General features: G+C 41.8%; 4 protein-coding genes and 1 long non-coding RNA gene across 6 annotated transcripts; 4 read left to right on the top strand and 1 right to left on the bottom strand.

Moving 5' to 3' along the window:
* The first annotated feature begins 10,154 nt into the window (after positions 1-10,154).
* On the top strand, positions 10,155-33,212 carry INF2 (inverted formin 2). Its single transcript, XM_085225728.1, has 23 exons — positions 10,155-10,551; positions 12,104-12,219; positions 12,686-12,845; positions 13,553-13,586; positions 14,581-14,722; positions 14,838-14,979; positions 15,475-15,858; positions 15,909-16,454; positions 17,318-17,463; positions 17,550-17,611; positions 18,220-18,322; positions 18,408-18,493; positions 19,081-19,181; positions 20,409-20,479; positions 20,597-20,704; positions 21,328-21,398; positions 21,965-22,085; positions 22,592-22,756; positions 23,498-23,600; positions 24,135-24,293; positions 25,328-26,044; positions 27,050-27,109; positions 30,773-33,212. The coding sequence occupies exons 1-22, from the start codon at positions 10,155-10,157 to the stop codon at positions 27,106-27,108; spliced, it is 3,993 nt and encodes a 1,330-aa protein (XP_085081854.1). The 3' UTR covers position 27,109; positions 30,773-33,212.
* Positions 14,917-59,310, bottom strand: LOC116216697 (uncharacterized). Its single transcript, XR_014883769.1, has 4 exons — positions 58,892-59,310; positions 53,231-53,370; positions 45,768-47,548; positions 14,917-15,057 (listed from the first exon to the last, which is right to left on the bottom strand). It is a non-coding gene; the product is annotated as an uncharacterized LOC116216697 (long non-coding RNA).
* Positions 38,663-52,713, top strand: LOC104911253 (inverted formin-2-like). The gene is made up of 12 exons (XM_085225729.1): positions 38,663-39,478; positions 40,992-41,128; positions 41,598-41,659; positions 42,644-42,746; positions 42,882-42,967; positions 43,990-44,090; positions 45,014-45,084; positions 45,181-45,288; positions 45,891-45,961; positions 47,497-47,617; positions 48,351-48,515; positions 51,647-52,713. The coding sequence occupies exons 1-12, from the start codon at positions 38,980-38,982 to the stop codon at positions 51,767-51,769; spliced, it is 1,647 nt and encodes a 548-aa protein (XP_085081855.1). The 5' UTR covers positions 38,663-38,979; the 3' UTR covers positions 51,770-52,713.
* Positions 58,262-83,562, top strand: ADSS1 (adenylosuccinate synthase 1). 2 transcript variants are annotated; one of them, XM_085225726.1, is made up of 13 exons: positions 58,262-58,581; positions 69,772-69,874; positions 70,992-71,054; positions 71,415-71,465; positions 71,773-71,839; positions 72,976-73,083; positions 73,433-73,514; positions 74,295-74,421; positions 75,509-75,663; positions 76,640-76,764; positions 78,724-78,821; positions 79,295-79,444; positions 80,568-83,562. In XM_085225726.1, exons 1-13 carry the CDS (start codon positions 58,393-58,395, stop codon positions 80,618-80,620), a joined length of 1,371 nt encoding a protein of 456 aa, XP_085081852.1. In that variant the 5' UTR covers positions 58,262-58,392; the 3' UTR covers positions 80,621-83,562. The 2 variants fall into 2 exon arrangements, with proteins under 2 accessions (XP_085081852.1, XP_085081853.1); XM_085225727.1 differs by lacking the exon at positions 58,262-58,581 and adding an exon at positions 60,508-60,546.
* An 8,414-nt stretch (positions 83,563-91,976) lies between these two features.
* Positions 91,977-93,860, top strand: SIVA1 (SIVA1 apoptosis inducing factor). The gene is made up of 4 exons (XM_085225732.1): positions 91,977-92,174; positions 92,261-92,464; positions 92,978-93,134; positions 93,628-93,860. The coding sequence occupies exons 1-4, from the start codon at positions 92,057-92,059 to the stop codon at positions 93,683-93,685; spliced, it is 537 nt and encodes a 178-aa protein (XP_085081858.1). The 5' UTR covers positions 91,977-92,056; the 3' UTR covers positions 93,686-93,860.
* Positions 93,861-101,906: the final 8,046 nt, after the last annotated feature.

The raw sequence follows: 101,906 nt of genomic DNA on the forward strand, positions 1-101,906 counted from the left end.
TGGGGTTGGACTGGGTGATCTTATTGATCTTTTTCAACTATAATGATTCTGTAATTTCTTTTTGAAGGAAAAAAAAAAAAGCAACGGTATCAACACCTTGTTGCTAAAGTGTTTTAAATGATTTCATAAGAAACACAGAAAGAGATCATAGAATATCCCAACTTGGAAGGGACCCATAAAGACCATTGATGAAAGTGTTAATAGAAGATACCCTACATTTATGTTACACCTGGTCATGTTATTGTGTTAAAATATATAACGGGACCATTTTGTCCCCAGCAAGAGAATATTTCACCATAAACCTCGAGGTGGTTGGAGCATGTTAAAATCCCTTCACATTAATTACAGGAATGTGGCTTAGAACTGGAATAAGAGCTTTTAGAAGGGATACCTTTAATTCCTCTTAAAACAGCGCAATAAGGGGTTAAGCCACTCAGTACACTGGGATTACTGCTTATAAAAGAGACGTCAAACTTTTTCACGTAGCAGTGGAGAAAATAGTCTGAAGGGATGTTTGGAGTGATTAGCTTTGAAATAATGCTAAGCCAGTCTTCTGTTCTATTCACAAATTTGTTTCAAATGCTTAAGTTTTGGAATTAGCACCAGGGCATGTTTTCTGGTTGCTCTTAGTAACATCCATAGCCATATGGCTCCCAGGCAGGTACCTGGGGCCAACCTCCCTCCTTAATGTGTGTGGTGTGTGCCTCACTGTGCCGTTAGAAATCCTGGCTGAGATCAGCCTTATCGAAACAAAAGCACTCAGGATGTTTGCTCTTGGGCTGATGGCTCACTGCAATGCCAGCCACATGGACCGTGAGCTGTTCAAATGGAAAAGCCAGTCTCCATAGGAAGGAGTCACGTTTGCAATCTGTTGGGAACAGCTGGAAAAACGCAGCCTCCTTAAGGACCCTTCTGGTGTCCCCATAGCTTTTTTTTTTTAGTGGATGTCCTCAGACCTTGACATGGATCCAAGCAGCTCTTTGGCTCAGAAGTGCATGCAACCTCCTGCAGAGCTCTTCCCTTCCTTCTCATGCACTGCAATGCATGTATGCAAGATAAAGTAGCTGAAGATGTAGCCAGTGTGAGCACATGCATCCTTTAGAGATCCATGCATGGGTCTGTGCCATTTGCTCTGGGTAAAACTGCTGATGCGGGGTTCATTTTCGTTTGTTTGTTTGTTTGTTTGTTTGCAGAAAATGTGGTCATCTCCTGCTCAGTGAAGCTGAGTGGAGTTCATGGTGCTTCCCCAGCTGAAAGCACCATCCCCAAAACAGGATGTGTGTTGTTACAGGAACTTCCTAGAAGAACTGTGGACTGAATGTTTTTGACATTTAAAATAGATCTACCCTATTAGATACCATGTTCCAGGAAATATGCACGTGCTGGCAGCAGAATGGTCCTTTATTTTCATTATCTGAAGTATCCATCAGATAGATACTTACTTCAAAAGGCCTTTTTTTTTTTTTTTTTCCCTCTTTACCATCAACTTCAGCAAATGTATTTCGCAGAAAGGCAGCCAGAGGTCAGTGTCTCGATGGCTGGAGGTAAAATCTGTTCAATCTCTGAGGAGAGAATTCAGCCAGCAGAAGAGAGAGCAGCTCCCTGTGAGAGTGCTGAGATGTCCTCCCCAACATCTGCCCCCACAGCTCCTCTGGACCTGCCTGTCCCTGGCAGAGGATCACCTGGATAGGTGCTGATATCAAATTATCTGCATTTCTTACTGGCACCTTCATTTTCCCCCAGAGACCTCACAAGCACATGCCCATTCACCTGCCTTTGCTGTGGCACCCAACAAGTGGTCGCAGAGAGCTGCTCCCCATTGTCAGATCAGGGGATCAGTGCTGGGGGCTTGCAGAAGGCCTGCAGTTCTGGGGCTGCTTTTCTGTTTTTGTAGTCTGATTTCATTGCTTCTGCTCTTTGTTATTATTATTGTTCTTTTTTTTTTTTTTTTTTTTTTTTTTTTTTTTTTTTTTTAACATGGGAGTGAGTGCAGACTTTCAGAGAACAAATATTTCTGGCATATCTTGCAGGTCCAGAGTTCAGATGAAACCTGATGGCAGCTGATAACCCTTTAAATTCCTTTCCTTGGCTGCCAGAACAGGACTTTGTAACACCAGTGAGCCTTTCCTGAAGGATTTTTTGTCTTTTGATTCTTCTCTGCAGCCCTGCTATGCATCCATCTCCCCCCAGCAACCGGGGCAGTGACTGATCAAAGGGCTGGGAACTCCATCTCAGGAGTGCACAGTAAAGTGAAACTCATGTGCTGATGTAAAATCCACCACAGAGGAATGTTTATCTTGGACTGTAATGCTTCCTACAGCAGGACAGAGAACTGTGCTAAGTCATTTCCTCAGCATTGAATTGTTACGGCGAAACTGCCTTAGTTAGAGCAAAGGCTTCCCTTAAAGCAAGGATGTGAGCCTAGGGACAGGCAGATCGGTGTATTCCAGGGATAGGTTGGATGGGGCCTTGGGCAGCTTGATCTGGTGCCTGACTTAGTGGATGGCAGCCTGCCTACGGCAAGGGGCTGGAACTAGTGGTCTTTGAGGTCCTGTCCAACCCAAACCACCCTGAGATTCATTTCTGATGCAGCCAGAACTGGTGCAGCAGTGCTCCTGGACACAAGCACTGAGTTTCTTCATTAGAGCAAGGAATTTCATCCTGTGGGTGATTTATTCTGGTTGGAGGCCCCGTGGAGGGAGAGAAAACAGCATTTGAAGTGTAATGGCTGCCACGAGCCAGGCATCAGGCTGCTGCCTACATGGGCCATGCTGAAATATTCACAACTCAATAACAGCCAGCTCTCAGTGAGCACCTCCCAAGAGGGTGAATGCAGCCATTTTATAGCTCAGTGAAAACCCGACCAGAAGCACAGCAGAAAGAGTTTTCTATTAAAATGAGTTATTAAAATCCTCAGAGCTCTGGCCAAGCTGAGGCATAGAGATGTAGGAGAGCTCAGAACAAACAGCATTCCTAAAGCCACAACCCTGACATGGAATGATGTCTGCTGGGTGGGCAGCTCCAGAGGAGGCATCACCCCTGAGTTATGCACCTCCAACACCTTGCTGACTTTGCAGTGCTATGGGACCCAATGCCACAAAGCCATGCAGCCAACAAGGGTGGAGACAAAGATGGCTCTCTGTCTATCCCCACCCTGGCCAACTCCATCCCACCTTGGCCAATTTTCTTCTTCTTTTCTGGTTTTATATATATATACATATTCTCTTTTGTTTCACCCTTTGCCACATCATTTTCCTGCTGAGTCACCCCATGTCTTTTGTTTAGAGCCCAGAGACTGTGCACAGATCCCCTTCCCCAGCACAGAGTGAATGAAGGGGGTGACAAACGACATGCAAATGCCTTTCCTGAAGGCTACAGGAAAATTATTTGCTTGCACCATTTGGCAGACTGATATTTACATATTATTAAACGCCAACATCCTGTTGAACTTTTTTGCAGTGTGTGATTTGCAGACAGTCGCTAGTTTGGGGATTTAGACCTTAATGACTGAGGGCTGCTTGGCAGAGGAGAACACGAGCTGGATTGGGAAGTGCAGGCTCACAGGGCTGTTTGGAGAGGATCCTTTTAGGTGAGAGAAACTGGAGAATAATTTGGCTTGAACTCCAAGGTAGGAATTCATTTTTCTGTCCTCTTGGCTTCCTGTGGAGGTGTTTAAAAGGAGAGGAAAAAAAAAAAAAAAAAGCAATTGCAGAAGGTTTTTGGCTCTTGTAGTATCTGTTTGGTTGACAGCTTCCTGCTGTGAGCAAACCGTGAGAATCTTAGAAAGTTATGACTGCGCTTTGCATGTTGCTGGGTAACAGTTTCTGCCTCTCATGTGGCCACCAAATCATCCTCATAAATTGCATCCTAAAATGCCAAACGGCGCTGGCACTGCTGGGACAGGAGCTGTGGTGGCTCCAGACATGCCATAGAGCCCAGCAGGGTTTCCTTGGGACCTGGAAAGGAGTCAGGATGCCGTGAGGAAGCCCTGGTGATGGGATACAGCATTATGCTGTGGGTTGTGATCAGCACAGGTGGGAGTGCGTCCCCTGTGTGCATGGGATGGGTGCTGGCTGCCATGTGGCATCACTGACCCAAAACCTGCGGTAGCAGGTGAGGATTCTGCAGGGCTCTCATCTGCCAGGGAAAGCTTTTAAAATTGGTTTGGTTGACAGGGGAGGATCAGGTGTTGATTCTGGCTGTGTTTCCTCAGTAGCAGCGGCCATTTCTGACTGTTGCACTGATTTCTTTTAAACCTGGCTTGCCAGGATAAGGGATATAGGTTACTGAGCATCTTCAGACCGTGTTACTGTTGTAACTCTTTCTAAGCCCATTTAAATCTAAGCTAGAGCAAGCTTTAAATATAAATATATATAAACATAAATAAGACTTTCAATGTCTCTGAAGATACTATCACAAACATCCTTGAGCATCTTACTCCAGTGTGATTTGTGCATGGTTCCTGCAGCAGATTAATGATTTATTTACTTGTTTGTTTGCTGGGGAGGAAGCAGGCATGGGCGATTATTTTTTACTAGTGTTGTTAATCCTGGCTTAACTCCATCACTGCCAATCCATTCTGAGTGGACACAGTAACCACTTGTTTCTGCAAGCTGTCATGTGATACTGTAGCTTATATCAGGCCAGGAGAAAGAATGATAGAATCGTTTGAGTTGGAAGGAACCCTTAACGGTCATCTAGTCCAACTCCCCTGCAATCAACAGGGACACCTACATCTCAGTCAGGTGCTCAGAGCCCCCTCCAGCCTGACCTAGAGTGCCTCCAAGGACAGGGCATCCACCACCTCTGTTGTGCAGATCTTGCTTCTGGCTGGCACGACTCACTTTCCCACCAGATTCTTAACATGAGCTCCCCTTGTTCCTACTGACAGCAGTGGGACCTCTCCAGGGGTCAAACTGTGCCTAAAATAGAGCTGCCCCCCTCTTTCAGCATGTGGGAGGATGATTTCATTAGTTGGTGGGCACCGAGCTGCTCAGACACCGCCCAGGAAAACACAATAATGCAAATGAAAGCAGGAGGAAGAACAAACCCATCAGGCTTTCTGAAGTGTTTTTGGAAAGTGCAGAGCTGGTATGTTGTTTCTTTTACTGACTGAGTAGACTGACATGTTGCAAAATACAAAGGCTCTGCATATTCCCAGCAGTGGAGTGAAAACTGGAACTACCCAGAAGCAAAACCTATCATTAGCAGGCAGCCAAGCACAGCAGCTTCTCCAGCACCAGGAACAGGCACAGAAGGGAAGGAAGGCAGCCCCGAAAGAGCTTTTCTTATGGCCAAGGGTGTGCAGCAGTCTCACTGAGAGAAGTAAAGAGCTGTGATTTAATGAAGGCAGTGCATGAAGTCTGCCCTCCTCAAAGGGCATTCTCATCCCAATAGCATCTGTTTGTCGAGCAGTATGGGCATTGGGTCTGCCCCCAAAAAATGAATGATTCTGAACCTGTTACTTTTCTCACTTTCCTTCCCACCCAGTCCTATCAAGCTGTCCTGAAAAATCGTCCTTTTCTTGTCCTCCCGGGTCCTTGCTGTGATCCATGGCATCCTGGAGGCGTGTAATAATCACAACTGAAATCTGTGCTGTGCACTCTGTTCTCTCCAGCAACCCAGGGTGGAGAAAGTATCGACGCCCTGATTTATCCCCTACAGATGTCATCTCCCTAGGCTGGCTTTTACTTGGAGGAAAGAGGGGCACACAGTACTGCAGAAAAGCATGAGATTCAGAAGGAAAGGAAGAAGAATGTTTAAAGGACCAGGCTGAATGGGTGTGGGGAGCATCATGGCTTTGCAAACCCAATGATCCAAGCAGTTAGCATCATGAACCAATGTTTCTGTTGCCAATGTTTTCCGTTTCTTGTTGAGCGTTTCATTTATGATGACTCTCCTCAAATTTGACTGCTCAGGAGTACTTTTGCATTCAGACTTCTGCAGATGTCATTCCCCACCACCAGGTCTAGCCCAGCTCCAAAGATGAGAAGCAAGATCAGCAGGGTGCTGTGTTTATCCCAGTGTGAGCTGTGGGTGTCCCAGTGCAGGGAGCAGGGATGGCACCAGGACATGTCTGAGGGAGCAGCACCCATGCTGTGCTGAGAGTGCAGATGTGGGCACTGTGCTGCCAGCCAGAACTTGGGGACATCGCTTCCACCACTGCACTGCAATCCATTTTAATCTCATATCTGTCTCCACTACACAGCCATCATTTACCTGCTGGTAAGTTCCTGTGGTCAGAGATGAAAGGTGAAGCCAGCAGCCCTCTGAAGATGGAGCTGTGTGCAGCTTCACAATACTGTGCTTCATGGAAAAGAGGGGAAAATGCTGCATTCATAATATATCACTCATATTCTTGTTTGTAAACAGATTTATCACACCATCTGCAGAATGGTGCTGCAGACTCCATATTTATTTCCATTTATATAGCACAGCTCCTACTTAATTTCATTTTTACAGTTGTATACATTAGCAGTCTCTTTTTTTTTTTTTTTTTTTTTTTTTTGTCTTCCTCACAAAAAAAAGGGAATACACTCTCTGTGGAAGAGAATATTTAATCAATCAAATTTGTTCAGCTCAGTGCAAAGCAGCTCAGGCCTTTACTGCTCCAAGATTTACCTGCCTGGGTTTGCTTCTCATCTCTTCACATCTGTGTGGAGCAGCTGGGGGGAAAGGATGGTTTAGGACAACTCTGCTGGCAAACAGGATGCGCTGTTGGTATTTCCTGTCTCCTGTTGCACTGGGTTAGCTTAATTTTCAGAAATCAGCAAAGCTTAAGGTCAGTGATCCTATTATAATCCCTCTGACCTCCTGTAACTGATACTGTATATAAAGATGTATTTGTCCAACTGGGAGAAAAAAAATAGCCTGTTATGTTACCTGGTTTGATAAGAAAGGTTTAGTGATATGCAAATAAAAAGGTGATTTATTGAGTATAAAAAGAAGTCAGTGAAAGAGAGAAGAAGCTTGCAGTCAGCAGCCGTGCAACCAGATTCTCTGCTTGGTTTTGATGCACATTTTCACTCTGGGGAGAGCAAAGAGGAAAGGGCATTGGGGAGGTGATGAGGCCAGCACATGGTTTAATGCTGATTGCTTTTACAGGAACAAAATGCCAGGAGTCACAGTTACCTGAGTCAAAGGGAAGGCAAGGGACCTTGAGTTGTGGGAGCCCATGAAAGGAGGGTCTGGAGTGGATAGTCTATGCTGTACCTCATGCAGATGCAGCCTTGGGCTGTTGATTTGGTCTTGACCAATAGAAACTGGAAGAGGACCCCTGGGGGCAGGAGGTTTTGTCTCCCTCCCTCTGGATAGGGAGGATTTCTATTCTTCTTTGCATTGTGCCTAGCCCAAATTCCTGAGCTGGAGTAGAGAAGGAGCTGGAGGTGACTAAATCCAGTGAGACTTTTGCCAAGAATGAAGAGTGAGTAGGCTCTGGTCTGCAGACACTGATGACAAATCTTAGAAACTCAAGCCAATACTTTGGCAGGAGAGTTGTTATTTTTTTTGTTTTCTTTTCTTTTTTTCCTTTAGTGGCTCTTTTTATTCCTTTTTAGGTGTACAGTATGTTCTCAGATGGTATATTCGCAACCTCACATTTTCCAGTCATGGCCATTGCCAACTGGGTGCTTGGACAAGAACTTTCCCTTCTGCAAAAATTGTTGCAGTCGTTGGTGGTGGTGCAGAGTCTGGCTGGAGACCTGTAACCACTGGTGTCCCCCAGGGGTCTGTGCTGGGTCCGGTCTTGTTCAACATCTTCATCAATGACCTTGATGAGGGGATAGTGGCCATCCTCAGCAAGTTTGCTGATGATATGAAGTTGGGAGGATTGGCTGACACGCCTGAAGGCTGTGCTGCCATTCAGCGAGACCTGGACAGGCTGGAGAGCTGGGCAGTAAGAAACCGGATGAGGTTCAACAAAAGCAAGTGTAGGGTCTTACACCTAGGGAGGAATAATTGCATGCACCAATACAGGCTGGGGGATGAGCTGCTGGAGAGGAGCTCTGCAGAGAGGGACCTGGGCGTCCTGGTGGACGACAGGTTGGCCATGAGCCAGCAGTGTGCCCTCGTGGCCAAAAAGGCCAATGGCATTCTGGGGGGCATTAAGAAGAGCATGTCCAGCAGGTCGAGGGAGGTGATCCTCCCCCTCTACTCTGCCCTGGTAAGGCCTCATCTGGAGTACTGTGTCCAGTTCTGGGCTCCCCAGTACAAAAAAGACAGGGATCTCTTGGAAAGAGTCCAGCGGAGGGCCACAAAGATGGTGAAGGGCCTGGAGCATCTCCCTTATGAAGAAAGGCTAAGTGAACTGGGTCTGTTTAGCCTTGAGAAAAGACGACTGAGAGGGGACCTGATCCAGGTTTATAAATATCTGAGGTGTGGTGGCCATAGTGGTGAGGCCAGTCTCTTTTCAGTGGTACGTGGAGACAGGACGAGGAGAAATGGACGTAAGCTGCAGCACAGGAAGTTTCGCACGAATGTGCGTAAGAACTTCTTCACGGTGAGGGTGACGGAGCACTGGAACAGGCTGCCCAGGGGGGTTGTGGAGTCTCCTTCTCTGGAGATATTCAAGTCTCGCCTGGACGCCTACCTGTGCGACCTGGTGTAGGGAACCTGCTTTGGCAGGGGGGTTGGTCTCAATGATCTCTAGAGGTCCCTTCCAACCCCTACAATTCTGTGATTCTGTAAAAAAAAATGTTTCTCCACAGCTCCAGAAGCGTGTTAGAATTTTCTGTGACCATATCGAGTCAACACTAAAACCCTCCAACCCTACCTCTACACAGCCTTTAATGCTGTGAGCTGTGTTTTGAGGTGTCCTGCCAAGAAGTCCTTCCCAACACTTTGCCCTGAGGGAACTGCTTGAACTATCTCAGATATCCCATCCCATCACACTTTGCATCCATCCATGTTTAAGTCCATAACCTCATGGACTCTTGAGTCTCTTGAGGATGAGTAGGCATACATTTTGGCTGCAGAGCTAGAAGCCCTTGTGCTGCATTTGATAACAAAGGGCAAGATTCTCCTGGAATCCTTCATTCTACCAGGTGCTGGGTTTGGGGGATAAATGGCACCTAGGTTATTTTGGTCTCCATGTAGGCTCACCAACCCAGAGAAGCAAAGCTGCTGGTGGCATAGCAGGGAAGGCGGAAGCATTAATGGCTGGCTTTGGGGCACACAGGCCAGTCCCAGGTTTGTCCTCCTTCTGTGGAAGAACTGTTCCCTCTGAGAGTAGTTCATTTTTAAAACTATTGCATTTAGTTTTGAAAATTATTTGCATTGGATAACTAGCCTAAATCATTGAGGATCTGAAAAATGAGCATCCTGGTTCAAACATAAAATCCAGCATAAAGGGTTAATTTGGCTTGGCTTTGATCCTTCTCTGTGATGAATCAACTCCATGCTCTCCTTGCTGCTGAGACAGACCATAGGAGATGGACCTTGAAAGGATGTGCTTCATCTCCAAAAAGCTGTACTGCTGCTTTAATAGCCTTTCTCTGCAGTCCCTCTGCTTGCAACTTGTTGGGGTCTCACATTAGCACACACAAGCACCACATTTAGCAAACGTATTTGCTGCTATAGCAGATGGGAAGAGATTAAGTGAGTGTTATAAAATTAACCTCTGCATCATTCAAAAGAAACAAAAGCAAGAAAGAAATGACAGGGTAATTGGATGCTTATATGAACAGGATATGCTCAAATGACTTCTACCTCCCATTACAAATACTTAGAAACTGCACAGCATTTCCACTGCAGTGAGATTTCAAAGTGGTTTAATGGGCATAAGGAGTTCAGAGCAGATAATGCTGCTTCCAACATTATCCTTTCACAGCATGAAAATAGGTAGTAGCTATTGACTGGTGGAAATTGACTACTTTTAAGGCTGTATTTACTGACTTAGAGGTGCTAAGAGTCTCTTTGCAGGGTTTTTAGGGCCTGAATATAATGTGTGTTGTAAGGAGGGGATGTATTTAGTTTCTTCAACAGAGGACTGGTTCCAGTGTGTGCCGGGTGTGCAGGAGAGCTGGTATAGGAGCAGGAGCCTTCTGCAGTTGTGCTTTAAGTCCTGACACTAGGAGAAGAACCATTGCTGGTGTGGGGTTGGTACTCAGCCTAACTAGACTTCTCATGTTGTCTTTTTCTTTCAGGACAAGCAGTTCATGATGTCAATCAAAAAGGAAGGTGCCCACAAGAAATGGGCTGCCTTGAAGGAGAAACTCGGGCCCCAGGATACCGACCAGTCAGAGGCCAACCTGGAAAATGCAGAGCCGGAGCTGTGCATCCGCCTCCTGCAAATGCCATCAGTGGTGAACTACTCTGGGCTGAAGAAGCGTCTGGAGAGCAGTGATGATGCTTGGATGGTCCAGTTCCTGGAGCTGTGCGGATTGGACCTCCTCCTGGAGGCTCTGGACAGGCTGTCTGGCAGAGGGGTGGCCAGGATTTCTGACGCCTTGCTACAGCTCACCTGCATTAACTGTGTGAGAGCAGTCATGAACTCCCACAGAGGCATCGAATACATTGTGAGCAATGAAGGCTACGTCAGAAAACTCTTCCAAGGTGAGGAGACATCTTAATGCCACATAGTGTGGGCTTTTTCTGCTGCTTATCCTCTTGCCCTGCTTCTTGGGAGTTGTTGATTGCAACTGATCTTGCACTAGGCTTCTTGGAAGTTGTTGATTGCAACTGATTAATTGAATTAATTTCTCTTAAAAATAAGTCTGTTCTAAAATGACATTTGCTTTTGCTACTTAATACCATTTAGATGGACTCATTTTTGCACAGATGTCTTCATAATTCATGAGAAGCTGGGAATAAGCACTGCATTGGCCATACATGGTCATGTGGAGTCTAGTACTCAGCTTCTCAGTAGGTATTTGCTATCAGTCTTTGTGAGGCCCAAGAGCAGAAGAGAGGCGTTAAAAGAGCTTGGAGACCTGTAGCCCATAAGGAGGGGCTCCTCCTAAGGAGGAGGAAGAGGGGAAGAGTGGAATTGTTTAGACTCCGGAGGTTTTTTAGACTCAAGATTGCCCGTAGAGGTGGTGGATGTCCCATCCTTGCTGACATTCAAGGTCAGGCTAGATGGGGCTCTGAGCATCTGACTGATCTGTGTCTTTGTTCATTGCAGGGAGGCTGGGCTAGATGGCCTACAAATGTCTGTTCCAACTCAGACTATTCTTTGTTAAGACAGTCCATTTTCCATGTTGCCCTGTCTTTTCCTTCTAGGAAATGAGATATAACATCATGTGACATTTCCTGCTATTCATTTGGTAGGAAACTTCCAGGGCATCTCATAGGGCTTGCTTGTATAGCACTTCTTGGCAGTGGGCTGGGATGATAACTTCTGTGTTGCTCCACAGAGCTGAGATCACAGCTGTACCTGGATACTCTTATTACAAGCTCATTAAAATGCATCTAATCTGAAAGATGGCTTGTTCCTCTCTATCGTTTTCAAGTCCTCTTTTCTTCCACGCTGTATTTTCTTAACCAGTGTGAAATACAGAACTGGCATTACTGTACTGTGAGAGACAGTGGGATATCCTGGGCTTCTCAGCAGTCTGGCTTCTTTGTGCACCAATAAACATAAAAATAAGATAACCTAATCCATTCCCTCTCACCTCCAAGGGCTTGTAGAGAGAGAGTAATGAAAGAAAAGGGAATGTATGAGAACTGGAGAGAACAAATGGCCTATTTGATATGCACGTTGAGTGATTCTGCACTAAAAATAAGATTCATTAATTGGGGAAAATGGTTCATCTGATGTTCTAGAAAACATTTGCATGTGAAAATTGGAAATAAAATGCGTAACTGCAAGTGCTGAGATCTTGGCTGCTGTTACAGCATTTCCACTGGTACTTGGAAGAGGTGAACAGCTACATGCAGAACCAAAAAGCCAGTGGGATAACTGAGCTAGTTACTACTACGTACTGATATTGGAGTGGGACATCTATAAATTAAGATATTTTTCTTCCTGTCTTCCATGTATTGGCTGCATTCTTTCAGGTTTTCTTCTGCCACTATCCACAAGCCTTACAGCAGAAAACACTGAGATTCAGAATCTTGTGATCTTAAAAATCTTTTCTTCACTTTGTTTTGTTTCATTCTCCTCCAGCACTTGACACAACTAATGTCATGGTGAAAAAGCAAGTATTTGAACTCCTGGCTGCGCTGTGCATTTACTCATCAGATGGCCATGGTTTGGCTTTGGATGCCCTGGACCATTACAAGGCAAGTTTTGAGCTGCAGGAGGAGAAAAGGGTTTGGAGTGAAGGTCACTTTGCATCATTTTGGTAAGAGAAGCAGGGATTTACAAAGGAATTTGTAGGAATTTTGGCCTGGTCTGCAGAAGCCCAGAGGCATTGCTCTGTGATTTGTTTCTGGGCAAAGGACTACCAATACGAATGTTCTTTCTGTCAGGAAAAGTATCAAGGTAGATGGTGCCACATCCATGGGTTTCACTGGTCACAAGACCAAGTATGTAAGTTAGCAGAAAGCAGGAGGAGTTTCACAGATGTTCCATGCTGACCAGACATTTTTCCATGATAAGAGTGCTGCTTTTATCTGTATCTTCCTGTACTGTGCTCTGAGGCATAAATTGAGAGTGGCTTTAAGATGGTGACCCTAGTTGAGAGCTTGCACTAAAGAAGTTGTTACTGAACTGTCTAAACAGAAATGTCACTTGTGTCACTAACAGAATGTGAAGAACCAGCAGTATCGATTCAGTGTCATAATGAATGAGCTGTCGAACACAGATAATGTGCCATACATGGTGACGCTGCTGAGTGCTATCAATGCCATCATACTGGGGAAAGAAGACCTAAGAACAAGAACACAGATCCGAAATGAGTTCATAGGTAAGGATATTTGTGGGACCTAAGTTTCTCATGGCCAAGCACAGGGCAGTTTTATGGCTTTATCTTCAGATGTACCTGTAAGGTAATTAAAGAGGGCTGGGGACGAAAACTGCAAATAATACAGCTGGCCTCCTGTTTTTGTGTGTGTCTGTGTGTTCTTTATTCTCTTCATCAACGTTTCTTTAGCCAGATATATTTGATGCTCTCCCATACCTTTCGTCTTTTTTATCATCCCACCACCCCCTGATATTCTCAAATGCATTTTTATAACCAGCCATCTTTTGTGGGCACTTTTCATTATATTACAATTCATCATAAAAGGAGATGAAGTTTGGATTCACCTCATATAATGTGCACTATGCTGGTGAGCCTAGGCTCCGTTTCCTTCTGTGGAGAAAAAGGGACATTTGATCACACAGTTCATCTGACTTGCTTTAGATATCTACTTTAGAATGAGAAGTGCCCTAGAAGTGCCAGTGTCCCTCTGTAACCCCAGGGGGATGCTCAGTAGCTCACTGAGCTGCAGATGTGAACTGCAGGTCTCTTCAGTTGTTGAATGAACCTATCTACTTTGACAGATTTGGGATAGCTTCACTTTTTATTTCTGCAAAAAGTGTTTATGAGAGTAACATTATATAAAGATCACAGTAGATCAATGCCAAGTAGATCATAATGCCAATATATATATATATATTTTGTTCTCCCAGGTCTTCAGTTGTTGGATATTTTAGACAAGCTAAGGTAAGGATCACTGTTTAAATTTTCTTATACAAATGAGATTCACGGTAACATAGCTGTGGAAGTTTAATACTTGGCAGTCTTCAGTTGTGAGGTATACATGGGTGGAGTGGACCACACAGGTATGCACCCATATGCACCCATTACATGGAACTGGAGACGTTAGGCCAATGTTAAGGTGCTCTCATCGACCACAGTGTCATGAGAATAGCTGTTGTTGCAGATGGCAATGTCAGAGGCTTTGGCACAGATGGAGCACAGATCAGCAATGCCCTTGTTGAGGCTGCATTTCAGACTTAACCTGAAGTGATGCTGTGGGCTCACTGAGCAATTGATCAATGCTATGACACCTTTCTAGTGCATATCTGCATGCATCTGACTTCAGGGTTTCATAATTTTAAAATGATGTTCTATCAGAAAAACCCATGATAAATTTTAGAACATTTTATGTAATTGGATTGCTCTATCAAAACCCTTAAAAGTTAGGGAAGAGAAGGTCTGTCATTACTGACAGCGAGCACAAGCAGAGTTCTCCTGCACTGAGTCTCTCAAGAGTGCTAGAAAACTTGGCTTTAGAACGTTTTTGGTTTTTTAATTGAATTTTGAACAGCACAGAAGGAAGTTTTTTAAAAAGCAATGTTTATGTTGACTATAAGAAAAAAAAAAAAAGGTGCCAGCCCAATTTCAGAAAAGGTAGAAATGCCACTCTGTTGTTACTGCTCCAAGGAGAAGTACATACAAAGCATACTCTGGGCCAGATTATTCCATGAATAGTCCCATTGATTTCTATGTGCTGGCTACACACAAAGAGGTATAATCAGTTCGAGAAAAGATACACTGATGGCAACTGATCCTCTACAAATAAGGTAGAGTTGGGCACTTCCAGCATGAACAAGTTGAGTCTGAGAGGAAAGAACTAAAAGCCATTTAAAGAAAAATAATTATCTGAAAATCAGTGAAGGGCTCTCCAGTGAAAATGAGTTCTGTAATATTTTAGAGACATAGAGGAGGAGGATCTGCTTATCCAGTGTGATACATTTGAAGAGTTCAAGATTGAAGATGATGAGGAATTACTAAAGATATGTGATGGGATAAACATGAATGATCACCATGAGGTCTTTTCATCTCTCTTCAATAAAGTAAGTAGGCCCTCATGTGGGTTGCAAAGACCTGTAATGGCAAAGTTTACAGAGTTTGCTTGCAACCAGTCTGGTACACAGACTTGGTGCGATGGAAAGCTGCCCTGTTTTCCAGGTGAGCCGCTCCCCAGTCTCCATCCAGCTGCTGTCCATCCTGCAGAGCTTGCTCCACTTGGAACCGTCTCACCAATCCAGCCTTCTGCTGTGGGAGTCATTGGATGCGGTAGTGAATAGAGCCCTTTTGCTCGCCAATGACAGTAAGAATGACATACATCTAGCCTTGTAGTCAGCTCTCTTTCTTCCTCATCCAATCCAGTGCCCACAAAAGTTGTTCCCTGGGAAGGAAGCAGAGACAAAACTATACCTGCTGCACAGGGTCATGTGTTGATGAGAAGCTCCAGCTATACAGATGCCAGTGGGAACTGGCCAAGTTTTGTGTTGGGCTCAAGATCACCATCTTGCTTTGATGGCTAATCCCTGGCATTGTAGTGAGCCCTGGGTCACAGGAGTCAACAAGAATCTGTTTTCATTGGCATCCTGCCACTGGGGCTGTCTGGCTTTGCTGGTGGGCATGCTCAAAACAGTGTGTATGAGCCAGTACCATGAGAGAGAATTTCCCTATTAGATGAAAGTACCGCTGGGTAAAATTACTCCAGGCAGTGGGCTTTATAGCTCCAGGTCTGTGGGAGCTGGATAGCATGAACAACTGATTGAGCGTCATCCTCTTCTCTGACCTCGACATGTTTTTCTAGTCCAAGGAAACACAGTTGAAGAAGTAATTGAGAGGCTGTTATCTATCAAGAAGCATCCAAACAAGCAAAAACAAGCTGAAAAACATCTTTCTGGGAATGCAAATGGAGGCATCCAGACTCAACTAGAACCATGCACGAGTGCAGTTCAGAGCCTGTTGGGATCACCAAACCCCTGCACGACACCAGAAGCTTCCTCAGGGCCGCAAGCCTGTGAAAAGAAGACCTCATCCTCACCACTCTCAGCCTGCTTCACCTCACCACAGACCTCTAACCCTCCACCCAACGCTGTTCCAGCCCCTCCACCCCCACCACCTCCACCCTTGCCATCTGGCCCAGCATCCATGCCCCCCACAGCCTCCATGAATTCACCACCAGCCCCACCACTCCTGCCCTGCCACTCACCCTCCTATCCCACCCACCCCCACTGCCTGGCGTGGGGGGTATCCCACCTCCACCCCCACTGCCTGGCGTGGGGGGTATCCCACCTCCACCCCCACTGCCTGGCGTGGGGGGTATCCCACCTCCACCCCCACTGCCTGGCGTGGGGGGTATCCCACCTCCACCCCCACTGCCTGGCGTGGGGGGAATCCCACCTCCACCCCCACTGCCTGGCGTGGGGGGAATCCCACCTCCACCCCCACTGCCTGGCTTGGGGGGAATCCCACCTCCACCCCCACTGCCTGGCTTGGGGGGAATCCCACCTCCACCCCCACTGCCTGGCTTGGGGGGAATCCCACCTCCACCTCCACTGCCTGGCATGGGGGGCATTCCATCACCACCCCCATTGTCTGGTACAGGGGGCATCCCACCACCTCCACCACCATTGCCTGGCATAGCAGGAGATCACATAGAAGCTGTTGTAGCCTCCCAGATCAGCTGCCCTCTCGGCTCCATCAGGCCTCCATACAAGGCAGTGAAGACACCAACGCTGAGAATGAAGAAGCTAAACTGGCAGAAGCTGCCCTCCAACGTGGTGAGAGGTGGGTGCTTCTAGCATGAAGTCACAACTACTTTATAGGAGGGGAGGGGAAAAACTGCTATTTGTCAGGTTTAGCTGACTCCATATAGACACAGAACTTTCCTGATTTCTACTACATGCTGAGCTTAAATAAATAGAAGCAGGATGGAACCACTGATATAATAATCATCCCAACTAAATAGCTTGGAATAGCTCATTTATAAATGAAATTGTTTGAAATTGAAGAAGTGAGAAGAATGGGAAGATTGCCCTAATCCACCTTGACATGCCTTAAGCTTGAGTTCTCAACAGACTCTAAGTACATAAAAGTCATATGTAACAGAAAGGATCAGAATCAGCCCATAGTTCAGGAAGGACATTGAAATAATTGGTGAGACATGAGAAGCATTGAATTGTTTCTTGATTTTTGGGTTACATTTCCCTCTCCTAGCGGATCCAAAAATGGAACATGAAATATGAGAGGAAGCAAGGACAAACAAGGTCAGTTTTGCCCCAAACATGCAAGGCATAGTTGAAGTCTAAATAAGGCATGTTTTTAATCATGGGATTAAATTAATTGTTGGGATTATTTCAGTAGAGCTTTCTGCATCATGTTTAGGTGATGTTTTTTGTTTTTTAAAGAAAAAAAGAGGTTTAAGAAAGTGCAGTGGAGACTAATTCAATGCGTAAGAGAATGCAATAGGGATTTATTTAAGCAGTCCTATTGCCAGCATAACACAAGGAGACTTGATTACAAAATCAAAAATATGTCTCTCCTTATTTAATTCACTTTCTGAGGAATTTCCCTTCTAGCAACTGAGACTACCCAAAAAGCTGGGAGCTTTCAGCTCTGCAGCCACTCTTAATCCCTTGTCTTTTTTTCAGAAAGTCATTCGATGTGGGCTTCAGTGAGCAGCAGCAGCGAGGAAACCATAGAGCCCAATTACACAAGCATTGAGCAGCTGTTTTGCTTTCCACAACCAACCCCTAAGGAGAAAACAGCCGCACCAGTGAAGGCAGAGCCGAAGGAGGTGAGGGGGCCACTCTCATTCTTTCAAGTAAAGATTGCTGCAGACAGCTCATCTAATAAGTGATATCTTCTTTTTCTTTAATGAAGATCACATTTTTGGACTCCAAGAAAAGTCTCAATTTGAACATATTTTTGAAGCAATTTAAATGGTAAGATATAGCTGATTTTCATGACAGTTGACAAAACTTTGAGTAGGTTGTGCATAGTGCCTGTAAGGTCCTCGAGAAATCTATTCTTGCCAATGTTCTTTTTGTAGTCTGTGTTGCTGTAATATCTGATTACTTCACAGCTTGTCAAATACTCTCTCTAAAATATTGGGCTTGGGTATTTAACTGTTTTTTTTATGAAATGTTACAACTCCATGTTACAGATAGTTATAGCATAGACTCTTAGGGTGGCTTTGGCTGTGAAATGCCTCTGGAAGTGAAACTCTTCCTCAAAGCAGGACCAAGAAGGACGATAAGAATTCACTTATTTTAAGGTAGTCACATATGCAGAGACAGACATCTGAGTTGGAACACTGATCCCTAGTCTTAAGTCATTTGACCGGGGCCAGAAGCAAATTTTGTGCATAGCAAGTTCTTGAATCTGGATCTTTCAGGTGCCAATTCTGAGTTAATCACTGGAATGTATCTTTCCTATCTCTGTGGCTCTCGCTAGGGAACGCACAGAACGCTTGTGCAAGTACATCTCTCAGTAGCATGTGGTTGTGGAAGGGGGACTTTTGGGTGACTGCTACCTGTGCTTCTCTCTGCAGCTCCAATGAAGAGGTGGTTGCCATGGTCCAGAATGGAGATCGGACCAAGTTTGATGTTGAGGTTCTAAAGCAGCTGCTGAAGCTGCTGCCCGAAAAACATGAGGTCAGGAGAGAAAAATTGCACCCTTGATTCACAATGCTGAATGTGCAGTGAAGTCCTGCAATCTTGATTCTTTATTTTTCATTAGATAGAAAACCTGAAGGCCTTCAAAGAAGAGAAGTCGAAGCTAGCAAACGCAGATCAGTTTTATCTTCTCCTCCTTCAAATTCCCAGGTAAGGATGCTCATCATGAATGTCAGCCCCATCTTTTTCTGGGTTTATCTATGGGAATTTCAAGTTTCTATATTAGTCTCACAGGTAAATACCAACAGATACAGTTGGTCAGTGTCCAATTCCACCTTACCCATCCCTTCCCCTTTTTCTTGCATGAAAGGGTGTCACTTCTGCAGCACCTCTTCTCCCTCTGAAGTATATAATCAAAGAAACATTAAAGTTGAAAAAGACCACTAGGACTACCTAGTCCAACCCCAACCCATCCCCTCCGTGCCCCTCAGTGCCACATATGCATGCTTCTTGTGGACTTCCAGGGACGGTGACTGGGCAGCCTGTTCTAATGTGCAACCACTCTTACTCAGAAGAATTTTTCCTAATATTCATGCTGAAAGTAGGAGAAGCTGGACCGTGTGGCTAAGGACTGGTCCCTGTCTAAAGTGGCAGCCCTCCACAAGCACTTGTCTGACGTGGATGTGGAAGGCAGCAATGCTGTGGGGTTGCCAGCCTTAGAGGTGATATGGGAAGAGAGCTGATCTGTTGGCCAAGACTGTGATGCCTTTAAGCTTTTAATCAATCTCCATTCTTAGCTATCAGCTACGGATTGAATGTATGCTGATCTGTGAAGAGACTACTGTTGTTCTGGATATGATTCAGCCAAAAGCTGAAGCCATCCGGAAAGCCTGCGAAGGTAAACGTCTGACCTTAATTCTGGATCTTGTTTAAGACAGTCAGCTGTAAAGCCTCAATAAACCTTTAGAGCTCTGCAGTGAGTCTCCCCAGCACCACAGCTCTCCTGCAGCCTCTTCACTGGTTTGCTGCAGAGTACAGGATGCAGCTCTGGGTATCTCCACTGATTATCAAAGCCTTTAATATGACTGGAGACCATTTTCCCTCAGCCTCAGACCTCTTGCTCTGCAGCAGCTATGTTCTTCTGAACCACTTTCAACAATGAAGTGTTGGAAACTTGTCAGAATTTCCAAAAGAGCTGAATCTAGAGCTAATTCATTACGTTAAGATCTTCACAAAGCAATTTTCTCTGCTTGCAGAAAAGGATACCCAAACTTCCCCAGAAAGCAGTGATACTTTAGTTTTTTCCCTGCCTACAAAAGTAATCAGAAGAGAAAGTTTGTTATTTTGGGCTTTGAATTGCTGATGCTCAAGTTTGTGAATACATGGAGAAATTATGCAATAAGTCTTTTTTTTTTTTTTTTCTGTGGCAGAAATCTCAGGTCCTACTGCTGAAAGCACTTCTTGTCAGTGCTGCTTGTCTTAAAGAGCTCCTGCTCTAGGCTTCTCCAGATGAAATTACAGCTGCCTGCTGGGATAAAGCTCCCCCAAAAAATTCCCTGCAGTCCACTTTTCCTTTTAAATCTGTTCCTGCTCAAAACTGAGTGCCTCAGAAAGCACATCTCTGCAGCACCTTGTTTTAAGGGCAAGGACAGGGACTGTACCTTTCATGCCTGATAAGCACCTTCACCATGCAAGACCAGGAAAAGATGGAGTGTGTCTGGTTTTAGCAGCTGGCAGGTAGCTGGAGCACTGTCAGAACTGGCTTTGCTGCACAGCTGAATGGAGTCTGCAGGATTAAAGCTGGAGCCCTCGTACTCTTCCCCATGGCAGGTTAAATCTGGGTACTTCCAATTGATCAGAGTCCAGCTCCACATCACTTTCCATTAGGAATGAGAGACCAGATGTGAATAAAGAAAGAAATACAAGTGAGCAGAAACTTTAATTAAGGCCAGCTACTGGGATTGGATCTACTTAGAATCAGTTTCTCTGCAGGTTGGGCCATTGGGCTGCAAACCCGAAAAATCAGATTTGGTTTGCTGGAATTCAGAATCCCACTTTTTATCCAGTTTAGAAAATGTTCTGGTTTATCAGAGGCTTTTTCTTAAAAGCCCTTTATGTTTTTCAGATCTTCTGACCAGTCACCGTCTGCCTCTCTTTTGTAAACTGATTCTCAAAGTTGGAAACTTTCTGAACTACGTAAGGACTTTGTTTGGCTTGTCCTCCACCCATCAGTAGAACGTGTGTATGATCTTCACATCTAAGGCTGTAATTTGGACACAAGAGTTACATCTGTCTTTTTTTTTTATCTTGTAGGGAAGTCACACAGGTGATGCCGATGGGTTTAAAATCAGCACTTTACTCAAACTAACAGAAACCAAAGCAAACCAAACCCGCATTACGCTGCTTCACCATATCCTGGAGGTACTACAGTTCTGGGCAGAAAGGAAAGGGAGGCTTTTTACCTTAGTGAACCATTCCTCCTACTCTAGATTCAGTTAATGTAATGCACTCTTATTCATTATCCTCCCCATCTAGCCGCAAGTTAAAAACATTGGCTCTCTTAGGCTGGTGGTTAATGCTTGCAGGCACTACTCAGCTCTCAGGGAGCTCCTTTTAGTTTTGTCCTGCTTTCTTCCAGCATCTTTCCCTGCAGTTACTGGAACTTCCTTTGTTCATATTTGCACAATCTCTGCTCATCATCAGCCGCAAACCACAGAGTTTGTGGCCACCAAAGCCATCCTGGCAGCTCTGTACCCATTCATCCATTCTGCCTTTTCATGGCCACTCTCTTCTCCACCAGGTTGTGTTTAAGCTTTTCAAACTCCCCACAAGTCCCCATGACCTTCTTATTCCATGCATTACTGTTTGTTGTTTCTTTTTCTCCATATTCTGCTCTGCCACTCTCATTCATCAGTTACACATGGTTAAACTCTGCAGAAAGGAGGCCAGATGAGGGGTATAGTGCAGTTGTCCTTCTGAGTGCTGCCTCCTCTCCCAGCTTGCATCACTCAGTAAATAGTGCTTATTTCTCTTTTCTGCTTCAGGAAGTAGAAAACAGCCACACAGACCTACTGGAACTGCCAGAGGACCTTGAATATGTTTCAAAAGCAGCAGGGTAAGATTGCGTGTCACTTCCTTCAAATGAAAAACAAAAATAAATCCCATGCATGTCAACAGTGTATCAGAAATTAGGATACCCACAGCTGGGGTACAGCATGTTAATAAGATGCCATTGTACTTATCTTTAACCAAAAGATTTGGTTGATGAGTGCTTACACCTATTTAATATATTATAGTTCTTCTACAGCTGGTACTACTGAGGTCTGACATTTGCAGTGCATTTATTTAATACTGCCTTACAGGCCCTTCCACAATCTGCACTGCATTTGCAGTAGCAGGAGCTTCTAAAGTGCCTTTGCCCAGGGAAACTGAGCAATGAGGGTGGAGATAACCCTGGGTGGACTTTCTGGGTGCTCATCTACTCAATGCATGATGCTGCAGTGGGAGTGAGCATCCTTCCATAAGTGCTGAACTTTTTCATGAGTTCAGACTGTGCAGGGTTGAGGGCTCAAGCTCACATGGGAAGCAGAGGGACAACCAAATCAGCTAGGCCTTGCCCTCTCTTTTGTAAGTGCATGATACTGTAATGAGAACTAACACAGGGCATCTGTGTGATTTCAGAATTAATCTTGATATTATACGCTCAGAGTCCAGTGCCAATTTAAAAAAGCTGCTGGAGCTCCAGCGAAAGGTCTCATCAGCAAATGACGATGTGAAACAGCAGTATGAGAAACCTATCCAGGTCAGTCTTGGAGTTCCCTTATAGCTTCCACCTTACACACACAAAGCCAGCGTGCTGCATGTAGCTGAGGATGCTCACAAGAGGGTGAAAAATATTGCCACAAGATGCACTCTCAGGTTTGGAAACTGGCTGTAATGCCACAGAACTCAGTGGTGTCTGCTTGCCCCAAACCTACCTACCTTTGGTGAGGCTTTCTTAAAGGCTTGCTTCAATGGCTCTCCCTATTCTGCCTCTCCTCGCTATGTCTGAGTCAATGTGTTCACCCTCTGTGCAGGTTGCCAAAGTAAACCCCTTCTCTTGGGATGAAACTTTGCACTGAGCTTTCTGTGTGTTGCTAAAGCCACTCCTGCATAGTGGCACAACACAGTCACCAGGAGCCATGTGCTGTTTCTTCCCACCCCAAAAGCTCTGCTCCAAGTTGTTATGTTGACATCCTTTTTCTTTATGTACACTTCACTTGTTATCCTCTCGATGGTGTCTCACTATCTATATTAAATGCATTTCAGGATAGCATTGATGCTTCCAGAAAACTGGAAGAAGATTTTGAAACCATTGACAGGAAGAGAGAAGAACTTGCAAACTATCTCTGTGAGGACCCCAGCAAGTTGTCCTTAGAGGATGTATTTAGCACCATGAAGACTTTCAGAGATCTCTTCATCCGAGCCCTAAAGGTTAGTGACTACACACAAAAATGAACACATCATAGTGCTTCGTATTTCTACTCCACCAGATTTGGGTGGGACAGACACAGAGTCTGGAGGGAAGGCTGCTGGTTATGGACCCCTTCTCATAGTACTTGGCTTGGTCACCTGGTGAATGGGTATCTGGTCCCTGCTCCACTTCATCCTCATGTACTGCCAGTGCTCCTGACCTGACCCAGACTCTGGTGACTTGGGATTTCAGTGCAACTTCAGCTGCATATTCACAGAAATGCTTTCACAGACTCATGGAATATCCCAAGTTGGAAGGAACCCATAAGGATCATCGAGTCCAATTCCTTCAGAGCTGAGTGCATAAATTTTAGAAGAACAGAATTATGAAACTTAATTCTTCACTTCAACTTGAGCAAACAGGATCAGGAGGGGGATGTATAATCAAAAGACCACCAGTTTGAAAGAAATTACAGCTTCCCACGTTTGCCTCAGATGACTGTCAGTGACAGAAGCTGCACATGGATAGCTGTGTTTAGCAAATGATCGCTGCCACTTCCTACTGGGACTGGGCAAAGTCCTGCACAAACCAGTAGTGTCCCTTTTACTCTTTTGGCAAAACAGTCCTTCCTATGCTCCTTTTATTTATTCTGAGGATTTCTCTTCTGCCTTTGCAACCATTTGCATATTGTCTTTCTCTTCATTGGTTCTCCTAGCAGACATTTAGCCAACCTTTTCATGCCGCTGTTTACTTAATTGCAGGAAAACAAAGACAGAAAGGAACAAGCTGCAAAAGCAGAGAAGAGGAAGAAACAGCTGGAAGAAGAAGAGGGGAAGAGACTGAAGGGAGAAAATGGAAAAGTCGGTGAGTATCTGAAAGAGCATAAAAAAAAAAAATGGGGGACTTGCAATCCCAAATGGACTGGAAGAGCTGATGAAAGCTCTTTGCTGGTCCCGCTTCAATGAGCAGTAGAGATAATTTATTCTCTGAATTTCCAAGTGCTGGCTGACTAAAGGCTTTTAGATATCTTATTGGCCATAGATAGAAATTGACTTTTCACAGTGGCAGCTGGGCAGAGAAGTTAGTTTTACTTTTGCTGACTGAGCAGGAGAGATACAAAAATAAAACTGAAACATGTCAGTTTTTTTCAGATATTTTAATTTTTAAACAAACTTTTTGAACCCGAAATCTAACAACAGACGTTTGACTTTCCCCTAAAAATTCTCTTCCTACTCTTGAATAGTCTTGCTCCAGTTCACCACAGGCTACAGACATCTCAAAAGTCTTGCAGATGCCCTGTTTGGGATGCAATACCAACCCCAAGTGATAGCACTGCTGTGCAGTTTGCATCCTTCCTCTCTCGGGAGCACATTTACCACCTGTCTCTCTCTATCCCAGTTAAGAAGGGGTTGGTGAAGCAGGAGGATGTTTGCGTCATTGATGCACTGCTGGCTGACATAAGGAAAGGGTTCACACTGAGAAAGACGAAGAACAGACACGAGTCAGATGCACTTCCTAAAGCCTCGCCTGCGGAGATCCCAGAGGAGAGCCGGTCTGGTAAGGACACATACCCAACTGTACCTGCAGCTATTTCTTCCCATCTGTCTCTGAGTCTGAGCCAAGCACGCAAGCAAGTAGCCTTCCAGCATTTGGGGCATCCTATTTAAGGAGGATCTGCAGCAGAGCTGTGGACAGGAGCAAATAGCCCTTAGCTGCTGACAGCCAGGTGTGCCTCGGACCATCAGCATGGCCTTGTGCCCAAACTGATGAACTGTCTGAGAGTCACAGCCCATGGCTCAGCCACAGGACTCTTCTGGTGGGGCATTAATGTCATCCCCACCTGTCCCCCCCACGCAATCAAGTCTCACTAGCATAGCTTATCTTCATCTTGTAGTCTGCTGTACTCTCTGTCTACATTTGGGAGTCTAAAGCAGCACTTAAAATAGGACTAGAAAGCCCTATCTGCAGAAGAACCCAGGTGTTTTTTTAGGAGACAGCCTATGGTTTTAGTCTTTTTTTTTTTTTGGCTTGTGACCTGAGCATACCAATGCATAATTACAGTCCAAAGGCACTGGTGTGTGGTAAAGCCTGACTTTGTGGCTTTGGAAGGGCCAGCAAGAAATTTTTAAGTGCTTGTGCCAACTGAGTCAGTGTTCCCAGCTGGTTCAGAACTTCTTCTTGATATAGGTTTTCAGATACCTTTGCAAGTCCAAAGACTTTAATGGGCATCAACCATGGGACACCAGAGCACCTGCTGAAAACATGCCTTTTGCTGATCTAGAGCATTGGAGTCCCACTGGAGTGACCACACGGGGCACTGGGAAGGGAGGTGGGAATGCTACTGAAGATGCTCTTCCTTAGCTGTAGGATGAAAGGGTGCTGCCTACATAGAATCACAGGATCACTAAGGTTGGAAAAGACCACTCAAATAATCTAGTTCAACCATCAACCCACCACCATGGCTGCTTTAGGGGCAGTGCAACCACTGTAGGCAGCAACAAGCTTGTAGCCTCTCCCAATACCAGAAACACCATAGTTGATCTTGGATGCAACTCTGCATATATGGCTGATCTCATGATTTTTGTTTGAAGGAAAGAGCACTAAGGATCTGCAAGCAGGAGGACAGCAGATGGATGATAAAGCCAAGCAAAACAACGGTCATCCCTCAGAAAGTACTCTGTCCTTGGCCGCTGTCCTACCAGAGATGGGTAGAGATGTTGGAGATGTCTCAGCTCCAAACCAGGCATTACCTGAAAATAATGCTGAAGGAAATTTGCTGCCAGGGTCTAGGACAGAAGGCCCTTTGGTAAACTTAGTAGAAGCTAAAGGAGATGGGCAGGGTGCTGGGATGGCAAGCCTCCAGCCAGGCCTGAGTAGTGGTGCCATTTCCTTCTCTGCTGCTAACATAGGTGCCAATATAACATTTGTCAGCAGCAGCTCTGGTGCTGCTCTAAGAGAGCAGCTCAATGGGTCCACCTCTGAAGAGCAGGACAACAAATGCAGCTTGGAGAGCTGCAGGCCAGCTCAGGACATCCAGCTGAGCCAGAATGGAGGCAATCCCAGCACTCCATCCACTCCCTGTGATGGTGCACATCAGGCTGAGTTGAAAGAGATGGCAAAGGAAAATGAAGACCCTGGTACAGACTCACTGTTGGACACTTCCCAAGAGAAATCCTTTTCGGAGGAGCCAGCCACCGACTCTTCTTGTTCGGCAACGCTGCCTCCAGGGGAAACGCACACTGACAGGGAAAAGCAGAGGACATCTGGGAAACGGAGAAAGAAGAAGAGGCACAGCAAAAGCTACTCAGGTAGCCTATATAGCCCTTGGGCGCTGAGTTAAATGGGGGGGGGGGGGGGGAGACGGACCTCCTAGTACATTTGTAGGCGTTGTTTCCTCCCAGGTCCAAGGTCTGATGCTATCCCTAGAAAGCCCTTTGTCCCTGTGTTTAATGGAGCTATTATTTTTCTAACCTGAAAAAGATGTAAAAAGAAAAACATAAGCATCATTCATTCTTTTGACATTTATAAGTAGTTTATAAATGGGTAAAGATGAATAAATAATTAAAAGCCCATTATGCATAGTAAAGATAGCAATAAGCACATCTGTCAAGCATGCTAAAGACAGCTATGAGGCACAATTATGTGCAAACAAGAGCTCCATTAGACTCCAAAGCTGTGATTAAGAGCAGTTAATAGTGGATACTTAATCAGCAATCAGCCCTTTCAGCTACTTATAAATGCATAAAGCCAGCAAACAGCAACACTTAAAGATACAGTATGCTGTCCAAGGCTTGTTTTTTGTGGTCAAGCAGATGGGCAGGAAAGTAGTGGAGAGATCTCCTTATTAGTGTTGAATGTTTTTACTGCCAAGGAAGGCAGAGCAGAAAGTAAAGGAGCATTTGAATACTCACTACAGAGAGAGATAGCATGGGCTGACCATCTACCACGGAGAAACTTACTTTCGTAGTCCCAGCACATCTTGGGGCTTTAAGTATTTATGTTTCAAATGTGCACCTTCCCCTAGCTAAAACCAAGGCACAAAACAGAGGTGTTTTCCCAGAACAGTGGTTCCCAAACTTGCCTTCCTGAAGGCAGCAGGTAGAGCTGCAACAAAGACAGCTCCCAGCCATCACCGTGCTTCCCTTGTATCTGTAATGAACCCCACAATAGCCATAGAGTTCCCTGATCATCCAGTAGTAGCATCCTAGGAACCTCTCTACTGCTGGACAGTGTTTTCATTGTAAGAAGTTCCCTGTTGTTACATTTCCCTTGCCATGATCAGATATATTTAGTGTGTCTCTTTTGTTTAAAAGCAGAGATTGAGACTGATTCTGGAGATTATAAAACAAAAAAAGGTTGTGTGGTACAATGAGGTATGTAAACTTGCAAAGGCATTTGTATGTGAACTAACCCCAGTTCCTTCGGGACTTTTCAGACCTAATCAATATTTAGCATATCAGCTAAGCTTTTTGTCCTTGTGTCTAATCACAAATACATTTAAAACAAATTTGCTACTCTGATTTTCACTGACTAGGGTGTTGATCTTGTGCTGAGTGGAGTCAGTGCTGATCTCCCCACAACACTGGGTCACATCCCACATGTCCGTCCTCTGTGTCAGCAGCAGCCAATCACCTTTCCCTGCAGATAATTAAAAGACAATATTCTAACCACGTGAATCCAGCTTCATGTGATAAACAAAGTCCTTGCTTTGATCCCATTATTTTTCTCAAAAATTGTAAAAATGCACTTTCAGTACCTACCTCCTGCAAATAATGATGTTTGGTTTGCTTGTGGGTAGCCACTTACTATAGCACAATATACATACAGGCAACTGGATAAGGAAATAAAATACTGGGCCCAGGGAGAAATACATGCTGGGAAAAGATACCAGCTCCAACTCAAGCCAAATTCAATTTCTCAAGATACTGCATGCACGGTAGTGCATTGGAGCAAACAGACAACGCACACTTCTCCTTTGCATTCGTGCATTTTTATGGGACAAGGTAAAGGAGGGGATTCGGCTTTTGTCACTGAAAAAAATAACGTGCAGGGATCTTGGTACATACAAGTTTCCTCCAATGGGCAGTTTTCTTGCCCATTGTGAGAAAACGTTAGGAGTTTCAGGCCAAAACTTTCATAAATAAAAGTTTGTATGCTTATTGCAAATGCAAAGAAAAGCAGGAAAAATAAACAGTCAAAACATCCACTGTACTGAAATTGCATTGTTACTTGTCCTTTCCATCCCGATGAGCACCTCTTGTGAATTGAATCAATGATGCCAAATCTCTCACTCTCTCATTTCCCGAAAGGAATGTGTTTATTCTTCAGCATCCCCCATGCATGGGGGACAGGAACCCCTAGCCCTGAGGGCACGGAGCAGAGGAAGCTCTGCAGGATTCCCATGTAGGGTTGCTTTTGTTTCTGCACCTGAAGCATCACTGCAAGCAAGAGAAAAAGAGATATTCAGTAGTTATGCTTCTGACTACTGCTGTCCTCTCCTCTTGGCCCTTCTGTACCATGTTTCATGATTATGCTGAGAGAAAAAGGAGAGTAGTAATGTCAGTTTAAAAATCCTAATGAAGATTTACAGCAAGAGCAGAAAATAGTAGAAAAGAGTAGAAAATAGTAACAGTGAGGACTCGTGATTATGCTGCAGAGGGAGGGCAGCTGGAACCAAGAGTTGTGTAACTCAAATTATACGTTTTCAGCACAGAGATTCTTGCACGCGGGTTTGAAAAAAAGGTTACTTTTAACAAACGGAGATGCAGACAGCTTCAAATTCTCCTCTGAAGACATAGGAAAGCAATACAGAGGAATGCATGGAAAACCAGCACCACTAGGAAGTGACTGAGTCAGGCGCATCCTTGAGATGCCACCAGCGCCCACAAGTGCTCACAGCTGCAAAGGGCAGTGGAAAAGCAGCGCTTGAAATCTTCAACTCCCCTTCTCCCCTCATTCCTGTGTCATTTAGAAAAGTCATAGGAAACAAAACCTGTTTGCTTTTCTTAGTCTGTAGCCATGGTGTTTCCTCCCCGAAATGCAACTCAAGCCTACTCCTCTTGACAGCCTTAGCAAACCAGAAGTGCTCCCCGTCACAAAGATGGGAGACCCCAGGAAAAGAAGTTCAGTACTTTTTTCCAGGGTGATTCACCTGATTTATAACCCTTTTTTTTTTTTTTTTTTTTTTTTTTTCCCCAGAGACCACCTTTAAGTTCTTGTCACACTACTGGTACTCTCTGGCTGGAGCTAGAATTTACCAGGTTGAAGTGAAGCTGTAGGACTTTTCCTTCTTATACAAATGCACTTGCAGTGATAAAGGCTGCACCTCCTTATTCCCCACACCTCAAATCCTTTAGAGTCTCTATAAAAGCAACAGAGAAAGGACAGGATCTTACCCACAAGGAACAGCCTGTGACTCTGTGAAATAATATTTCAGAGCTGTATAAGGACTTAGGCGATCAGCTATTCAGTTCTTTCCTCTTGACCATAACTTGTTATGCAGCCGTTTCTGTATTAACATCATTATTCTTTTATATCCAAAGAGTCTCTCATGTTATCTCCAATATACTGGGGGTCACCTTGTGTTTGTGTGTGTCCTGGCAACAGCTAAACAAATTTTCAACCAAATTTGAAAAAGCTTGAAAAAGGGATGTTTTACAAAAACTGACAGTCAGAGGGCACTGTACGAAGGCTTGGACACAGGAGGAATTGCTTGAGTTCCCTTGTATTAGGCGCTACAGAATCTCTCCAAACAAATGTTCACGTCTATAGCACAATACAGGAGGTCTCCAGTCCAACCAGTCCCCCAGTAAGGATGGCAACAGCACAACATCTGCGAGCAGCCAGATTCCCTCCTTGGCTGTCCTTGTAGTGAGAAAGTTTTCCCTCATACAAACTCCCTGTAAGAAGAGGTTCAGTCAGAGGTCAAACAGAAACACAATTCAACTTGAAAACACAAAAGTTCATAAGCAACCAGACTCTGGCAGTTCTTCTCACAAACCTACTTGATTTATTTGGTAGTAAATAAAGGATAAACCAAACAGCAAGCATAGGCCAAGCGTTCAAATACTGCAGCCTGGTGAGGCTCAGAGGGAAAAGGCACAAGTCCACAGTGCTGTTTGCCAGCAGCTATGACACACGTGGGCACAATGGGAGTTCAGCCTATCTCACAAAGAACAAAGTTTTGGAATCAAGGTTTTCCTTTGTTTTCTTTTAACTTAATTAATGTTTTAATTTTAGACAACTAGATGCTTCACCTCACCCCCTGCAGTCTCAGCGGTGTGTGTGGGCTGATTTCTAATGAACCAAAGCAATGCGATCAAGCTAATGGCTGTCTTCCTGTGCAGCCTTTGCCATCATGTCGGTCATTAGAAATGGTATTTCCTTCAGCTGTTGAGTGGGACTGGTGTTTAAAATCAGCAACACACAGTTCTTTCCTTCTGACAGCCCTAACTCCCTCAAGAAACACTCCCCGAAGGGAGCCTACCCATGGGTCAGACAGCGAAGGCACAATACACACATTTTCCTCTATCATGCTGTGACAGAAAGTTTGTTTGTGCCCTCTGAAGTCCCATGCTCATGGCTGTGACCCAGCTCTGTTCCCCAGAAATTGAAGAACTTCTCACACAAGGTGGGAGATGTTCTTCAATTTCATGAAGTGCCACACACAGGCTTCATTTGACATCGGCAGATAGTGACACTCAGGCCTAAGGCACTAGTTAATGTCCCCTGGACAAAACAAAATGGGTGTCCAGACTTATTAATTCAGCAATTTAACATGTAGAGCCATATACCAACATTCTGCTTGGAAAACACAGGACTCACGTTGTTGCCTAGCTCAAGAACAGAGCTGCCCAAACTCTTCAACATCAGTATCAGTCATAGAAACATGAGCAAGGTTTTTAGCAAATATATAAAAACTGGCAACGCTAGAAACTTAAGTTACCTGACTTGGTACCACAACCAATCCACACAACAAACCAGACCACTCTCACTTTAGGGGTGCGAACAGTTTGTATTTTCCCCTTCTCCTGCAGGCATCACAGCAAGGCAGAAGAAATAACGGAGGCCCGGAGACATGCTAACTCATCCCCAGAGCACTGCCAGCCTCTCGGAAGCCAGGCTCTGCATCACCAGAAGGCCTCCTGCCCTGACTGGACATCGCACTCCTCCTGATGCAGCCTTCCACCCTTTGCCCAAAGGCCCAATGAGCCGCCATGGAGGCTTCAGCACCCTCAGCCCGTGCCTTACGTGACCTGCGTTGTGCCCCAGGGGCGTCTGTGAGGTCATGGTCCAGATTGATGCAGCAGCAGGGAAGGCACAGGCCTCTCAGCCTCCATCCTAATGCCCAACATCCCTACCTGCTCTTAAGCCAAACTTCTCTTAACACAATGGCAGAATGCAGCCCAGCATTCAACCCTCGGGAAATTTTAAAAGTAGCAGTGCCTCAAGTAAATTGAGGGTATGAATCCAGCAGTGGCCATACCCTCACAGGGGGAAGCGTTATCCCTCATTTTATTGCCCACATTCAGTTTATATTCGGCGAGGACCAAGATCCAAAATGCATTTGCGTTCTCAACCATTTAAAGCAAGCAAAATCAATTACAAAAACAACAACAAAAGTATGCATTTTGGTCAACATATGGCTGTGTAAACAGCATCTGGCTCCCACATAACACTTATGTGCAATTAAGTTGAAGCATGGCTGTGGTCCTGCAGTAATCTCACATGCACAGCTACATACATAAAATTTGGAGAAGTAGGGCCCCAGTTCCTGTCAAAAGAAAAAAGTTTTCCAGGGTACTGTGTTAAACACATTTTCAGCTCCTCCTTTAGTAAGTCTCCAGGTTTAAATCCCATTCTCAGCTGCCTGCACTCTTAAGTCTTTGCATTCAAGCTGCAGAACGTGTATTTTCTCATTACTTTTGCTTTGAAACTGGGAATGTGCAGTATTGTGTTTTTAAAGAGTCAGAGCTTTATGTCTCAAGTTTTGTAATAACGTTGTACCATAGTTTTGTACATAGCTGTCAATTTAAAATGACCTATGCTTGTTGAATCTATGGTGTGATACTGTGCTGAAACAGGAATCAAGCAGAAGAGATTGTTAAATTTAAGAACTATGCCTTTATATGGTAACTAGACTAAATGTTCAGGATAAACGTTATTTTGCTTTGCTCAATAGGAATAGCAACATCCTTGCAACATCGAAGACTTTACTGGACCAAGGTAAAGGTTATGCCAAGAATTAAATCAGTGGTTTATTTTAACCAAAGCATTGTTACTGAGAATTGATAACAAAAGCAAAGATGTGTTTGGAGTAGGTGCATGAGCAGACTCAGCTCAGGAAGCCTTGCAGGGCAGGACAACTGCTTTGCAGCTGAATTCACGTTCCTGGCTGGCAGAAGCAAGCTGCAAAACCACATAACCCACCCCAGGTTCGACATGTGAGACCACTGTGTCACATTTAAAAAGTTTTCTCCTTTTTTTCTCCTCTATTCCAGTCTCTGAGTGCATCACCCAAGAATCAGTTCTTCTTGCTGTCATTAATCAAGTTTCTCTTTCTCATATTAGACTCCAGTCTACAAAACTCCAACTAGCAAACATTCTCCCAGCAGCTTTGCCTCCTCTGTGTTACCAGCAGGAGCCTGCAGCCCAGATTCGCAGTGAGCAGCCAGCCTCCTCCAGCCCACCCTGCTGATTTATCGATAGGAACAAAACTGCCGTCAATATTTGGGAACAAGCAAGGCTTTTTAGTGTTACCTGCCGAGGGCCTTCAAAGAGAGGGCATTTAGCATTATACTCCCACTGCCTTCAAGCATTTATGGAGAAACTGGTATTTTGAGCCACTGCTGGTTCTTTGTTCCGCAGCCATTTTTGAAAACTATAATAAATTGTCTGTTAAAATCAAATCCCAATCAACAGATCAAAGCACAGTATTTATAATGTATTACTCCAAAGCAGCTCTGCTTCCATTACTGTGATTATTTAGCAAGAACTGGGGGATGGAGTCAGAGCAACTCAAAGAAAGACGCTCAACTGGGATGTGCAGTTTTGCTCTATTTGTCACTTTAAAAAGTTCATTTTTCAGTGTTTGTAAGACCAAATCAGTTGCTGGTAAAAGCCATGAAATTTGCAGCTATTTTAACAGGTATGTGTTCGTTTAAGCTAACAGTGAGTTTGGACCTCAGAAGAGAATTCCTGTGGTTATATTACAGCAAATGCACATGGAGTCCATTACGTAAACCAGCCTGTGAGCACCTTAAGTTTCTAGCTGTCAAATAACTGCATATTCCTCAAATAAGCATTGTTTGTATGATAAAAATGAAGTTGTGGATGAAATCTGCAGAATTTTTTTCCAAGTACTTCGCATCAAAATGTGGATATGTTTTAAAGGCTGGAATTGGAATTTCAGGGCTTTTTTGTTTTAATTTCATTACTGAAAATATTTCAAAATTTAGAATAAAAGAAGTCAAAGTACTTGATACGTCTCTTTATTTCATGGAAATTATTATTCACCAGAACTTTTCATGCCTGTAAGTTTTGATATACAAGCTTACCATGTATACAAACTTACTAGTTTTTAATATAATGAGCACTATACCAATCCTAGCTCACCCGATCTACAAATATGGCAGCTGCAACAATAACAAAATATGAGGTAGCAAGATAGTCACAGAACTCTATTCGCTTAATTCTACTGAAAGCAAATACAGTCATGAACCAACTCCATCATGAACCACCATTTTGTTCAGTCATCTCACAATCACACTGTAGGCAGGATACGAAAAACAGCTTTGCCACATTTAGAAACTTGACTACAGAGTATTTTAAATTAGGCAGCAGTAGTGACAGGACCTCCCTGAGTCTCTTATTAGTGGTTATTCTATGTAGGGACAACCTTGCATTGCAGGATTTGCAATGGCAGTGTGGGTCTCTTGTAAAGAAAAAGGGTTCCACCTATTTAGCGTAGAGCACATCTCATACCAAATTCTCCAGAGATCACTGCAAGTTCATCAGCATTTTCAGCATTAAGTTTAACTCACTCTTTCATCCATGCTGATCTAGCACTTAATTCCTATTAGAGACTCTTTGCTGTGGGATTCTCCAAGAACTCAGTGTGACAATTCACACAGAGCCAGGTGGCAGCAGGAATTAACAGGAGATCTGCTCTTCTCTAATGGAGACTTCAAGCAGACTCAGCCTACATTACTCAAAGTTGGCAAAATTACTTGTGACAGTCAGCTCCTATCAAGTCAGTTTTGATAGACTCCCAGACTGTCAAAGCAGGATTTCTTCTAGCATCAACACACTTTGCTTTTGACACCTACACAATACGGTTGCCTAGCTCTCGGCATGCAGAACCTGATGTGCTTGTTTAGTACTTAAGTAGCTTCATAATCTACAATGACTTTAGCCATGATTTGGTGACAAGTAATTACCAAATCCAGCAGTCAGAATAGATGGAGAGTAGAAGGGGAAAAAAAAAAAAAAAAGAGGCTGCACAGGCAAAAGGGAGAAAAATCTGCATATGCTGCTGTAATTCTTTGAAATCCAGAAGTCTACTTTGTAATCAAAATAAAACCCAATATAGCATTCAATATTCCAATATTCAAGAGCTATCCTTTGTGGCCAACAGACCTTTCCTATATAGACTGCCACATCTCATAATCTTCATTCTTCAAGGTTTCCATGGCTCAGCCAGACAAAACTAGAGCTGAGCTGATCTCTAGTGGTGGTGGTGACAGTCATTCTCTGAATGAGAGCTTGGGCAAATGATGTCCAGTGTACTTCCCAACAAATAATTTTCTTGATTTAGCAAGAAATTGAGATGAGTAGTTCTGAATTAAAATAAATAAATAAATAAATAAATAAATAAATAATAATAATAATAATAATAAAAGAGGAGTCATAGGATTCTAGAAACCCTTTCAGGTTTATACTTTGAGTCTCTCTGGTGAAACAGTATGATAATGCTCAAAAAGATATGCCCCTAAAATAAGTGTGTTCATTGCATTGGTAGTCCACAAATCCATCCTGGATCTCAGATTCTACAGCTATACATGCTTTGTTTCTCTAAAATATCATCTTAATAGGAAGGATCCTAGGAAGAAAAGAACTGAAGGACTTTTTTTTTGCCTCCAGGTAATTTCAGCTGCTCTATTTTCTTCCAGAGGTTTGGAGGATAAAAAAGATATCCTGAGTTCCACAAGACACATCTACCTGCCCAAGTCTGCATAACCTCACCTAGATCAAATGACAGCTAATACAGTAATCTTTTCCAAACCATGACCTATCCCAAATCTAGCAAACAACTGAAGACTAAAGCTATTAATATCCTGCCAGCAATCCCTTCATGTGTATAAGCCCCAATTAAAGTAACTGTTGAAATTCCCTTTCATTTTGAAAAGTTCATCTCTACTTACCACCGAGTCCTCAGTCCTACAATACATCTTCTCCTATCTTCACACTTTACTGCATGGCTCATTGGTTGAAATGCCTCACTGCTCCGTCCCAGCACACAATGACCAGCTCAGAGGTCTTAGCACAGTTTCACTCAGTGTTAGCCATCCACAGCTGCTGCTAGCCCAGACTCCACCTACAGCAGATCCCAAGGTTCCTATCGTTCTGCCAGCTGCCAAGAAGTGCAGCCAGTTCCCATAAAGAAGTTTTTGTTAACTCCATCACTAGGATTGAGCCTACAAGCATCAAGAGCATAGACTTGGCAGCCATGGCAGGCAAATCATTTCTCTATGCCACAATTTCCCCATTTGTAAAACAGAAGCAATAGTATCCCCTGAAACCATTTTGACAATGTTGATTAACAATATAACAAAAGAAATAATTGTAATAATACACAAAATCAGTTACATCAAAAGACATTTGTCATTATAACAAATTTGAAAGGAACAATATAATTGTAAGACCTGAAATCAGATTGGAGCAAACCCTTGTGAACTGTAGGAATGTAGATGAAAGGAAGCCTTGTGACAACAAGATATTCAATAAACATTGTTTGTACAAGAAAGGATTTAGATCTCTAATTTCTTTAACTTCTTTATCATTGTAATAATCTTAAATATCAAGAAAAAAATCACATCTGTTAAAAAGTCAACAGTGGAGGATATGACATAAGTCTCTTACTGCATCAAGAACACAAATCTAAACCACAGCAAGCGTGGCCTATCAGGAGGCAGTGAACAACAGCTCTGTACTAGTGAAGGACCTCAGTTTTGCATGACTGATTAACGCTACTCCTGGCTGAGTTATAGCTCACTTTTAGCTATTCAGCAAACGGCACATCTAAAATATCTGAGGTTACACAAATTGACTCATTGTATATACTTTTGATTGTTACCTTGAAAGTTTGTTGACATAGTGTTTTTAATCAACTTCAAATTATATTCTAATTGGGAATGAGTTACAAGGGCAAATACCAGATTTTGTGAAGTGCTTCTTGGAATCTCCACTTCTAGCATAATAGCAATTAATAGATCTTCTAGCTAGAAAGAAAACTAGCTCTTACTTGATAACATAGCCCCATATCAGCTCCTCAGTAATGCTAAAAAATGGAGAGAAAAAAAAAAAAAAAAAAAAAAAAGAGAGCACTCATGTGGCCCAAAACATAGAGGTTAAGCAGATTTTTTGATCAAACTTAAAAGCTTATATCCTAACCTATCAAAACACAACTCATCTTTCCAGGATAAATAAGCAGCACGCACATTTTCAGTGCACTAGTAAGCAAATAGAAATGAGAGTCTATATTGTAGTAGTCCTCAAACAAAGTACTGTAAACAACTTCAAAATTAATTGGAAATCAATTGATTTCAACTGGATCATCGGAATTGGAATGGTAAATTGAATTGGTCTCCATTCCATGCCTTGCCTAAGTGGTCTCAAGCAATTACCTTGCTTTCATAGCTTTCAGGAGCAAGCCAGTCCTTACTTGGTTGCACTGACACATGTGCATACATTTACACAAGATGGTAAAATTTCTTTATACTCATGAGCTCATTTGAGCAGTATCAGCAATGTAAGTTATTTCTGCTTTGAAGCTATACTGAAGCTTTAATCTTTCAAACAGTAGGGATTTCTCTAGTCTCAGAAGTATAATCCTTTATTACATTATTATAAACCTATTCATCATTCAAAGCATATTTGTTGTTTCTTGTGTAATATTTCTATTTTATAAAACAAAACCTTCCTTTATACAATGCCTATCATGATTTAGAGGAAGAGTCTAATTAGAAGGAAGATAAACCTTCCGAATTAGTGGTGTTGTATTGATTCTTCTAATGGCTTAATTAATATAAATAGGCAGCAGAATTTTAACTGTATTATTTCTAATCAGATTTTCTGTCATTTTACTCCTAGTATTTCTGGCAGAAAATGAGTAGTTCCTCACTGGTTCTTTCATAGCGCCAAATCTCTCCCTTGTCCCACTAATGTAATAACAAACATCTGCACAAGTGCAGCAGAAAGACAGTGAGGCCTTAAGGGGGATATATTAAGTCATTTACATAAATTAAAAGTAATCCTGCTTTACCTTTGGGAAAATGTCAGTGCTTATTTGTGCTAAAAAAAAAAAAAAAAAAAATTATGGATGGCAACTAAAATTAATTCAAGTCAACAGCAAATACAGTTAATTCTCATTTTCTATTATATCTCTTTGGCTTAGCCATTATTTCTACCTTCCACTTCATGTGTAAATCAATAGTTATTTTCCAGTTGATTTAACGTTTCTTAGTGTTAATTGTTTATCACCAAATTATGATTAAAATTTAAAATGAAAGATTTGTATCTTCCTTATGCATTGGATTCACTGGTTCAGAGTTTTACCGAGGCTGTCATTAGGGCTGGATGCTATCATCAATACAAATTGCTAGGTTTTCAAGACAAACTATTTCAAATCACAGGAGATGCTTTAGAGGAGCACTCTAGAATAGAGAAGCCTCAATTGTAGGTTTTAACACAGCCCCTTTAAAAGAGTTTTGTCCGTAAAAGTCATTACTTAGAATTGCTGGGCCAGGAAGAAAATAGTCATTCATAATTGTTAATCTAGTCCTTTGGGAGTATAAACATGGTATTTTCCCAACTAATCCTGCGCTGAGTATAAAAGTGGAAGCATTTATCCAGCTGACTCCATCAGAACCATGTATACTGTTAAAATTTGTTTTGTTAAAGATTTGTGCAAGGACTGGGGTAACAGAGGATTTAGCTTCCTTCTGCACGTAGCCTCTGACTGCGCCGCTTGTGGAATGCTGATGGTTTGCTCATCACTCCCTTATCCACATGGGGAGTTTCTAGCAGCACTGATAGCCACTACTATGGAAATTAAGAGAGAAATCACAAGGCAACTACACTTACTTAAGTGTAAGTATCCTAGGAAGTTATTTAAGCATAAAATATATAACTGTTTGCAAAAGAAAGAGTAATTCAGTCAAGAAAATACGACCACAAACCAGCAAGTAACCCTACTAATCTTAGCAGGTCTAGTTCCATGTTTAAAACCAGACATGCGTCTAAGCAGAGACTTCTGTGTAGTATTATACAAGAAGCTTTGAGAAAAACTCTACAATTTCAGGGCAAAGATAAAAGTTGCCCTAGATTAAAATGTGGCTAAAGGGTAAAATAAGACAATATTATTTATTTTCACACTTACCAGTCATTTCCCTGGGGGTTCACAATTCTCTAAGCAGTTCAGCTGAGTTCTCCTCAGCTGCAACTTGTTTAATTTATTAGGCTAATGCTTCTCTCAAAATCCCCACCCTTCTGCAGTCATTCTAAGCTGTGGTAATGTGGTCTCTGAGGAATAAGTAACTGCGTCCCTGCTGTCTGAGAAGTCCCCTACATACAGCACAGCACCTGTAGGAAGAATTCATTTCCCTCTTCAAAAGAGGAACTCGACTGAATGGCTGAGCAACAGGGCCAAAAAAGCAACCAGGTAGGGATTTATAGTGCTGACAGTACTTGCTCTTCCTATCTTTCTATGTCAGAACAAGAAAGTAGAAGGATCAGAAGACCCAAATGAACCTTGTGCTTAGATGTACTGTCTTACTACTGACTCACAGAGCTGAAACAACTGTGAAATGCTACTTGTGGATAAAAAAAAAAAATAAAATACTCTCTGTCTTTGATGGGAAGTTGACTGCTAATTCTCTGTCTTTCTGTAGGTGTTGCAGTAACCAACAGCTGTGGGGAACCTTGCTAATTCATGCATTTCCTCCTTGTCTCGTAGGGCAGCAATATGGAACCAAGGGACAGCATGAAGAACCTGCTAACAAGCACACAGTGCCTGAATCACCGCAAACCACTACCCAGAAGATCTGTTGAGAAGGTGAACAAATGCATTCAGGTTGACATGGACTTGGAAGCGGAGAATCCTAGTATAGATTTGACTCTTTCTCCAAAAATCAGCCTTTCCAAGAAGCCTCAGCAATGTCCAGGGAACACGTCACCATCCCAGCAAGGTGTCTCCTCACCCTCCCAAGGGCAGCCTGCTATGCCAGCTCTGCTACCATTGCTTCCACCACCTCCATTCCTTCCTCCTAGGTGTAAGATTCCTCCCCCACCCCTTCTCATGCCTGGCATAAATGCACCATCACTCCCACCTCCCCAGCTGTGCAGTAATCCTGAGTGCAGCCATTTCACTTGTGGATACAGTGAGCAGCCCTGCCCTAAGAAGACACCGAAGCTAAGGATGAAGGTGTTTCACTGGCAGAAGCTCCCCTCTGACGTGGTGAGACGTACGTGCCTATTTGTAACCACCAGGCTGATGCTAATGTTGGGAGCCAGGCCTTGGCTCAGCAAGTCAGGTCATACAAGTGCTCCTATTGCTCAACCTCAGTCGTACAAAAAAAAAAAAAAGCCAGTAATCACAGATAGGGAAAGCCAAATTCTTCACTAGATTTGGATGAAGTGGACGAAATAATAGTTTGGGCAAAGCACTGATTTGAGGCTCTGTGGCCACTAAAATGTCTTTTTCTTAATTTCCACAATATCATTAAGTGATGCTGTGAAGTTTAATTAAGGTTTTCAAAACACGCTAAATTTCACTGAGTGGAAAGATGTGTGGAAAAGCAAAGCCCTGAGATTCTTTGAGCTTTTTTTTCTAACGAATTCTTGGCACATCATCCCTGAGTGTTGTTTCAGCTGAAGCTTTTACTACTTTTTTGTTTTGTTTTTCCCTTGCACAGCCAGAAGATGCATCATCCAAGAAAACCCTTGTCAATAGGGCTGAGGAACACGTAGGCTCAGGGCAGGATATAGCCTCCAACTTCATTTTGTTCTGACCACAGCTATGTGATTTATTTATTTATTTGTTTGTTTCCCATGAAAAATAACACTAAGGTTTGTGGCTAATGTGATCTGACAAAGGGGTTTGAATGGCCTGTTCCACTTTCAGCAAAGAGACTGCTGAAAGTTTCCAATTATGCTGCAGCTTTTAGAACTCATAATACATCTTGTAAGAGTTCTCCGTTGTCACAAAGAAAGGGGGAAATCAGAGTGGTAAGAACTTGCTGTTATGATAAAACATAAATACACATGCTAAAAACAGTTTGGGCTCAAGTCTTCTTCCCTAGGTCATGATCCAAATTCAGACTCAACTCTAACCTCTTCAGTTATACTATTGCAATCTCTCCTGAAGAAAAAGGAGGTGAGATCCTTTGTTAAAGATTCCAATATTGTAGATAAGTTCATACTTTAAAGTGCTGTGTGTTATTCAGGTGGCTTCTAATGATCCTACAATAACACAGGGTTTTGAAGTTTTTATTTTCTGTCCAGAGATACTTAAGTTTATTTAACTGGATGCAACATCCCCTGTGTGGCTCTCACAATTCTTCATTGTGTAGTCCATCAGTAGTGGTAGTAGTAAAAAGAACCATTGAATTGATCTGCTGCATTCATTTTGGTGAATCACATGTGGAGATAGTCTTTCAGATTTAATTATCCTTCAAACATTTGGGAGACTGTCTTTGGTGTATGCAACTCTTCAATAATTAACAGTAGACCAGGGCTAATGAGTGTCATAGAATCATCTAGGTTAGAAAAGAGCTTCAAGATCACCAAATCCATCCATCAAAATGACCTCCAATGTCCCATTACAGAACTATGTTCTTTAGTGCCACGTCCACTCATCTCTTAAATACATCCATGGTCACATTTAGTTCACCTTCTGTTTTATTTCTACTTATCACAGTGCCTTGAAAGTGCTCCTTTCTCTCTGTTAATCCATCTTGAAGTGTTGATCTCTTCTAGAAAGCTGCTCCATGTGGGCTGTGGTACCAAATGGCAGCAAGGAGCTTGTAGAACCTGACTACACAAGCTTGGAGCTACTTTTCTGTGCCTCACCAACAAAACCAAAGGAGACAAGACCAGCAAAGAAGTCAAAACAGGTACTTGGACTACTCGCTTTTTGTACAGCTTGGCAAACGTGAAAAGCATATTCACTCTTTATTGTTGGCAATCTTCTATAACAAGGTAAAAAGGCTGAGATATTCTGGTATGCTTTGCCTACAGCTGCCTTGAAATAGAAACAGGAGAGCTCCAGAATTATATTTGTTGCAGTAACACTGAGTACACTGCTTACCTTTAGAATGGAAGAACTTGGGAATTAGAGTGCTAATTCTTAAAAAATGCATTATTCTAGACGGATCTCTTCCTTTCTCTATGCCTCTACCTCTCTCAAATGTTATTACATGTACTTCTGTAAATTGTTAGTTTTGTAAATTGTTCAACTAATGAAGAGTGATGATAATGTTATTGCTAGAGAAAAGTGAATCTGGCCCGACAAACAAGGGAAGCTCTAAAATTTCTGTTAAAATTAAGGCAAGTGACTGCATTTTTCTTTTTATCTTTTGGCAGGTCACATTCATTAGTCCGAAGAAAAGTCTCCTCCTGAGTATATTTCTGAAGCAATTTAAGTGGTAAGGTTGAAGATAAGTGCATTTGTTTTATGTGCGTATGTATGTTTCAGACATTAAATGAAATAAATTCATCAGGAACATTTTATAACTGCTATCTTTTCTTAGCAAGGAATCAAGATTCCTGACTGAACATTAAAAGTTAAATAACTTGGAAAGAGACATCTTGAGAAGTTCAGGTCCAAAAATCATTCATGATTTTTATTCGGTTTTTCTATTAATAGAAAAGATTTCTATAATTAATCAAATGGAAATCTGGTAAGTCACAGTCTTCACACTGGAATGAAAAGAAGCAGAGGAAAGGAATCTGTGTTAGTTTCTAGCAAAATAGAATTACTTTCAGATGCCCTGAAATACTGCAGGATGAAGTCTGTGGATGCCTGCCTTTTTGTGCAACAGCCCATGTTAGAAGGCCTTTGAAAAGAAATTCAGCCTTTGTGTTGAGAATAAACCACAGTTTGTCTGAAGGATTTTTTCAAACTCTTTTTACATTAAAAATTCTTCTTTCCAGTGGGAAAGAACTGTGAATAACCTAACCTAGTTGTTATTTCTTCTTTCTGTGTGATTCCCTGGGTAGTTGTGAAGCTCTCCTGAGGGCAGTTAGTGGCTGTGGGTTCAACAAACAGCTCCATCGTGACAGATGGAGCTGCCCTACAGCCAGAGCTGAGCCCAAAGCAGAGCAGTCTGGACCCATTTCAAAGACATGTGGACTGCCAAAGTTACAGGCAATGATTTGGAGTAAGGCTCTCTGAGATACTCATAACGATCTCTCAGCAGGAGAAGAGCTATCTTAGCCTGGGCTTTGCTGGAAGCAGCGAAGGACTCAAGAGTAAATCTCTTCTCAGTGATGTTGGATGCAGTAAGAGGAGAGCCCTCTGGGTTTGCTGCATGAAGAGGAACAAAGTTCAGAAAGCACATCTAAATGGTTAGAAAATTTCCTTCAGGCTTCAATGTCTCTTCTGCTCACAGCATCTCTCTTTCTCGCAGCTCCAATGAAGAAATTGCTAACATGATTCAGAAAGGGGACAGATCCAGGTTTGATGCTGGGATACTGAAACAGCTACTTAAACTGCTGCCTGAAAGCCATGAGGTATTACAAAGCCTGCTACCATGACAGAGCTGGTTGTGCTTGCTTGGCTTGAAATATTTTCACTGGTAGAGCAAGAAACTATGACTGGATCCAGAAATAACTCTATGGGTATTTTACTGTTTCATTTGCTGCTAGATAAACAAACTGAAGTCTTGCAAAGAAGAAAGGTCAGAACTAGCAAATGCAGACCAGTTTTATCTCCATCTCTTGGAAGTTCCTAGGTAAGCAAAATTGCCTTTGTTTTCAATCCTTGAGTTTGACTTGTAAGAACCAACACCTCCATTTCCTGTACTAGAGGGATGTTTCTAACAGTCAGTCCTCAAGGTAAATAACCTGACTGCAAATTGAACAGCTAGCTGTAGAAACCTTTCCTTCCCAAAGGTCAAACAAACACACATTTGGCAAATTAGTGTTAAATTAACCTGGGTATTAATAAGCTTCTGAGAAAACTTCTGACTGTTGTGCTGTATTGTCTGCACGACACAAAGCTGCAGACGGAACCCAGCCACCACGATCTCACTCACTCCATCTCTGTTCCAGAGACTCTGGTATACGAAAGGGATCCCACAAACCGAGGGATGAATCACAGCACTGCTTGTGCTTTGACCACCTTCCAGGAATTTCCTGACTTTTATGAAGTCAGATGAGATGCATACAGAGAAATCTTTGGGCTCCTCTTAAAAACAGTGTAATTTGTTGTAAATCATAGGAATAGCCTACATAAATATGAGAAGCTGCATGTCCCATACCCCTTTTTGAAAATGTAGTGGTTAAAATGTGGCATTTATTTTTCTCAAAGTTACAGCTAGCTTTAAAATTAGTTTAGAGAATGTTTTTATGGGCCTTCCACGACATTAATCCATGGCTAGGCATAAATATCATTAAAGGGCATCACTGAAATAGAATCAGAATTTCTATTTTGGAATTAAAAAGGAAGAACAAAAATCCTAGCTAGTGCTGCCCAGGAACCATCAAAACTTATTGCCTTGTTATGCAAGGAAACGACTGCCAGATTTCAGCCAACATTGCTTTCTGAAAGAGGCATCTTTGGAAATGCCTCAGTGTTTGGTTTATTTATAATGCAGTTCAGTGAGAAGCATGTTGTGTCAGAACATTAAAGTGAACATAACAATGATGGTACTGCACTTTGCCTAAAATGGGTTATTCTCTGCTGAATTTGATTAATTAGGTGCATAGTTTTTTACTTTTTTTTTTTTTTTTTTCCCCTGCTGATCTCTTTTAGCTACCAGTTGCGAATTGAATGTATGCTGATTTGTGAGGAAACACAAATTCTTCTGCAGTGTCTGTGGCCAAAAGCACAAGCCATCAGGACAGCTTGTGAAAGTAAGTGTATCAGAGATGTGTCTATGGCCAGTGCTCAGTCACGGGAAGCTTCTAGTTCTAATATTGATGCTATTAGAGGTGGCATCAATGATTTTATAGGCTATGATCTAATCAAAATTAACCTTTTAATTGCAGAAAACGTAGTTAGCTATCAAAACAATTCAACAGATTCTTCCCCTTAGAGTTCACTCAGTAGAATAGCAATTTGTGCTGCTCTGCTTTAAGTGGAGCTTCTGTCAACAAGAATAAAACACTTTGCCTCCTCTCCATCAGTGACCCTGTACAGAAGAAGGAAATTTCCTACATGTCAGTGCCAGATTTTGTTTGAGTAGAGGTTGAATTTTTGTGCACAGCAATGATTTCTGTCCCTAACAATGAATCGGTTCCAGTTTTCCTTCCATCCATGCTGGTTGATGCATCACAGTCTGTACTGGCTTCCAAAACAAATGTCCCTGATGTTCACCAGCGTTTCAGAAACTCCCTTCACACAAAATTAGCCTTGTTTTTTGTTTTAATAGTTATGCCTTAAAGGATGGCACTGAGACAAAGGAGAAAAAAAAAAAAAAAAAAAAAGCTATGCTTTTCTTAACCTAGAATAAATGTACTGAAAATGCAGGCTATCACTTTTTGCCAATTTAAGCATTTAGTGGGTCTCCCTTACAAGCAGCTGCAGTGATGACACATCCATGCTTGATGGAAAAACTGGTTTTCCATATACTTGTAGAAAAGAGACTAAAACAGGAACTTTATTCATTCTACTTCCATTAAGTTGAATTATTTCTGTACTGGTTGATTTCCAAATTCATAAAAGAGGATTTACACAATCTTGGATGAGAATTTTGTTAACTCACTGTCAAATGTAAGGAAAATCCTGCTTCAGAAAGCTCCATTTAATTTACTGAGAGTGCTTTTCTATTCCTCAGCACTTCTTACCAGTCACCGACTGCCGGTTTTCTGTCAGTTGATTCTTAAAGTTGGAAACTTTCTAAACTATGTAAGTAGGCTGATTTTTTTTCTTCAATTAATTTCTCTATTTCCAAATATAGCCTAAAATACAAACACAAGGAACTTTTTTTTCTATATCTTCTAGGGGCATCACACTGGAGATGCTGGAGGTTTTAAAATCAGCGCCTTGCTCAAACTAACAGAAACAAAAGCAAACCAAAGCCACATTACTCTGCTTCACCACATTTTGGAGGTAGAACAAAACCATGAAATAATTTCTGTGGTTGTTACTCTCTACTATTAATTCCCCAGAAGCTAAGGGGCTGTAATTTTTCAGCAGTAACCACCACAGACATCTGAAGAGTGAGCCTCTGTACCTGGAATACAATGAAAGCTTTGCCACTGCTCCCTGGGCAAAAATAAAGATAAAACCCATTAGCAGCAATGCATAGAAAACCTAGTGTTGGCTTTCTTCCTCAGGTTTGCTTAACATGTCTGCTTTGTGTTTTCTTTCTCTTCTGCAACTGCTCTCTCATGGGGACATGCCTTCCAAATGCATCTGTCAGATGAGGTTAATTTTAGTGTTATGAAGACAAAATCTCAGGTCAGCTTGCGTGCTGTGGCAGCACATGGGTTGTAAGCCTGAGCAGTTAAGAGCCTTTTTTTTTCCTTCTTCTTTCCTCCCTACGGCTGCCAACTGTGACAGAAAGAAATGAACAAGGCTAAACTTACCCCAGCACTTATAAGGAGAAAAACTGAAGCATTCATTTTTCAATCCAGATATTGTCCAGCTTGAAAGACTTTCCTGCTCTTTGACAAACAGTGAAAGGTAATGATCTTTTCCTTCAATTTTAGGAGGTTGAAAAAAACCACAATGACCTGCTGCAGCTTCCCAGAGATCTTGACTTTGTTTCCAAGGCAGCAGGGTAGGACATTATTTGTTTTTGTCGTATATGAATTGCCTCTTTTAAGCTAACAACAAGCTGAGTCATTTTATGGTGGTGTAATAAGGTCACAGGACTTCTCTGGTGTGTGAGAGCGCTTCCCTTCTAAAATCAAACAGTTCTGAGATTTGTAAATCAATCTGGTTACAACTTTTTATGTGGTGCTCTGAGTGATTCTTCTTCTAGATGCTCCACTACTACCTTAGAAATAAAACTAAGTAAATAGTGAACTTGATTTCAAGGATCATATTCCTCTATATATTGTAAAATAAATATTTCCTGAAGTTGCTCCATCATACTCTTATGCCGGGCCATAAGGACTATATGTGCAAAGCTGGAGTGAAAATAGAGTGGGGCAGTTTACTAGCAAGCAGGGACCTCAGGAGCCCCTGAGTTAAATATCAGCACTTCTCTCCAGTACAAGTGGGTGAAAAGAAAAAAAAAAAAAAAGTCTGGTTTTGGTGAGCCTGATGCCAGCTCAATTTGCTTAGTTCAGAAGAATCACGTGAGGGACACGCTGAATTGCACTAATCAAAATACAGATGTATAGCAGCAGGATTAACAGTTCTAATCTTGTTACGAATTCATAGGAACCTCAAAGTGTTTTAATCTTCCTTGTAACTAGAAGCAAGTGTAACTTGTAAATCTGGGGGTGAATTGACATTGTTAAGTATCTGCTAAATAATAAGTTAAAAGTATTTTGATTTGATTATGCAAGAAGCACTAATATAGTGCCAGGGCTTTTGCTTGTTATCTGTGCAGAATTTATGTTGGATGTTGTTCTGAAGCACAAATTTCTTTTTTCTATGTGCAGTAATAGAGGTACTTTTGTTATCTGAATCTAAACCTTGCTGATGCAATAAATGTGCTCTTTTTTGTGAAGTCATTGCTCTTAAATTTAGCCAAACCCACAAGCTTATAAAATTGTTTTATTAGTCAGCTTTGGGAGAGGTGTTTACAGTACAAATCCTGCATAGGGCTCTTCTGTTCATATCTGGATGCACCTTGTTACACAACATCAGGTTTTGATGAATCAGTGATTTTCTTTTGGTAAATGTGGATATTTGAAGTATAAAACATGTTTGCACTGTAATATGTTTGGTCCTCCATGTGAGGTAAATGAACTTTGAGATAACACTTCAGACTATAAATAGATGATGGAGAAAAACAGCAAGGAAGGAAAAGAACCATTTAATTATTGACAGTACTGGCACAAGAGTTGAGTGTGTGTTGCCTATGAATAAAAATAGACTGAAAATTTTGGAGGCTTTTGAACAGAGAGGTTCATCCCTGTGCTGCCCCAGGAAATGGTGCAGGCAGAAGCACAGCTGCTTCCTCAGATGAGGGTTTGAGTGGCAGAGAAAAAGGGCTTACATAGAGGAAAATTACCTCCATAAGCAGGGTTTGCTAGACAACTAATCCTACATTCTTTTGCAGAGATGTTTTTATAATTGTTTTTAAATGAATACAAAAGACTCACCCCTTTATTTTCATTGTACCTTTTATGAGCCTTTCAGGTTCCACTTTGACGCTATGCGGGCTGAAGCAGGTGACAATCTGAAGAAACTGCTGGAAATAGAGAAGCGATTATTTTTGTCAACAGAGGATTTAAAAATACAGCACACAAAACTTGTTCAAGTAGGTAAAGGGGGCACGAGGTTCTTTGCATCCTGCTTCCCAATCACTTTAAATCTCTTCTCAAAGGCTCCAAAATTCAGCTTGTGATGGACACAGGGGTCTGTGGGCAGGGGTCCTAACAACCTCCCTCTGCACTGGGGTGGAGGAAGAGTCCTGTTTATTCTCCAATTCTGCAAAGTGATACTGTGATAAGGAAACAGCTGAGGAGCAGTTAGCTATGTGTGTGGGCAAAAGAAAGGAAGATGCTATAAATGAAACTTGTGATCCAACTATAAATATATATAGGACAGTAACATGTTTTGTCTCACTGCTCTTGGCGAAAAAAAAGAAGTGAGTGAACAGATTTATAGTATGTTTTTATGTGCTTATTTCCAGACATCTTAGCTTTAAAACTTCTCAAAACAGGCCTATGTAACTAAAACTAAAAGGGGTAAATTCTGGTTCTGTGTATCCCTAGATAAGTCATCCCAGTTTGTGTCAAATTTTTGCCTGGTTACATGATAAAAGGGGCAGCATACAATGAGCTGCCCTGGTCCAAATGGAACTGGGGGAAATGCACATGGTTCAGTTAAGAAAACGTGGCATGCTGTGACTGAGTTATAATTGTCAGGTTTATCAAACCTACTCTTAAATGGGTTGGACTAGATGGTCTTTTCCAATGATTCTACAATTCTGGGCAGCTCAAAATGTATTAATTCTTAATGTGCATAAACTGTTGCAAACTGTGTCTCAGAGCAGTGTCAGTGCTTCAAAGGACCTGCAGGAGGAGTTGGCCAACATCGAAAAGAAGAAAGAAGAACTAGCTGACTATCTTTGTGAAGACCGAAAAAAAATGTCCTTGGAAGATGTATTTAACACAATGAAAACCTTCAGGGAACTCTTCCTCAAGGCCTTGCAGGTGGTTTGCATTTGTCACTGCTTAGAAATAGATGGGTAACTTTTCTTAGGCAAAGTCTAACTGGATAATATGCTTACATGTTGGCATTTTACTGCATTAGTTCAAACCTACAAGCTTTATGTCCACTACAAAGCTGCAGATTCCCTAAGAGATTACGTTTGGCATTTCATTGGCTTATAGGGTCTTGCTCCTTGCTTTAAGGGGTAAGAAAACAGCAACTTCACCATAAAGGTTTGCATAACATTCAGTATCTGAATCAATGCACTTCCTCTAGGGATTTCTTAATGCCAGATGACAGTGGCTTCGTTTATGTGCTTTACTGACTACAGCAGAGGACAGGGATGGAATTGCCTTCACCAAGTATTGCCAAAATAGAGAAACGTCTGTTCTGGGCAAAGGCAGGGCAAGAGAGATTGAGAGGTGCTTCAGTGCAAATCAGAGCTTCTGGTCAAAGTGTGAGAGCTTCTAAGTAGTGTCTGAAGGCAAAGGATGGAGAAGGTATCTTCATATATCTTCATGTTTCTACAACCTGCTCCTCCTATGAGATATTGGGCTTCAGTTTTGCAAGCAATGTCACCACCAGGCTCAGAAGCAATGCGATAGTGCCCCAGACAGTCTGGAAATTTTTTATTATTATTATTCTTTTCAAACAAAGTGCTTCTTCATTCCCTGAGGGTCTTTGTTATCTGTCAGATAACATAAACAGAGCAACACAAAGGAAACTGATAATATGAAACTACTTAATCTCCATCTACTTAAAGGAGGGGAAAGAAAGTGTTTCAAACACCACAACTGACACAATGGAAAGGAGCCGGTCTTCACACGGGGCTGAATGTTCCCTACTTCTCAGAAGAGCAGATGGCAGGAAGAAGGAGATAGGGAGACTATTTTCATTCTGCTCAAAGATAAAACCCAGAATTGAAGCTACACTGAGAACTGAGTTGTAAAATTGTGGGGAGAATGAAGTAGTTTGATTATGGAGGACTGGGAGAAACATTTGATTTCTCTTAGCTCTTGCAGCTGTTCAAAGAGGGGAGCTCCCTACAAAGAAGCCATTTAATTTCAGGAAAAGGAGAAGAAAAGTTAAACAAAATCTGCTCTAGGAAGTACCCAGATCATTACAAACATTACACCAACAGCTCTGCGCGGGGATAGATTCTGAGTGCTCCCAGATAATCAAGCTGAAACAGCTGCTCCTCAGTAGGGTGTTGGAACAGGATGTGTTTTAGATAGTGTGAGGATATAGAGTTGTCAATGGAGCATCTTCAAATTCAGAGATCAAATATGTATCTGACATCTCAGTGTAAATCCAAAGGGAAAGACTTTTTATTTAATCTCATCCATACAGCTGTCTTTGGTTATTCAGGAGATGGAGAAAGGATTGTGAACGTTCATTCCTCTGCCTAAGTGGACTTTCTTGTGTTGAAATAATGCTGTTAACAGCATACTTGTGTCAGATTTCTATGGCTTTGTTTTTTATTTCTCTGTACAACTCAGTTTAGGCTTGCTCAATCCATATTTTTTTCCTAAAGTGTTTTGGTTTGTATTTGGTACAGTGTGTGCTGCTCAAATAGCTAGACAATATATCTACGCCAAACTGATCTCCTTTACTTCTTGTGGTATGTTACATGCAGGAATTCTCCCAGGGCCTGTAGATCTCCAAGTTTCTCAGTTGCCATAATATCTCTAAGACATTATGCAAACCACAGCAGGAATTTATCAGGCAGGCATGTAGGAGGCATACAAAGATGAAAGTCTTTTACCCTCACCCTAAAACTTCACCAACTGAAGTTTTCACTTTCTCCTCAGGACAAATGTATCTTTTTATTTCTTTGCCACGAAAGCACTGTTTTTTTGTTGGTTTTTTTTTTTCTTCTCCTTTTCTAGGCATCCAAAGAAGGTCCCCATAGCCTTGAACTTGCAGTGTTCCCAACTGGGACACTTTTAGACTAACTGGTCTAAAAGTTTTTGTGGAAGAAATGATCCCAGTTTTTACCTTCTGTAAAAGATCTAAGGAAATTATGCACATTTCCTGGGACTTCTGTCTGGCTCATAGAAATAGTGGCAGGTGATCTGCAGCAATTAACTAAATCTATGAGTACTATGAGAACAAGTCTTTGCTGCTGCTAAGCTCCCTGCAAAGGAGACCAGATGTGTCTCACTGAGAATCTTATTTGCACCCATCATCATCTTCCAGGACATCAGTAAATTCTGTTATATGATAAAGCAGCACAAGTCTCTACAACAACAACCCAACAACTACTGAGATACCTACAACATGTAGATTAGCTATGGACTGGTTGCAATTAAAAGCAGGTGAGCTCCCAGGTGGTGAAGGCAGCGTTCTGATGATGATTGTAGTTCTGGAACAAGGATTCCACAAGCATTTAAGTAAATGACTTTTTGTCATCTCGATGTCCCACTGTAGTTAGCGTAGCTGATCAGAACTATCCTCCCCTGTCATTGCGCTGTCTGTCAAAACCCAGAAATGCTTCTGCATTGAGTAAATGTCTTTCTGTACTAGAAGTAATCATTCAACCTCTTTCTTTTCCTACATTAATTTTATTCGTCCTGGTTCCAAAAGTTCTAAGGAAACCAGAGTACAACCTGTCTACAACAGGCCCAAAGATTTATACCATCCTGACAGTTGGATGCCTCTCAGTACCAGCCATATGGTTTGGACTCTGCTGCTGAACACCACTGCATAAATATAGTGGGCAAATTTAAAGGGTGCCTGAAGTAAAACTGAATTACTGTTTAACATGGTTGGAATTTCTGGTAGAAGTCTCTGGGTACAAACAAAAGGTTGCTGTGGGATAAATATCTAGAATGTAATTAAATTAAACAAATGTTGAGTCTTGTGGGCAAAAAGATTCATTAAGAAGAATGTATTTCAGTTTTATTTGAATTCTTGGAGTTAAAGCTATGAACTCATCTGCTGGTAACATAAGATGGAGAAGGCATTGACCAAGAAGCTCAGTTGTGTTAATTACTGTGAAACCCCAGCAAGTGTAAGTGTATATGAGGCATATTTAGAATAGTTGTTAATTGCAAGCAGAGCATACTAACTGGCTTTTCCTCTTGCAACCCTTCATATTTAATTTTCTTCTTGTCATTCTATCTCAATGCAGGAAAACCAAGAAAGGAAGGAGCAAGCTGCAAAGTCTGAAAAAAGGAAGAAAGAACTCAAAGTAGAAGACACGAAAAGGCTAAAGGCAGAGCATGGAAAGAGCAGTATATTTAGAGAAAAATGATTCTGTTTTTATTAGCCAGATTTTTATTAATTAGAAGCAGATTATGTGCTTAGCTATGGGTGATCTATCAGAGTAAGAGTGATGTAGCCATTGTTGATGCTACTGTTAAACAGAAAGTTTAGTAAAACATCAATTTTCAAGGGCTCATGATTGATCAGAAGAAATCATGACAGAAATGCTAGAAAAAATATCGCTCCCAATGAGCAAGTTACTCTATTTTTCTTAAAGTTGGGTAATATACTGGTATTGCTCTGAACAGCTGTTTGAAGGCTTTTAGGGAACACAATGAGGTAGCACAAACTTGAAGTCCCAACTGCCACATTGTCACTGACCCAGGCAAGCTGTGCCATGTATTACTGTTACCTCAACCTTCCCTTTTTTCTGACTAAAGTTCTGATTCCTTTAAGTGGTTACTGTGCACTTTAATAATAAGACTTGCTGAAAAACAGCAGTCTGATGTAAATCCAGAAAAGCTTTTGTTGTGCTGGGCGTGAGGTATTTCTAGTGTTAATATTAGCAGGTATGTATTTTAACATTATATTTTGGTCAATAGTTGACCTGCAGTTTTCTTAAAGATTTCTGCTTGGTACCATTTAGTTGTGATTCTTCATTCTTCAGTGAACTAATGCAAAACTGGCGTTAGTAAACTTGAGAGGAATTCACATAAATATTGCATTGGATGCTCACCCCTTGGAAGACTGTTTTCCTTTCTTCCTGTTGTCTACCTATATGGCCTTCTTTTAGTTCCTCCATCAAAACTACTCATCTTTAGAAATGCATTTTAAAAATACATACAAATACGTTGAAAACTGACCAAAATCATGTTTTCCATATTGTCTTGACAAGCTGTACTGCAAATGTTTTATCTACTTTGCCTACCTACTGTAAAGCTGCAGATTCAAACAATAAACCTTTTCTGATGTAAATACAGACAAGCAACTTAATATGTGGTAAAACAGAATTATAATGCAACATTCAGATGTAAGAGTTAAAGGTATGTGCCAACCCTATGAAAAGCAAGAGAACCAGACCAGAATAAGTTTTCACTACACAGTTTAGATGGAAGTGTCATAGTTTTCAGTCTCTTGTGAAAGGTAGATTTCTTTCTTGGGATATAAATTTATTCATTATTTGCTTTAAAAAATTGTGCTGAGTACAGGGGACAGTGAGAATCAGGCATTTTTGCAATCCTGTTTTGTGTGTCAGGATCAGATGTGGCGGAGGGCTGGAGATCAGATTCTTTAGCCTATGTGTAATTTTATTTTATTTTTTTAAAATCACATACTTAGCAAATGAAATAACTATTTTCTGAAGGAGAGTATGAAAAGAGAGTAAATTTAGTGAAGTTAAAGGCCTGGTACCACGTGAAATAACATGAACCTTTAACTTTGTAGTTATGTCCCTTGTAACCCTGTGCACAAATCTTTGAGGCCCCAATCCCACGCTCTCCTAATCTCTGACCTTAACTCCAGTCACATGCTCTGTTAGTGTCAATGTCTGGTTTATCCAGTTGTCTGAGGATCGTTTCTCTGCAGTTGACAGACATGCCAGGGGAAGCACACAGCAGCAAGGTCTCAGTGCAGGCCGTAATCTTGCTCTCTCTAATTCAAAAAGAAGATATGAAAGCAGAAGCAAATGTCATTGATGTATTATTAATAGATTACAAGCAAAGGCTTGCAGCTGCTCAAAAGAGCCAGAAACCAGTCTGAATAGTTACCAAAATTCCAATGTATGGCATGACTTAGGGAACACATCTCAGAACTACTTGACTGCACGTATTAAAAACAGCTTTACTTTCTACAGCTTCTGTTGCAGAAGCCTCCATCGTTGGACACTTACATTCTTCAGAATTGTAACAGATGCATGCAAAGACCATTACTCTATATTATTTCCCCATAAAGCACTGGAATTTTTAATTAACCGAGGGAAAAAAACAGCTGCTTCTAATGCAAGTTTGGGGACACGGCTATTGACCAGAACAAGAAACAAAGCAGAAGCCCTTGGGACCAAAACATGACAACGTGCAGAGAAGGTTATGTTAAATATCCGATGAGAACTTATGTATATAACTGTGACACTGTAACTGCAGCAGAGAGGGAAGTGTTATTAAAAGACAAAAAACAAGTAAGTTTTCATGGATGGTACTGGAGTTTTACAACATAATGATCACCTTTACATATAGAAATCAGTTGTAAATGCAGACCTCAAGCCCAATGTCTTATGTTCTTATATGCAGGGTTAAATATAACAGCTTTTCTCTGGCAAACTTCTTATTGTCTTACTTACACAGGACTTAATTGTTACAACCAAATAATCTGATATATGAACAAAAGTCATCACCATTCATTGGTCTTGTAATAGTAAAAGCATCCACTCTCAGAAGTACTTTTTGAGCATCTGGGCAAAAGGCTTCAGAAGAGACCCACAGCACTGAGATTCAGCATGTTACTAAAGTTAGTTTAGGGTTTCACACTGAATCATTTTTGCCAAATCTGTTCTTAAAACTGCCCAAAGACAAAAGAACTCCACAGTCTGGACAAAGCGTTGCTGTATAAGAGTGTGAATCAGCTCTAGTGTTAGCAGTATTGGAGCAAATCTGGCCTTTTTCACAGCTTCAAGCTTAATATAGCCTTATATGCCTTAAAATCTGTACGTGTTTCTCAGATCAAACAGAACAATAAAAGGTACAAGCCGTTTTCATTTCATCCTGTCCATCTGTCTGCAACAACCCTTTACATATTTTGTAGCTGTTATCGCAGCACCACTGGTCTTTTTTTTCCTAGACTAAACAACCCTAGCCCTTACAGATTTTCATCCTAGGACCTGTTTTCCAAATCTGTGTAATGTAGTTGTGAATCTCTTCTTGATTTTCTTCAGCTGAGTCCCCAGCTGGATGGTTCAGCAGGGCAAAGGACACCTTCCTCTATTTTATAGCTTGTTCTTCCATCTCAGCGTGGTGTTTGCCTTCTTTTACAGACAATATTTTGACTCCTATGTAAAGAAGCATCCTGGTCTCCAGTGTGATCTTACAGAATCACAGAATTGTAAGGGTTGGAAGGGATCTCTAGAGATCATCGAGTTCAACCCCTGCTAAAGCAGGTTCCCTACAATAGGTCGCACAGGTAGGTGTCAGATGGGTCTTGAGCATCTCTAGAGAAGGAGACTCCACAATCTCTCTGGGCAGCCTGTTCCAGTGCTTCATCAAGCTGACAGCAAAGACGCTCTTTCTTGGGTTATTATGGAACCTCCTGTGTTCTGGTTTCTGCCCATTGCCCCTTGTTCTCCTGCTGCAATCTCACTGCCTCCAGCTTTGTACCATCTGCAGATTCAAGAAGTGCACTCTCTATTGCACACTCCAAGTCTTTCATGAAAAGACAGAAGAAAATCTGAACCACATGTAGAGCCTTTGCAATTTGATCTGCACTTGGTCCAGATAAATTATTCACTACTTTCAAAGTATGGTTCTTCACATGCTTTTGTACCATCATACTGTTTTTATCAGGACAAGAAAACAAGTGTTTGGTAAAAACAGTATGATTTTGATTAATTTACTCTGCAGTAAATGTTAAGTGCATTGTTTTAATCATGTGGGCATACTCAGCTAGCATTAGTTACTGTGAAGTTAAAAGCATTACGTTTTTTATCTGAGTAAGCAGAACTTTGAAAGTTTTTCTTATGAAATCCCTAAGTGAAGTGTTGTCAGGTAGACTGGTCCTAATGGATGAGCTCCCAGGAAGAGACAGCTCTTCTGAAATCCTGATACCAATTCCTGAGCTAATGGTTCATTACCTTCTTCATTAAGACCCAGCACCAATCACCGACTGCTTCGTACTGCTTCTATGCTGAGTAACATATCTTAAACTGTTACTAAAAGATTTGCTCCCCTGCTAGATTAGTTTGCTCATAACATATTCTGTACTATTTTCATATGAAACAGTTCCTAGACATGGTATGTTTAATACTGCTGACACTGGGAAGAACATTCAACTTCTGAGTTTCTGAACATCTCAGTAATATAGTTGGTATGATTACTGAAATGCCAAACAGAGCATAAAAAATTCTTCATCACTGCTTAAAACAACAAAAACCCGATCGTAACCAACCAACCAAACAAAAGAACAGCAATAAAATTACTCAGGAAAAAGATATGAGTTCCTACAGTATTGATTAGATGGTAGGATAAAGAGAGAAAAAAAGCCATGCAACAATGGCAAAGTTAAATGCCATACAGATAATAATAGGTATAGCTCTGGAATCCTCTCTGACTTTGTAGTAGAGCTCTGTGCAGGTTCTCATGCAGAGGAACAGCACCAGCAATACGTATTTCTTGTAGCAAAGGGTATTTTAATATTCTAGATGTGTAGAGCTGACTAACAAGCCATCAGTTTCAAAGAGAATTAAAGTATGTGACAAACGAGTGACAGCACTGCTGTGGTTTTGCTCTTCTCAATGCTCATGTTTACAAATCATACAAACAAGAATAAATGTAGTGTCTGACAAATAATTATTCCTCTGTGAGGTGACACTGAAAAAAAAAAAAGAAAAAAAAAAGGACTGGAGGGGAACGAAACTGGGATAAAGCACAAAAAGTATGAGCAAAAGTAGAAACATCATGCTGGCAATTCTTCTTTTGCCATCTATTGAGACAAAACAAATGCAGGTAGTCATATATTTCACTAAGGTACTCAATGTGGTACAATTATGAAGAGGGCTTTAAGAAAAGAGAAGCTTAAGTCAGTAGGAAGAATTCCTTTTGCACAGCAGTAACAGCCCATATGTGAAATGTCAAGTAGCTGCATCCTGCATGTGAAATGCAAATGGCAGAAAGAGGTAGCAGTATTTCAGTGTGGAGAAGTCTGGGAGAGGAGCCAACTTTCAACATGTCTGTGAAACCTGACATGTCCAGGAATGACTTAGGTGAGACATTTCCAGCTGAAAGGAGAACACATTAGTTCCTGTGTAGACTAGGGAACTTTATGTGGACCACAGTGTACAATTCAAGCCACCCATGCATAATAAATATGAACTGAATTCAAAACAGGTGCCTGGCAAGCAGATGAAAATAACCAGGGAATCGAGAGCCAGCTAAAATCTACCTTTTACAGCCTAGCAAAACAAAGCCAGAAACTGGGTGTGATTCCTTCTATAAATACGTACGTGAAAAATGAAGTATTTAAACTAAATGACAATGTTAGCACAGAACATATAGACATAAATTGGCCAGAAGGCTAGAAATCAGCTGACGTTTCTAACTAGAACAGCTCTGCAACAGGTATTCACAAGAAACAGCGAAGTGTATGATTTAGTTGACGGCAATGATGAGGGAAAGTAGACCCAAACATCAGGAGATCGCTCCCAATCCCCTCTTCTGTGTTTATCACCTTCACTGATCAATGCCAAATGCTCACCTGGAGCATACAGTGTCACATCTTCCCTCCTTCCTCTTCCTTGAGAAGATATTGCAAAAGCCAGAAATGAAGCAGAGCAAATGTCTGCTGTCACCATGAATGCTTACAAAGTGCTGCAGGCTGCAATATATTCTCTCCATTTCTATACATGCACATACATAAATTCACACATGCACATCTAAGCTGCATATGCACACACACACAGAGCACACATATGAATGTTTGAAATGGGTTACACATACTGTTACAATTTTATTTTTCAGCACTTGAGTGTCCCAGTCTTTTCATCTTTAAACATATGGTCTATGCTGGTCTCACAGTGACGGCCCGTGTTCTTTCAGGTCAGTGTGCGAGCGTGTGCGGTTGCATGTCACTACAAGTCTCAGGTGTCACAGGCTGCCAGCGCAGGGCATGTGCCTGTCAGTGTCAACAGGCGTGGATATTTTAGGCGTGTGTGTCTGTCAAAGTGCAGCAGGCTGCGTTTCTCAGGTCAGCGTGTGTACCTGTGTATTGCAGCAGTCTGCGTGCCTGTCCTGCCGACAGCTTTGTGGCACAGGGCACAGCTCCACGTGTGCTGATCCCCCACCAGACCAGGCTACCCAGGACCTGGCCTCGGACACCTCCGGGAACGGGGCACCCACACGCCTCACCACATTGCTCAGGCCTGTGCCTCACAGTAGCACAACACTGCGTGCCCCCGACCTCACGCAGCCCAGAGCGCTGCGTGTGCCTCACGGCGACAGCCATACACTCTCGGGACTGCGGTGTCCCGAGATGTACCTCGGATGAACGCGTCGTGCCCCGGTGCCACAGCCCCACGTCTGGCCGACACGCAGCGATCGCCGCACGCTCCCGTGCGTGTGCCTCGCAGCCCCACGTGATCCCGGCCAAAGTCCGTCTGTCGGTGCCGCAGCCCCAGCTATGTGTGTGCGAGGGGCACGCAGGCACGCGTTCGGCAGAGCGGCGCGCCTCAGCGCTCGGTGCGTGCACGGGGAGGGACTCGGAAGACTGAGGAAGCGCGGGAGCAGCGGGCTGGCGGGGCGGCCGGGCTCGCACGTCAGCGCGCCGCGCGGGGAGGGCGGGCGGCGGCGGCGCCGTTAAAGGCCGGAGGCGGCGGCGCGGCGCGGGTAGCGCGCAGGGGCCGGGCTCGGCGGGGGGCGGGCGAGGCAGAGCGAGGCAGAGCGAGGCGACGGCTGCGGCCACACTGCCGGCACCATGTCGGGCACCCGGGCGTCCAACGACCGCACAAGCCACCCCGGCGCCGGCGGCGGGCTGAAGCGGGCGCGCAGCGAGCCGGGCGGTAACAAAGTGACGGTGGTGCTGGGGGCTCAGTGGGGGGACGAAGGCAAGGGGAAGGTGGTGGACCTGCTGGCCACCGAGTCGGACATCGTGTGCCGCTGCCAGGTGGGTGGCTCTGCCCGCCGCTCCCCCGTGGCTCCTCACCCTTCGCTCCCCGCTGCTTTCCCCGTTCTCTCCTCTGTACGTTCCCCAGTGCCGCTCCGCTTCCCGCTGTTGTTTTGCTTCCTCGCCCGCTCCCATCATTCCCCTCCCCGCTCTTTACCCCCCTCCCCGTTCCCTCTCCCTCAGCCGGCGGGGTGGGCAGCGCCGTGCCCCTATCTTTCCCCCCTCCCCGCCCCCCACCTCCCTTCCAGGCGGTGCATGAAAATGCCACTCGGAAAGAAAAAGCCCAGCTCTATAAATAAAAACAGCTGACCCTTCGCGATAAGCGACACAAGATCCCCCGGCGCCGGGAGCTGCCTGCGGGAGTGTCGGGTGGCGGTCGCGCTGCCCCCTCACGGTGCTGCCCCGGGCCCGGCGCTGGGGACCCGGGTTCGCGGCGCCTCTCGGTCCGTTCCTCTCAGCCCTGGGAAGCGTCGTGTCATGGGGTCGGTATTCCTGTGCCCATATTATCCTGGAGAGTAGCGTTGTTTAACCGGCTCGGGGAGCAGTTGCATAGTGCGAGTCCGTGAGGGCTTTAGTGAGTTTTGTTATGCGTATGCATAATCACAGACAGAATCATTGAGGTTGGAAAGACCACTAAGGTCCTCTAGTCCAGCCATCAGCCCTTGCCTGTTACTGCTCTGCACTGTGTCAGTCAGTGCCACATCTGCCCTTTTCTTGAGCACGTCTAGGGACAGTGACTCCACCCCACCCTGAGCAGCCTGTGCCAATGCAGTCTTCCTGAGATGTTTTCCCTAATATTCAAGTTGAACCTCCCCTGGTGGAATTTAAGCCCATTACCTCTTGTCCTGTTGCTGTTACCTTGCAGCTGAGGCTGACCCCCACCTTGCTACAAACTCCTTTTAGGTTATTGTAGAGAATGACAAGATCTCCCCTGAGCCTCCTCCAGACTGAGTAACCCCAGGTCCCTCAGTTGCTCCCCATAAGACTTGAGTTCCAGGTCTTTTACAGCTTAATTGCCCGTCTTTGCACATGCTCCATAATGCAAGGAATCTTAAAACCTTAATCTAGTCACTTAATACAAGCCCAGTTAGACACTAAGGCAGTCACTAATAATTGCAATAATTTTTTAAAGGGATGCTTTCAAGTATTAATCATGAACTGTGGGTGCTGCCCCATTCCTGGAGGTTCTCAAGGCCAGGTTGGATGGGGCCTTGGGCAGCCTGATCTGGATGGGGCAAGCAGCCCACAACAGGGATTTGGTAGTGTGTGGGCTTTAAGGTCCCTTCTAAACCATCTTGTGGTTCTAGCATATTTGATCAGTAGAGCTGCTAATGCTTATAACTGTCACGCTAAAGATTTCGGTAAATTGTGTGACTACATTAATAAACCAGCATCTTAGTTCAGTTCAGTTGCTATGTAGAATGAAACTTATTGTTTCAGAATGCATTACAGCTAGTGAGAAATTACAGATGTCCTTGGGATCATAGTCTGAGATTTGAGGATGTTTCTTCAATTAAGCATATTGTATAAACAAATACTGCCATGGGAGTTAAGCATTTTAAAGATGGAGGAAGTATTTTCAGTGGGAAGGTGGAGCTCCCAAGGTCCTGAATCACCTTGAGATGTTTCCTTGTGAAATTCAGCTGATGAATATGTATTAGAAGGACTGTAGTCTTCTACATCTTTTTTTCCTTTCCTTTTTTTTTTCTGTTCTGTTTTCTTTTTAACTTGTTGCTGAAAATCTAAGCACAGGTCTTATAACTGCTTTGGGAAGGAAACAGAGTTTAGAAGCTAGAGCTGAGGAGAGAAGCATTTCCTGTAGGCCAGTCACGTGTTTAGCATTATTACTGCAAGAAGTCATACAGGTTCCCTCTGGACAGTCTTCACTGCGATGCCCCGAGATTGCTTTCAAGACAGATTCTCTGTCCATCCAGAGAGCTGATGGATGCACAAGCATGGCCCCAGGTGCAGCTGCAGAACGGTTGGGAGGATGCAGGACTCAGTATGTGTGTGCCAGAAGGGTTAGTGCGCTAGCAGCAGGCTGAGTGGCTTAGTATGCTGCAGGGCATGTCTAGATCTGCTTTCTGTTGCATGCTGATGAGACCTGGGTGGGTGGATGGATGGAAGGCAAGTGGATCCAGGAGGCCTCTGGACTGTTCTTGGAACAGTGTTTGCTGACACAAGTGTACACACATGTATGAGATTTAACAGAACTGGCTTCAGGTTTAGAGCTTGAGGGCAAATATGAAACACTTGAAAAGAAATTATGAGTAATTATTTACTCTAGAGTAGCAAAAATTAAACAACTCCTGTAATATTTACATGCTTTTTTACACGTCTGATAATATAGAAGATTTTTTTTTAAATGCGCTGTTTTAATAATATTTGATGCTTTCAAAGTTGGTCATGCAAATAGATAACTGTCTACTCTGACGCTTAAGATATATTAAGGATATGCATGTATCTGAGCATTTGAACAGCACTAATTACTATTCTCCCAGTGGGGTAATGGTAAGTGATTAACTTGTAGAAGTAACCAATTTGAGAGAGATTTTTCAGTGGCTTATACTGACACAAAAACGCCTCAGCATTTGGACCAGAATCTTGCTATTTCCCATCCCTCCTGGAAACTGAAGAACCTTAAAGAGACTTCAGAAGAAGTTCTTCAGGAAATGTTTGTGTTTTAGAACTGGATGATTCACTGGGTTATTTCCTGGTGTCCCGTCTGCTTCATGTTTTGAGACACTGATTTAAACAGTGTGTTTTAGTCCTCAGTGAAATGAAAGTGGCAAGATTAAAAAACTAATAACTGGAGGGGGGATGTTTGTCTTTTAAAACAACATCTCAGTGGGGTAATTCTTCATTACTATTTGATCTAACACTTTAAAAAAGCTTTTTTTTTTTTTCTTCCTGAATTTAGGTTCAGGGCCAAATGGGAGTCGAAAGATCTTACTCAGAATAGTATTTCCCTAACAGTTCTACCAAAGGAAGTATAATTTTCATTAAACTTCCCTTAAGTATTTTTAGCTTGTTGCTTTAATGAAGAAAATATTTTGTAGCTGGACTACCATGCAGGAAATGATGTGTTTCCTGGGACACTGGAGGAAAGGCAGCTTAGGTGTATGGAAATAGGGAGTCAGTCCTTCACAGATACAAGTGAAACTTGAAATTGTGTTAAATAAAGAAAATTCCACATTAAAACCTCAGCATCTTTAGTTGTCCTGAGTTTCCAGAACTGGATTTTACTTGAATGGAAGACTCTCAGTTTGATCATGTTGATTCAGCTCAGTGCTTACACTGCCTGCAATCCAAGTACAAACAGATTTTGGTGCACAGCCTACTTCATTTTTAACATGCCTTTATATAGTGATTTCCCAGAGTGATGGAAGTTGGAAAGGAACCCCTTGAGAATTTACGGTCGAACCTCCCTTGCTCCAGGCAAAGCCAGCTGGAGCACCTTGCCCAGGGTTGCATCAAGACAGGCTTTCTCTGTCTCCAGAGAAGACAACTCCATCAGCTCTCCGGGCAGCCTGGTCTGGTGCTCTGTTACCCTCACAGTGAGGAAGTTTTTCTCTCATGATGATGAAACTTCCTGTGCTCAAGTTTAGGCCCACTGCCAGATCACTCAGATCACTACAGAAAACAGCGTGACCCCATCCTGTTGATACCTTCTGTTAAGATTTTTGTACATACTAATAAAATCTCCTCTCAGGCTTCTCCAGGCTGGGCAGGCCCAGATTTCTTCAGTGACAGCTCTCAGCCCAGCCATGCTATGTCAGAAGCTTTTCATTGTGGCTGCCTCCAAGGCTAGAGTTTATGGGCAGATTTTCTATAGGTTTTTTTGTTTGTTTGTTTTTGTTTTTTTTTTTTTGGCTGAGTAATTTCACAGAGCTGGTTTAGAACATGACCAGGCAAACAGTTGACTGTCACAGCTGCAGAGCTACAGATCCAGAGGCATCACTCAAATTAGATCTGTTCCCCAAAAAATCCTGCATTGAACTACTCTGATAAGGTCAAAGTTAACTGAAGGCAGCTGGTCAGCCATGCAGTTTAGCTGTTTCCTTAAGGAAGCTGAAATTATGCAAGGAACATTTGTAATAATAATTTTTCACTGAACATTTTTGCTTCATGGGACTGTGTGGATATGAATGGAAAAGGAAATAGTATGCATTGTCATAAAAAGGCAATGCAGTGTCTTTGCCAATAACAATAAAAGCTCATGAGACACTTTCATTTTTATAACAAAGGTGTGTGCCAAGAATGAGTTCCCTCTGTAATGGAGAGTAAGCAGTTTTGCCTTTTGTGGTGAAGTATTTATGTGCAATAAATAGTCTTACAGCAGAATGTCTAAAAGCATTGGGGCAGAGCACTCCGTAAACAATTCTGTAATAAGCTTGAAGGGGAGGAAAGAGAGTGCAGTTTTCCAAAAGCTTAGTGTGGAAGATACAAAAAAATGCCACTAGTAAATAGAGACCCATGATAATAATCGTGATCTGTAGTGGGTTTGAGCTCAGTTAATGAGCGGATAAGCAAAATAGTGGCAGTACAAATGCGCACTTTTCCTTCATTCCATACTGAAAGCAGTAACACTGAATCAGCAGTGCAGAGTAGTCCAAGTGTTTTTAAGGTTTTTCAATCATTTGGCACCTGGTGTGTTCCAGTGCTGCCTATGCCCAGGCTGGCTGTGTCAGACCTGTGACTTCTGCAGCTTCTGGAAGTCTGGAAACAATTTCCTCAGCACTCCCTTCAGAACAGGCATTAAAGAAGATACACCAAACTGTAAAAATGTCGTTGCCATAAGAGGAGCTGTTAGTATTGTGCTGAATTTCTCATATTAATGTGCTTCTAAATGTGTGGTCACTTCTTAAAACATTTCATGTGTCCAACTCAGTATGCTTTTACAATGAATGTCTTCAATATTAGAAGAGGATCATCGATCTAATTGATATTTCTACTGAAGAAGAGCAGAGGCAATTGAAATGTGGATAGAAGCCTTTTCTGTTAAGGTTGCTTGTGGTTGAGCAGTTTGCAGCTGGCCACATCTTTGTGCAGATGTGGAGAGCAAGTGACTGGTTTTCTCAGTGCAGTAAATGTGAAATAATGTTGAGAAGGACTAAAGCAGTAAGGAAAGCCTAAGAAACTTTTGAGATTGAGATCATTACAACATCAAAGAAAAATGTAGGAAGGGGTGAAAGGATGTATCCAAACAACATCTGTTGCCTATTTGTAAGTTTCCTCGTTTTAGTGTTCTGGTGATGAATGTAAATGCCATGCGTGCTGGCGCTTTGAGGAACACAAAGGAATACACTGTGGGCAAATGGTCAAATAAAGAAAACCAAACATGACAGAAATGCCAGGCAATGAGTTTTTTTCAGTGGTTTATGTTTGTGACAGGAATGCTTCCTCTCTTTCTCTGTTGAGCTGCTGACAGAGGGCAAAACAGCCACATGCCCTGACTGTCCCCATTGATCCTGGGCTGCTGGAATGGTTTGCATCAGGGTTTGAATTAGGTCAGCTTTATGTGATGAATACGTGCGGTTGCAGTGCTTGTTGTCTGCTGTTTTTCTCTGTGTTTGTGTGCTTGTATTGTGTTGCTCTCCTTTTGGTGAGATGTAACCATGATATTTAGCATAACGTCTTCATAGTTAGGATAAAGCAGCATGCAAAGACTTTAATCTCTTGATCATTCAATGCTTAATGATCATCAGCAAAGAAATTGACCTTGGAGTCTTGTGTGTGACTGCAGAACTATTTTTTTTTATTTTGGTAATGTTTGTGAAGGTTGACAGTCCCATTTACAGGCACGCATACATCTATAGTAAAAAAGTTCACCCTTCAAAGCTTGAAATTCTTTTGTAGCAAACTGTCATTTGTAAGTCACTTAATGCAAATTCTGTATTTCATTTTACTTGCGCTTGATTACCTGCTACACTATATCATTTTAGGATTTAGAACAACATGATGACACGGCTATTTTAAACTAGCCGCTCCTCTGGGTAGCAGCGAGATCATCTCAGGACCACCAGGATTATAAATACTGATGAGAAGGTCAGGTTTAATGTTTCCCAATCTCCATAAGAAAGCTAGCTTAATTTCCAATCCCTTCATAAAACCTGATAAATTTATTATCCCCTACGGGCATTGAAGAAAGCAGCTGAAAATTAAGATGAAATGACATCTGTTCTGTTTCATTCCTTTTGTAAGTCACTAGCTGTCGCTAACTTGTTTACAGATATAAGCAAAGTTATGTTCATATTCTTGGATCGTGTTGCTTCCCATGGGGACATGACTACACTTCTTCAAAAGAGAGAACTAAAGATTAGCAGACATGTCTAGATTGTTTGTGCTCTTTCATTTTAGGATTCTGCTAACAAGAGCCGGAATACTTTTTCCACTAATGTTTTCAGTCAGTATACCTTGAGTTAATCATTTTCTTTACTGGTTCAGCTGGAGTCCAGTTTGTTTTGCTGTAGTGGTGGTCTGTCATAGTAGTTTTGGTTTGTTTTCACGGTTTTTGTGGTTTGACAAGAATTTCATTTCAGTTAGAAAGTATCTTAAGGTTAAGCATATCTAGTTTCTCTACACTGACTGTTCTTCCAAGCAGAGTTGAGTTAGACTCTGGGTCTGGAAAACTGGGTTTTCCAGTTGCATTTTTCAGATGCTTAGGAAGACCAAGGTCTCTTCAGAAGTTGGAGGGGAGTTTTCATTAGTAATAAAAGAAAAATGCATTATTACTGCTGCAAAATAGGATATGAGCTTCAGCTTCAGATATTTACATTAGAAATATTTCATATATTTCTTTGAAAGGTCAAAAGTTTTGTTCAGAGCTGTCAAGGGTGTTTCTGTCTGTGATCATACTAATGCTCTCTTCAGGCTTTAGCAGGTCTGCTTCCAAGGGAATTCAGGAGTTTCTCAAGATCACTGCTGTAATTGGGAGGGTGCGGTTCTGTGCATTTCTTTAATTTTAGGAGTCACCAAGGAGGGTCACAGGGCTGCTCTGTACAGCCTAGTTGTTACTTGACACTTTTTTTTGACGTCTTAGAGAAGAAGAGCAGGGCAGACGTGGTTTGGCTGATGATTCTCGGTGTTAGGAAGGGAATACTTGCAAGTCCAGCCCCTTGACACCACCGTAGTTTTAAAAACAGAATCCTTGTTCGGTAGATCTAGTGTGAGTATGCTTCTGATCATTCTCTAACCCAGCTCTTATTAATAATTGCATTTTGGTTTGTTTGTTTGTTTGTTTTTCCAAGAAAAAAGTTGCGATCCACTTCTTGGAACCGAGTTGGAGATTATCAAGGTTGTACAGGCAGGTCTTGGTTTAAAAAAAATAAACAAAAAAAGGGAAGCCTTTTATTGTCAGTTTCATTGTATGATGAGAAGAGTTTGGCCTCCAGCTGCAGCTGTATGGCAGCAAATGTTGTCTCTCAATGGCAGATGGAATTAGTAGAGCTGGGACACTTACAGAAAGTGGTAGCCAGGAATCTCATCTACTTCCTGATGCAGACATCGCTGGCTCTTGGTTTAGAATAGGCATTCCAATTCATGGATTATAAATTCATAGATTAGAATGCCGGAAGAGATCATTTTGTAATGCTGTCCAACTACCAAGAACACGGTATTCCAATAGCAATTGCACCACTGCCAAAAGGAAAGGTAATACAGTTTCTCTGCTTCTACCTGCTATTCCCATTTATATGACAAGGATCACACTAGGCATAGCAGCCAGTGGACTGAAACTGTTTTCAGGCACTTCCACCTGGTTTCTAGCATAGATATCTCCCATGCAAGACTTCTCTTGCACACTGGCCACCTGGCAAGAGCAGGCAGAAATGCATTTGAGCATCGGGACGTGTTCCATCCCTACTCAAACATATTGTGAATCTACGTGCAAGCAAAGAGTTCCTGCTGAAGGTAGTAAGCAGCCTCATAACTGCATGACTGTTCTGAATGGAAATTGTTTCCATCTTGGGATCTTTCAGCTTTCCAGAAGTCAGGAGCCTTGAAATGGCTGAGCACCTTGGAAGGTGAATTTATTTCTTAATATTTTGGTAAGTTCTTCTAAAAATGACAAAGACTGTGTGTTCTCTTCTGCCAATTTGTTCATAATAATTATTATTGTATCTTAAAGATATTATTTGTATCAGCATGTGATTGTTAACACTGGTAGGACGTGAAAGCTTCTTGATCTGTTGTGTTGATTAAGTGGTTTTGTTCACCTACTGTAGAGTAGTAATCAAAGTATGTCACTTCTATACAAGCATACAATATCACAAGTAGGTTGGCAATAGAAAGATTGGAAAGGTATTTTTTGAATAAAACAATTTTTTCCCACAAAGTGGGAAAAAAAAAAAAGATTATATATTTATTCGTTAGCTTAAGTTCCTTTGGCTCCTGGTATTGGGACATCATGTACCTTCATACTTTGATTATTAGAAGTCTGCCTAGTATGGTTCCTGGTGCTCTTGAAAGAAGTGTTACAGTTCTTTCCTTATCTTACATCAAAGTTTGTTTCCAGCTGGGAATGACAGGCATTTTAAGTTGCTGAGTTTAAACCTTCTGAATTTTAGAAGAAAAGAGGTAGAACTTGAAGTAGCACGAGGTAACAAAGCATTCCTTAGCAAAATGCAGTGAAGTGATGCATATTTAATGCTGTTAATAAAACCTCAACTTAGAGAGTTTTCAAAGGTAATAAAAATGGATTTGTTAAGCATGAAAGCAGGTGCTTTCATAAGACTGAATACTAATTTTCCACTGCAGGCTGCAAATGACTTGAGTGAAAGTTATTTGTTCTCGGTACTTGCTTTGTATGTGGAGACCTTTAACACTTACCAAGTAGGTTAAAATGAGCATTTACCAGCTCTGAAATACAGCAGGCATGAAGAACATCAGCTGTGGCCATGCAGACAAATAGTGTTCATGGGTCTAGGCAGTGCTTGCAAAGGGAGGGTTTTTGAGCAGTGTCTGGAAAAGAACTTCCTAAATGGTCTTTCAGTCTTTTTATGACTGCTGTCATTGTTTGGCATGCTGAACACTTTGTAGTTCTCAAATCCCACTTCATTGCTGGTGTTTGTTGCTGTAATTGAAGGAAGTTTGAAGTGGATGCTAATGTTGCAGATGTTGCTGCCATCCCAGCTGCAGTCATAACTTTTTGAAGCTTCAGCAGCTCCCTGCGTGGCTCCCTCTTGGGAACAGAACTTCCCACACCAGGGTAGTTGAACGGGAACGCTCATGCTTCCCACATTTTGGAAATTAATGCCAACTTCTTTCTGGCCATACCGTTACTCACAGTGCAGATGATGTCAGAGTAACACTGGTGTTTAACTTCTTAGAAGTTGTCACCTTAACGTTCCCATTTCTAGAGAAAGTTTTTCAGAATCATGGCAGAAAGCAGATATGACCTGGAAAGGTGCTAACTGTGAAAGGTGTATAAAATTCCTGTGGGATTTTTGGGTGGTACAGTGATTCAGAGCAGGGATTCTGTGACCTGAGTCTGGATATTAAATGGAAGCTCAGTGCACAGAGCTGTTTGTACTGTGTACAGTAGTTCTCTGGACTTTCAAATATGTTCGTGTTCCAGTGAAGCCTGAGTAAGCTTTCAAGCTCCCATTCATTAATAAAAAAAGGGGAAAAAAAAGCTCATATAAGCCCTAGATTGACTCTCAGAACATTGGTAACATTAGAAAGGGAGTAGGTGTCTTTAGTATCTGAGCTCTTACACTACCAGCTGGTCAGAATGTCTATGACACTCAAGGTGAGAAATATGTCTAAGTTACTAAGATAAAAGATAACAATTAGAAAGTGTCCCATCAGACTGGTTATGTTTTGCATGTTTAATCGTATTTATTGGACAATTCAATGCTCTGCCTCCGCTTCACTTGTGTTTGTAGAAATGTATTAAGTTCAGCTGTAAAAAATACACTCAAGACACTCCTTTTAGGAAATGCAGACCAGCGTGAGCAGCATGCAACAGCGGTTCAAGAGCAGTAATTGTAGCTTTAGATCAGGAAAGTGCTGTTTTTGAAGGTATGTTGTGAAATTCTTCTTCTGTATTGTCTACTCAGGGGACTAAAAATGGCTTCAAAGATTTTGGCAATGACAGGATGCATCATATCTGCTGATATTTCTGTGCATCAGCAGGTTTTGTATATGCATGTTCTCACAGCTGATTGATAAAGGAGTTAAAATTAATGTCCCTTCTCAAGCATTTGCTAAAGAAAGACAGCATTTGTTTGGGCATCACTTGTTCAGGAAATTCTTGATAATTGTAGCAAAAATAAACACTATGCTTGTTAAAACTAGACCTTTAATTAAGTCTTTGTTGTTTAATTCAGGTCGATGCATGCTCTTGACTTACCTCTTCCCAGGTCTGAGTTGTCTCATTGCTCTCCTTTACAGCTTTTTGGGAAAAATCAGTTTCTTTAGAAAATACAAATTCTGCTCTCAGGTCTGGCAGATGTTCACCAAAGTCAGGAATTGCAGCAGCAGACTCTGTTGAGAGGTGGTGGTGCGAAGTGGGATGATCATCCTTTGACCAGGATACTGTGTGAAGCTGCAAAGATGACACGTTCCTGACTTTACAGCAGCATCTGCTTTGTGGGTGGGAAAGGAGTGCTTCCATTCAAGGCCAGGTTGGATGGAGCCCTGGGCAGCCTGGTGTAGTATTAAATGGGGAGGTTGGTGGCCCTGTGTGTGTGGCAGGGGGGTTGGAGATTCGTGATCCTTGAGGTCCCTTCCATTGGCCATTCTGTGATTCTGTGAAAAGGAAATATTGGAGTTGTAGCCTTAACCCCATAGAACTGGCTGAACACAGGTTGTGCCCCAAAACTGTGGATTTGCACTGATATGTCAGAGTCAGGAGCCTGTGGGTACATGTTAAATTCAGTTTTGTTTCCAGAAAGTTTCAGGTTTTTTTTTCCTTGCTATCACTTACATTCACTCTTGCTGTGACCCACTTCTGCCTTGACTCCATCCATGATGTAATTCTACTTTCCAAACCTACACAGAGCTGCTGAAATCTCATAGTGGTCCTGTCTGAACCATTTTGCACAATACCACAGTAGTTCAAGTCACTGTAAGGTGGAGAAAATTATGACCGTTCATGCAATTAAAAAAAAAATATTATCACATTATTTGCTGAGAGTTTAGAGTGAAGATATAGGGCCGTTAACCCTTTGTTTCTTTCTGTTTCAGGGTGGGAACAACGCAGGTCATACTGTGGTTGTTGACGGGAAAGAATATGATTTCCACCTGTTCCCTAGTGGCATTATTAACCCAAAGGCAATTTCTTTTATTGGTAAGACCAATTTGGAACTTGTTTTAACAAGCAGTGCTACTCGGCAGGTAGCTGCAACCATAGTTTATAGTAACAAGCAAAGAAAAACATAGGTGACTGTTCATAGAATTTGTTTTAGCTTCAACTGTTTGACTTCTTGTTTACTTTATAAACTCAAACTGCTTAAGCTGATGCTGTATTTCACCGTAATGATATTCGATGCAAATAACATCATAAAAAGCTTACTTACTGGGCACTAAACTCATATTTAAGTGATAGGCTTAAGTTGAAACCCTACACTTGTCCAAAATTATAGTTCTTTCTGAAAGAAAAACTGCATGCAGGATGTGCAAGAAATGAGTGCATTCTAGTGAGTCACAGATCTGTAGTTTCAGTTTTGCTGCATTTGATCATTTCTGAATGCATGTTTGAAATATATGAAACTCCTTCATTTTCACTAAATACGGTGCATTATCTTGCTTTCCAACTTATTCTCTTGTCAAACAGTAAAGAGTTTGACTGAGTTATCCTAAATTTAGGCAGAGAGACTGTTGCAGATATTTCTGATGTTCCCAAGAAGGAAGCAGCAGCTGTTTCCAGCCCACTAAATCATTAATCCACATCTCATCAGTAATGTTCTGTACTGCTTGTGGATTTTGAACTGTAGCTCAGTAGCAGGGAGAAGGCATTGCTAATGCATTACAGTACTAGTTTCAGCTGAGTTTAAGGTAAATTCGTGAATGCTGAAGAAAATGTAAATGCTGTCACACAGACTTGTCATATGGTAAGGCAACAATCTCCTTTGAGCTTTCATTCGAGAACAATTGAGACTAAATTCCTGGTGCAAAGTCCACCACAAACAAAGGAAAGAATCTGCTTAACTCAGCTGACTTTGCAGCAGGCCATATGCTCACATCTGCAATAAGCAAGTAGTTTTGTCTGATTGTAGCAGACTTACAGCTGCTTATCCAAAATGGAGATTTGTCCCAAAAAATCTCAAGATCGCATAGTGAGAAATGTGAGAAACCTTGTCTTCCTTTTTAAATAAAATTTCGGACAGCAAGTGTTTACATGCTTCACACCCTGAGAATGAGTATTTTATTACTTGCTTTAAAACAAACTGTTTATCTTCCCAAAGGTAATGGAGTGGTTATACACTTACCAGGCCTGTTCGAAGAAGCTGAAAAGAATGAAAAGAAAGGTTTGTGTCATTTCTTTATGCTAGCAGCTAGTATGAAGGGATTTGTAAGCCTTGGTTTATTCAGTGCAGTAACCTTCTGAATTTTGAGTAATGGAAGGGACAGTATTAAAAATGCTGATTGTGTTGTAGTCTTAAGACAGATTTTTCAAAAGCAATTTTTTCATGGGGTTTCATGGATTTTTATGCCTTTTGAAGCTATATTGGCTAGAAAATGAAATCTGTGCTAAAGTGAGAAAGGTGACAATAAGAAGCATGTTGAGAAAACATATAAAAAAGAAGAGAAACTCAAATCTCAAAGAGTAACTGATCAGAGCAGCTGGAATCCTCCTTTTTAAATTACATTTTTATTTTTTTGAACAGGTTTAAAAGACTGGGAGAAAAGACTGATCATATCAGATAGAGCACATATAGGTAAGTGATATTTGAAGGGTGGAGAAGACTCAAATCAATGCTTAACTTGTGGTGCTGAACTACTATCACTCTACAATGCAATCATGTATTTGATCTAACATCTTTTCTGTGTTGTGTACCTGCAACAGGATTTGTATCTGCTAAAGAATGATGCTTTACATGTGTTCATGGTGTTAAAGCAGCACTAATTCTGTTTTCACATGAGGTTCTTATGCTAATAACAAACACAGTTTTAAAATTACACGTCTGTGACTTAAAGTGCTTTCCTCTTTTGGTCTGTCATTATGTCTTTGGTTTTCCATTGCAGTGTTTGACTTTCACCAGGCAGTAGATGGGCTCCAAGAAGTGCAACGTCAAGCCCAAGAAGGAAAAAAGTAAGTCTTTAGCACTTTCATTTCAATAATAGTTATGCAAATTTGGAAAACTAGCATGATGTTGGAAAACAGAAGTGCAATATATCTGTAAAGAGCCTTGCTGATTTGATAGTTCTATGACTCTGTTCTGGTCCTATTTATTTTAGTGTACAAATTATGCTAAATTGGGATATTACCAAGGATGTGAATTCTTTGTAATTCTATTTTCCAGTTCTCTGCAATACATAAAGGCACTTTGAAATTCCTCACAAATCCTTAAATCTTATTTGTGTTGAAGTGATGCTTCCATTCTTCCTACATATCAGACTAGTAATGATTTTTTGACTTGAGTTAGAAGTGTCGACAGGATTAGGTTACATGCTGATCATCGTTTATTGTATATTCAGTTAAACTTCATGGGAATAATAGTCTCAATTTTAATAGTAGACAGTAAGACAGTATATAGTTATTAGTACTTCATGATTCTGTTTTTAGAAAAAAAACAAGGGTTTATATGAACACGCTATTATTCTGTCAGCTAGTCTCCTATTAATCTTCATAGACAGAGATCCCAATAAGAGTTTTTCTAAAACACATATGAAAGTAGGCATGCAGGTAGGGAAGCAGCTCCATTTTTATCCTTTTATCCAAGGTGAATGCCCCAGCAGGAGTTCTTTAGCTGTAGTTTTATTCAAACAGACTCAGCTACTGGTTTCAGAGCCATAGGAGACCAATTTGATACCTCACCAAACTGGTTGTTTACAACCATGGGCAGTGCTTCAGCTATGAAAATGTGAAAAATACATTTGTTTTCTTTTGTTTTCAATAAATATGACAAGATAGTAGAGTAACCATAATTTCTATGTAAAATATGTACATACACACATACTCCTACTCAACTTGTTTCAGTCAACTTGTTTCAGTCAGATCTAAGGCTTAATACTTTACTGCATACTATGAATACTACCAATATTATGCAAGTCCACTGAAGCATGAAATTTGCTGTATACTTATTATTATGGAACGTTAAAGCTTATTTTTCTTGTCTCAGAGCTCCTGCTCAGCATGTAGCATAGCAGAGAGCTGTAACAAATTACTTAGCATGAGGGATGTTTTTGCATGTGTTAATAGACATCTGGGGGGTTCTTTTCAATTAGTATTGGCACGACGAAGAAAGGGATTGGACCAACGTACTCTTCCAAAGCTGCACGAACAGGTCTTCGAATTTGTGACCTCCTTTCTGACTTTGATGAATTTTCTTCAAGGTACAACTAGTTTCATTTCTAAATATTATGTTAAAGAGTGATGTATTTTGGCTGGCAGGTTTATTTTTAAGGAGGTGTTTTTCAAAACGTGTCTGGTCTGAATTTTGTGTATAAATTATCCAGGAGAAGAAAACTGGAAAGAATGCGTGTGTATTTCCTTTACTTTTGTGTCTTGTAAAATCTAGCTATATACAATAGGAATGTGCTGGTTGAGATATTAAAGCTCTGTGTATTTTCTTTACATAGCTGTCAGTGTATGCAGTATGTAATATAATCTCACCTCTTGCCAAAGGTTTTGTGAGCAGTAACTCAGAGTGTTCTTCATAGATACGATTTAAATATTTTACAGATTTAAAAATCTGGCACAACAATACAAGTCAATGTTTCCAACATTGGAAATAGATATAGAGGGACAACTGAAAAAGCTAAAGGTAAGGAAGTACTCTGATTTGCAATTGAGTATTCTTCTTATGAGTATTAAATTCATTCTGTAATTGATACGATTATTTTTCTCATTTAAAAAAATTACTTTGCTATGTTAAAGCAATCAAGAGACTTGAGAGTGAGTCAGTTAATAGTCTCATTCCAGCCAGACCTAGGCTGCTTCAGTTCTTACTGAGGAAATGCTTGTGGAAGCTGTGTTTCAAGATCTGTGTTTTGTTCATAAAAGAGTTTTTCTAATAAATTCCAAAGATCCCCTGGTAAAATATCTTTGAATAGGGAAGATGACACAGAAAAAATCTCAAATGTTTCCCAAGTTTTGCCTATTACTTGTTCAGAGCAAACACCCTACTTTTAAAGATATCTTCTTAGTGTTCATGAGAAGTGTTTTGGTTTGTTATCTTTTGTTTGTTTTCCCTCTGGAGCTTGCACTTTTTCTAAATCCTAGTCTCATCCATACGTTTCTCAGTGTGTCTACACTATAGGCCATCAACAAAATGAGCTAGGTGTGCATCATCTTTGAATAGAAATGCTGCAGAAATTACAGCATTCCAATACCCTAACAAGTTGTGCACTCTTATTAGTTCAGTGTATTAACTTGTTTGTAATGGAATATGAGCTAATTGTGTCTTTTTCAGATAAAATGCAGCTAGGGAAGCTGGTGCACTGGGGTTTATCTGTATGTTTTGTTCTTCAAAAGTGATCACCATTCTTCTTCTAGCAATTCAAGTATTGTTTGGGAAGGCTGATATTTACACTCTCATTTGCAGGGTTATGCTGAAAAAATAAGACCCATGGTTCGAGATGGTGTGTATTTTATGTATGAAGCTCTTCATGGCTCCCCAAAGAAGATTCTTGTTGAAGGAGCCAATGCAGCATTACTTGATATTGACTTTGGTATGTTGGATTGTAAACTTGACTGAAGTCCTAAGAGACTCATTTTATTTTGATTTGTATTTATAATTGCTGTGCAAAGAATGGGAAAATAATAACTAATAATAAACTAAAGTTTATTCCTGTGGGGCTGAAATTTCAGTCCTAGATATTCTCTTGTTACTCTTGAATGTTTGTGCACCTTGCCACACAGACCAGGCAGCCATTGTGGTGCTGCTGAGAGTATTTTCTCTGCAGTGGAGAGAGGATTAAACCAGCGCAGATAACTTATAAGCTTAACTTCTTCAGTTGATCTCTGCTCTGCTCTATTACCAAAAGTCTAATTAAACCACTTAAGTCTCCATGAAGATGAAACAAAGAAGGAGAGAGATGCTGCAATCCAGAGTCACAGTGTAGCCATCATGAGTAATCTCTGAAGGTTTAGAAAATATTCAGCAGATACTCAGAGCTGGCTGTGTAAGGCACTGGAAATGTCACACTGTGACCTTTATGTGAGACTCTGTGGATGCTGCAGAAATACTTTATGTGATACATAGGACAATGAAAAAAGCTTTACACAACGACAGCATCCTTTAATAGATCAAGTGCCTGATGGAAGTAATACTGAGATGCTTTTAAATTTCTCCCCTGCGAGCAGTCCTCAGTGAAGGTTACAAAGGATGAATGCAGGAAAATTTGCACATTGGAACAGATCATGCATACTTGATAAAGCAGGACGTTTTCTTATTTGGCTATGTGAAATTGTTGATCAGTAACAGTATGCTTATACAAAATGCTGAGATAAATGGGGTGCTTGAGCGGAAAGAGCCATTCATTTGATGGGAGTGGCAGTTATCTCTGGAGCTTTAGAAATCTGAATGTGTATCGTTAACTATAGGAGGAAGCAATTTGGGGAAGAACAACTGAATTTGTTCTTTTAAAGGCAAAAAGGGGCAAGCAGTAAAGAGAACTTACCCTCTTCAGCTGCTGCTTCAGTTCAGCTTTAAAGCCAAGCATAGAGAGGAAAACTTCCTTTCAACTAAGGAAGAAAGTCATTCTTTGGTTTTTGTCATTGCTGAAACAGAGCTGTGCTGTTTTGTTTTTCTTACAGGCACATATCCTTTTGTGACTTCATCAAACTGCACTGTAGGTGGTGTATGCACTGGACTTGGTGTTCCTCCCCAGCACGTTGGTGATGTGTATGGTGTTGTGAAGGCATATACTACTCGGGTGGGAATCGGAGCCTTCCCCACTGAGCAGATTAACGTAGGTTTAGTATTACAAAATGCAATGTACGTGATTGCCAAGAAATAAGTTCAAGGGATAAGGGTATACTACAAATAAATAAGCACTGTAACAGAACCAGGGTGTTGCACTCATGAAGACAGAGGAGTTACGTGATAAATTTCAGTCATTTTTCTTTAGAGGAAAGAAACACGGTTGTGATGCTGTTAGGTTACCATGATGGTTCTGCTGTAATGAATGATGTCAGAAACAGATTTCATCATTTTTTGTGATATAGGGGCTTTTCAGTGGCAAGAATGTGCTGTATAGAAGTTGTTGGCGAATCTCAAGGAGTTTAAATTACAAGATACAACTCGCATACTTGGCAGCCTATGTTCCATGAGTTATTGACAAATTTTGGTGCGTGCGTCAGCTAGTCTGCACAAATTGATCAGAAAAAGAGGAGCGAGCTTTCAGTTCTTTTGAAACTGTTCTCTGGTTTCTTGATAATGAAAATATTGTCCAGTAAGTTCGGTGTATCGACTATGAGTTACGCACACAGCATTCTCCAGGTCAGTGATCTGAATTTGATTTAAAGCTGTATTCACTAAAATCCATTCTCTAATGGCTGCAAATGAATTGATGATGTCCTCTAGTTTTATGGACCACAAGAGTAAAGCTTTAGCTTCACTTTTTTCAACCAAAAAAAACAGTAAAAGTTGCCAGTATCAAAGGGAACAGTTGGCAACCTCATACTGTGGTAGGACTTAAGAGCCCTGAGCACAAACGAGGCATTTGTTATCCTAGACATCGCACAAGCATTGGTCTGCCCCCAACATGTACAGTAGATGCCAAAGGAGCAGATGAAGAAATTAAAAGCAAACTCTTAGAAGAAAAGATAGACATATTTAATAAGCATTTTGCAAATGCTGGTGATTGAGATACAAGAATCTCATGCATGAGGGGCTTTACTCTCCAACTAAGTCACATTTGAAGTATTCTTTCTGTCTTATTTTAGGAAATTGGAGATCTTTTACAGTCCCGTGGCCACGAATGGGGAGTAACTACAGGCAGAAAGAGGCGCTGTGGCTGGTTAGATCTTGTCATTTTGAAATATGCTCATATGATCAACGGATTCACTGCGTAAGCATCACAGATTTTGCGCTACATTTGGAAGTGATTATTTTGTGCTTCGCAGAATAAATATGTAGGTAACATTAATATAAGTCAGTAAAGTGTTACATTTAAAGCAATTAATTCACAGTGGGCAACTGAAAATTGTATACAGTAATTGACAGTGGGCAACTAAAAGTGGTCTTCATGCTGATAATAAACTTATCTTCTTAGACTTTTTCAGTGATTTTACACCATCATCATAGTGATTTTTTTCTTCATAAATGTTTTCCCTTTGTTTACATCAGATGACCAGTGTAGTTTGGATCAATGTATCAGTTTTCACACAAATTGATTGTTTTGGTGTTCTTGATCCAGTGCTTTCCAGCTGTCTTAGCTAGAAGCCAGTGGTTTGGGGCTTTAACTGGCTTTAGTGGATCAGACTTGGATGAGCACTTCTGCACATACGACTTCTGTAAGTGGCATAAGTAAGAGTCACACAAAGTGTACAGCAACTGGCGCAGCTCAGACAGGTTCATTTATCTAGAGAAATACATCCCTATATTGTATTATAAATTCTGCTTTTAACTGTTTGAGCTTTTATTTTAATTGGGAGTGAATGACATGTTTGGTTAATAAGTTGTTTTATAATTGAAAACGTACTTCAAATCAACATTTTAAAGGAACTAGTCAAGACTGTAAAGCCATTAGCCTAGTTTGTCTAATGCTGTAACACTGGTAACTATAAAAGAAGCCAGTAATTTGAAATTACAGTCTATTTTTTCAGAAAACTGCTAAAGTTTCATAACAGTTGTGTTCATATGAGGCGTAGATTTTGCATTCAGGCACATTATTCATATATACAGACATGTGACTGTTGGCATTTTGGTATCTTAGAAACCAAGATTTAACTGGTATTGTTTATGCCAGTAGTGCTAGAATGGAACAATATCTGGAATGATCTCTGATCATTAATTTATCAGAAGGGTTTTTAAAATTATTATTTGCTTGGTTTTACACTTTGCTTTCTCTTAAAACAGCTCTTGTTAATGTGGAAATATTTGTTAGGAGAGCATTACATTTCCTTCCATTTAAGTTCTATACAGTTGCTACATTTCTGTCAACAAAACTGTCATCTCTGGTAACTCAGACAGTTAATACATGGGAAATATAAACTAAAAAAAAGCTGAAAAACTGGCTTTGTTTCTTCTTTCCCAAAAGGTGATCTCATGCAATCATTGCATTCATCATAGACTTATTGAGCACATACAGCATGGACTATATGTGCATATACCTGACCAAATCCTTATCTGTTCATGAACTTATCAATCAAGGTCTGGCATATTGCATCTAAAGAATGTGACTAGTTTTAAAATGTAATTTAATTCTGATTAGTGATTGCTTTATTTTTTCTTGAGATTCCATTTTTGTTTTTCATTGTGTTAATTCAAAAGATGGGAAAGATTCAGTAAACTAATGACACTGATAGCTCAGCAAGCGTGCTGAATGTCAGACTGAGATCTTCCCTTCTGTGCTGTATAAACCAGATTATTTGTGTGAAATCTGTTTTAAATGGTAAATAAAGTTGTCTTGTAGTTGTTTTAAATAAGGAGGAATAAGAGAGTTGTTAGTGGTGATGTGAAGTGGCATGCCAACATACACACTCAAACTAAATGCAGTAAGTTTTGCTTTGTGTTGTCAGTTTGCATTTTAATGCACTGAGCTGAACGCTGTGCACCTGTATGAGCAGCCAAGCATTTGGAAATGTGTCCTAGTAACTCAGTCACATATTCATCCCAGAGGCATGAATTCAATTAACAGTGTTCATAGTTTAATACGTTTGTGTATTTCTGCTACTGAATTGCTTGAGTTGGATTTCTGAATAGAGAACTAGTGGAAAAAACCTAGCATAAACAGTGAAAGAGATTGAAGAGGAAAATGATAAAGATCAATCATGCGTATGACTCTGACCAATGTTGTTCTGTGCAGCTTGGCATTAACAAAGCTGGATATTCTTGATGTCCTTGATGAGATTAAAATTGGTGTTGCTTACAAATTGGGAGGAAAAAGAATTCCGTATTTTCCAGGTATGTTATTCAGTGTATATTTTCATTTTTTGCACGTGTTGGGAAAGACTCTGTTTTGTTTGTTTTTTTCTTTTAAATCAGGCTTAATTTCTTATTTACTGGATCTTGTGTAGGAGTTATACTATGTGCACATCTGAACCCAAAAATGGAACTACTGTAAACTTCAAATAATTTCATTTCTAAAATATACTGATGTAGTTTTCTGGCAATATAAAGTACATTCAAAGGTTTTGACAAGGAAACTGAATTATTGGATCCTTGAATCAAAGTTATCTTCCTAAATAACATAAATTAATCTAAATTAAGAATAAACTAATTATCCCATCAGTAGACATACTGTGACTTTTCACATTGTTTTCTTTCTTTCATCAGATTTTTAACTGCTAACAAAAATTCTTGGTCAGGAACCACAGGTGTGCTCTTTTAAGGTGGAACAGCTAAATTCAACTGTGATTAAAAATTGTTCTCCACAGCTAATCAGGAGATACTACAGAAGGTGGAAGTAGAATATGAAACGATGCCTGGGTGGAAGACTGACACAACGGGTGCACGAAAATGGGAGGACCTTCCACCTAAGGCCCAGAATTACATTCGATGTGTGGAAAACCATGTTGGAGTGCCAGGTAAATCTTAGGCAGATGCAGCTGTGACAATGTGACAGTACACAGAAGAAGTTATGTAGAAGTGCTCACTTCTTTGGCCAGGAATTGGCCTTATTTGGGCAGGAGATGATGGAAGCATCTGTGGTTGGGTTGGTGATGGTAAACAACGCTTTGCCAAGAAGCTGCACAAAGTTGTGTTCTGCACCATGCCTCTCCTAGCTAGTCTCTTCTTTTCACTTCCTGCACTGCATCTCTGGATACATGGCTATTGAAACCAGTTCTTTCACTTAGGAAATTGAAAATCTTAACGTGATCAACCTCTGAAGGTTAATCAATCTGCTTTTCTTCCAGTGAATTGCTGGAGATCTCGAGATGCCAGGGGTTAGGTGTGGCATGAGTGCTAGAAGGAAATTTCTGCCACAGCAAACTTGAGAAGCTAGCATGTGGGCTGTTGTTTTCCATAAAGCTCATCAAAGGTCACCTCTAAGGGTGTAAGCTCTTTGCAACTGTGGCAATACCAGTGTTTCTCATAGATCAGGAAGGGTCTTATAGGAAAGCCTGAAGCTCAGTGCATGATCATGGGCACAGATGGGCAAAGCTCCCCTTGTTTTATTTCTTCAGCTATCAGTGTGAAGGCATGCAGCCTTGGTGGAGCCAATGGCTCGAGGAGGCACCTCATGATTTCTGTAGTATCCATGCAGTAAAAAGTGAACAGTTGTGATGTAGTATTTAGGGTGGCTGCTCCCACTGGATAGTGTTCTTAATTGCAGCCTTGTATTTAACAGCTTTATAGTGTGTGCACATCGTTGTCTCCTGATCTGCTTCACAATCTGACAGAGCTCTTGCTTTTTGTAGGGGTTTATCTAGGCATCCTATTACTGAAGTTAATGAGAGTTAAACCTACAGTAGAAGCGCTTGACCTTCTGTTAGGTATTTTATTGGCAGTGCTTTGTGCTTACGATATAGTTTTGTGCTTTCAAACTTCAGTATATTGCACTATGGTGTGGTAATACAGCAAGAGTAAAGTGATTTTGGATAGCGAAACTTCCTAGCAGTGCATTTCAGCACAGTTGGCTAATTTGCACTGAAGCATAATAAAACACTGCAATTTACTAATTTTTCTAATAATTTTTTTCTTCCCTAGTCAAATGGGTCGGAGTTGGAAAATCAAGAGAGTCAATGATCCAGCTGTTTTAAGCAAAGGAAGAAGCTCAGTGATCTGAAGCACAATTCAGTGTTTGCTTGTTCCTTACTGTTTCCTCTTTAAACGGAGATACTATTTAAAACCAACATGTTCTTCTAGGAATTGAATAGAAACAAAATGCCTATCCTGTATTATAACATTTTATTTATCTTACGTGTCTCGGTAATTTCAGTGTAAAATCTGTTTGGTGGCCATCATCAGAAAGAAAAAAATCAAAACAGTGCATAACAAAATAAGGAAAAAAATCCATATATTTTTTTAAATTTGAGACATTACTATTTGAAAGTATTTTACGTCAGAGTAGAGTTATTTCTTCTTGATGAAACTGGTATTAAGTTTTTTCCAGTAATTACTGGGTGACTTTAGAGTTGTGAAGATTGAATTTTTTTCTTCCACTTCAAGTGTTAAAATGTCTAGGTCTTTGGGTTGGCAGCAGTGAGACATATACAGTGTTCTTGGAGTGGTAGGACTATGCAGATTTTCAGTTTGTAAAACACAGTAAAGTTAGGTATTTTTGACTGTGCAGAGCAAACACAATTATCTATAATTTTGATATAACTATTTTTTATAGCCCACTGAAATGAATGGAGAGAAGCTAAAATATTTTTTTAACACAGAGCTTATTCTAGTAACTGAAATAACATCTGCAGAGGGGCCAAACTGGAGAAAGTTGTTTAATAACTCTTAAATATCCCATGTACAAATAGGCAATCCTTGAAGAGACTGTCAGGTATGCAGTCTTTATTTTAAGCGTAGGGAAGGAGTGAATGACAGTGGAAGGAAGAGAGTCCTCGGGGTACAGAACATGTAAGGAGGGTGCAGCCAAAACAACATGCAGTGGTTTAGTGAACCTGAAACGTTTCTTCCTGCTCATGCAGCGATTGTGATTTCCAGAGTTTTACTGTAAATGTCTTTTGAGGAACTTGGGACTTGCAGCTCTGTGGCACACTTGCTTCTACAGCTCCCATGTTTCCAAGAATAAATCAATGCATGACTTAACGATGACTGCTGTGGTATTTACACCCCTCGCACATTTTGACCTTCCTCAGCAAAATGTAATACCTAATTATAGAAGGGGATGACATGTGGCAGCCAGGGTTGTGACATGTAGAAACCATGGAAAGGTCCCCAGAACCTTCAAGAATACACTTTAATACTTTGTGGGTCTTCTAACTTTTAGCAGTTAGTCAGCAGGAGTTCTCAAAAAAGGCCTAGAGGAAGAATATACTAGAAGCCAACTTATTCCATAACTGAAATCTTCAGAATAGATGTTTCTTTTCTGTATATGTCTCAGAGAGCTATAACAATATTCCCAGAGGCTGTGGAAAAATGGCATCACAACCTCAGTAGTGCCATTGTGCAGAGTGTGAAAATATCCCTTTTCTGAGATAATAACTCAGAGGATACAAAAGGATAACATTCTTTGCATCGGAGAATTCATGGCCCAAAGCTGAATTCAGACAGAACTCCTCTGTTGGTCTTTGGCAAGTCATTTAATTTCCCTGTTACTGTTCTGCAGTTTGTAAAATGTCACATGGTAAAACTTCCTCACTTGTTTTACAGTGTTGTGGGGAGCTCTGTGGCTCAAATCTGCAGTCCTCGTTGTAACATAGATGAGGAAGCCCTACCTTTCATATTGATTAGAGTTAAAATGAAAAAGATTTCTGACCTTATTTAATGTTCACGAAGCACTTCTGGAAGGTGCTTGCTAAGTGCTAATTAGTACAAGCACTGTGAAATGTACCTCGTTTATATGAGGTAATTTAAGTGTGAAGGTTTTTGGAAATACAGCAATAGTTCCATTTTCATGTAGCTTCACCATGTGACATTTGCCTACTGGATTAACCTGACGTATTCCTTTTCTTGGCCCCGTCTTCATAGGTGCATTTGTGTTAGGGATGGCCACTGTATTTAAGCTTTAGTTAATTTATAGACTTAAGTGCACAATGACTGCAAGCCACTCTGTATACTGAATAACTGGATTAAATGATCAATTCTGAATGATGTATGTGGCATATTAAAAATGAGGATTTATAGCTTAATTTTCACAGGATTACTGTCTCTTGTTCACCTAATCTTTTATTTCCCACTAAGTATTTTTTTTCCATTAAGTGTCTATTAGATCCACATTGCTTGTATTTGCTTTCAAGGATTCATTGAAAACCCAGTAATGTTGTCAATGGACTTGATACTGTAGACAATAAAGTAATACTGTGCATTTCATTTCACAGCATGGATTTTCTAAAATGAAATGTACTCCTATTAAATTTTACTTGTGTTGTCGTTAAGTGTGAATGCATTCAGGTTTTTATCAAAAAGCTATTTAATCTACTGAGTGACATGATGGTTGGTAAGAACATTTAAATGTAAATTTGCATTCAGTTTGGCTGTTTCCCATTATTTTATGGATTGTATTGTTTGAAATTTGATTTTATTAGCAGTCACTGTGATAAATTTGGTCTCTTCTTCCTTCCCAGCTGAGTGCAGTAATAATGAGTGAAATTGGTTGATGCGTCATCCCCTATGATGTCCTGATGGAAGGCTAAGGGTAAATGTCTGCCAAAGCAACTTAATTCATTGTAAAAACTATAGTATAGTTTTTAAAAGGTAGCAATTAATGATTCACTCATGCACATTAATGTGTTTGACATAGGTACTCACACTTCTCCGTGATAACATGGCCTTCATAGTCAGATGTGTGTGACTTAATACATGCAGTATAGGATTTTGAAGCTCTTGTAATTCTTAATTTGACTGTATATGGTCTTACAGTTTTGGCATGATGCACTTTATGAAAGGAAAGAAAACCAAGCATTTCCATAGTAATGTGCAATCTATGCTCACATCTTTCCCTCTATGCAGATATTTCAAGTGAATTTTGGATCCACACCTGTTATTCTGTCCTGAAAAACACATTAAAATGAATTTAAATTAACAGTGCTTGCTCCCTGTTTCTTTCTCTTTTTCTAAGCAAAATGCACTTCGTAGAAAAACCTTTCTTAATGTTACATGGATTTGAAAAACTGTCAGTATTACTGAAAGAATTGATATTTTCTTTCAGACTTTGAAAAAAAGGTTTTTAGTGTTTGGACTTTTTAATGTACTCTGTAAACTGTATCAGACTCCTGTTTTTTCTGTAACAGATGGCTTAGAATAACTAAAGTAATCTCCACATAGCTCTTCTACAGCAGTGTACTAGAAAAGAGCGGTAGACCCTGACTTAGATAGCATTATTATCACCTTCACAACGTGAAAGAGCTTCAAACAAGTCCTGTTAGAGCTTTTCAGAAGTCTTGATAGAAATTACTCTTTCTCTCATCCATTTTAGAAAGGAACAGCAGGTAAACGGCCTGACCAATAAGCAAGAGCATGTCAGTACACAGTTTACAGCAGTGTCAAGGAGTTGTATGAGAACTGTACTGCTCATTGACTAATATTTCTTCATTTCTTTTGCATCAGTTATATATTAACTCATATAGAATGATGTTTCATTGGTAGCTGAAGTGTCTGAAGCAGTTTGAGCACCGTGTGACACTAACGTTGCTCAAGGCAAAAGGAAAAAAAACAGCACCAACCAAGTAAGTATCTCTGCTGAAATTACCCACTGGGAAAACACTCTGTTTTGTTGCTGGTCCATCTGTTGTATGTCAGCTGGAGAACAGTCTTTAGGCTGAGAGGGAGGAAAGAAGGTAGGCAGGGTGGTAAAAATGGGAACAAAGGCAAGATTGACATCTTGCCTTTCCTATGCTGCAATTATTATACTCCTTTCTTATTCCTATTCACTTTTAGTAGTTTATATGGGGTCAAGCCCTCTCCTTATAGCTCATGGAAGTGGCTCACCTTCCTGTACAGTAACAAGTTTCATTTCCATCAGAGGGCTGATTCCAAGTTCTAGATGTTGGCAAAAATGATGAGCTGACGTAACCCTTGTAGCTAGACCTCAGGCAAGAAGGAAAATACAGCTTCAGACAAGTTTTCTATAGAAGAGATCCCTATTTGTGACACAGGCACTGTATTAAGTGAGTACCTTGTGGATTGTTGGCTGCTAAATTTGGATGAGTTTGTTAGTGAATGTCACCAGTCCCGAAGAGGATGCCTGAGACGTGGAGCCTGCGTGGCCATCACTGTACTACACAGGATGGATGCATGGTGCAGCCTACTTCATGGAGGTGAGAACTTTGTTCTTTCTTTTCCAAACAACAGGTGTATGAAAAAGAAGCATTGGTAGGGAACAACTGGCAGAAATTCCTTTCTGCTGCTTTTACTCTTGTGTGGGCCTTCTTATTTGTCCAAAGTGAAATATCATCCATGTGGATATCAGTCATAGTGAGGTACTAAAGTAAAACCTGCAGAGTAGTTTCAAGACTTTGCCATTTAATCTGTATACTCACAAGACATTAGTTGTTGAAGCACCTTTGTGTGTCGTTAATATCTGTTCATTTCTGCAGTAGTGTTTGCATTAAATATTGGCTCATCAGCCCTATGAGACTGTCCAGAAGATGGGGAAAGAAAAAAAAGCAGACATTCTGTAAACACATACTGTTTATAACCTCCTTAAATGCATCAGGTTTTGGCCAGCAGCTGCACTTTGCAGTGGTTGGAAGTAGGATGCACTTTAACACTAGCTGCACAAATGTCTTTGGCAAAGAGATGTCTTTTTCAGGAAAAAGCACTCGTGTGTTTGAATGTTTTTGAAGTGTTGAGATACTGTACTCTTAATTTGGCAGGCATTGCCTTTTAGAAGTTGAATAAGTACACTGAGTTTGCATTGCAGGCCTCCAAATAGTGTTTCAAACAACAGTGTTAGGTTTTGGAGATACCTTTCCAGTGCTTGATAAGTGACAGAGTAGTTTTTGGTGGCTGCTGAAACCCTTAGAATACCCAGGGCTGAAGTAGTAGTGATTGAAATCGTTTCTTTTGAAGTGCAGAACAGCCACCGGTATGTGCCTTCACAGCAAAGGTGACACTATGCATCTTCATCTTCTCCTTTATTGGATAAAACTTGCGAGGCTAACTGAACCTAATTCTTCAAGTGTGTGGAAATGACATTTGCCAGTGAGGTTTATGGAAGCCCAGATGGCCTCTAAATAAAGATTCTCCCATGCAGGGGTGCTGAAGTGAGCCTTTAGGGCGCCTAACAAAGTCATAAACTTGATAAATACAGAGTATTACCATTCTGTCATATAAAAAGATATTTAATGCTGTTCTTTGCTTCTGAAGAAGAAAGTCCCAGTCACAGACCTGCTGTATTTTGAGTGATGCTTCCACTGAGATTCATGAAGTGGTACAGTGCTCTGCCATGCATGGAAACCTGTCCTTTGACAAGTAAAAATATTTTGAATTGGGAGAAGTGGGAGAGCAGACTAGGAAGCAGCTGGCTGAGAAGCAGCTTCACTAAATAGTACTTGTGGCTTACAGCAGATACCAGGCTGAATATGAACCAACAGTGCATTCACATTTTGAGTAAAAGCAAACAGCATACTGGCATATACCAGAAGGACAGTCACCAGGAGACAGAAGGACATTATTTCCAATTGCTTGTGCTGATGAGTTGCTCGGCACATTCATGCTGAATGTCCACTCTTTTCCACTGGTGTCTGTTGGAATGGCATGTTTTGTGTAAGTGGGTGAAGAAGAAAAGAAGAAGAATCAAGCAGGATGATGTGCCATGGTTATTTTAAGAATCAGCATTGTTACAGATGGGAGTAGCAGTGATCCCAGTGCACAGTAACATGTACATCAGTACTATGGTTACAGCTTTACTGCTTAATTAGTGCACTACAACATTAAAATTTGACAGTGCTGGTCAAATTCTGAACTTTGCATTTTGTACTCCAGCTTTCTTCTGCTTCACTTAATCCAGCCAGGAAAGCCATGTGCAGAATACAGAACCCTCAGATTGCCAGCACAATTTTTTCACTGCCTCCTTTAGTAGTATTGTATTTTGTGTTCTCACATAAACTTGAAAGATTTATTAGAAATGAAATGTTTATTCCTGCCTTGCAATTGCATACACGCATTCTTTCAGAATTCTGGAATGCTGTTTATACGTCTACTAACAGAGCTGTAGTCAAGTCTGTGTCAGATGAACTACAGTTTGAAGACATGTATTGGAGAAGTTTACAAAAGGTATGCCTTGACACTCTCAAATAGTGGTAAGATTATCACTTCTAAAGAAGATTACTAGAAAAAGTAAAAAGGAAATCAAAACCATGATTTAGGTTAGAATTTGGTCTACTGATTGTAAGCTCATGCATTAGGCAAACAAGAATTTACCTTCAGTGATCTCTACTTGCCTACACTGAGTAGCTGGATAAAAAAGCATCTCCAATTTGGCAGAAGAACTTAAGTGGGAGTAAAACAACAGCAACGTTCTGCATAATAGTGCTGGGTACTGAACTCAGCTGAATGAGCTACCAGGACAAGCAGCTGGGGGGCAGTGAATTTTGCAGGCTACTCTTCCATTGTCTGTCAGTTGTTCAGTGTCAACCTTACAGTTTTACCTTTGCATAGGTTTTAGTGGTCGTGTATTTAATATGGTAGCTTCTTGTTAAGTGTAGGTAGTGATGAAGAAACAGGATTTGAAACAGAGACAGTACTGAATATCTTTGCTGTCACTCTGGAGATTTTCCACATCTCGAAGATGGGAAAGATGCAGCAGAAGAATGCACTGTTGTCTGTCACGCCAACATCTCTGAAAATTCCATGCATACAAATGGCAGGAACGTATTGAGCAAAAATATATAGAATATAATACTTTTAATATAAATTTTACACAGTCACAGGGAAGAAATAGAAGATGCTAGCTAAGGTATTACAAATAGGAGAAGACTTTTTGTGTTTTAGAGGTTGATTTGCATTAGACTACCTGATTAAAAGACAGTGCTGGTACTGATGGTAGTTTGAACCCTACACAAAATGTACTGATGATTTCCATGCTGAGGAAACATGCCAACAGCTTGCAAAGTCTATTAATTGGCACCCTGGGTGATAGGCCTAGTACTGAACATTACTTTTATAGCTTATATCACACCACTCATGCAGGCTGCTCAGCAGAGAGCGCAGAAATAGAAGGAGTGCCTTGAAGGCCTCCCAAATGTAAACAGATTTCCATCTAAAAGGCTGCACTAAGAAAGTTTCCACGTTAGCCCTAGTGATGGCTGCTGTGGCTGTGGCATGTTTTCTGCTTGGACATTCACTTTGCTCTGTACAGTTTCTGTACAGAGAAAGAGATCTTCTCAGTCCAGGACTGACAAGACACACATATTTAAAATAAATACATTCTGTGAGCTTCTGCTGTGGAAATGTCTGTAATACCCAGTGAGTGCAGAGAAGCAGCTTCTTTGCCAATGCATGCTGGCACTGTCCTTTTGAGCTGAATGGATGAACCTTGAGTTATTCCAGATGACTGTTTTAGGGAGCTGTCTTGTAGCAAGAATTCATTCCACAGCAAAATAACAAGACTGGGTGCAGACTGGACGTAGTCGCAGTGTGGAGACAGAAGGGTTTTCCTGGAGCTCCCCATGCTGTGTGAGGAAGATGATGCTTTGCACTGTGTGAAATTAGCAAAAGGGCAGAGGTACCTATAGCCTTTACCACACAAATCCACGCTGAGTAGCAGAATAGCACCTTCTGGACACAGAATGCTTTGGACGATCACTTAGAATTAAATGAACTACGTTGTCACCTATAGTGGAAGGAACCAGAACACCCTGTTTCTGGTAGGTGTGAACATGGGGCTTTTTTCACATCCAGACCTTCGTTCAACCTGGCACAAGGAGTGGTTGTATGCCACAGTGTTGAATCTGTGCAAAACACACGGACATACATTGCTAGTGGATACTTCATTCAGTATCAGATGTGAGTAGACTGTTTCATACCCAGCTGTATAGTTCTTTGGGTTGTCTTTTTCCTTGATAGGTTGAAATAAACTGGGCAGAAGAGCACTAAAAGTAAGCTGTGTGCAACAGGAAGGAAGACACGCAACTGGAAAGGCCGGGAGCAGGGACACTGGAAAGCAGCCCCTTTGTACATTGCTGTCAGTGGGAAATTCACATCTTTCCAGCAGCGTTAGCTGTTTACAGTCTTGAGAGTGCCCTCTAGTGTAAGTGGGACCTTTGAGAACTTCGATCTACAGAGCAGAACTGTTGTGCCTTACGAGTGTGCTATAGAAGAGCCACCCCATGCTAACTTAAGTGAAGGCACTGGCTGCTGTGCCAGGGTGGCAAAACCTTGGCTTAGCAGCAGCATGCTGTGCTGCTGTACTTCAGCCCCGAGCAGAGGATGTGTGTACAGCCTGATACTTCACCCACTGAAACAGGCTGCCTGCTGCCATACAGCCACCTACTGCTGCTGTATGTGTTACCTACCTAAAAGACTCTCCAAAGTATTCCTGTCGCTATTTTATCATGAAAACATCAGAGCAGAATGAGAGAATTGGCCATAATCTACTCCTTAGATCAGTACCAATTAAGGGGAAACTCCTCATATAAAATAGTGTGGAAGACAGATTCCCACCTCTAGGTATAGCGTTCTAATTTCCCTTTAAATGGCCTAAGACTGTAATAATAGAATAAATGAGGAACTTTAATTACAGTTAGATGGGGAAGAGCCCTTTGGTATAAATGGAGCGGACGAGAAGCACAAGATATTCTCAAGGCCTTCTGATGTAATGCGTGTAGGTACCTACTAGCAGGCATGTAGAACAACTCAAAAGCTAGTGTAATCTTCTGGATTGCTATTTTTTTGCCACCTGTCCCTAAAATGGAATGTTTAACTTGTTACTGTAAGGTTGCTTGTAAAACAAAGCATAGGCAGGAAGACTAAAGGTTGATGAATATTTAAGTTCACAAATCCAGATCAGCTATTACTATTATAAATATTTTGACCAGCACTCTGCCTAAAACGAAAGGTGAATTTTTCCTCAATTTGTTATTCTCCAAGCACCAAAGTCCTTTTCTGTTTAAGAAAACATGTAATCCTTATTTACAATGTCTGTGATTTACAATCATTTGTATTCCAGTCAACCTGATTGTTCCTAACTACCAAAAATTGTATTTTGGAATAGTTGAAAGCGCTGGCAGACAGTCAAACATTTACCTTCATTGTATTACTGATGGATCAGAAACAAAAATCTCTCAAAGCTTACTGGAGTATTGAAAATCTCAGTCTGCCTGCTTTGTAGGCAAAGTCTGTTGTAGTTCAGGTGCAGATGTGAGGTACTGACTTAAATGGATCTGAGAAGAAAGGAACGTGGTGCTACCTCTTTACAAAGAGATGACGGTGGCTTTGAGGCCTGGCTTCAGGCAAGATGTCTGCATTTTCATGTATTTGTAGATAACCTGAGAAAGGGGGATGAGCAGTGAGGCTGCATTATTGTTTAAAATCAAATCTAAAAGCCAAATTGAGAAGAGCTCCAGCTGCGTATTTTTGAGGCGCTCTCTATACCTATCAAACAATAAATTGGCAATGTCAGTAAGGATGCAGTAACACACATGGGGGAAAAATAACTGGACCCACTGATAACTGTTAAGTATTATGATCCAAATAGGAATTTTGGCTCAGGAAGTTTCTAGACTCTACACTGCATGAAGCTGTGAAGGTGAGCTATGGCCAGAATCCTACTGTGCATGCCCTGACTTTCCCAAAGTACTGGTAGAAATGGAATATTAGAAGAGACAGACTTGGTGAGCATAGCCTAGTCTATTCTGTTCTTTAAATTTACTTACTGGAAATGGAAACCACTGAAGAAATTGAAGTGCAATTTTCTTTGTTCTGTAAGAGAGGAAGCTATCAGCCAAGCAATTTGTCTGTAATATTCGCACAAACACAACAGAAGCAAAGTAGCGAGGGAAATACTGTCGTTTATATTCTCTGCTTTCTCTTGCAAACGTGTTTTCAAGGTTAAACCAAAATTATCATATTTCTCAGTTACCAATGGTTTAGGATTCTTTTGGGCTGATTTTTCATATTCCAAAGCTGTGTAGCAACACGCAAAGTCTTTAACTAACCTGGGAGATTGTCAGCATTAATTTTCATTAATGCTCAGTACCAGCAATCTTTGCCAGATCAGATCTCAGCTTTTTTTTCTGCTTCCAAATCACCAATGGATCTTCCTCAAGGCTAGCTGCTATGAAATTAATAAAGTACTGGGAACCAGCCTGTTGGGCAGTGCATCAGTGGATCAGCAGGTGAAACACTTTTCTCCCTATAAGATGCTTTGAGACGTTGATACTGAAAATAACAAATTGTTTTGCCTTGATAGCTTACAAATAGGAAATATCTGATCAGTAATAGATGTTATTACGGTTGAGGCTCGCAGAGCAATTAAAGATCTGTCAACACCCACAGCCGACTCATCAGCAACAGCTTTCTGTGTTTGCCCTGAGAAGGGGTGGTGATGGCAGGTTGCAAATGTAACAGCCCTCAGAGAAAGTGTAAATGTACCATTAGGTGACAGCTGCAGCAGCATCATCACTGCACATGCTGCTCACTTTCAGATCTCTTTCCCATTAGTGTTTCCCATTAGAGTTTCAGAGCATTCCAAGCAGAGCAGTGCTTTTTTTCTTTCTTTCTCATCCAGCTCTCAGACAGTTGAGCTCCATCTGTTGACATGAACTCATGTGATCCAGGGCTCTCTGTCCTGATGGGGCACTGTACGACCCTTTTTACATTTCCACTGACTCATGTTCCTCAGCTTACAGATGAGATGTTCCTCAGAGAGCTTCAGCGACATCGCAATGTATACTTAAGGAATATTCACAAAGAAAATTCCTGAGGAATAAAGAAAAGACCACAGGTTTGCTATGTGCGGTTGGACATCTGTACGCTTACAAGTACATGCAGAAAAAGCCAAAGTAGCAATCTTTGCATCTGCATGTGGCACCTTGCAGCACAGAGGGCATTTCTTTGAATTGCTGTGTTACAGCTGCAGCTTCCAGCTTTCCCCAATCCTGGGTTGACCAGCTCTGTGGAAGACAATTCATGTTAGTCTGTATGAAATCAGTGTGAGCAGATGTGCAGCCTAGCAGCAGTTCAGTTGCAATGGAGCCTGGCTTACTGAGGGAGGAATCCCTCCTGGCTGTGCTTTGGTCCAGAAACCTTGTGTGTGTACAGGTGGAGGGTTGAATACGTGGAACTGAATGCGACGTATAGCGTGATAAGTAGACGGCTATAGCGAGCTTATGCATAAATAGGAAATTAATTGTAGTACTTCAACATCGCACACTGAAAGCAGAAAGCCTGAGGAAAACTGGTGATTTTAGTGAAACTGAGCTCCGCACGCTCAGCACGGAGCGACGCCGCCCGCCAGCACCGCCCGCCCCGCTCCGTCCCTCAGCGCTTCCCGCCCCGCTCCTCCATTGGCGCGCGCGGCGGTGACGCGGCCGCTGCGCCGTCGCAGCCGGGGCCCGGCGCCGCTGGCGGAGGCGATGCCGAAGCGCTCGTGCCCTTTCGGGGAAGCGGCCCCGCTGCAGCTGAAGACCCGCGTGGGGCTGAAGGAGCTGAGCCGCGGGGTGCGGGGCGAGGAGTACCGCCGGGAGATCTTCGGTGAGACGGGGAGGGGAGGAAAGGGCAGGGAAGGGCGGGCGAGGGGCCGCGGCCGCCCGTAACCCGCCTCTCCTGTCCGCCGGCAGAGCGCACCCGGCGGCTGCTGTTCAGGGGCGCTCGGGCGTGCATGGAGGGCGCCTGGCCCGCCGCGCCCCGCGCCGCCAGCCGCTCCCCGGAGCCGGAGCCGGAATCGGAGTCGGGCGGGCAGAGCGCGGGGCGCCGCCGGAGCGCGCAGCTACAGATCGGGCCCGACGGGAAACTGCTGAGGTGCGCGGCCGCCGCGGAGAGGGGTGAGTGCGGCGAGGGTGGGAGCTGGGAGCGGGGCGGGATCCGGGCAGCCTGGAGAGGAGGAGCGGTACCCAAAGGGAGCAAACTGGAGAGAGACCGACTGCTTCCGCGGGCTGATAGCGATAGCGCGAGGGGGAAGGGCTTTAAAGTACAAGAGGGAAGGTTCAGGTTTGGTGTTTGGTAGAAATCCTTTATCAGAGGGCTTTGCTCTGCTGCCTGAGAGCTGTGGTGCCCCGTCCGTGGAGGTTGGGCTGGATGGGGCCCTGGGCAGCCCGAGCTGGTGGGGGCAGCCGGCCCTCGGCACGGGGCGGAGCTCAGCGATCTGTAAGGCAGCCTAAGCCGTTCTGTGAGTCTGTGACTGCTGAGAGCTGTGAGCCCTGTGCTGCTGTCAGCTGCTTCAAGGCGCCGCTGCCCCCAGCTGTCATACCAAGCAGAGATGACGACTTCCTGCCGTTCTTTGAGCTCTCTGGTTCTCTCTGTTTTCCTAGTTTCTTAGTTGCATCTTTTCTAAGCAGTTCCACCAGTGGGAGTTTCCAAAGCCTGCTCCTCCTGTGTGAGAGCTGCCGATGTGAAGGAAGCGTGTGCGCAGTGCGACCGGTTCGTGTGCCAGAGCTGCAGCAGGGTCTGCAGCTGCTGTAATGCTGTTACCTGCTCCTTGTGCTCCATCACTGAGTAAGTGCCTTCGGAGTTCTCAGGCTTCTTGTAACCCTGTGCACCCTGATGATCTGTTGCAGTTCGTGAAGCCTCAGCAGTCATCTTAGCTCATACATCCAATTGACTTAAATTCTTTGGATATTGAATTAGGAGCAATAAAACTGTGTGAAACGTGGAAAATGAAATGGCTGTGTGAAGTAGTTTAATCGATCTTCACGAAAGCCTAGTTGAGCTTTTCATTTAAATGCTCTAGGTGGCAAATATTCCTCTTGCTGTTTCAACAGCAATGTAATGTTCTGGCCAGTGATGAGCAAATACGCTCCCAAGGAGTGATGTTAAAATTTCCATATCGTCATTAAGGGTTCTGTGATGTAAAGAAAATCTTGTGCTGGGAGTCATGTGATTACTGTTCCCAATGGAGTAGAATGGCATTCTTTTTTGTGTTCCAAGTACAGTGGATGCACCCTGACTTTCTCTTTTTCTTTCTTTTTCTTCTTTTTTCCCCTCCTAGCTACGGTGATGTTGGTGAGCAAGTTCTCTGCAATGGCTGCTCGATATTTCAAGTCTGAAACCTGATGAAATAGCCTTTATAACTAAGCTGTCTGTAAATTTCATGAAGTCTCCTTCTTACAGCTGGTCAGTTAATCCTTTTAGCCTGTGAATTAATTATGGGATTTCTATGTTTTATATCTTTATATTGTACTTTTTAATATTGTAGTTAAATAAACTTTTATATTTTGAGGATTTCTACGTTGTTTTCAGTCAACTCTTGTTTGTTCACGGCTATGACATGTTTGTCTGGAATGGGCTACTTTGTGCTCTTACCTGGTATTCCTTGTGTCACACAGAATTCAGTGTCTCTCCTGTTGTTGCTCATATCAGGACACTCTTTTTGTGGATCAGAATAGAAATTGTGTGCTTCCAGGTGAGTGATTATAAGTCTATTCTGAACACAAAACACTTAGTGAACTAGTTAGGGTAGTCAGCCATGCCTGAAGGGTCTTCTAGATAAAGAACTTGCTAATTTCTAGTTAAATTTTCATAAACTGTTGCACATCTTATTATTACTGCCAGCTTGAGTGGTTTTAATTGTTATTTCAATAATCTCTTTGATAGAGAATTGTTACTTTGGACTTCTTGAGGGGGAAAAACAGACTAAAGAAAACACAATAGTTGAGTGTCAACTGCTTTTCCTGCACCTTCCTTATAAGGATACTTTTTAGAAAGCAGCTTATTTGCATGAGCTGATCATCTATCCTTTGGATTTAATTTGTCCTGAATAGCTGCCAGAAATAACTCAAAGTGGTCTGAAAAATGCTCAGCACTCCAGGTCACATCTCCACAAACTGCCATTCCTCATCTTCCTTTGCTGTCATAGCAGAGGCCAGCTTGCTTAGTTCTGTTTGTGCCAGATTGTCTGTCATTAAGCACTACTGGAAGCCCCCTCGAAATAGTTTTTGTTTACTATTTTTGCAACAGCTGTAGGAGAGAAGAGTTATAACTAAAGCTCCATATCCCATAATATTTGCCCTGAATTCCCAAAGCAAAGTCTAGCACTTATGCTTCCCAGTCTTCTCAACTGTAATCAGTGTGTTCTGCATGGAATAACCTTTTCTTACCTGTTTCCCTCCACTCTTGCTACTTCTGTCTGGGGAAATGAAAAGCCTGTGCAATGCTGGCTCAGCTGAAAAACTTACTGGTCTTATGGGGAGCATCTTTATTTCAAATGCTATTGAAAAAACAGTCATAGAATCATAACAAGGCTTGGGTTGGAAGGGACCTTAAAGCCCACCCAGTCCCAACCCCTGCCATGGGCTGGTTGCCCCCCAGGGATGGGGCACCCACAGCTCTCTGGGTGTGAGAGTGGCCAGGGCCTCACTGCCTGCTGAGTGAAGAATTTCTTCCCTTTATTTAATATAAACCCACACTTCTTCAGTTTGAAGCCACTACCTCTTGTCCTGTGCCCTTATAAAAAGTTAATCTCCTGCTTTCACAAGTCCCCTTTAAGTATTGAAAGGCTGCGGTAGGGTCATGTAACTCAGTGGTGATACTCAGAAATCATTTGCGTCCTCTGGAGGGGGATCCCTTTGATCTTCCTGCTGGCGTAACTTGTTTCCTTGTTTGGATAACTTGTAGCTATTTGAATGAGAGAGTTTACTAGTTCCTACTGCAGTCTTGATTCTGAGGACTGTTTGCCCCTCAAAACAAAATGTAACCAAGTTTGAGTCTGTTGAGCGAGCTGGTAGTGACTGTGTGTGCGGATGTGCAGTAACTCCACAGTATTATCTACTTCAAAACCAACAGGTGAAGGATGATGGCAGAACTTTGGTGCAGTGCCCAGTTGTCAGGGCTCATAGGGTAGGTAAAAATGTGTTTTTTCCCTGTGGTAGTCATCTTAAAATACAGAGTTCAGCTTTATGAGTGCTAAGAATCTGTAGCTACTGTGTTGAAATGTTAGTTTGGCAGAAGAATTTTATGCCTTGACTTTGCTTCACTTGAAGCTCTAATCAGTGACAAAAATGTTTTTCAGTCAGGCGTTTCTCAAGCTGAAACCTTTCTGTGTGTCTGCTTTTTTCCATCCTCTCCTGAGCGTGAGACTGAAGGCAGTGTTTTGCTTCCAGGCTCCTGGGGAGATGAGCCTTATTTAGAAATGATTTGTGTTTCAGCGTAGTTGATAGCTGTGTTTATTGGACTCATTCAGTCACGACTGTGTTTCATATAAAGCTGTCTTCTCTAAACCATTGGCATGAATTTCCTGGTGGAAACTTGTTAACCTGTTGCCCTCTGGAAGATGTCTGTTCATTAGCACGGGCACCTGATGCCCAGTGAGGAGCTGGAAGAATTAAAAAGCAGGAGGGGTAGAACCAGGAAGAGAATGGAAGGAGTAGGGATGCTTTTGCATTGGAGTGGTGCATTGTGCAGGCAGGAAATACATATATATTTTTTTAGGTATTACCCATTTACTTACCTGGATTCAGAACGCGTGGGAAAAACTGCTTTTCCTGTGCTTCTATGTCTCAAAAGACTCAAATTCTCATCGCTGAGGAAAACTCCAGCTCTTGTTTTGCTCTTCTGAGATGACCAGATGGAGGTAGGACTGGTGACTGTTTTTTTCCTTAATCTTTGTGTTGCCTTCAACAACAAATTATGAAGGAGAAGAATCTTTAATTGGAGGTCTGAGTTCCTTTGTCTTTTTAATGCCTCTTCAGAAACCCTTGCATGTTGTCAATGGCTATCAAGCTGGATGTTGTGCAATGAGTGGTAGAGAAAGAGAAATAATCTATTATAATTGGACAGGAAAACATTTTTTTATACTGCGCTTTACAGTTATTAATGTATGTTCTTCACCTCTTATTCAGTGCAAAGTACTAAAAAGCAATTTGTGTGGCCTTCAGAGCAGTGGTGGTTCTTTGAGGAGCTACCATATTGATGGGTGAATACAGGCTGCAGTAATGATCTGGATGGAGGCAGATCTTCTTTTAAAGCCTGTATGTTATTACTGGTGAAATAAGTGTCACAGAGCCCAGTTTTGTGTCTTAAAATGAACTTACCTGCTCAGGACTGGCCTATGCATACAGCTTCTGTGCTACGTTTGCTAGTCAGGAGATGCCAAGAAACAGCAGCCGTCTGGGAATGTTTAAAGCCTGCTGAATTAGTGATGTACAAGTGATGTAACCCACCTTGGCCTCTGGTTTGGGAGGTGAGAATGCTGAAAACGCACGAGAAGCCTCTGGGTGAAACGGTTGGATGGCCAGAAGAAGTTTTGTGTTACGTCCACACGGTGGCATTGCTTTGTTAGTTTTGCATAGATTCTCACCGAATCCTGCACCGGGGGCAGAGCAACTCCTGGACCGCAGGCCGGGGGCAGCACGGCAGCAAAGAGCTTTGCAGAAAAGAGCCCGGCTGTCCTGATGGACACATCGCACACGGCACAAAACTGTGTTGGGCAGCGTTAGCAAGAGCAGAGCCAGCACGATTCCCTTAATGCATGAGATGCAGAGATGCCGCTACACGCAGAGGCTTGGTTGTCCTCAGGATCACACGGTGCAGGGAGGTGCTGCTAACAGCAAGCCTGGCCCTCCCCATTTTACCGATAGGGCACGTCTGTGGCCTTCTGTCACGAGCACAAGTATTTTAGGATTGTACATCTGAGTCTTCACATACGCTGCTTTTGAAGACTGAAGAATTTATAGTGGCATTGAAACTCTTTGACCTGTTCCATTCTTCTGCTGTTCTTCTACGCACCGACTACTGATAACCCTTAGAAATGAGGAACTGGTAAAAGGATGTGTGGTCTGAATATGTCCACTCTTGCATCCTGTTTACTTTGCTACAACTACTCGTATGATGAAGCTTACTCATATCCTTAGTGTTATGATGGGCTCTGCTACAGAGCACAGAGTATGTGCTTATGAACCTACAGAAATAGTTAAATTTTCAAACAAGTATCTTACATACATAGAAGTGCATTAATTTTTTTATCTCAGTCCCAACGAGTTTCATTTCAGAAGCTTGATTCTCCCACGCTTTCTTGCACTGAGTAATATCTTGCTAAATGAGTAATCTAATTGTTCTGATATCTCTTTCCATAATACCAACATTATTTACTGTCACAAACTAGACTGGAAAATAGCTTTAAACCTAGTAAAAAAATAAAGTTAGAAACCTGAGCTGGTCTTTTGGAGAAGCACTGTTTGGAGGCTTCTTAAGATGTTAAAAGAGTGAGCTCCAGCACTTTCTTCATAATATTTCACGTTCAGCTGAGTTAATTAAATTCAGGATTGCCCTGCAAGTCTTCACTTCTCTGACAATGAGAGAAGTCGGTCTTGGTTGAATGTAGTTTCATGTGTTACTACTTACAGAGGGAGTTTTAGATAGCTGTGTGTTTAGGTAAGATTTTGACAAGAATGTAAGGCCTTTGTAATCCAGTAATTGTCTGGAGTAACGAAGTTCCAAATACTTTGTTAATGTGAGTTCGTATCAGCACTACTCAGCACAAGCATCTGTAAGTCCAGAAAATGTCTTTGAAATCTTCCTGCATTACTTTGGGCCTCACGCATCCAGCGAGTGCACTGTGTTAATGAGACCAAGGACAGGAATCTATTGTAAAACGAATGAGAGGGACTCTAATTATTTACAGCCACAAGTCTCCCACAGTGTTTATTCCATGCGTGTTCATAGTGTTGAGTCTGCGTTTTTTCAGATCTCTTCTACTGACTTTGTCCCTTCTGTGCTGGTACTACTGATATGGATCCAGCAACGACTTGTGCACTTCTGTCCACCTTCATGCTAACAGATTTTCCATGTGCTGCTGTAGTTCTGTCAGTCTCTCCTGAAGAGGTCAGCTGAGCTCATGATGCTGTTTCTTCCTTGCTGATGGTGTTTATAATCTACAGTAAAATGATGTAATTTCTGTTTCTTTCATCTTTTCCTAAGTTCCAGATATCGTCTCCGGTTGTGTTTTACAGTGCAAACACAGCTTATATGCAGAAGGTGTGACTTTGGACTTTATCTGAAGCTTCCATAGCGTTAATTTCACAGGTAGTGTCTTCTGTCCAAGTTAAATGATAACTTTCATCACGAGTACTTCAGAAATGAGACCGCCTCTTAACGTTTTTAGTGGCATACATCACTTGCACATGAAAACTAGTTCAAACTTCAACATTTGTTCTCTGTATTTTCTTGAGAATTTCAGTTCTTGCAAGGCTTTTAACTTTATTCCTCCACTCCGAATATTTTCATAGTTTGCTTACCTCATGCTACCATCTGTTGTTCAGTAACTGCTCGGAGCCAAGAGGGCTGATGGAGATCTGAGTTCTCTTAGATCAGCACTTGGCACTGTGGGTTTTTTCACAACCCAACAAGCAGTTCCAACAGCTGCATGTATGAATCACTGAAGTTACAGTGCCCTGCAGCACTCTGTAAGAATGGGTTTTGGCAATCTGGTCAGATGCCACACAAGTGAAAGTGCTATGAACTGAGCTTCTTGTAAGGTGTGACATAAATTTAAGGTACTTATTTCAATCCTTCTTTTAATATAATGTGGTTTGTTGTTGTTCAGAGTGCTTTTGAAATACCTTGATTACATATAATTTACCATTAATTACAAAAAATGTTCGGTAGGTTGGGAGGACTGTTGTTTGTTAGAGAAAATTCTTCTGACACACTCCCTGTGCTATTTCATATTACTGAGAGATAGTCTGCCCCAGCAAAACTGCTCTTCACATGCTCTCGTGTCAGTCTATATTTAAACCTGTCTCCAACAGTATTTTATTTCAGATGTTTCAGTCAGGTTTGCTTAGCTGTGGATACACTGTTGATTATATGTTTATTGAGAGACTCGCTATCCTTTACTGCTTCTCTGCAAACGCTACAAAACCTCACTTCACTGGGAGTTGAGCAAGTGCTCCAACACTTCTTACAGTTCTTGTTCAAAAGGAGAGCGTGGGCTCCTTGCTGGTTTCAGAGCAGCTCACTGAGTGCACGAGCACAAAGCCCAAAGCATTGTGTTTTCTGCTGGTGTAAATCAGCCCGCTGCTGAGGATCTGGTCCTGCATAGAAGTTGTTATGCATTGTCAGTGTTTAATGATAACCATTGCTTTGGCTCAGTGTTTCACATAAAGCCATTTACAGAAGAATTTATGGAGTCCATATGTTTGTATTTCACTTAGCTGCCTAAATAAGGTGTGTGTGATGGGACGATATATACAATATTTTGTCTCGATTTTATTTTGAAGCTGCTTTGCAGACTGGCTGGAGCCAAGCAGGGTAACTGTAGGATAGGACTGTATCATCCAGGAATAGGGTGCTGAATCTTCCCTCTGTGGGCAGTTTCCACAGAGCTGCCTGGCAGGACTTCTCCACAGTTCCTCTTAAAAACTGAGTGGGTACCCAGGGGATGATGAGGGAGGAATGCCAAAGACAGCCTCAGTCATGCAGCAGAAGTAGGATGGGAAGGGACATGATTAAGCCTTGTGCTCTGGGAGTTTAATTTTTTATATATTTATTTCTGAGTCTGACTGCAGGCCTTTCATAGTGCTGGAAGAGCAGATTAAAGCAGGATATGCAGGCTGCAGCCTGACACAGTGAACTTGAGCATGCTGGAGAAGATTGATGTTAGTTTCCCAGATTGACGAGGGTTCTTAGGCGTTTATGAGATTTTTAAAGAATTAAAGGGAATGAACTGCAGTCAATGTCTTATCAGGGATTCAACTGCAGGTAAGATAGGTGAAACTCTGTTGTTTGTACCACAGATAACTTAGATAAAGGATGCAGAAGTGTTCTTTTTGGCTTTTCCTGGATGTTTTACATTTAAATTCACTCAATTTAGGAAACTCTTACTCTGGAATAGAATTGGATGCCAAGCAGTGAGGAATGACCAGATTTCTTATAAAGAAACAAACACTTCTAAGTCTGTTAAGAAATGAATGACAAAAGGTGCAGTTACCTCCTCTTCTTGCCCTAGTGATTTCTAGTTGTGCTTATGCAGCAGAATTGATATTGAAAATCTCTAAACAAATAGCAAACGACTTTAAAACTCAAGGGGAGATGTAATCTTTCCTTTGGCTGAGTCAGCAGGGCATGCCAAAATGCATCATAGGATTCTACAGTAAACTTCTATCCTCAAGGTTTCTAGAGTGGTCCAATGGGTTTGGGCAGGTGACAGAATTCAGCTCATTCCATTTCCACATTAATGAACTGCACTATCCAACTAAGATTCAATCCATGCCTGAAGCTAAATACTGTACAGTCTTCAATATTGTGCATCTTGTAGCAAAGTCACCATACCCAGACAAGCATCAGGGACTGCAGTCTATGGTCAGAGCCTTCTTCCAGTCCATGCACCATGCCAGAGAGCGTTAGTGGAAGAAGGAAGGAATACCTGACAGGCTTTACCATAACTCCTTTCACTCTTTCAATCCACACTTGTCTGAGATGAAGGCAAGAGGTCTAGCAGCTTCTTTATACCATTTACAATGGAGCTTAGCTGTATATGGCATTCCGGAAGTCTCTGCAGCGACCTGAAGGTCAGAGCACTGCCCAAGAGAAATTAACTACTTAAATGGATATAGTATCTCTTACTTTCTAGAAGGGACTGCAGAAGGTCTGAAACAGGCTAAGAAGGCATAAGAAAGACCGAGTGAAGACAGGGAAAAAGAGAAGGAAGAAAACCGTTGCTTCTTGTATGCTGCAAAGAGATGGAAAGGAGGAAGGTATCATAACGAAAGCATCAAAAGGCAAAATGAAGAGTACTCAGATAAAACTTAAAAGTAAGCAAATGGGGAGAGGGGACAGGACAGAGAAAACTGGTCTTGGTGTGGTGGGGAAGTGAGAGCCCACCTCCGTGTGCCAGCTTTTTTCTGTTCCCAAGAAAGATGTGCTCTGCAGAAGACAGACAGATGGCATTACCATTGCCTGTGCTCCTGTGGGGGATTTTTCCAGATGGGGAGTTGGAAGCTTCTTTGTGCTGTTACAGCCTTCCCCTCTAGCAGCTCTCGACCGCTCAGGGCCTCCACCAGTCTGTGTACTCAGCTCATATGCTCCTTGTACACGCGCACACACCTCTTGCTTCTGCATAAATTTCAGCTGAACCTGTTAAAAAATGGGTTGGTTTGTATCTAACGGTGTTCTTCACACTTAAGAAGGCAACAAGGATACTCCTCATAGTGTGCACCTGTGTTTTATCACAACGAAGAGATTGCTAACAAAAACTGAATTACCAGCACTGATCTTAAGCTGACAGGACTGTTTTACTCAGAGGAACCACAGATACCATTGCCACCATCACCC

The sequence above is a fragment of the Meleagris gallopavo genome, chromosome 5, assembly GCF_905368555.1.
Source record: "Meleagris gallopavo chromosome 5, MGAL_WU_HG_1.1, whole genome shotgun sequence".
Classification (NCBI taxonomy): domain Eukaryota; kingdom Metazoa; phylum Chordata; class Aves; order Galliformes; family Phasianidae; genus Meleagris; species Meleagris gallopavo.

What these genes read in the sequence shown, in the direction of transcription:
- INF2 (XM_085225728.1), top strand. Translation starts at nt 10,155, where the DNA reads ATGATGTCAATCAAAAAGGAAGGTGCCCACAAGAAATGGGCTGCCTTG. An exon ending in TTCACCACCAGCCCCACCAC is followed by an intron (nt 15,859 to 15,908) that starts TCCTGCCCTGCC and finishes CACTGCCTGGCG; the next exon opens with TGGGGGGTATCCCACCTCCA. An exon ending in TTTTTGAAGCAATTTAAATG is followed by an intron (nt 17,612 to 18,219) that starts GTAAGATATAGC and finishes TTCTCTCTGCAG; the next exon opens with CTCCAATGAAGAGGTGGTTG.
- LOC104911253 (XM_085225729.1), top strand. Translation starts at nt 38,980, where the DNA reads ATGGAACCAAGGGACAGCATGAAGAACCTGCTAACAAGCACACAGTGC. An exon ending in TTGGAAACTTTCTAAACTAT is followed by an intron (nt 45,085 to 45,180) that starts GTAAGTAGGCTG and finishes TATATCTTCTAG; the next exon opens with GGGCATCACACTGGAGATGC. An exon ending in TGCTTCACCACATTTTGGAG is followed by an intron (nt 45,289 to 45,890) that starts GTAGAACAAAAC and finishes CTTCAATTTTAG; the next exon opens with GAGGTTGAAAAAAACCACAA.
- ADSS1 (XM_085225726.1), top strand. Translation starts at nt 58,393, where the DNA reads ATGTCGGGCACCCGGGCGTCCAACGACCGCACAAGCCACCCCGGCGCC. An exon ending in CAAGCCCAAGAAGGAAAAAA is followed by an intron (nt 71,840 to 72,975) that starts GTAAGTCTTTAG and finishes CTTTTCAATTAG; the next exon opens with TATTGGCACGACGAAGAAAG. An exon ending in ATTACTTGATATTGACTTTG is followed by an intron (nt 74,422 to 75,508) that starts GTATGTTGGATT and finishes TTTTTCTTACAG; the next exon opens with GCACATATCCTTTTGTGACT.
- SIVA1 (XM_085225732.1), top strand. Translation starts at nt 92,057, where the DNA reads ATGCCGAAGCGCTCGTGCCCTTTCGGGGAAGCGGCCCCGCTGCAGCTG. An exon ending in GTACCGCCGGGAGATCTTCG is followed by an intron (nt 92,175 to 92,260) that starts GTGAGACGGGGA and finishes GTCCGCCGGCAG; the next exon opens with AGCGCACCCGGCGGCTGCTG. An exon ending in TCCTTGTGCTCCATCACTGA is followed by an intron (nt 93,135 to 93,627) that starts GTAAGTGCCTTC and finishes TTCCCCTCCTAG; the next exon opens with CTACGGTGATGTTGGTGAGC.